The 103313-nt window shown below is 43.6% G+C and overlaps 1 protein-coding gene across 4 annotated transcripts; it reads right to left on the bottom strand.

Moving 5' to 3' along the window:
- Positions 1-25151: 25151 nt before the first annotated feature.
- Positions 25152-85665, bottom strand: HTR7 (5-hydroxytryptamine receptor 7). 4 transcript variants are annotated; one of them, XM_065552057.1, is made up of 4 exons: positions 84949-85665; positions 40117-40866; positions 28384-28408; positions 25152-26929 (listed from the first exon to the last, which is right to left on the bottom strand). In XM_065552057.1, exons 1-4 carry the CDS (start codon positions 85470-85472, stop codon positions 26918-26920), a joined length of 1311 nt encoding a protein of 436 aa, XP_065408129.1. In that variant the 5' UTR covers positions 85473-85665; the 3' UTR covers positions 25152-26917. The 4 variants fall into 4 exon arrangements, with proteins under 4 accessions (XP_065408129.1, XP_065408127.1, XP_065408128.1 ...); XM_065552055.1 differs by lacking the exon at positions 28384-28408; XM_065552056.1 differs by lacking the exon at positions 25152-26929 and having other exon boundaries at positions 28233-28408.
- Positions 85666-103313: the final 17648 nt, after the last annotated feature.

Raw genomic sequence — 103313 nt, forward strand, 5'->3', positions numbered from 1 at the left:
AAGGCCAGAAGGGATCTTTGTGCTCATTTAATCTGACCCCCTGTATAACACAGGCCCTAGAACTTTCCCAGCGCATTCCTAGCGCATATCTCTTAAATATTATTAACTTTAATGGGACTGAAACATATGACTGAGGTTAAATACATGCTTAGGAGTTTTGATGAATAATGACAGATTTAAGCAGATGCTTTAATGCTTTGCTGTATCAGGGCAGTATTCCCAGTCATTTGTTTTAGATCGAGTCCAAAATATACCTAAAACATAAAACCAGTCTGCTGGCTATCCAAAGGAAGAAACAAAAACCTTTCACTCCCGTTCACTGCACACACTTTATACATGTATTGGTAGTTTTACCTGTATTCCCTTTCCTGTTTATTTGTACCCACTTATCCAGGTGTAACCCACCCCATTTGGGTTAACCATCGGGACTGAATCTACCTCCATCACCACAAGCATGAGCCTACTGCTTAAACTAAAGCACTAAGGAATGGAGCCAAAGCCAGTTGAATGCAGAAGGGACTGGGTAGGGATTTTGTTAGGCAGAAGCACTGTGCTATAAAAGTGTTTGGAGACATCACAGTTTTGATACAAGAGAGCCATTAAAAAAAGTTTATGATTGTAAGAAAAAAGATGTAACAAATATGCTAGAACACCCAAACACATCAATAATTGTGTTCAAATGTTAAATTATCTATAATGACAGGGAACTGAAGTGCCTATTAGCAATGTTATTTCCTGTACACATGATAGCAAATCTCACATAATTACTTTTTAAATGAAAAATACAGGTTCATAATGCACCACAAAACACACTGGATTTAAGGTGAAAAAATGAAAATACATATTAGCAAATTACCTGGGTATTTAAAAAGTCATTTTTCCCAAATATCACTAATTTGCCCATAGGAAATAGTTAAAGAAGCCCTTAGAAATATCTCATGTGGTGTCTTCAACATCAGAACTAGACTAAGTTATTACTTTTTTTAAAAATTGAAGATTTTTGGCTTATACCAACAAATGTTAGGAAACTCAAAGATGAAGCCCCAAATCCATCCATATTCAACTTTGTTTTGTTCCAGTGTTGGAAAGTCTTCTGAGAAGTGTGTTATTGTATGTGTTACACATTGTACTGTTCTCTGTTTTGCATAATGGGACATAGTAGTGAGGGAATTTCTGGGTTTTGTTGATTTAAACACTGGTAGGGTGTGAATTCCATGTACTTTCTAGAGTTTTTTCTGTTCCATTTTCTTTGGGGAATTTTTTATGGAATACCTGAGTTAGTTTTAAAATATGATTCTCTTTTACAGACCACTGCCTTACTGAGTAATACAACGGACACACAGAATGTATTGAGAAATGTTGGATTATAATAGCGATATGGAAGAAATCCATTAGATCATTAAATCCATTCCGCTGCCAGTTTGTGTGTAGAGAGATTAAACTAATTATGCAAAAAGAACAGGAGTATTTGTGGCACTTTAGAGACTAACAAATTTATTAGAGCATAAGCTTTCATGGGCTACAGCCCACTTCTTCGGATGCATATAGAGTGGAACATATATTGAGGAGATGTATATATATACACACATACAGAGAGCATGAACAGGTGGGAGTTGTCTTACCAACTCTGAGAGGCCAATTAAGTAAAAGAAAAAAAACTTTTGAAGTGATAATCAAGCTAGCCCAGTACAGACAGTTTGATAAGAAGTGTGAGAATACTTACAAGGGGAGATAGATTCAATGTTTGTAATGGCTCAGCCATTCCCAGTCCTTATTCAATCCTGAGTTGATTGTATCTAGTTTGCATATCAATTCCAGCTCAGCAGTCTCTTGTTGGAGTCTGTTTTTGAAGTTTTTCTGTTGTAAGATAGCCACCCGCAGGTCTGTCATTGAATGGCCAGATAGGTTAAAGTGTTCTCCCACTGGTTTTTGAGTATTATGATTCCTGATGTCAGATTTGTATCCATTAATTCTTTTGCGTAGACACAGTCCGGTTTGGCCAATGTACATGGCAGAGGGGCATTGCTGGCACATGATGGCATATATCACATTGGTAGATGTGCAGGTGAACGAGCCCCTGATGGTATGGCTGATGTGATTAGGTCCTATGATGATGTCACTTGAATAGATATGTGGACAGAGTTGGCATCGGGCTTTGTTACAAGGATAGGTTCCTGGGTCAGTGTTTTTGTTCAGTGATGTGTGGTTGCTGGTGAGTATTTGCTTAGGTTGGGGGGTTGTTTGTAAGCAAGGACAGGTCTGTCTCCCAAGATCTGTGAGAGTAAAGGATCATCTTTCAGGATAGGTTGTAGATCTCTGATGATGCGCTGGAGAGGTTTTAGTTGGGGTCTGAAGGTGACAGCTTCGTAACTAAACAAACTAATTATGCTATATTACAGACAATGCTAGAGGGAAAGGAAAGAGAGTGGTCATTCAGCCTGTTGTATGAAATCCAAAGTATTAGGGCAGAATCCCCAGTGCAGGGTAGCTACCTGGTGTTGCACCACCAGTAGAAACTGGTTTGATTGGCCTAGGCAGGATCACCCCAGTGTAAGGATGAACCACTGGAGGCATAAAGTTCCTTACACCTTTATTCATCCCAGTTGCCAGTACAAGAGGTAAAATGAAGCATAGCTGGGAAACCCCCTATGCAAACCTATTCTTGGATGTAGTTTCAGTCCCTTATGGTCCTTTGCAGCCAGTATAAATTAGAGCAGACTAACATAGCTGCTCTAATGTGGTACAGAGGCTGGGCCAGGATCAGGTGAGTATGAAGATGAATTTTAAACCATCCTTTCATGCATGCAGCCTGCCATGCACTCTGTGGATCAGGCCCATTATATCAAGCCATTTTTTCCAATGAAAAACATCCATAATAAAATAAGCATTTCATGTATACCAATAAGAGGCAGAAGTGGATTCTTCTCCATATAATTACAAATGGACTATGAGTCCTTCAAGGGCCTTGGATAAGACTAACCCCTTCTCAATTAACATTAATTAGCATCAGCAGTGTTTGTAGGGAGATAGTTACAATGGCACTGCACTTTGTTTCTGTATCCACAGAGGGTTGATGGACTCCAATTTCTTTCATAGCAGTTCCCAACTGAGTAGCAACTCTCTGTATTGCAAATTAAAAAGAGCTGCCTGTTGAACATATTTCAGTAGGAACAAGGAGACACCCATGGGAATTTGTCTCCCAAATGATCCTATGAACATTTTCTCAAATAAAGGTTTAATCTTTTTCTGTATTTTATCAAAACTAGTCAGTCTTCTCTGGTATTTTGTTCAATAACATAGAATTTAGGCACTACATGCTGTAACTTGCAGATAAGAGCTTGACATTTAACAGAAAAAGATACATCTATGTTATGCAGTTTATGTAACAAAAGTACATAAAGAAAAATATGTTCTGTGGGCTTATTTAGGCAGTTCCTCCAGATAGGCAATCTGCTGTGTAAATATTAATCAGCTGATTAGATAGGCTGAGTCATGGTAGCAAGAGACAATTCAGTCTCTTTAAGTTACTGTCTCTTTCTTATGATAATTTAAGCAGCTAAACAATATTCGTGCATCCTGCCAATGATCTAATAGAGTTCCAGAGGGAGCCATGGATCGACTGTCTCCCTTTTAAAGGGCATAGTGTTACTTAATGGTAATATAACAATTTTGAAGAGCTATTAACAAATCTGATTTAATATAAAAGCTCTTGTGATTTAGGTTCACAGTCTTTTGGATGTGGAAGATCAAAAACTCCAGTCTTGTAGAACACTTGTAGAAAGATGACCCTGAGTCAAAATCCCTGCTACTAACCAATGACTGCCAAGTTTTTGATACCACATTCTGGTATTCTGTAAAATGAACCCAAGCTTTCAATCACAACTCTTATTAAAATACATGAGTGTTAGGATTCCTATCTGAGAATCTGGGTCAGATTCTGCATCTCTCATTTACTTAAAGCTCTTGTTGAGATTTGAAGTCAATGGGAGACTTGGGTGACCAGAAATCCAGGATTGAGCCCTTAATAGCCAATTCTCCAATATTTACTCACATGAGTGATCCCAGTAACTAGCAAATCAGAAAACAAATTATCTCAGTATAGGAAAACATATCATAGTAAACAGCTATGTACTATAAGGAAAGTTATAGGCAGGAAATACACAGAAGGATAACACACCTCAATGGAGAAATTAGATGTAATTTCTGAAGCTGGTTAGCTGTACTTGGGGAGTGTTTTCGAATATCTGTTGCAATTGTTTACTTGTGTTTGGCTCAATCATGTTCATGCCCCTTTTTGTTCACTGTCAGAGCTGGGGGGGGCTGAAGTCCAATTCCCGATGCTGGCTCCAGAGCTGAAGCTGGAGCTGTGGGGGGGCTGAAGCCCCGATTCCCAGCACCCGCCACGGGGCAGAAGCCAGAGCCACGGGAGAGGGGGAGGGGGAGTTTTAAAACCCTGATTCCCAGCACCCGCTGCAAGGCTGAAGCCAGAGCCACAGGGGGGACTGAAGCCCTGATTCCTAGCACCCGCCGCGGGGTTGAAGCCGGAGCCGTGAGGCTGAAGGCAGGAGCCGCGGGGCTGAATCTTGGATCCCTGGTGCTCTCCATGGGGCCCCTTTCCCTGCTGGGCTCTGAAGTTTTTATAGCATGTTGGGGGGGGGAGGGGCTACCGCATAGTTCGGATTGTTTGCTGTTGAATACAAGTAATTTTACAAGGCGTCCCGTATCAGCATAGGGAAATATGGTCACCCTAGCTAAACCTCTTATGGGTAGCTGGGGACCAGGGATAAATTCATTAGAACTAATCCAAGCATCAGAAGGAATTATTGGACATGGTTCATTTTTATAGTGAATAATAAATAACAAGTGTTGGATGCAGCACAGTCTTTGCTTCAGCAGGGGTTTACAATGTATCATCACGTCACTATTAATGTATCATTTAATAACAGAGTATTTGGCCCAAAGCTATCATTTTAAGAGGCAGTCTCCAAGATGTGCTTATCTAATACATATTCAAAATACCTGTCTAATTATAACTATGATGAACAAAATGTTATTGTTTTGTTATGAAAATCTGTGGCTACAATAGTTAGTTTGTTTTTGTGTAGTTGCCATCAGTCACTGAAATGTGAAAATGCCTCCTTTTAGATCCAGTTGGAACATTTTCACCAAAATTTTGGTGAAATTGCTGTTTTGTTTAAGCCGAAATGTTTCATGCAGACATAAATTTCCACAAAACTTTCCCTGGGAAGGTTTTTCAGAGAGAGAGAGACCCACATTCAAGTCTTTGTTCTAGAGCAGGGTTTCTCAAACAGGGGTCGCCGCTTGTGTAGGGAAAGCTCCTGGCGGGCCAGGCCGGTTTGTGTACCTGCCCCGTCCGCAGGTCCCACTGGCCGCGGATCGCTGCTCTGGGCCAATGGGAGCTGCTGGAAGCAGCGTGGGCTGAGGGACTTACTGCAGAACTGCTGCCTAGCCATTCGGTCCCTAGTCTGTAGCAGTGCATGGGATTCTTCCGTCCTAAGTGCAGGACTCTGCACTTGTCCTTGTTGAACCTCATCAGATTTCTTTTGACCCAATCCTCTAATTTGTCTAGGTCCCTCTGTATCCTATCCCTACCCTCCAGCGTATATACCACTCCTCCCAGTTTAGTGTCATCTGCAAACTTGCTGAGGGTGCAGTCCACGCCATCCTCCAGATCATTAATGAAGATATTGAACAAAACCAGCCCCAGGACCGACTTTTGGGGCACTCCGCTTGATACTGGCTGCCAACTAGACATGGAGCCATTGATCACTACCCGTTGAGCCCAACAATCTAGCCAGCTTTCTATCCACCTTATAGTCCATTCATCCAGCCCATACTTCTTTAACTTGCTGGCAAGAATACTGTGGAAGACTGTATCAAAATCTTTGCTAAAGTCAAGGAATAACACGTCCACTGCTTTCCCCTCATCCACAGAGCCAGTTATCTCGTCATAGAAGGCAATTAGGTTAGTCAGGCATGACTTGCCCTTGGTGAATCCATGCTGACTGTTCCTGATCACTTTCCTCTCCTCTAAGTGCTTCAGAATTGATTCCTTGAAGACCTGCTCCATGATTTTTCCAGGGACTGAGGTGAGGCTAACTGGTCTGTAGTTCCCTGGATCCTTCTTCTTCCCTTTTTTAAAGATGGGCACTACATTAGCCTTTTTCCAGTCATCCGGGACCTCCCCGGATCGCCATGAGTTTTCAAAGATAATGGCCAATGGCTCTGCAATCACATCCACCAACTCCTTTAGCACCCTCGGATGCAGCACATCTGGTCCCCTGGACTTGTGCTCGTCCAGCTTTTCTAAATAGTCCTGAACCACTTCTTTCTCCACAGAGGGCTGGTCACCTTCTCCCCATACTGTGCTGCCCAGTGCAGTAGTCTGGGAGCTGACCTTGTTCGTGAAGACAGAGGGAAAAAAAGCATTGAGTACATTAGCTTTTTCCACATCCTCTGTCACTAGGTTGCCTCCCTCATTCAGTAAGGGGCCCACACTTTCCTTGACTAGGTGCTGATCCTGATATAATATATGTAACCTAATGTTCTCCATTTCAGATTGACAGAGGGGAGAGCATTTCTGTGACTTTTTCCATGTTACCCCTATATAGCCTGCCAAACATAAACTGTTGACCAAAGAGAAGTAGGACAGATAGTAGTGGAACTCCAGTGGCAGTGGGAGAGGTCACAGTTCATAGGCGCCAATGTCTTGAAAGTGGCATAGGCAAACAGTGATGCTATGTGGCCTGGAAGAGCGTAGTGGGTAAGAAATTCACCAAGCAGACGTAATCTCATGGCTGCAGTAACTGCAGTTGCATAGAAAGGTACATTTGCTTTCTCAGTTTTCAGCTTTATATATTCAATATGTCTAATAAATTACAACTCTTGGGTCCAACAGGTTCTATTCTATATATGTGTATCTAATAGAATTGTAGCATTTCTAGGAAGCTTAGAGATGAAGGAATAATTGAAATAGATGAACACAGATATGATTACTTTAAGGCTAATGAATAAAACAAGAACAAGAATCTGTTGTTCTTATTTACCACCTTAAAGAAATTTGCTATCTATATGCACATATCTTTAGCTTTGAGAATTTTTGTCCTTAAATTTATCTCCATAATATATCACAAGAGATTAACCAGCACTCTAATACAAATTATGCCTTCAAAGATACAAATGGAAAAATTTGCAATCTAAGCTTTTTGTCTCCTTCCTTTAAATTATATTAACAGATATAATAAGAATTAGATGTAAAAAATAGCATTTTACCTTGTGCTGAGTGTACAATGGCACTACAGAAGTATTAATTTGAATACGACTTATCGAGCCCTTAGAAATAACACTATAAAGTTTTAACCAGTTAATTCATTTTAGTAACATAACGGCTTCCATTAATGTATCCACATCTTTTTGCTGGCACATTTTTAAAAGTTTTTCTTCCCTTTCAGAAATAACCATCATTTGCTGCTACCTGTTGCAAGGACAAAGCTTGGTTCTAGACTGTCACTCAGGAACCCCAGTGTAGACCCTCCCCCCCCCTTGATGTGTCTAATCATTTTGAAGAAAGCAGCAACTTTATAATCTTTTATTCTTTGTTATTCACGCTGGTTTCAGACTCACAAATTTTCAGTCAAATTGATCCCACTCCATGTCTCAATGTTTTGGGTAAGAGATTAGATTACCCTCTCAAATTTTCTCTCATGATTCTTCCTATCTATAAAACACTGTACTGAATGCAATAATTCCATAGTTTTTTAGTAATTGCTGTCTGATTGTAAGACCTTATTAAAACCAGGTTTCCTACTAGCAATTATTCCTTTACAAAAATCACATTTTATTCAATCTTTAGTTCTGTCATTTGCACCACCATTATAACTGTGTCTTTATGGTTGCAAGGGTGAAAATCCAGTTAACATTTAATGAACAGAATAAAAGTAGTGTTACATTAGTGAATGTACAGTAGCCATATGTAAAGTGATGACCAGTGTGAGAGAGATTCTTGGTGTTCCTTATTTTAAGTGTAGGTCATAACTCAACCCAATGGAAGAATATCATAAAAAGTTGAAAGAAATTAGCCAGAGTTTAATATTCTTGATCTTGTTTAAATAATATTTAATATGTCCTGTGTGAGTGCATAAGAGACTGAGAGCAGGAGAAGGATGTCCTGATATGCACAGACAATTACAGTAGACTCACCAAAGGAATTGCGGGCTTATAGGTGAGGTTGGGACTATGTTTCTGCCCCACTTGCTCCAACTATAGCACAGCCAGAGTCTTGCCCTGAGGCTTCATCTAATAACTCATATGCCAGTCTATGGGAGCTGGATCAGACCCTTAGTAAACGAAGTAATACATGCTGATTTTGACCCAAATTCATCCTTGGAAGGGGCTCAGTGACTTACTCTTTGTTGGGTCAATCCAGGGACCACACTGAAGAATTATTGTGTGTTCCTTTAAAAAAAAATTTCTGGTGATATAGCTTAATAAATGTAAAGTTACTTTTTCAAAGATGTCTTCCACTGACTTTTCTGTGACCTGATTCCCCTAATGTTTTTATGTTGCTGTCTCGACCTTTCCTTTCCCTGGCTGGTAATTGTAAACCTATGAGGGATGCATCTTTGCTCACAAGAACTCTAATGACTCTCCATAAGATTGTTTTTTAAGAGCAGGTTCAAAATGTTCCTTCATGTATATTATTGTTTCCTGCTACAATAAGTGACCAAAGACAATACATGTGGCTGTATCGTTTATTGTTCTAGCCACTATTTGACTTCTAATTAGGAGACCTAATTACTGATCCTTGTGGATGTTGTAAGATGAACTCAGTATGTGAAGTGGCATATAAATGTGTCCTTTTCTATTTGGTTGTGGCCTAAAACATCCCTTATACTTTTGTTAGGAATTAAAGGTAAAAATATGTAAAGGCAGCAAGAAAAATAGGAATCTAGAAGAAGAAAAATAAGAGTGGGGCAATGAGTATAAAAATACTGTCAATTTTTAATTGTGCATTGGAGGCTTTTACTCTAATGAATTCCCCACTTCATCTCTCCTAAAGTCAAGTGACTGACATAAATCAAATGGGTCATCTAAGACAATATGCAAATGTTTTTAGCACATCCAGTAGCTTTTTTATTTTATTTTATTTTATTTTATTTTATTAGGTGGCATCAACAGCCAGATTTGGGTGCTAATAACCTAGCTGATACAAACGGAAGAAATAAAAAGATTTGAGTTTCAGCCAGAGTAGCTCCTCCTTTCATTCCAGCCCACATACACACACTTCTCAAGGTCACTATCAAATTCTTCTTTGCCATAACTTGGCAAGAAGATTTTAAAAGTTTTATGTCTGGAATTAGATGGGTAAATACTATTGTAGAACTCTTAAACTTTTGTAATATCAGCCAAAAGCTCTTCACTTACAGCCAATCTAATGAAGTGCAGAAAAGGGAGGACAGTAGCCTTTCTGCTCTGTAATGTTACTAGTTTTCATGGGCAGGCATTTAGCACTGATACCATGTACTTCAAGAGGAGTCGTTTGCTGGACAGATCCATAGAAATGGTACCAGCAAAAGGAAGTAGCAACAATGTCTTCTGTCACTAACTGAGCGTTGGTTGATGTCGCCAAACATCTACATATGATTGCAGCAGGAACTGTGGGATTTGCCATGGTCATTAATTTGTCTTTATTTTTATTTCCTTACTTTTTGTTATCCGTAATTCTCTATTAAACTTAGTGCCTGATTAATAACTAGGTTTACATAGCTATAGGACCAAGAAAGAAAATTGCACCACTGGGGTTCTTGGTTTGTAGTGCTTGATGCAATACTATAAAACCGGTAACCAACATGCATAGAGTATCCAATGTTATAACAAGAAAACTCATGACTTACAAGTGGGTTTATGCATCCAAATTGTCAAACAGTTTTCAGAACAATGTATAAAATAGGGAGATATACAATACTTTTTTATTATGTGGTTGGTGGTGAAGGATGGGTTAGGGTTGGAAAAAATTGCACCAAAGTGGAAGCAGGGTGTGAACTAGCAGGAATGTGGCAGGGAAGGGAACTGATAAGTGGGACAGGGAAGAATTTCACTTCCTTAGTCTTCTTCATTTAAGGCCTGATCATTAGAGGTTCTGAGTACCTGCAACTTTGGAGTGTGAATCATATTGTCAGCACCCTTCATGATCAGCACTATACTGAGCCCTTGGGCCCTGATTCTGCATTTCTGTGTATCCACACACTGAGTCAGTGCTACTTTTGTGCGCCAAAGGAATGTAGGAGCTACCCGTCAAGGGAGTCATTAAAACTTCCTAATTCTTATTCTTTCAGAGTTATTCAACACTATCCAGTCAATTTAAATAGCTTTCTGTATCTTGGGTTTTATTCTAGTGAGAGCTTTAATCAAGTGAGTGAAGTTTAACCAAATCAGACTTACTTGTCTTTTATTAATCTAAATTAAAATTGCCTCAGCCAATGTATTCAGTATTCTCTATAGTATGTACGTTCAAAGAGGCCACATTGCAAAGAGGTTTCCATTCAATGAGTTTTGTAGTGTATTGTATAAAAGTAATTTCCTTTTAAATGCTACCTACATTAACATTTAATCTCTCTATAGGTTTGAATATTGTAAGTAAGAACAGAATACAACTTAGTACCAAGTACATCAAAAATCCATTTCTTCTTCCTACTAATCTTGTCTCCTCCACAATGTGTATCATTTGTTACAGATATGGCAATCATCATTTTTGGTTATAATGAAGATTCATATTTTATAGCCACAGGCATTTAACATTTTTGTCACAGGCATCTGAAATGTGAAGGATTTGGGAATTAATTTCCTTGCATACCTGTTTTTCTTTAAGCTATTTTTGATAAATAAGTTCTCTAATTATGTTAACCGTCTAAAGGTTTGTTTTGGTCTCATCAAGGAAAAAATGTTATGAATTTCAAAAATATACAGAGCGCCAGTTGAATTCTATTTGAGTTATTTGCATATTGAACACTCAGTTCACTGAAATGATGAATAAAATATCTCATCTATTAAAACTATTCAGTGTCTTATTCTTGTCACGTTATATCTGATTGACTTGTGTTACATCACACATGGATATGGCTTTTCATGCTTTGATGCAACTATTTTGTGCAACTTGAATCAATGTGTCTTGTGAAAATCAAAAGAGACTCCTTTTTTACTTTATCAGAGGGGTAGGCATATTAGTCTGGATCTGTAAAAAGCGACAAAGAGTCCTGTGGCACCTTATAGACTAACAGGAGTATTGGAGCATAAGCTTTCGAGAGTGAATACCCACTTCATCAGACGCATGACCACGAAGTGGGTATTCACCCACGAAAGCTTATGCTCCAATACTTCTGTTAGTCTATAAGGTGCCACAGGACTCTTTGTCGCTTTTTTACTTTAGCAGTATGTTTTTTTTCATGCTCAGATTTGAAGTAAATCAATCAGAATGTCCTATGGGTAGATGTTGATATAGTATCTCTGGGTATGTTGAGTGTGTGGTACAATGCAGCTCACATATGTCGCTGGTTCTCATTAAAATGAAATTTACACATTAGATGGCTACCATAGGTGCTCTGGTGACTGCTGAGTGAGTTGCTGTGGAATGTGCAATAAGACCAGCTGTGCTCTCTTACACTTTCTGCAACTTTCCTCTTCACTTTCCTCACAGCTGGTCTGACTCCTTATGAAATTAGGAGCACAGTGAGATGACATCTTGATATTAGGTTTGGGGAAAGGGAGGTGAAAGAGGCAGAGAGAGCAGGAAAAAAGCCTCCCTTAAAGTGCTTATGGGATAAACCTCTCTGTGTCTGCGTCCCACAGCCATTCCCACTTCACACACAACTGCTAGTTCCTCTGGCCTGTGTTTTGGCACACTTTATCAGTTAGACGGGTATTCTAAACAGCATCAGTATGTATTTCCTGTGTTACTCAGGGCTGTTTTCTAAGTCACTATGTGAGCACTTCTGCCAGTATTCTTCCCATGGGGATGAATCCTGCTCCTCCTATGTTCTGCAGACTGCTGCTTGGCAGTAGAAGCAAGATTAGGGTTACCATAATCCAGCAATCAAAAAAGAGGACGGGAGGAGCCTCGCCCCTGTCCTGCCCTAGCCCCGCCCCATCCTGCCCTAGCCCCGCCCCTACCCCTCCCACTTCCCCCCCTCAGAACCCCCAACCCTTCCCCCACTCCTTGTCCCCTGACTGCCCCCTCCTGGGACCCCTTCCCCTAAGTGCCCCCCAGGACTCCACCCCCTACCTAAGCCTTCCTGCCTCTTGTCCCCTGACTGCCCCCTCCTGAGACCCTCCCCCCATCTTAACTGGCCCCCTAGGACTCTACCCTCTACCTGTACCCTGATTGCCCCAACCCTTATCCACCCACCCACCCCCAGACAGACCCCTGGGACTCCCATGCCCCATCCAACCACTCCCCACCCCCTGACAGCCCCCCCCAGAACTCCCAACCCATCTAAACCCCTCTGCTCCCTATCCCCTGACTGCTCCGATCCTTCTCCCCACTCCTGCCCCCTGACAGCCCCTCCAGAACTCCCAACCCCCCCCTTGTCCCCTGACTGCCCCCTTCTGGGACCCCTGCTCCTAACTGCCCTCCACAACCCCACCCCCTACCTAAGCCTCCCTGTTCCTTGTCCCCCAACTGCCCCCTCCTAAGACCCCCCCCAAATGCCCCCGAGGACCCTACCCCCTACCTGTACTCTGACTGCCCAAAACCTTATCCACACCCCTACCCCCAGAAAGCCCTCCCGAACTCCCGACCCCCCCCGTCTCTTGACTGCCCCCTCCAAAACCTCCCTGCCCCTTCTCCGACCCCCTGCCCCCCTTGTTGTTGGCCTTTCTTCACCTAATGTCTGGTGAACTTGCTCAGAAACTGCCTGAGCTGCTGGGCAGCAGCGGGGGAGGAGCTCCAAACTGCCGGAGCCGATCTGTGATGCAGGGAGGGAGGGAGGAGCCCTCTCTGGCTGAGTGTCGGAGCCCCATGTAAGTGACACCGTCTGGCTGGCAGCACTGTTAGCCGCGCGCGCTCTGCATGGGGGGGAAGTCCGGACATTTACAAATTCCCCCCGGACGCTATTTTTAGCTTAAAAAGCCGGACATGTCCGGGGGAATCCGGACGAATGGTAACCCTAAGCAAGGTGATTTCGCTGTGCAAGGAAAAGGATCTGCGCAGGAGAGCTCCATGCGAGGAGACCTGAGTAGGCCCAGGGGCTGAATGAGGCTCCACCCTGTGGTGGAGATGCCAACCCTGCATTGAACTGTCTCTGAGGCTGCTGCAAGTTATACCAGGGCTGAATTTGTCCCCAACTGTTCCCAGGATTGGGAAGGGCACAAAGGTCACCTTTGCCCTCTTGCCCCAAGCTATGCTGAGTGCAGCTTATGCACCTTAGAGAATTCAGCCCTACATATTGTGGACATTTTCCCTTTTCACCTGTTCTCTGACCACTAATTAATCTCTGCTGAGTCATCTTTAGCATCCCAAACCACTGAGCAACTTTTAAGCAATCACCATTTAATGATTTTTCTTTTAAAAACCTGCCACAAATGTTTCTTTCCAACTACAGGATTTTCCCCACCCCTCCACTTCCCATTATCTATAAAGTCCAGGTGTGAAATTCTGGCTCATTTGAAGTCACTGGGAATTTTGCCATTGCCTTCAGTGAGGCCAGGATTTCATCCCAGGACTAATACATTTCAAGCTTGGACTAATGATGTTGTAAGAGTTGATACCTGACAAGGGAAATAACTGTGTGGGTGGTAGTACTGCTGAAAAGGATCTCGGGGTTATAGTGGACCACAAACTGAATATGAACTGTCAGCATGATGCAGCTGCAAAAAAATAAAAACACTAATATGATTCTGGGGTGTGTTACTAAGCCTATGTCTACACTACGGGGGGGAATCGATTTCAGATATGCAAATTCAGCTACGTGAATAGCGTAGCTGAATTCGACATATCTGATCCGACTTACCCCGCTGTGAGGATGGTGGCAAATCGACCGCCGCAGCTCCCCCGTCGATGGTGCTTACTCCTACCTGGGTTGGTGGAGTACGCGCGTCGATTCGGGGATCGATTATCGCGTCCCGATGAGATGCGATAAATCGATCCCTGAGAGATTGATTTTCTACCGCCGATCCGGGCAAGTAGTGAAGACCAGCCCTAAGACTGTTTAATGTAAAACACAGGAGGTAATTGTCCCGCTCTACCACCGCCTTGGTGAGGCCCTAGCTGGAGTATGGTGTCCAATTATAGGCACCACACTTTAGGAAGGATGTGGACAAATTGGAGAGATTCCAGAGGAGAACAACAAAAATGATAAAGGGTTTAGAAAACCTGGCCTATGAGGAAAGGTTGAAAAAATTGGGCATGTTTAGTCTTGTGAAAAGAAGACTGAGGGGCGACCTTATAACAGTCTTCCAGGCTGTTATAAAGAGGATGGTGATCAATTTTTCTCCATGTCCTTTGCAGTAATGAGCTTAGTCTGCAGCAAGGGAGATTTACAACAAATATTAGGAAAAACTTTCTAACTATAAGGGTAGTTAAGCTTTGGAATTCTACGGGAGGTCATGGAGTCCCCATCATTGGAAGTCTTTAAAAAAACAAGTTGGACGAATACATGTCAGGGATGGTCTAGGTTTACTTGGTCTTGTCACAGTGCAGGGGGCTGGACTCGATGATTTCTCGAGGTTCCTGCCTATTCTATGTTTCTATGATTCGATATAGAAACATCTCAACTAGCAACAGATCCTTTATCCCATTAAAGAATTGGGACTCTCCCCTTCTCAGTGGTATAAAGCATTTGGTTGTAGCTTTAGAGCACTGCAAAATGTGTGTGACTTTACATTGTGGCCACCTATTTGATAGAAAAGGTATATTAGAAGTTTTAAAAATAGAATGTATTGTTCTCTCTCTCCCAAGACTTCTACAGTATGATCCATAGTACTAAGAGAAGCCAGCATTACAGAGGATAGATACAAAAATAATCCCAATAAAAAAAGCCATAAACCTTACACTATAAAATGGCTTAACAAACATGACAGTGCTTTAATATTTTCTGGAACAGGTTTTATTGACATAGAGTTTGGAATCACCTAGATACCTTGAACGTGGCTTTAACTTCTCTGAATTATGAAGCAGTCCCACATTCCTAGGAATAAACCTCTACACTATCAAGTATGCGCATCATTTATTTATATACATACACACACTCAAACATCAAAGATTAGATTCTCTTCTTTCAGAAAAATAACAAACTTTAACAGGATCGTACTCCACAGGAGATTTATTCAGAATGTCATTTGATGTTGATTGATAGATTTTTCAAGGGCAGAAGGGATCATTATCATCTAGTCTGATCTCCTGCCATAGAACGTCCCCCACTAATTTCTGCATAAAGCCCGTAATGTTCTTTTCAACTTAAAAACTTTGAGTGATAAAGAATGCATCATTGCCTGAGGTAAGTTGTTCCTGTGGTTAATTATGCTTACTGTTTAACAAATTGTGACTTATTTGTAGTCCAAATTTGTTCAGCTTCAGCTTCCAACTTGCCTTCTGCAAGATTAAAGAGGTGTGTACCGAAAGAAATCCTTTTAGACCATGATCAAGTCATCTTTTAACCTTCCCTTGGATAAACTAAATAGATTGAGTTTCTTAAGTGGCTCACTAATGCAGGTTTTCCAGACCTTAAATCATTTTTATAGCTCTTGTCTGAATCCTTTCCAAATTTTCAATATCCTTTTAAAAGTGTGTAGACCAGAACTGGACATAGTATTCCAATAATGGTCTCACCAATGCCATATGCAGAGGCAAAACCACCCCTCTCCTCCTACTTACTGTTCCCCTGGTTATACATCTAAGGATTACATTCACCCTCTTAGCTACAGCATTACACTGAAGGTCATGCTCAGGGGTCTGTGATGGATCAGCAGCTAAGTCTTTTTCAGTGTCACTGCATTGCAGGATACAGTCCCCCATCTTGTAAATGTGATTGTCACAGGGTGGACTGGCTCTTTTAGGGAGTTGAGCTCAGCCTTGTCTGTGTCTAGTTATCTGTCCCCAGGTGATGGGCTTGAGCCAGCATTTCACTTGAGCCAGAGGATCAAATCTCCAGTTAGTAACCTGGCGTGCGACTTATAAGAGGGAACCTTCTTCATCAGTGAAGGGAGACCAGCTCGAGATGTAGACTCAAAGAGGACTGGGGTGGCAGTTCTCCACCCAATGCAGATGCAAAGGCCAGGCTGGAGCTACCTTCAGGGAAGGGCAGGAGCAGAATCCTTAAGAAAAATTGGCCAGAGGAAATACAGAGCAGCAGCAGCTGTTTTTTGGGGGGGAAGGAACCTTTATAATTATATAAAATTATATATATAATTCACTGCATATATACACACACAAACACACACACCTATTCTGATTTAAGTTGACATTTGAACTGTGATGCTGTTTTAATAAACCATATCTCAGGAAGGGATATTATTTGACAAACATGAGAACTTTGGTGCAGTTCCCAAGAAAGGGAATATGAGGTTCTCGTGCAAGATCCAGAAATACTCTGCTACAGTGACCTTTGTTCCTAGATATATGACCCTGCATTTGAGTGTATTAAAATATAAATTATTCAAATGAGTCCACCTTACCAAGTGATCCAGATCGGTCTGTATAACTGACCTATCACCATTACTTCTCCATCAATTTCTGTGACATCTGCAAGTTCTACAAGCAATTTTATATTTTCTCCTAGATAAATCGATAAAAATATTTAATAGCATTGGGCCAAGAACAGATCCCTGCAGGACCTCAATAAAAGCACCCCTTAAGAGGGTGAGGACTTTGAGATCAGTTAATTTTTTAATTAATTTAATATGAGCTACATTGATTTTTGCATAATGCTGATTATTTTATCAGAAGCTCATGCAGGACTAAGTCAAATGCCTTGTAGAAGTCTAAGTATATTATGTCAACACAGTTGTCTTCAGCAATCAAACTCGCAATCTCAGATATATATATCAAGTTTGTTTGACAAGACCTATCTTCCATGTCATGTGACTGGCATTAATTTTGGAACCACCCTTTAATTCTTTATTGATTCCATCCCATGATTTTACCCTGGATCTCAATGTCAGACTAACCAGCCTATAATCAACCAGGCCATTCTGTTTAACCCTTTTAAATACTGGGGGGAAAGCTAATGTTGTACCAGTCTTCTGGAACTTCCAACTGCCAGAAGCTGGGACTGGATGATAGGGGATGGATCACTCAATAATTGTCCTGAAGCATCTGGCAGCAACCACTATCAGAAGACAGGATACTGGGCTACATGGACCATTAGTCTAACCCAGCAGGCCATTCTTATGTTCCCCAGTATTCCAAGATTTGTTAAAAACATGGTTTTCCATGACTGGACATTACATCTTAGTCCTTATCTGATGTCTTCCTCTCTAGTATTAAAGCATTGCAAGTATCACTTCTTTCTAATGCTACAATACTGAAAGATGTCTAATTTTGATAACTCATTGTGGATTTGACAGCACTAAATTATAGTGGTGCATGGCAGCTAGTTTAGTGTTATGCAGTTTGTTAGTTATGTCATACAGTGTCGAAGTCTTACTGCTCTATCAACAGAAAATTTTAAAATTCTTTTCTCCCCTTTTGTCCAAACTACCAAAACTGTTGTTGAGGCCCTCATCATCTTATGCCCTGACTATTGTAATCTCCTTCTCTCTGGCCTCAATGCTAGGGTTACCATATTTTGTGCCTCCAAAAGGAGGACACTCCACGGGGCCCCGGCCCCGGCCCCGGCCCCGGCCCAGCCCCGCCCACGCCCCGCCCCAACTCCGCCCCTTCCCCAAAGTCTCCGCCCCCTCCCCTGCTTCCCGCGAACATTTGATTCGCGGGAAGCCTGAAGCAGGTAAGGGGGGTGTGGGGGGAGGAGGCACGGCCCAGTCTGGCTCCCCCGGCGTCTCCAGCCTGGGTTGGCTCGGGCCCTGGGGTGCCGGCCCCGGGCCCGGCCCCCGGCCGAGCACCCCCGGCCCGCCCAGCACTGCCGGCCCGTCCCCCGAGCCCCCGGCCCGGCCCCGCACCGCCAGCCCGTCCCCCGAGCCCCCGGCCCGGCACCGCACCACCGGCCCGGCCCCCGAGCCCCCGGCCCGGCCCGGCACCGCTCCGCCGGCCCGGCCCCCGAGCCCCCGGCCCGGCCCGGCACCGCTCCGCCGGCCCGGCCCCCGAACCTCCGGCCCGGCACCGCACCGCTCCGCCGGCCCGGCCCCCGAGCCCCTGGCCCGGCCCGGCACCGCTCCGCCAGCCCGGCCCCCAAGCCCCCGGCCCGGCACCGCTCCGCCGGCCCCGCATGTCCCGATTTTCCCGGACATGTCTGGCTTTTTGGGATTTCCCCCCGGACGGGGATTTGGAGCCCAAAAAGCCGGACATGTCCGGGAAAATCCGGACGTATGGTAACCCTACTCAATGCTAGCCACATGGCCTCCCTCAAGTTCATTCAAAATGCTGCTGCTGGAATCATTTTCCTGGTTTGTCACTCCAATCATATCATCCCTCTTTCTTTGTATCTGCCCTCCCCGCCTGGCTTCCCCATTCAAATACAAACTGTTTGTCTTTACTTTTAAGGCCCTTTATTATTTATCTCTCCCCTACTTATCAGATCTATGAGCTTATCAAGCCATCAACCCTTGCCTTCTCTGTCAGGGATGCCAGCCTCAATTGCCTATCTGTCTTCTTCTCCCACAAGCACCTACATACTTAGAAATAACCTTTTTTTAAAAGATAATGTGTTTCAGACATTGCTGCTTTTCTAGTTCAGTATACTTTTGTTTTTAAATATTTTTATAATTGCTTTTAAATATTTTTTATTTCAACTTGGTTTTAACAAATAAAAGTACATTCTCCAGTGAATGTGTTTCTAATTAACAGAGAGAGGAAGACTAGAACTCAGGATTAGCAAAATTCATAGGAGAAATCCTAGTTCCACTGCCATTAATAACAAATCTCTCACTGTTTTCAGTAGGGCTAGGATTTCATCATATATGTCCTTGATCATCAGTTTATCAGCCAATTTACATTCTTGCTGAGCTAAACTTCTCTTTGGACAGGGATAAATTTTCTTTACCCTTTCACATCTGATCCATTTGAAACTCTTGGACCACTTCAGAGGTGCATGCCAATATAATTAACTAACTTCGACTCATCATAGGCCATAATCTTCGTTCAGTTAGATGGTATTGCTGGGCTGACACTGGGAATGAATTTGAAATACTATTTGAAAGGATTGAGATAACCCAGGTCATGTACACAAACAAAGAAAAACTCCTTGTTTGGTTGCCTCCGGCAACTAAGAAGCCTGCCAGAACTCCTTATATTTGCCAAGACAATTTCATATTTTCAAATTTGTTAGTCTCTAAGGTGCCACAAGTACTCCTGTTCTTTTTGCGGATACAAACTAACACGGCTGCTACTCTGAAACCTGTCATATTTTTAGGTTTTCCTCCTATCCTTTCCATTCTCTCTCATACAGGAAAGACAATTCTCCTCATAATTCTCTAAATAAAATGTGGCCAGAGTAATTAAGATTTTGGTTTCCAAAACTGTTATGTCTTTTTTGCTTATGAGCTTAGTTTCATCCAGAATTTGCTTTCCAATCAATACTATTCCCTATTTCATCTGAAATATTTTCACAACTGTCTTATTGCTTTAATCTACTTGATATTTGTCTTCATTTTTGACACATGCATCCTGTTTTTCTCCTATCATTAAATTCTAAACAGCACTTCTGAATTCTCCCTTAGTCTGTGTGTCAGTACAACTGGGGTTAATCACTTGACATGTCACAGATTAACAGGACAAAATGTTATTCAAAATGTAGGATTAACTCAGTGGAACACCACTTCTTTGGCTCAGTTGTGTGTAGAATAAATGAATGAGATTTCTAGAAAAAGTAGCCACCAAGATGTATTTCTATTTATTTCCTTCCTTCCAATGGTTTTATTGGATGAATGAAAACAAAAAGAAACTATCAAACTTCCTCTCTATTTCTGGCGATCAGAATGTGTCATTACTATCAGTTACTTTTCATTTGGAAAACCACATTGACTTCAGCAGAACTTTAGTGATGTATTAGTATCGGGTGCTTCGGTGATGAATATTTTTATATTTACAGCTGGTGTCAGCAGCAACTTGATCCAGCCAGTAAGCACCATCACCAAAGCAGCTTGCATGTCCTCCTGAACACTTTGGGCCTGATACTGAGTTACACTTAGCCACCCTGTGGTAGTCGTCACCCATCCTTGGAGCATGCTCTTGCATCAGTGTGGGATGTTGCTGCTGTCTTTGACTTCCGTGCCTCCTGTTGGCTGCCTGCCTCTGGCTCCAGATCTTCTGTGGCTCAGCCCTTCAGCTAAGTCACAACGTTCAAACCGCTTCCAGAGTATCCCAAACAAGTCCAAATGAACCTGGATAATTCCCAGGCCCCTGGGGCTACTAAAATCCTCCCCTTCCACTGGCACAAACCCTATCTCAGCAATTCCCTCACAGGAGCGTATGCTGCCCCCATAACCCTGGGCTTCTCTCAGCCAGAGAGGCCTGTCTCCTCTACAGCATCTCCCTCAACTAAGCTCCTTCAGTCTATTTAGTATGGCCTAGATCTGCCACCTCTGGCTGGGAGGCAGTGAGCTACTCACCTCTCCAGGTGCAGAGCATGACTAATTGGATGTATTCTCTAACCTTGGAGGTGATGTGGTTAAGCCCTATCAGACTCCCATATACCCCTCTGATAGAGTAAAAGGGCCTTAAAATGGATCTTAAAAATCAGATTGCTTATTCACAGCTGCTACCCAAATAGAACAGGGAAAAAATGATGCCTTCCACATTTGACTGGCCAGCAGATAATGCTGCATCCCATCAGTTGCAGTCCTGACCACTGTAATCTATGCATTTATAACCTTCAAACTAGATTAGATTACTGCAAACCTCTGCATTCATTATAGAAACCTCAACTAGTGGCAGGGTCGGCTCCAGGCACCAGCCCAGCAAGCAAGTGCTTGGGGCGGCACGGTGGCAATTCGGTGGCGGGTCCCTCTCGGAGGGAAGCACCTGCCACCGAATTCCCTCCGAAGAAGAAAGCAGCGTGGTGGACCTGCCGCTGGAGTGCCGCCAATCGCGATTGCAATCGCGGCTTTTTTTTTTTTTTTTTTTTGAGGAGCAAAAACCCTGGAGCCGGTCCTGACTAGTGGAGGATGCAGCATCCTGCATTCTGACACATTCAGGTCAATAACAGTACTGTTTTATTCATTCCAATCACTTAACCGGATACCCATTGAATGCTGGCTCAAGATTAAAGTCCTGGCTTTGATCTTCAGTGTGCTCAATGGGCTGGTCCTGGGACATCTCCAAGGTTACCTCTCCCTGTGTGATCACCAGACCATCCTGGGCAGCAATGATCTTCAGGAACAATGGAATCCTTAATGGCAATGGTAACTAGAAGGCACTTAGTGACAGATACTTCTGAGGCTAGGTCTACACTACCCGCCTGAATCGGCGGGTAGAAATCGATCTCTCGGGGATCAAATTATCGCGTCTCGTCGGGATGTGACAATCGATCCCCGAATCGACGTTCTTACTCCACCAGCGGAGGTGGGAGTAAGCACCGTCGACAGGGAGCCGCGGAGGTCAATTTTGCCGCCGTCCTCACAGTGGGGTAAGTCGGCTCCGATAGGTCGAATTCAGCTACGCTATTCACGTAGCTGAATTTGCGTATCTTAAATCGACCCCCCCGTAGTGAAGACCTGCCCTTAGTAGCTAGCCAACTTCTGTTAAACTCCCTCCCACCAGTGCCTTCCACAAGAATGACCACAAACCTGACTGTTTTCAAGACAAAATGCAAGACTCTCCTCTTTCCCATAGATTTTCCATCCTCATATTAAAAACATGATAATTATATTAATAAATATTAAAAACCTTTTGTTTTTCCTTTTCTTTGACAGAAGGAAATGAGAGTGAATACTACTGGGTCTGTTCGTACGCCACTTGTCTGGATTTATGTAATTTTGAAAAGTGCTTAGATGCAACAGTGAAGAGTGCAATATAATTAGGTAGAAAGATGAAAGAAAGTCATACTCTCTTGTCTGGGGTGGGGGGGGGAAGTTAAATGTAAAATAGCATGGTGAAAAATATCCTGTGAACTCAAACACAGCTGTGGCGGTTCAGGAAGCGTGATGTTGGTGGGTCTCCGTAGACTTGTAAAAAACCAAAGTTGTTTAAAAAACTGGAATTCTCTGCTGCAGAATGGACATGAGCCTCATCTAATTTAGCAACAGAAAAGAAAGTATTGCACAAATTGTAGTTTGAGGAAATATGGGTTCAGTATATCACTTATTCAAGCAAAATGGAGAACAGATATAAGTGTAAAGGGAATGAGAAGTACTTGTGGCACTTTAGAGATTAACAAATTTATTTGAGCATAAGCTTTCGTGGGCTAAAACCCACTTCATCGGATGTATGCAGTGGAAAATACAGTAGGAAGATATATATACACAGAGAACATGAAAAAATGGGTGTTGCCATACAAACTGTAATGAGAGTAATTAATTAAGGTGAGCTATTAGGTGAGCTATTATCAGCAGGAGAAAAAAAACTTTTGTAGTGATAATCAGGATGGCCCATTTCCAGCAGTTGACAAGAAGGTGTGAGTAACAGTAGAGGAAAAAATTATCATGGGGAAACAGTTTTTACTTTATGTAATGACCCATCCAATCCCAGTCTTTATTCAAGCCTAATTTAATGGTGTCTAGTTTGCAGCTTAATTCCAATTCTGCAGTTTCTTGTTGGAGTCTGTTTTTGAAGTTTTTTTGTTGGAGTATTGCGACTTTGAGATCTGTAATTGTGTGACCAGGGAGGTTGAAGTCTTCTCCGGCTGATTTTTGAATGTTATAATTCTTGACGGCTGATTTGTGTCCATTTATTCTTTTGCATAGAGACTGTCTGGTTTTAAACAATGTACATGGCAGAGGGGCATTGCTGGCACATGATGGCATATATCACATTGGTAGATGTGCAGGCTTCCGGTATAGGATGGTGTTTATGTGACCATCGCTTATTAGCAGTGTAGTGTCCCGGAAGTGGATCTCTTGTGTGGACTGGTCCAGGCTGAGGTTGATGGTGGAATGGAAATTATTGAAATCATGGTGGAATTCCTCAAGGGCTTCTTTTCCATGGGTCCAGATGATGAAGATATCATCAATGTAGCGCAAGTAGAGTAGGAGCGTTAAGGGACGAGAGCTGAAGAAGCGTTGTTCTAAGTCAGCCATAAAAATGATGGCATACTGTGGGGCCATGCGGGTACCCATAGCAGTGCCGCTGACTTGAAGGTATACATTGTCCCCAAATGTGAAATAGTTGTGGGTGAAAGTGTAAAGGGGCTTTTTTTTAGATGGGAAAGAAATTGAAAGAGGCATGAGCCTAACATTGCATCTTAACATCTTATATTTTTTGTATGTACTTAAACTGGGAGTTCTCCCAGGAGCCTAAGGGAGTTAGGCACTCTAATCAAATTAATATTTATGGGGATTTGATTACTTAACTCCCCTAGATGCCTTTGAAAACCCCAACCTTATTTGTTGGTTCATTTGTATTTTTGCCATATCCAAAAGTGACTACTGACCGTGAGTTCCTCCCATTTTTGTGTGTGTGCCCAACTTCAGACATCTAAAAAGAACCTAATTTTCATTGTGCAAGTGCTCAGCATTTTTGAAAATCAGGCCCCTTTAAGGTGGCTTAAGTTCACCCACATATCAGTGTAACCTCTCAGAATTCAAATTCGGACCATTACTCCACAAATCATCCATGACCACAAAAACTAACAGAATAATTATACTCTACACTAAACTTCAGCTATTTTACAAGTTATCTAGAGCTAGGGTGACCAGATGTCCCGATTTTATTGGGACAGTCCCAATTTTGGGGTCTTTTCTAATATAGGCTCCTATTACCACCCACCCCCATCCTGATTTTTCACATTTGCTGTCTGGCCACCCTATCTAGAGCTAATGTTAGAAGGTGAAATACTAATATGAGAAAGGAAAAGCAGCGAAGACTCCTTTTTTGTTAAGGCACAGATGTTGGAGCCAGAAACCCTGAGTTCTATTTCTGGCTTTGCTACAGCCTTGGACAGATCACTTAAACTCTTACTCTACTCATGTGGCAAATGAGGATAATACCAGCCCACCTTACATGAGGCTTAATTTAATGTTTGTAAAGCACTTGGAGAACTGCAGATGGAAGGCATCAGAGAAGTGCCAAGTGTCATTTTATGCAGATGATCAAATTACCCATTGGCATTTTTGTACACTCCTTTTCTTACCCTGTCGCATGTTGTGCACATGATTTAATTAATGTATTCTAGGTGTGTAGGTACTTAAGGGAAGCCTTGATCACTCCTTAGCAAAGTAAGCTCTGCCATCTACTGCTCAGTCTGGCAGGAGATGGGATTGTAGGAAGGTCACAGCTGGAATAATGAGCTCTGTATTGCATGATAAAATATCAGTATATTATGATTTCCAGTATTCTTTGTAACCCAGATGTATTGTTTAGTTGATTGACTGTTGTTGGATGGTGATGATGATAATGATAAGTGTGGAACTGTAACCTACTATGACGCAATACTCTCCACCAGCTCTCCCATGCTGGGGATAGGGAAATGCCAAACTTGGCTCACTGTACGTACTCTATTTGATATTCTTCTTCTTAGAATAAATACCAGTAGCATGACCTACATTATTTTTCTAAGGGATCATTGTTCTAATTTAACAAAGAGATGGAAATTCAGGGTGGATTTTTAAAAGCACTAATGGCTGTTAGGCAGGTGCCTGTCATTTCAGCCTCTTAAAATCTGTTAGACAAAATGGGAACAAGATCATTGGCTGAAGCAACACAATGATATTATAGATTTGTACTGCTTGTGTTTTCACGGGCAATGTTGGTCCAAAAGCATTTAGCACCTATTCCCTCATTGTAGCTCCCCATCCACCAGTTTTTTGAAGCATTCCTTGCTTCTTACCCCTCAGATAACATTTCTCTTACAACATTTACAAATAGAATATATTTTTGATTAAATTTAATGTCACAATATTTACAATGAATTTCACAGAAAATTGTAATACTAGTACATATTACAAAAATTCATTTAAATAATAGATCTAATAATGTACAATTATTCTATTAAATCTGAAGTTAAGGTTTTGGTACGACTTTATCTAAAAGGAAAGCGTGACATTCCACTTTGTTCTGAATACAGGTGCTTCAGTGTCTGTGAAGTAGCTAAACACATCAGAGTTAAAAACTAGCTTTAGAATATTACAGATGTCCTTTTGCATTCTGTTTTGCATTTACCGAAGAAAAAATAATCTTCAGGCTTTTGCTTTTACTGTCACTTATGTGAGTCCCTCTTCTCCCTTAAATCTTCTATCCTTAGTTTTATCTGTTGCACCCTGTTCTGATCTGACTTTATTCAGAGTAATTCCACTGAAATCGATACCATTGTAACTGATCAGAATTTGGTCCATTGAGTACTTACAATAAACTTTCTCACATTAAATATTTAAGGATTAACAAAACTTTTATCACTGACATGCTTGAATTTTGTACAGATCTATTTGTTCTCACTATGTACCTCTTGGGAAATCCAAGTGAATTACCAAAGGCACTTATTTTATTTAAAATGTGGGGTTCACAGTGACTAATAATCCTATTGATGAGGTACTGAATGGAGTCCTGGTGACTTTTAATACAGTGACAATGGCTACTCTGGTAATTGATTATCATCAGTACAACAGCATACACCCCCATGAAATTCAACTGAACAGATGCGATTCAAAGTAAAAAGGGTGCTTTTATATATATTCTTCGGAAACAGATAGCACACAAGAGACTGTTGAAATCCTCCCACCTTTTATGCAGTTAATTGAATGAAGAGAGATCCTAGTTTCTCTATATATTCTGATACATCAAAAATCACCATTTAGAAAGGACATAAATTAACCTTTTGTTGTGTAAAATATATACATCCTGCTCTTGTCTCTTGGATTTAGTCATAATAAAATCCATGAGATGCATTTTTACTGAAAGGTCTGAGACAACCAACAAATTATGCTCCATTTTTATCTTAAAGACCAACCACCACCTGTGTCAAAGATATATAACTAGACAAGGCTTTCGCCATTTAGTACCAAAGGGCCACTTTTAAAAAAAATCAGCCTTTTATTGTTGCCTTTCTGGATTTTAGCTCAGACACACAGAACATTTTCAACACAAGGCTTGAAAGCATCTACATTGCCACCATTTGCTTGAAAAATATCTTTTTGTAGTAAAACAAAATACATTCTGTATCACCGGTGATCCCTGAATATTAATAGCAATGTTGTAACCCACAAGCATGAGAAACATAAATGAATGCTCTCTTCTGTTTACATTGATTGATAAAGGTGCAGATCTGTACAATGTCTTGTCTTTCTGGATTTCTGTTGATTTCTCTCCCCTCAAGCGTCAAACTGCTTATTGCTAAAATGATTTGGCTTTCTCAAACAGAAAACTATTTTCATTTGTACACAATAGCAATTGTCCCAGTAATAAATGAGAGATGTCACCGTTTCCATGAGAAATACATTAAATACAATGCATCAAGCTCATTGATTTTTATTTTATTTTTTAAGCATTCCCATTCAAAGAAGTTTAAGTGCATTTCATAACCCCTCCATTTCTTCTCAGGCTAAATCTTCATTACTTTTCCTTCCCCAGTCGTGCCTTGGCCATATCTGATTACTTCGCTGTGCATTTGGTCATAAGTCATGACTCTTTTTTCTTGAGTAATCAGAGTTTTTCCTGTTTTAAGAAAAAATACACAACCCACAATGAATTAGATAGGAAACTGTAACAGCATGCCCTACAGGGCCTGATCCAACTCCCTTTTAAATCAACGGAAAGCCTCCTGTTGACCTTGATGGGAACTGGATTAGGCTTATAAAGAATTAGAGCTCTTTCCCAGAAGTTCAGCACAAAACTTGAGGCCCAAGGAAGTGGGTGGCTAAGGTCACCTTTGTGCTTGCCCAATTCCAGGCTTCTATGAGGGCTAAAAAGGCCCTTAGCATAATTTGGACAACCCTAAGGTACAGCAGCCCAAAAACTAATGAAGCAACATCTGCTAAAGCCCTCCCCTGGCCTGCCCCTCTACTCTCTGGTCGTACACCAAGCCCCACAGCCTATGTCAGGACTTGTGGAGGGGGTCTCATAAGATAACCTGTGGTTGTCCTGGCTCAGTTCTTATGACAGGAAAATTTCCCAGGCACAAAAGCTGAGTAAAGGGGCCATAGCAGGATGGAGAATCCCTCCCTTGATTTTGCAAAGTGACCTTTATCCACATAACTTCTGCAAAAACAACTTCACACCCAATATTTGTGGACAAAATAATGTCACATTTTATCTTAGCTGCAACATTGTCCCATTAATGATCATCGGAGCCAAATCCTGCTCCCTCCTCTGATGCTGTAGAGAAACTCAACCCAGTGGAACTAGTGCTGTTCTGCTATGGAAAAGGAAGCAGGGGGTCATCAGTCTCTGCACATATCAGAGTTCTGTTCCATGGGGGCTTCCTGCACCCCAGCCAGCAAGGATTTGGGGGCTTGACCCTGCAAGATGCTGAGCTCTCTGGCCCTGAAACTTAATCAGATGAATAATTTCACTGAATTCAAAATCAAGTTCTTTGTGGAGAATGGTAGCGGATCTGTGACTACATAGATCCACCAATCATTCTGTTCCACAGGATGAGTCTTTCCTCAGCCCCTTAGACATTGTGTTGAGATCCAGGATTTGGCACTAATGCAAACAAACAAACAAACAAAAAACACGAGTTCAACAGTAAGGCTGAAAATTAAAAACTGAAACAGCTGAGAATTTCTGAGTTTAGTTTGCATGACAGCCTAAACTCAACTCCCTCAGCATGCCATAGGCATAGTGGTACCTTTGGGCCTGAGCAGAGCCCTTTTTCATGTGACTACTCCTACTGAAATCAATGGGATTATTCACATCAGTACAGGCTGCAGGAGCAGGCCTTTAACAGTCAATCATTTCATTAACTCTCGAGTATTTCAGCACATGAACCCACCCTAACAAACAGGAAATAAATTGAACAAAAGGAGGCACTTCCTGGAGACCAACAAAGGATAACACAAGAAAAGCAATTTTACAGTGGGATACAATGCAAAAATAGATTTCAAACAAGTTTATTCCCATTGTTAGTTAAAATGAGAAGACATAAGCAATTAATTGTAAAGACTAACCAGATAATCATATCCAAGGTCAAAACTAGATATGGAGGAATGAAATAATCAAAAATAGGTTAAATTTCATTTATTTATATATCTCTATATATTTAAATAAAAATAATATTCAGGGTCTGCTTTAGTTGAATTCACATGCCTAAGGAAGTTTTCTATTTGTTATCTGCTTATATATTGCATAAATCTGAAATGAATACAACTTGTAGGACCAAATATTTGCCCTCAGAGATGCACACTCACTGAAGTCAACAGGAGTGACTTCAGATATTGCTGGTTCTGTTGATCTTTATTTGTGGATATGGTGGGTGAGAGAGAGAGAAAATTTGGAGTAAGTTATATATGCTCTGTGTGAAACAGAGAGAAAATCTGGAATAACAAAGATACTGTAGATTGACTCTCCTAATTCTAAATTTGATTTTATGGTTGAAAGTTAGAAATCCTTATTGGTACTTTCATAGTGTTTGCTATATTAAATGCCTGTTTATGGCAGTTTTTAAAAAGAGAAATCTAAATCAATGTCTGTGTATGAAACAGTCCTGCAATCCATGCCTAGCTGAAAAGAACTCCAATGGTTATTGAATAATGGGATCTGCCAATTCTATGTATACAATCAGTGATCCGTAAGTTCTCTCTCATGCTGTTTGACTTCCATGACATGTTTAAAGTCCTAACCTATCAGTGTTGATATCAGGCCTCCCAGGTGCAACCCTTAAGAGGGGCAGCAAAGAACTTGTGTAGGCCCTAGAGAATCAATCCCAACCATTCAAGACAAATCGCTCCTCGGGGTAAATTCATGCTAAGGTAAGATTCTACAGAAAATTCCCAAATCTCTTAGTAGACTACTAAACCATAGTGACTGCCAGGCTTCCATTAAGCATGCTTTAACTAATCAGTCTTCACTAACAAAATCTTGTCTCTAGTGGAGGCAAATCAATCTATTTATCATAGGTAGGTGTGTAGCTGTAGTATTTACATGCTTTCTAGGAAAGGACAATTGTTCCCTTGTGTGTATCCAGCTCTATGTTTCTATATAGTGTCCAATCACAGTAATACTTAGAGACTTGGGATAATTCACATGATTGGAATACTGGTATAGAAGGGTACAGCTTGTTCAGGAAGGACAGACAGGAAAAAAAAGGGAGGAAGTGTTGGCTTGTATATCGAAGACATATAAACTTGCACTGAGACAAAAGTGGGAGGCAGACCTGTTGAAAGTGTCTGGGTAAGGATAAAAGGCATAAAAACAAGATTGATGTCATAGTAGGGATCTACTATAGATCACCTAGCCAGGAAGAAGAGGTGGATAAGGCTTTTTTTAAAAAAACAACTAAAACAAAATCATCCAAAGCACAGGACTTGGTGGTTATTGGGGACTTCAACTACGCAGACATCTGTTGAAAAGATAATACAGCAGAAAAGAGATTATCCAACAAGTGCTTGGAATGCATTCAAGATAACTTTTTATTGCAGAAGGTGGAGAAAAAACCAAGAGGAAAGGCTGTTCTACATTTGATTCTAACAGATAAGGAGGACCTGGTTGAGAATTTGAAAATGGAAGGCAGCTTACATGAAAGTGATCATGAAAAGATAAGAGTTCATAATTCTAAGGAATGGTAGGAGGGAAAACAGCAGAAAAAAGACAATGGACTTCAAGATGGTAAACTTTAGCAAACTCAGAGAACTGGTAGGGAAGATCCTTGGGAAGCAAGTCCAGGGGAAAAAAGAGATCAGGAGAGTTGGCAGTTTTTTAAAGAGACATTATTAAGGACACAAGAGCAAACTACCCCAGTGCAGAGGAAAGATAGGAAGTATGGTTAGAGACCACCATGACTTATCCAGGAGATCTTCAATGATGTGAAACAAAAAAAGTCCTACAAAAAATGGAAACTAGGTCAAATTACGAAGGATGAATATATTAAAAAAAATAAACATAAGCATATAGGGACAAAATTAGAAAGGCCAAGGTACAAAATGAGATTAAACTAGCTAGAGGCATAAAGGTAACAAGAAAACATTTGACAAATACATTAGCTGCAAGAGGAAGACCAAGGACAAGGTAGGCCCATTACTCAATGACATGGGAAAGACAATAACAGAAAATGCCGCAATGTCAGAAATTTTAAATGCCTTTTTTGTTTCAGTTTTCGCCAAAAAGGTTAGTAGTGATCAGATAACTAACATAGGGAACATAAGTGTAAATGGGGTAGGATCTGAGGCTAAAATAGGAAAAGAACAAGATAAGAATTGCTTAGACAAGTTAGGGCCTGACAAAATATATCCTAGAATACTTAAGGAACTGGCTGAAGAGCTCTCTGAGCTATTAGCGATTATCTTTGAGAAGTCATGGAGTACATGAGAGATCCCAGAGGACTGGAAAAGGGCCTATTAAAAAGGGGGAATAGGATAACCCAGGGACTTATAGAGCAGTATAATTAACTTTGATACCCAGAAAGATAATGGAGCAAATATTCAATCAATCAATTTGTAAGCACTTAGAAGATAATAAGGTGATAAGTAACAGTGAACATGGATTTGTCAAGAACAAATCATGTCAAACCAAACTAATACCCTTCTTTACAGGGTAACCAGCCTTGTGGTTAAGGGGGAAGCAGTGTGATATATTGACTTTAGTAAGGCTTTGGATATCGTCTCATGTGACCGTCTCAAAAACAAACTAGGGAAATATAGCCTAGGCCAGTGTTTCTCAACCTTTTTGATACCAGGGACTAGCTTGCTGCTTTCCTAAACTGTGTCAGGGAGATCTCAGGGAATGGTGCTGGCCCATGCACCAGTCATTGAGAACCACTGGTCTAGACATACCTATTCTAAAGTGGGTGCACAACTGGTTGTAAAATTGTCCTTGGAGTAGTTATCAGTGGTTCACAGTCAAGTTGGAAGGGCATATTGACTGGGGTCCTGCAAAGATCTGTCCTGGGTCTATTTAATGTCATTGTAAATGACATTAGATAATTGCCTAGAGAGTACACTAATAAAGTCCGCGGATAATACCAAGCTGGGAGCAGTTGAAGGACAGGATTAGAATTCAAAATGATTTTGACAAACTGGAGAAATAGTCTGGAGAAATTCTATGAAATAAATAGGATGAAATTCAATAAGGACAAATACAAATTACTGCACTTAGGAAGGAATCATCAATTGCACAAATGGGAAACGACTGCCTAGGAAGCATTACTGCAGAAAAGGATCTGGGAGTGCTAGTGGATCACAAACTAAATATGAGTCAGCAATGTAATACTGTTGCAAAAAAACCAAACCTCATTCTGGGGTGTATTCAGAGTATAGTAAGCAAGACACAAGAAGTAATTCTTCCACTCTACTCAGCACTGATAAGGGTGCCACTGGAGTATTGTGTCCAATTCTGGGCACCGCATGTCAGGAAAGATGTGGACAAATTGGAGAAAGTCCAGAGGACAGCAACAAAAATTATTAAAGGTCTAGAACTCCAGACCTAAGAGGAAAGACTGAAAAAAATGGGTGATTTTAGTTTGGAGAAGAGAAGACTAATTGGGGGACATAAAGAGGAGGATTAGGAAAAACTTCCTAACAACAAGGGTAGTTAAGCAGTGGAATAAATTAGTTAGGGAGGTTGTGGAATCGCCATCATTAGAGATTTTTAGGCAAATACTTGTCAGGAGTGGTCTAGATAATACTTAGTCCTGCCTCAGTGCAGGACTAGATGATCTATCGAGGTCCCTTCCATTCCTACCTTTCTATGATCTCTATTTACTCGCCATGTTCTATAAGGCTGAGATGCCACAAAATAACTTTTTTCCTTAGTATGTGTATCAAGCATATGTTTGTTCCCATTTTGTATGTATTTTTCTTGTGACTGAATGATCCCTATTACAGTATGAGAGTCCTCTTTTAAAATGCTGCTTGGCTCCATTATACAACTACTGATACCTAGCTCTTATAGAGCACTTTTCATCTGCAGATCCCAAAGCTCTTTACAAAGGGAATCAGTACCATTATCCCTTTTTTACAGACGGGGCTAAATTATTCTGTGTTTTAAGTTACTGAGTCTAGTCATTTGCATTCTGTTAATTCATGACAGACTTTAATACTTGCGCTCTTAGAGAACAAGTGTGTTACAGTGGCTCTCTCTTATGTAGAAAGAAAAAGTTAAACATACTGTAAACACCATTTTCTGGAACTAACAAGACCACACATAAGGAAAGCCCACACATCTGCTCTATTAAAAGAGAATTTTTGATATTTTATTGACTGAGTAGATGTAAAACTAAGAGCAAAATATTTATGCAGTCTGGTATGTCAATAGTTTATAACAATATAGTAGGTTTCCTCTCAGTGGGCTTTCTCTCTTCTGGAAACTTAGGTATTTCAATATGTATTTCTGATTCTGGCATTATTTATTCAATTAGAACTATATATAAATCTATCATAAATGATAGACAATGATAATACTAATTTAAAAAGTCATAGCTTCACTAAGTCTTAAAATGTTTTGTACATTGTCTATATATATATATACGTATATATATCAGCATCCACAAGAAAGCAAATAATCAGACTGCCTTTTGTCTACAGTGAGGGATGTCAGTCTGGTGGTTGTGAACATGTGTCATGGGATTGCAAACACTCTGTACTTCCCATACTGCTCAATGCGAAAGGGTCTTGGTTATGTGGGAGAGGGGCTGAAGGAGTTCCTGGTTTGAAAAAGGTTAAGAGCTACTAGTCTACCATTATTAAGATATATAGAAAATGAACATTGAAAAAAATTATAAACAAATTTCAATACATTTTCAATACATGAGAGGACAAAAAATTTACCAAACTCATGTGTGGCAATGACTATTTAGAGAAAAAAATCAAGATAACAGCAATAAAGATACTATTAGCATGTACTTCTTGTACAAAAACCAATAGACAAAGAGAGATTTTCTTTTTAAAGAACAAGAAAAGAACCTAAGATCTACGGTGAGCTATGAACAGGATCTGCTGATAATTTTTTTCTTTGCTTTCCCTGAGAGAAGTTTATCTCTTGAGCAGTTTTTCCTGAAAGACAAGAAAAATCAAATAGAAAGTTAAGGTGGTAGCTGTGCACAAAATAATTGGCGTCATTTTCAAGATTCCATGGTATTCTGTGTCCTGCATTTTAGAATCTTAGTTGAACATCTCTAAATTTACCTCAACAGTGCTCTAGCAATGCTATGTTGAATAGTAAAAATAGTACCATGTTCTTTTATATATACTGGATGCTTGTTATACACCACAAAGCTAGAACATGAAAAGGGAGCAAAAAGATAAAACTTTGCAGTATAGATTTACTCATAGACACCCTTAACTCAATAACTGTCTGCCGTACATTTATTTCAGATTATTTGGCACATCTATGGCTCTGTGTGGTATTGGATAATAAAATAATATCTGGATAGGAAGAGAAAATGAGAAATTATTTTTATTTTGATCAAATGACTATAAAATGATAGATTGATCCTGGCTTTAAACTGTTAAAAATAACTTGGAAAAAAACCCAAATTATAATTCTTTCATTTCAAAGGCTCAACAACAGATCTCCACTTTCTGCTATTAATTGAATCCATCAGTTAATCAGAAGAGTGGTTAAACAAATAGGTCTTATATTGTGCTCTGACACTCACCAAACCCAGGTTCTGGTGGGCTGCTGGGGGTGGGAGGAAATCGAAACGAGTGGGATCTTGGTGTTTCCCAGTTGGCCCTGGCTCAGGGCCCTAGTTATTGCTAGAGCACTCTAGTTGTTGTTCCCAGTTTTTGGCCATGAGGGACTGTGCCTTAGGCGCAATGTCTGGTTGGGTTTCTGGGGATAGAGCTACACCGCAATGTAAGCCCAGGGTTAGTAGAACTTGAGTTAGCAGAGACTGGGTTTGTAAACCTAGGGCTTGAGTGTCTATGCACATTTGTAACCCTAGGTTAGGAATTGTTGAATCCTGGGTCCCACCCTGAGTCTCCAGTGTCTACAGTGCATTATGTGGGCCCGACTCCAACCAGCCATATCCCAGACTTCCTAGCACTCTCCCAAAATGTGGCTGCTGTAGCCCTGTTTGTGGTGCAGTGTCGGAAAACTTGACGGTCCAAGTGTAGGACACTTGTGGAGACTCCCAGAGCACAAGTCCAGTGGGGCTGCATCCAAAGAGCAAAGCCATAGGTAAAAACCTCACTTCTTCGGATGCATATAACTTGTTGATGCATCCGAAGAAGTGAAGTTTTTACCCACGAAAGCTTATGCCCAAATAAATCTGTTAGTCTTTAAGGTGCCACCAGAGTCCTTGTTGTTTTTGTAGATACGGACTAACACGGCTACCCCCTGATACTTGAAAGCCATAGGGTTTGATCCCTGGTACCTGGCTTGACTGAGGCTCGGACCCTCCACCCCATGGGATTCTGGGCCAGAGCCAGAGCTAGCACAATTTGTGTGTGGATGGAAGGGGGGTTAGGCTTGAGCCTGAGTTTGAACCCTGGGCTTATATTGCAGTGTAGACATACCCTGTGAGTCCTGAGAAAGTCTAACCATAGAGATCCTGCACAGATCAACCCTAATCATAGAAATGCAACCTAGAGTGACTCCCCTGCTTTCCAAATCAGGATGTACAAGCCCCTGTCCATTAGGGCAGGAGCCATGGAGAATGAAGGAGACTGAACAGTTCTGGGAGCAAGCAATTCAGAATGTGTTGCTGGATACAATAATACATGAATTGCCTATGTACCTGGGCTTTGGTAATGGGACCTGGAAAACCTGAACCTCAAACAGAATTCCATATCAACTATCTACATACTCCAGCTTTTGAGCTTAAAATGTAGTTCCTGCACACATTCTTGCAAGTAAAACTCATTTGCTGGAATGCACATGGAAAGTAAACACAAGAGTGGTTTACAAACAAAGCACTTTCACTTTCAAATTTAAGTAAATATTTGTGGATAATGCTTCCCATTACTTACACAACTTTAGTGTTAACTAAACAGAAACTACACTAATATGTTGCCTCAACAGGCACTGAAGAGATATCTAAGTTGTTAATTAAGGTTATCATTTCCTCTGGGATTTTTGGAACCTTGTGATTTACTAGATATCTTTTTCATAAAGCTAGTTAGTTAAAAGCAGTAAAGATAGTGAGAGAGCATTCTCAGGAGAAGGAAAGCATATCTTTGTTTCAGTCGAATTCCAAATCCATGGACCACATTCTGCTCTGTTATACCAGATACCTCAGTGTAAAAGAGGGCAGAATTTAGCCCATTTTTCCTTACAGCCAGAGATTATATAATTTTAACTAGGAAGGAATTCTGGAGCCCTAGGAGTGTGAATATAAATGTGGGAAAGAGAATGTTCCAGGAAATACAGGGAAGCGAATGAGCTTTCTAAGAAGAAATATTTGGTCTTGGTGCCACAAGGAGTAAACGGATGCTGTTTGGAACTTCCCCAGCCAAATAACTCCTGTTGCTGCATAGCTGGTTCAATAGTATGGGTATTGGTAAGAGACAAGTATATCCTATAGTGGGAGTGTTTACATTAGGAACATTTTAAAATCTTTCCTACCTAGTGGGAACATCCCCATTGTAGGTTACACTTTTGTTCTTCCAAGTTGCAGATGTGTACATCTACCATTTGTTCAGCTAAAATATGCTGTCAGTGGCAATATATATACTAGTCAGCTGTGGAGCAAGGGCTAGATGCAACTTCTAATGGCAGACCTCAACCCTTTTGAGATGGAACGCATGGACCTGCTTGATAAAGTGGCCACACCTCTCTGTAGAAATACTGACTGAGTGCTTACGTGGGTGAAAGGGCTCCTTCTGTACTTTTCTCCTCTCCAGCTTATGCTGCCCTGTGCTCCAGAGGACAAGATTGAACCTTTAGTATCAAATATAAAAATATTTTGTAAAGATTCCAAAACACCAACAAAATTAGCTTTTTACTTGGTATTTCAGAAGTCTTTCAGCCTTTCTGATTAACAAGAAGCTTTCTAAATGCCTCCCAGATCCAGCAAGAATCCCCACACCTGAGGATCAGATTGCTGAAAAAACTTAAGCCGTAATTCTCAGATGTGGGGACATAAAGCTGGATACTAAAGACACCTGCAGCTCCCATTGACTTCAGTATATTGATTTAGGTACTTAACTTTAGGCACTCCCCAGTTAAAAATAAACTGGCCTTAAATTGTGTTAATCTTAAAACATATGTCTGGGCAGATGGGTGACCTCTGATGTCAAAATAATTCATTTCATGTTAGATATAAAAATTTATTTGTGGCAACACCAGCCCCAGTACCATTTGTACATTCTGGGCCAAATTCTGCTCTCGGCACCCGTGCAGCTCCATTCATTTCACCGGGATGCAAATTAGATCAGTTCATGTCTCTGCCCTCAGATTCATGGGGGCTGCCCAGGTTGCCTCTAATTTTTTTTTCTGTATGAGGAACAAAAACAACTAGAGCTTAAATTTAAAACCCAGGAGTCCAATCTCTCCCACCCCCACTTTCTCCCCCAGGCTACGCTGCTTCCCTTTCTATTCATCTTATTTATCATTCACATATTTTTTCATCTTCCTTCCCGTCCATTTACTAGCTGTCTTTCCTCATATATTTCTCTTATAACTTACATTCCTTGTACGCTCCTTGCCCCCTTTCATTTCCCTTTTCCTCTCTCCATCCTGTATAACCTCCCTTAACTTTCTGTCTGAGAGAGAGATGTAATCTGTTTTAGGGTTTTGTACTAATGTTTATCACCACAGTAGAGACATATCTCTCTCACTCACACATATACCACTATCATTCACTACTTTCACTCTTTCCGTGGGAGGACGGGGTGCCTTGGGACACCCTTACTTCAGACAGAAGACAGTAGGTGGAGTGGGAGCCCTTAAGCCCCTTCTTCCAGCAGAAAGCAGATGCCTCCTGGCAAATAAAGGTCTCTTGAATGGCTCAAATGTAACTGTGCATGAAGCCTGCCAGCAGGGTGCACAGTGATGCATGTGAGCAAGGTAGTGAGGGAATATTGGTACACATCTATGTATCTGGTAAACATCAGCTATTGCCTGCAACCTTGTGCACTTCCAGTGAGTTTACAAACTCTATACAAGAAGACTGAGACAAATTCTGCATTGGTGTATGTCTCAAGTAACACCACTGAATTCATTTAAAGTTAGTTTAATGTGGTGAATGTTAGAGCAGAATTTAGCCCAGAATACATTTTGGCATGATAAGATAATAGAATGTATGCGATGACCTTATTGCTAACTTATAGTGAGGGAGACTACTTTGTAATGAGAATGCTTTCTCCTCAGAAATTATCTTTCTCTAAAAAAAAATTGGGAGTATTAAAACTGTGAAATAATAGAAAGGGTTTAATTGGCAATTAAATAAATAAATTAATGGAGATATCCTATCTCCTAGAACTGGAAGGGACCTTGACCTTGCAATATTAGCTATTCCTGAGATTTCTTTTACAAAACCTCCAAGTTTTCCTTTCTTAAGCTTAACATTTGCAAAATGTAGGAACACCAATTGGTGAAGTGGTTTCTAATATTCATTCATATGTGAACTCAAAGAAATCAGTAAGAAGAAGGGAATCCTCCAGTGTTAGGTGACTGGGTCAGCAGATGGCAAAGGTGACCACTGTAGACAACTTTAAAATAGTTAACCTGGAAGAAGAAATCAAGATAAGAAATAGGCGCCAAATGGAACAGTCATCCAACACAATGATAAGGAAAGGATTTGGGAGTTATTTTGGGTAAAACTGAACATCTATAGCCTAAGTGCACAGCTCTAATAAATAGAGCAAACTACATGTATGTTAGGAAGGGACAGAAAGCAAAATGAATGATCTGACACCCTGAGACCATTACTGAACTGTAACTTGTTGAGTATTACCTGGAATATGGTGCACAGTACTGAGCATCATTCCACAGAAAGTATATTATTAATAAAAGGCTTGATCCTGCTCCATGCAAGTCAGTTGGAATTTTGCCATTGATTTCGATGAGAGCAGGATCAAGCCCTTAGAGAGGCTGCTGTGCTGGGCAACAAATAGAACAAATGTCCAAGTTTTTAGGCAAGGTTGAATGCATTACTGAAAAAGAGAGATTTTTGACAAAACTTAATAATTTTGAAAAAAGATTAGGTAATCATATGAGTAGTGACCAAAAGATGATTTCTTAGGTATCGAGTTTTATATTTGATACAGAAGAGTGGTTCACAAACTAGCAGATGGGCTCTAGAAAGTAGAAAACTGCGATAAACTCAGACAATTCACTACAGTTGTTGAGCAAAGAATATCAAGGCCAACAGAACACTAGATTTGAGTCTGGGAAAGTTCAAGTGTAAATTAAAGAAGGTGGGCTCAGCTAATAAAATCAGAAGACTTAGATTAAGCAGGGTCAGGTAAGGGCCAGATTGCCTTTTCCTGGTCTTAAAATAGGTTATATACCAGTTTCATATGTTAAGTTAGAGATGTGGGACGAGATCCTCAGCTGGCATAAATCAACATGGCACCATTGAAGCTTCACCGAATTATACCAGCAGATGATCTCGTTCATATAATCAATGTGTATTTTTTCATAGCGATAAATGCTGTTTCATTGGAAGGTATACAAAAGTGATAGTAACCTTCACTAATGTTCATTCACAGGTAATCAAGTGAGACTAACAAATGTATTTGGGCATAAGCTTTCGTGGGCTAAAACCCACTTCATCAAATGCATGGAGTGGAACGTACAGTAGGGAGGTATAAATATACAGCACATGAAAAGATGGGAGTTGCCTTGCCAAGTGGGGGGTCAGTGCTAATGAGCCAATTCAATTAAGTTGGACGTGGGTGTCTCAACAGTTGACAAGAAGTGGTGGAAATCACTTTTGTAGCGCTAATGAGGCCAATGTAAACAAGGTGGCCCATTTCAAACAGTTGACAAGGAGGTGTGAGTATTTAGCAAGGGGAAATTAGTTGTTATAAAAACAACAAGGAGTACTTGTGGCATCTTAGAGACTAACAAATTTATTTAGTTTTGACCTATCCACTCCCAGTCTTTATTCAGGCCTAATTTGATGGTGTCCAGTTTGCAAATTAATTCCAGTTCTGCAATTTCTCATTGGAGTCTGTTTCTGAAGTTTTTTTGTTGAAGAATTGCCACTTTTAAGTCTATTATTGAGTGACCAGAGAGATTGAAGTGTTCTCCTACTAGTTTTTGAATGTTATAATTCCTGATGTCAGATTTGTGTCCATTTATTCTTTGGCGTAGAGACTGTCCGGTTTGGCCAATGTGTATTTATACCTCCCTACTGTATGTTCCGCTCCATGCATCTGATGAAATGGGTTTTAGCCCATGAAAGCTTATGCCCAAATAAATTTGTTAGTCTCTAAGGTGCCACAAGGACTGCTCATTGTTTTTGCTGATACAGACTAACATGGCTACCATTCTGAAACATATAAATAATAATAATCCCAAATGATACAATTTCCCCAGTCCAATTTTGTTTTACATTGTTTCCTTTTATAATAGTATAAAGTGGAAAGGGTTGGTTTATCCTAAATTCCCCAATACTCTAGGGCCCAGTCCTTACTACAGCAAAAAACTGTGGAGCTTAGGACTAAGTTTAGGAGCTGTGTCTTACAGATAGTTAATGATTTCATCGGGGCAGTTTCTCTGATTAGCTTTCTCTTCAGAGTTGAAAGAAAATGTATATAAAATAGGGAATTATTGTAAAAAGGGATAAGTGACCTTACAGCACAAATTCTGGCTTTTCTGCAAGCTTCAGAGCCTCGTGCATCCCTGCAGCTGATAGTTTCCGGTTGATATTCCTATATCTGCATTGTAGTAGATTGCGATAGGTTGTCCTCAGGTCCCGATTGAAGAAGGCATATATAAAGGGGTTAATGAGAGAGTTTGCATAACCCAACCATAGAAATGTTCTTTCAACCCAAAATGGGATGCAGCTGCATGCTGTACCACAGATAAAGGGTCTGGCAGTTGAAAGGATGAAAAATGGCAACCAGCACACAGTAAAGGCCCCAACAATAATTCCCAGGGTAGTGGCAGCTTTTTGTTCTCTCTTGAAGATGGAAATGTTTTTTCTATCATGTTTAAGGAGTCGTGAAAAATTTGTACATTCTTCTGATTCCTTGTGTAGCTTTATAACTCCATTCACAGAAACCATGCCTTCATTTTCTTCTGGCCGTGGGAAACCAGCAAACTTGTGTTTAGCAGCACTCCTCTTAGCAGCCTTGTAAATCTGATAGTACATGAAAAGCATCACTGACATCGGGATATAAAATGCAACTGCAGTGGAGTAAATTGTGTAACCAAAGTCTTGACTGATTAAACAAACTTTTTCATCGTTCACATTTTGGGCCCAACCAAAAAGTGGTGGTATGGTGATAGAGGCAGAGAGGAGCCATACACACAAGATCATTTTAGCCATACATTTTCCATTCTGCCTCACAGGATATGTAAGGGGTCTTGTTATTCCAAGGTACCTAGAACAATAAGGTAGAGTTACTACATGGTTCATTGATTTATGGGTAAACTATTTCATGTGCCTGCCATAAAGAGATTGAATAAATATTTTAGATTTTATTTTACATTCTCTATTCCTGTCTTCTGCACTTTTTCAAACTTGCAGTTAATTCATGTCAACTTAATCACCTTTAGGATAGGCAGAACCTGCTTTCCTGTAGAGACAGTTATTCTCCTAGGGTAAAATCCTGTTGCCATTGAAGTCAATGGCAAAACTCCCATTCACTTCAGTGGGGCCAGGATTTCACGCCAGATGTAGAATCTTTCTAATTATGTAAAGACGGAATCATTTTTTGCTTACAAAAGTTTTTTATAAAAGATTCTGAAAGTTGGGTTTTTACTTAGCTAACGTCTGGAATTTAACCCTTGGTACATAGTCTACAATTCACCCAAAGAAGCAATTACTCTTTCACATTTTGACTTATCACTGTGCTTAGAGCAATATAAGTGATTGTACAAGAGGTATTCTATAAATAAAGTGTATAGATCCACGCCACTAAACTGGATAGGATACATTGTTTTACTCTTACCTTTGTGCTTCCAAGAGAACCAACAGACTTTGCAATTGTATTCCATGATTCGATCATTTTAGTAGTACATTATAATACATTTTATGATTACATAATTAGAAAGAAATGCCATTTCTTCAACACTCACATCAAGTGTTTATTAACTAAACAAAATAAAAATACATTACAACTTTCAATTCAACAATGCTTGAGAACAAAGGCATCTAGCTATAACTGATAAAAGTTATTACATTTAGGATTACAAAAGACTAAGAAAACAAATTACATAAGTGCTATAGAAACAATAGGGTTTGTCATAGAGTTTATGAATAAAATGCAGTCTACTGACAGGTTTCCATGTTGTAAATATTTCTTAAATGTTAGTTGTTGAACTTAGAATACAAATATTTTATTCTAAGAAACTTTTATGACTCAAGTTCCATTTGGATGGTGAGACTACTGTAAAGTGCCACACTGGTGTCCTAATTGCAAGGTAGCAAATTATGGCTAATGCTACTTCTTTAAGTAAGAATCCAGTGGCAACAATCACTCAGCAACATCACTGACGTTAAGCATCACTGGCATGACAGGAGTGTGAAAGGTAGACTTTGGTAACTGTGCCATATCCTTCACAGCCTGGACTGGCCAGTTACAGTGAGCTTCTTGTCAAATCATTCTGTACTTCTGAAGTCTGGGTCAGGAGTGGGCTGAGAATGGTTATTGTGGTTGGCTGGAATTGCACCTCCATGATAAGTGATCGCATATTGTAACATAGATAGTATAAAAGTTATAGTATTTTTGTTGTTTTCATTCTCTCTCACCTTTTGCATTAGAATATTATCTTCTGCTAAGTCTTGGAGTCCTGGAGACAAGCTGTAGCTGTCATGGAGAATTCTATTCTGTGAAATCACTGACTGGAGATTGTGCCACCGTGATGAACAGAAAGTTCCCCAGGGCATTCCAAGATGTAAAAATCAGAGTTCATACTGGAAAGGTCTGGAGTTCAATTGTCACAGGACAGAAAGTGCCTGACCGAGGAGCCTTCAAAATGTCTATTTATTAGCTGAAGCATTTTAAGGTTTGTGTTGGTACTATAAATGGGTGAGGTACAACAGCTCACACTCACAATGAAGCCAATGGGAATACTTAGTTGAGGCTAGCAGGATTTAATCCCAAAAGAGTTAAATTACTAGCATGACTGAGCATTAATTAAAAGTCACTTGTAAAGCAGTTTCACAGTTCAGGGCAACTGAACCTGTATTTCCATTCAGTGGTTCAGCAGTGGCACCCACACTCAGGCTTCCAGCTGTTGCCTTTCTTGGGTGGAGTTCTGACTAGAGCAGGGGTCAGCAACCTATGGCACACGTGCCAAAGGCGGCACGAGAGCTGATTTTCAGTGGCACTCACACTGCCCAGGTCCTGGCCGCCAGCCTTGGGGCTCTGCTGCCGGCCTGCGGTTCTGTCCGACGGCCCCCTGCCAGCTGGGGTTCCGTCTGCCGGCCCCGGGTCCCAGCCACCAGTCCGGGTGGCTCCGCTGCTGGCCTGGGGTCCCGGACGCCAGTCCGGGGCTCAGCTCCTGGCCTCGGCCTGGCGCTCTGCAGCCACCCCCAGCTGTGGCCCACTGACTCCAGCCTGGGGCAGTGAGGGGTGCAGACAGGGGCAAGAGGAGGTGCAACTCAGCACCCCCACTTTAAAAATTGTTCCAGCACCACCGGGATATTTTTAAGTCCTGATTTGCTGCTTACATCACTATCATGCCACATGGAACAGTGCACTGCGTTTGATGTTGTGCGTCCCATCTGTCGCGATTTTTTTTCCCACTGTGATTTGAGGGGTACATTTGACAAAATGTCAGCTCCTAAGAAAGCAAAGTTAGATATCTGTTCATTTCAGCCTTCTTGGACAGACATTTGGATTCATTCAAAAGAACGACTATGCTGTTTGTGCTTTCTGTTTTGAAAATGTTGTTTGTCGCACATCAAGTTTTCAAATGAAGTACAAGAAAACCTTTCTTGACGAAGCAGACAAGACTGAATCGATCAAAAAGGCAGTAGCAGAATATGAGAAGCAAAGCAATGTTTTTAAATGCTTAAGTGTAAGTAAAAATCAAGCCACAGAAGGAAGTTACAAGATTGCACAGTGCATTGCACAAAACGGAAAGCCGTTTACAGGTGGGGAATATATAAAAGAAGTTTTTCTCAGAAATTCTGAGGTTTTGTTCAATGATTTGCCAAATAAAGATACAATTGTATCTAGAATAAAAGAACTGCCTGTCTCTGCCAGAACAGTTGAGAGGCGCATAAGTGAAATGGCAGAAAACCTTAACAAAAAGCAGACAACTGCATTAAAAGACACAGCAGTGTTTAGCGTTGCAATTGATGAGAGCGTGGATATAAACGACGTTCCATGTTTGGCAGTTGTTGCAAAATATTGCTTCCGGTGAAATCCAAGAGGAACTTTGTTGCCTAAAATCCCTGCATGGCACAACAAAGGGAGAAGATAGAGTGGAAAGTTTTGTAAACCATTTTGAAGAACGAGGATTTGACATCAGAAAAATATTTTGTGACACAACAGATGGTGCTGATGCCATGGTTGGAAAACAGAAGGGATTTGTAAAGTTACTTGAACATCAAATTGGCCACCCGACAGTCAAATTTCACTGTATCATCCATCAAGAAAACCTGTGTGCTAAAATTTCTAATTTGGAGTTTAATAATGTGATGAATATAGTGGTGCAAATTGTGAATTTCCTTGTTGCTCAATCTGCTTTGACTTACAGACAGTTTCAAGCACTGCTAGAAGAGATGGACAGTCCTTATAATGACATTCACTTCACAGCAACATTTGGTGGCTAAGTTGTGGCAAGGTTTTGGTGCACTTTGTAAACTGTTTTGATGCAATCAAGGCCTTTTTGTCGGAAAAAGGACAAAACTACCCCGAACTGGATGACAAATGGCTGTGTAAGCTCATGTTTCTAACTGACATCTCCACTCAACTAAACGAACTAAACCTCTGTCTCCAGGGTGCAGGCCAAACGGTTCTGGATCTTTATGAAGCCTGGAAGACATTTGTTGTAAAACTAGCAGTTTTTTCTCAGGGTATTCGAACTTCAACTTTCCGCTACTTCCAACACATAAAAGAGCTATCGACACGTTGGAATGTCAGTGTCAATGAGATTGGAATGTACATGCAAGAACTGGAATCAGAATTTTCTGACAGATTTCAAGATTTCCAGCAATTTGGCCCAAAGCTTTCTTTTCTAATTAAACCTGAAAAGTTCAACGAAAGCGACTTGGATTTGTCTGTATTTCAGTGGATGGGTGTTGAAGATTTCGAAACGCAGCTCATTCAGTTAAAAAGCTCAGAACTGTGGGCATCAAAGTTTGGAGATCTGCACTTGAAGCTACTGAGAGAGATCATGGGGCCTCTATTCTGACCTGCTGGACGTCCCTGCCAGTAAAATTTAACTGTTTGAAGAAAATTGCGTTTACAATGCTTTCAGCATTTGGATCCACATACCTGTGTGAACAGGCATTTTCACACATGAAATCTGTTTTCTGTCCCCCTCGGAGTGGGTTAACAACTGATCACTCAGAAGCCTGTGTGCATCTTAAAGTATCCAAATACGTGCCAGACATTGGAAAACTCAGCAAGGAAAAGCAAAGGCAAAGATCACACTAAACTGATAAGGTTGCCGACCCCTGGACTAGAGTATTTCCAGGCTGGACAGTTCCCTGCCTTCACTGTCTTATTCCCAGCAGAGACAGGCTGCCCAAGCATACCTGCTTGCTTTCTCTTCCTAGATGGTTAGCAGAGTGATTGTCTACAGTTTTAAGTTCCCATACAGTTCTTTCTAGGCAGGCCTATTTTATTCTTAAACTAAAAACCATTACAGAGAAAGCATATTAAGAAGCTGCATGCATGCTAATAAGCTTGCCAGAGATTAACCCAACTCTAGCATGGGCTTTGGAAGGAGCAGCTCTTCAGTGCCCCACCCAAGGGGTTTCCTTTCTGATGACAATCTCATAACAGTTTCAGTTCAGAACAAGCATGGTCAGAACACTGTGGGTATGTCTACACTACGAAATTAGTTCGAATTTATAGAAGCCGGTTTTATTGAAACCGGTTGTATACAGCCGATTGTGTGTGTCCCCACATAAAATGCTCTAGGTGCTCTAGTCGGCGGACCGCGTCCACAGTACGAGGCTAGCGTCGACTTCCAGAGCATTGCACTATGGGTAGCTATCCCACAGCTATCCCACAGTTCCCGCAGTCTCCGCCGCCCCTTGGAATTCTGGGTTGAGATCCCAATGCCCGGATGATGCAAAAACAGTGTCGCGGGCGGTTCTGGGTACATGTCGTCAGGCCCCTCCCCCCCCGTCACAGCAACGGCAGACAATAGATTTGCGCCTTTTTACCTGGGTTACCTGTGCAGACAACATACCACGGCAAGCATGGAGCCCGCTCAGCTCAGCTGAGCTCACCGTCACCATATGTCCTCTGGGTGCCGGCAGACGTGGGACTGCATTGCTACACAGCAGCAGCTGCTAACTGCCTTTTGGTGGTAGACGGTGTAGCATGAGTGATAGCCGTGGGGCTGGCAGCCGTAGGGCTGCATTGCACCAGCCCCTTGCCCTTTGGTAGGCGATGGTATATTATGATTGGTACCCATCGTCGTCGTACTGGAGTGGCTGTCAATCATGGCCACCTGGGCAGACATGCTACTGTTTCGATGATGATGGCTACCAATCGTAATATACTATTTTCTGCCAATTGCCCAGTATTGTCTGCTAAGCACCCAGAAGAGGCCGAGGGCGATGCTGGGTGCTGGCGGACGTGGGGCTGGCAGACGTGGGGCTGCATTGCTACACAGCAGCAGCCCCTTGCCTTTTGGCAGACGATGGTATATATATATGAGGCTATCACTCATGCTGCACCGTCGGCTGTCAGCTTAAGATGTAAAAAATAGATTTGTTCTGTATTCATTTGCTTCCCCTTCCTCCGTGAAATCAACGGCCTGCTAAGCCCAGGGTTTTCAGTTTAATCTTTGGGGGGACCATTCTGTGTGACAGTTGTTTGTGTTTCTCCCTGATGCACAGCCACCTTTCTTGATTTTAATTCCCTGTTCCTGTACCTGTACGCCATGTCGTCACTCGGCCCTCCCTCCCTCCCTCCCGCCCTCCCTCCTTCTCCTGGTCCATCAGATACTACTTTCGCGCCTTTTTTCTGACCAGGCGCCATAGCTAGCACTGGGATCATGGAGCCCGCTCAGATCACCGCGGCAATTATGAGCACTATGAACACCACGCGCATTGTCCTGGAGTATATGCAGAGCCAGGACATGCCAAGGCAAAACCCGGACCACCCGAGGAGGCGATTGCAGCGCGGCGAAGAGAGTGATGAGGAAATTGACATGGACATAGACCTCTCACAAGGCACAGGCCCCAGCAATGTGGAAATCATGGTGTCACTGGGGCAGGTTCATGCCGTGGAACGCCGATTCTGGGCCCGGGAAACAAGCACAGACTGGTGGGACCGCATCGTGCTGCAGGTATGGGACGATTCCCAGTGGCTGCGAAACTTTCGCATGCGTAAGGGCACTTTCATGGAACTTTGTGACTTGCTTTCCCCTGCCCTGAAACGCCAGGATACCAAGATGAGAGCAGCCCTCACAGTTGAGAAGCGAGTGGCGATAGCCCTGTGGAAGCTTGCAACGCCAGACAGCTACCGGTCAGTCGGGAATCAATTTGGAGTGGGCAAATCTACGGTTGGGGCTGCTGTGATCCAATTTGCCAGGGCAATGAAAGACCTGGTGATATCAAGGGTAGTGACTCTGGGCAACGTGCAGTCAATAGTGGATGGTTTTGCTGAAATGGGATTCCCAAACTGTGGCGGGGCCATAGACGGAACCCATATCCCTATCTTGTCACCGGAGCACCAAGCCACCGACTACGTAAACCGCAAGGGGTACTTTTCAATGCTGCTGCAAGCCCTGGTGGATCACAAGGGACGTTTCACCAACATCAACGTGGGATGGCCGGGAAAGGTACATGATGCTCGCGTCTTCAGGAACTCTGCTCTGTTTCGAAAGCTGGAGGAAGGGACTTTCTTCCCGGACCAGAAAGTAACCGTTGGGGATGTTGAAATGCCTATTGTGATCCTTGGGGACCCAGCCTACCCCTTAATGCCATGGCTCATGAAGCCGTACACAGGCAGCCTGGACAGTAGTCAGGACCTGTTCAACTACAGGCTGAGCAAGTGCCGAATGGTGGTGGAATGTGCATTTGGACGTTTAAAAGCACGCTGGCGCAGCTTACTGACTCGCTCAGACCTCAGCGAAAAGAATATCCCCATTGTTATTGCTGCTTGCTGTGCGCTCCACAATATCTGTGAGAGTAAGGGGGAGACCTTTATGGCGGGGTGGGAGGTTGAGGCAACTCGCCTGGCCGCTGATTACGCGCAGCCAGACACCAGGGCGGTTAGAGGAGCACAGCAGGGCGCGGTGCGCATCAGAGAAGCTTTGAAAACGAGTTTTGTGACTGGCCAGGCTACTGTGTGAAACTTCTGTTTGTTTCTCCTTGATGAACCCTCCAACCCCCCTCCCCCGACCCGGTTCACTCTACTTCCCTGTAAACCAACCACCCCACCCTCCCCTCCCGTTTGCAGAGGCAATAAAGTCATTGTTTTTTCACATTCATGCATTCTTTATTAGTTCCTCACAGAAGTAGGGGGATAATTGCCAAGGTAGCCTGGGATGGGTGGGGGAGGAGGGATGGAAAAGGACACACTGCATTTTAAAACTTTAACTCTTATTGAAGGCCAGCCTTCTGATGCTTGGGCGATCATCTGGGGTGGAGTGACTGGGTGGACGGAGGCCCCCCCACCGTGTTCTTGGGCGTCTTGGTGAGGAGGCTATGGAACTTGGGGAGGAGGGCTGTTGGTTACACAGGGGCTGTAGCGGCGGTCTCTGCTCCTGCTGCCTTTCCTGCAGCTCAACCATACGCTCGAGCATATCAGTTTGATGCTCCAGCAGACGGAGCATTGACTCTTGCCGTCTGTCTGCAAGCTGACGCCACCTATCGTCTTCAGCCCGCCACTTGCTCTTTTCATCCCGCCATTCAGCCCGCCACCTCTCCTCTCGTTCATATTGGGCTTTTCTCATCTCCGACATTGACTGCCTCCACGCATTCTGCTGTGCTCTATCAGCGTGGGAGGACATCTGCAGCTCCGTGAACATATCGTCCCTCGTCCTACGTTTTCTCTTTCTAATGTTCACTTGCCTCTGCGAAGGAGAAACATTTGCAGCTGGTGGAGGAGAAGGAAGAGGTGGTTAAAAAAGACACATTTTAGAGAACAATGGGTACACTCTTTCATTACAAGGTCGCATATTTCGGCTTGCAGGCAGCCATGGTAGGCCACAGTGTTTTGGCTTTTTTAACCTTCTTAACATGCGGGAAAGGTTGCAAACAGCAGCGCATTTCCCATATCAAGGATGAATTGGGTTGTCCATTTAAAATGGGTTTTCAATGTAAAAGGAGGGGCTGCGGTTTCCCGGTTAACATGCAGCACAAACACAAGTAAACCACCCCCCCACACACACACACGATTCTCCGGGATGATCACTTCACCCCTCCCCTCCACCGCGTGGTTAACAGCGGGGAACATTTCTGTTCAGAAGAGCAGGAACGGGCGCCTCTGAATGTCCCCTTAATAAAATCACCCCATTTCAACCAGGTGACCGTGAATGATATCACTCTCCTGAGGATAACAAAGAGAGATAAGGAATGGATGTTGTCTGCATGCCAGCAAACACCGGGACCATACGCTGCCATGCTTTGTTATGCAATGATTCCAGACTACGTGCTACTGGCCTGGCGTGGTAAAGTGTCCTACCATGGCGGACGGGAAAAGGCAGCCCTCCCCAGAAACCTTTTGCAAACGCTTTGGGAGTACATAAAGGAGAGCTTTCTGGAGATGTCCCTGGAGGATTTCCGCTCCATCCCCATACACGTTAACAGACTTTTCCAGTAGATGTACTGGCCGCGATTGCCAGGGCAAATTAATCATTAAACACGCTTGCTTTTTTTGTGTAATGTTTACAAATATTTACAAAGGTACACTCACCAGAGGTCTCCTGTGTGCCCTGAGGGTCTTGGGTGAGTTCGGGGGTTACTGGTTCCAGGTCCAGGGTCACAAACATATCCTGGCTGTTGGGGAAACTGGTTTCTCCGCTTCCTTGCTGCTGTGAGCTACCTACAGTACCTCCATCCTCATCTTCCTCGTTCCCCGAACCGTCTTCCCTGTGTGTTTCTCCAGTGAGAGAGTCATAGCACACGGTTGGGATAGTGGTGGCTGCACCCCCTAGGATCGCATGCAGCTCCGCATAGTAGCGGCAAGTTTGCGGCTCTGCCCCGGACCTTCAGTTTGCTTCTCTGGCTTTGTGGTAAGCTTGCCGTAGCTCCTTAATTTTCACGCGGCACTGCTGTGTGTCCCTGTTATGGCCTCGGTCCTTCATGGCCTTGGAAATCTTTTCTAATACTTTTCCATTTCTTTTACTGCTACGGAGTTCAGCTATCACTGCTTCATCTCCCCATATGGCGAGCAGATCCCGTACCTCCCGTTTGGTCCATGCTGGAGCTCTTTTGCGATCCTGGGACTCCATCACGGTTACCTGTGCTGATGAGATCTGCGTGGTCACCTGTGCTCTCCACGCTGAGCAAACAGGAAATGAAATTCAAACCTTCGCGGGTCTTTTCCTGTCTACCTGGTCAGTGCATCTGAGTTGAGAGTGCTGTCCAGAGAGGTCACAATGAAGCACTGTGGGATAGCTCCCGGAGGCCAATAACGTCGAATTCCGTCCACACTACCCCAATTCCGACCCGCAAAGGCCGGTTTTATCGCTAATCCCCTCGTCGGAGGTGGTGTAAAGAAACCGGTTTAAAGGACCCTTTAAGTCGAAAGAAAGGGCTTCGTCGTGTGGACGTGTCGAGGCTTAATTCGATTTAACGCTGCTAAAGTCGACCTAAACCCGTAGTGTAGACCAGGCCATTTTGTCCACCCTTTATACAGTTCAGGGGTCTTTGATCTGGAGTTTCCAGGAGCAGGTAATTAGTATACAATGGGTTTTTCTTCCCCAGGGAGGACCTAGCTTCAAAAATGTGGATGCGAAGAGAGTCATTTGCATTCCCCTTGCCCCCAGGCACTTTCCTAGGAAATCCACTTCATGAGTATTATTAAAAAAAAAAAGCCCTTTGAAGTTCCTAATACCTTCCAGCGATTGTATTAATCTCTTATAGAAGATATACACATGCAATTCCACAATAACACACAGAGAACTGCATTTTAAATACAATGGATCCCAAAGGTATTAAAACTACTTCAACAAGGTTTAACTTAATTCAATAAAGTTCACTCAGGACATTACAGAATATTGTCAGGCAGACATAGCTTTACAGAAATCAACACAGGATATGGTCCTTTGAGAGTTTCGTATCTGAAGGGCATGAGCAATAGCAGCAGACACGTGTTCCTGGGATGCATAGTACTATATATGTCCAACTATTTCATACTATATATGTCCAACTTTATCATGGAAAACAATCAGGCTATGATGATGAGGGCCAAGGGTATATAGCTTGAGGGATTAAACTAAGTTTCAGTGAAAGACAAATTTGTGCATTATACATGTTGGTTTTAGGAATGCCCAGTGCTGCAATGTAACACATCCAAATGTAACCAAAAAAGTTAATGTAAGCAAATATATATCCATATGAATTAAAATGCATTAGTAAAATGTGGTGTCAGTGTAAAGCTGAGTCCCACAATGTATTCTATTAGAAATTAAAATGAACTAATTTACATAAAAACACACTGGTTTCCTTTCTACCCTATCTACTTCTGTTAAATGTAATGGGCTGGAAAAACTAAACAGGCATAAATCAAGTAGCCTTCACATCTCTTATCTGAGTGCATAAATTCCATTAACCTTGAAAATTTAGATACAACCTTAATATAACGTTAATCATTGCCACTGTATAATATGCTGGAGATTACAGAATGGTTTAACAAAAACTCATGCCTTTCTGAACTATTGTATCACTATTGAGTAGCAGAAAGTAGGTTCTCTAATACGGTCATTATTATTATTATTACCTTCCAAAAATTACTGAGTAGGAAGGAGCAGTGCCATTTAGAGAGGGCAGGGGGCACCAGCCCCCTGCCTCTCCCGGAGTTTCGTACCACAGGCTGGGAGCGACCCCTCCCCCTGCCGCTTGGTCCTCTCCCCTCACCAGCCTGGAGTTGTGCCTCCCCAATCTGAAATGGTGCTCCTGATAGGAAGCAATTGCTTTCAGATACTGTTTGGACAAAAGCAGCATCCAAGGAGTCTGTAACCTCTTGAGGCCTTGCTGACATGGAAGCAAAGAGGTTGCATTGTCCAAACTTCCTGTCGGATTATTGGTTTCTCAGAATCCTTACTATAAGGAAGAGGAAGGATGATCTTTAAGGTACTGGGCTGAGACTCAGGAGATTGGGATTCATTTTTTGGCTCTACCAAAGACATCCTATGTTATCTTGGGCAAATCTCTGAGCCTGAGTTCCAACCTGAAAAATTAGGCTAATAATATTCCCTTTTCCACACTCTTTGTCTTGTCTACTTAGCTCTTCAGGGAAGGGGCTTACAATCTGTCGCTTGTTATGCATACATGCAGTGCCAAGCACAATGAAGTTTCAACTAAACTGGGGCCTCTAAGCAATGTCTTATATATATATATAAGAACACAAAATCATAAGTATTGATCTCATACCATTATCTTAATTACTGGCCCTAGTGGGTTACATTTAAAATTAACACCCTATGCAAGCCCACTAATCACAGAGTCCCAGCAGGCATAAACCCACATTGAATTTGGCCTATTTACATACTGTTCATAGAATATCAGGGTTGGCAGGGAATTTAGGAGGTCATCTAGTCTAACCCCCTGCTCAAAGCAGGACCAATCCCCAGACAGATTTTTGCCCCAGGTCCCTAAATGGCTCCCTCAAGGATTGAACTCATAACCCTGGGTTTAGCAGGCCAATGCTCAAACCACTGAGCTATCCCACCCCCTGTTGAATATATTCACACTACTAGCAATGGAACCTATCAAATAAACGGTATTCTCTTTCTTTTCCAAAATCGATAAGGGCTGTTGAGGTACATAGAAAAGTGAGACAGACTGGAATTGACAGCAAGCCTGCAGGGTGGCTACGAAAACAAATAATCCCAGTAATTTATTATGATGTAACAGCCCCCAAAAGTGTGATGGGGACTAGAATCTGTAGTGAACTAGACCCTACAATGTGGCACCAGACTTTAAAAAAGACAGCTCCCTTCTCCACAGGCCTGCCGACAGCAATTCTGGGCCCCAGGGCAGAATAGTCAATGGGCCCCCACGCACACACAAGCTGCCGTCGCGGTCCACCTGACATTTGGGCGGTGCTGCACCTGTGCTGGCTGGTGCCCAGAGAGCTGTCGGCTGTGCTGCTGGTGCCCAGAGAGCTGCCGGCATGGCCAGGGCTTCCACATGCCCGCCCGGTAGGGTTGCCAACTGTCTAATCGCGCAAACCCAAAGACCCTTGCCCTTTCCCCTGCCACATCCCTTTCCTGAGATCATGCCCATGTCCTGCCCCTTCTCCGAGGCCCCGCCCCCTGCTCACTCCATCCCCCCTCCCTCCGTTGCTCACTCTCCCCGACCCTCACTCACTTTCACCAGGCTGGGGCAGGGGGGTTGGGGTGCGGGTTCTGGGAGGGAGTTTGGGTGTGGGAGGGGTGTGGGCTCTGGGAAGGAGTTTGGGTGCTGGAGGGGTGCAGACTCTTGGAGGGAGATTGTGTGCGGGAGGGGGTGTGGGGTTGGGCTCTAGGAGGGAGTTTGGGTGTAGGACGGGGTGTGGGGTTGGGCTCTAGGAGGAAGTTTGGGTGTAGGACGGGGTGCGGGGTTGGGCTCTAGGAGGAAGTTTGGGTGCTGGGTGCGGGCTCTGGGCTAGAGCAGGGGGTTCGGGTGCAGGAGGAGGTGTGGGGTCAGGTTCTAGGAGGGAGTTTGGGTGTAGGACGGGGTGCAGTGTTGGGCTCTAGGAGGGAGTTTGGGTGCTGGGTGTGGGTTCTAGGCTGGGGCAGGGGGTTGGGGTGCAGGAGGGGACCAGGGGGTCGGTGCTTACCTTGGGTGGCTCCCAAAAGTGACCAGCACACCCCTCTGGCAGCAGCTTCTAGGCGTGGGTCCCAGGGGGTCTCTGCGGACTGCTGCCCACAGGCACCGCCCCTGCAGCTCCCATTGGCCCCAGTTCCTGGCCAATGGGATTTGCGGAGTAGGTGCTTGGGGTGGGGGTAGCGCACGGAGACCGCCTGCATCCCTCCCAGGGGCCGCAGGGACATTAGCCACTTCTGGAATCCGGATTCAAGTGGAGTGAGGTTGGGCAGGAAGCCTGCCTTAGCCCTACTGCATTGCCAGCGGCAGCCGGGGGCCCCCAGACCCTTTTAAATCACCTAGGCCCCTGGGCAACTGCCCTCTTTGCCCCTGCCCTGTTGGCAGGCCTGCTTCTCCATGAGGAGAAGAGTGATAGTCACACTTGTAGAAGCTGGCTGCTCTAGATAAGTTCCCTAGGCGCTTGACCTAGAGATTTAAATACCACATAATGTTAAGCCACAATACCAGCAGCAGTAGAAGAATGTACCATCTGACTCTGATTCTTTACAGCAATATTATAAACATTCATTGTTTCTTCCATTTATGGATGTTTTCTCCTAAAAATAAATGACAAACTTGGAACTGACAGTAAAACTGTTTCACATGTTATTGCTTTCAGCAAATATAACTAGTGAACTTGAACATTCGGTCACCACTTTTCACATTTACCCATTAATAAACATCAGGTCTCTACTGAATAACAATAATAGAGAAGATACTTACAAAGAAAAGAGACCTTACTCAATACTATTAGTAAAACTCCAGCTCAGTTTGACCTAATATTCTTTCGTAATATTTACCGTATTGTTAAGGATATTTATTTTCACTGTGGGTTACAGTTCTTGGGGAACATTATTTTTTACATTTTGGCTTTTTTGATATACCATTGATACACTACAATGACTATAGAAAATGGTCTATATCCAACAATGCTAATATATTCCCTGTGCTTTCATATTAACTACAAATCACACAACCACCTCACTTACTACAGTGTGTTAAACTATACAGAAAGCTACAGCAAGTGCTTTGGGCTATAACATGCACAGAGAAAGCAGCATGATCTAGAGGATAGGGCACTGGACAGGCACTCCCAAAAGCAGAGTTCTGGACCTGACCCAGGATGTAAACTTGGGCAAGTCACTTTACTTCTCTGTGCCTCTTTTTCCCCTCCCACCCTTTGTTGCTTTTTGTCTATTTACATTGCAAGTTGTTTGGGCCAAGGACTGTCTCTCTCACTATGTGCTTGTTCAGCAACTAGTGCAACAGGGCCTTGATCTCAATTGGGGTCTCTAGGTGCTTCTATAATACAAATAATAAACTATGTAGTATTTATGGTCAGTATGGAGATCTTTGAGTCCTTGAAACCATAAAATGGTGCGGAGGCTATTTCATCTACAGCAGTACAGGAGTGAGTGCCTGTAGACACCCATCTATCACAGATGTGGCAGGCTTTTCAGAACTTTCTCACTACATCTCTCTGAATATCCCTGCATTTGTGCTTGAAGCATATGACAGTTCCATGTGTGTAACAGAAGCCGTTGACTCAACATCCAACCACAGTTGTCAAGGCTTTTCTTTCATGAGGATGAATGGATGAGTATGGAGTAAAAATGGAAAAACTGCAGAAGACAAATACTACTTGGAATCCACACATTTTGTTTAGTTACTACTTAAATCTTGAATAGGGTTTGGCTTGCCATCAGGGCCAGCCCACAACATTTTGGCACCTGAGGCGGGGAGCTCAAATGACGCCCCCATGTCCCCTCGCTTGGGCCAAAACTTTGAAAGGTCTCAATTCTGAGACCTTTTTTTTTTTTTACTCCTCTCATGTTACTGCTCTGCTACCTACTCCAATAAAGGAAAACTAACAACTTAAAATGCCTTGTTCAAAAATTTTAAGTAACACTTAACTTTCAAATGCCTGAACAGCAAATGTTACTTTTCTTGTCTGCATAGTAAACACTGGCATTTTTATCTGTTTGAATAATCAAAGTGGTGCTTTCCGTGCCTTCTTGGTTGCAAAGAAGGCACGGAAGGTCCACAGTCTGGACCAGCTCATGCTCTATTGAGATGGTTGCAAGGCCGACCAGCCTCTCCTGTGTCATTGTGGAGCGTAGATGTGTTTTTATTAACTTCAGGTTGGAGAAGCTGCGTTCTCCACTGGCAACTGTTACAGGAAGTGTTAGAAGTATGCGCAGAGCAACAAAAGCATTTGGAAAGAGGGTGGTCATCTTATTTGTGCACATATATTCCAGAACAGTCTTTGGAGTTGATCCTGCTGAAATGTATCTTGAAAGGGCTTTCAGTTCATCACCTAAATCACTCGCGTCAATATCGCGCATGTCATCATGTGTCAAAACTGTCTCTAGTGTCCTGCATTGCTGGTGTAGGTCTTCTTCAAGTATAGCAAGGAGTTTTGGAATATCATACAACATCCCAAATGTACTGCTGTGTTCCTCAAGCTGCATGAAACATTCTTCAACTGACTGTATTGCACAATCTAGCACCTGGTTAAAGAATTCAACTTTGAATTGTTGTTTGGGGTCTCTTATGGGATTATCCTGTGCCTTGTAATCAAAATATCTTCTTAGATGACGCTTGTATTCTTGAATGGGTGGGAAAATAGCTTCAGTGTGAAGTTCCTCTGCCAACTTCTGTGCACTCTTCAGAACATTTTGAAATCCCTCATCTGACCAATAAGACTGTAGGTATGACTTTGCTTTGCCCAGTTGTTCCATTGCTCCAGATATATCAAGGTCAACACCTTGGAGTCTCTTGCTTACAACATTTACTTCAAACACTAAGCCGCACAGAAATTTGAAGTTATGTATGTTTCTGGTGATTCCATTTTCCTCTGCCACTGTTCTCCCATGAACAGTTCCTGTCAAAGCACTATCCTCCATAATGGCAACTATGGCATCATCTATCTTCCCAATTTGGTGTTTGATAGGCTTTATCGCCTCCACTCAACTTTCTCATCATGTGGCACTCAGTGGTTTCAGTGTCAGAGAGGATGTTCCCAGATGTTGCTTCAAAATTTGCCATCAATGAGCTGATGCAGAGAAAAATACATAGATGCTTTGAATTACATTAAAAAATTCAACAGCCTCACTAGAAGCTGATGCTGCATCACTGACCACGAAGTTCAAGGAATGAGAACTGCATGGGACAAAAAAAGCTCTAGGGTTTAACTCTCACATCCGTGTCTGCACTCCTCTGTTCTTTCCTCTCATGTTGCACCATTATCGTTGCCCTGACCTCTCAAGTCAGCTATCACAATTCCCATATCTTCCAGCTTTTTAAGAAGCACATTTGTCATATCAGCTCCTGTAGTATCATCAATGTCAATAAATTCTAGACAATGCTTTCTGACAGTCACCACTGCAGGTTCTATTGTTGTTACAAAACACACCGTTAAAGTCATTTGTTCTGTATGGCTGTCAGGTGTGCAGTCCAGAATAACAGAGTAATATTTTGCTGACTTCAGATCTGCCACAATCTTCTGTTTGACTTTTGTTGCCAGTAACTATATGATCTCATTTTGAATTGTTTTTCCAAGGTAGTGGTGTATGTACATTTCTTGGGTGGTGACTCTTCTTAGATGCTCCTGGAGTACAGCATCAAACTCAGCCATCAGCTCCACAATTTTAAGGAAGTTTCCATTGTTTGGCACATACAGCTGATCTGAAGTGCCACGCAGTGCTAGGTTTTGGGTAGCAAGCATTCTCACAATGGCAATGAGCCTTGTCAGAACATTTTGCCAGTAAAGAGACTCTGATGCAATCTTCTCTTGATGCTGATCAGCTATGGTGGCCTTTAACCCTAGTCTTCTCTCAAGCTCTTTCCACCTATGGAATGCTCTCTGGTGATTTGCTGCCTTTTCATGGCATGCCAGATTTCTAGCTAGATTTTTCGAGTCCTTTGTTCCTGTAGAACTCAATGTGGCTGGAACATTAGACTGGAAGAGTTTGCAACAAAAATGGTATGCAGCATTCTGGGTTTTTGAGTACATAAGCCATGGCCTCTCCACTTTGTCACCATTGGGGATTTCACGCCAGTAATATGTTGGATGGAAACTTCTATTTTCATTATCTTTGGGGAACATGAAGTTTTTCACTTGCTGTGGCCCATGCAGTACAAGGAACTCCCTCAGGCTACTGCTCAAGTGGGTCCACAGTCCTGGATCATCTAGACTTAAGGAACTAAACTCAGCAGCAGCTGTTTCTTGCGCCTCCACCACACTCTTCTCTGATCTACACTTTTCTTCAGGAATGTGCATGGTTACATCCATTTGAGATGGAGATATGAATGCTGCAGTAGCTGCCAAGTCACCTGCACTCTGACTAACTGGAAGATCAGACATCTCTTCACCACTCACATCCTCACTGGGGCCGGAAGGCTCAGCGTGAACATTTGTATCTATGTATCTCAGGAGAGCTCCTTCCTGCTTAGATAGAAAAGCTTCCTTTGCTTTCTTTCTTTTTCTGAATGCTGCCCCAGAGGGGCGTTTTCTTCTTTCACTCATGACTGCTGTTCTGTGCCAGCTATAGTGGCTCTCAACACTCAGTTGAAGGGGACAAATAAGCAGGCTGGTAGCATGGCCTGAGTGAGGGAAGATATCAGCATCTTAAGGGCCTAACTGGCTCTTACTACTTCAGTTGACTGCCTGTTCTCCTCAAGTGGGTTCAGGGAAGCAGCAGGAAACAGGAAGTTCCCTGAGAAGCTGGTGTTAATCAGTCCAAGCTCCTGGGAGTGCTAGAGAGGTACATAAGAGGCTTCTCCTCCTCTCTCTCCCTGCAGCTCCTGCTGCTTTCTGTTATTCCCTCTCACCTTTTCTCCTGCCTGCCTGTTATGTCTCTTGTGCCCTCCTTCCTCCAGCACAGCACTCCACCATCTCTGTGCATCTAGAGCAGAGAGAATACATATGCACCAGCAGCAGACACCATTTTCTACACTCTGGATCCTAGTGGCGCCCCCCCGCACTGTCTGGCACCTGAGGTGGCCGTCTGAGTTCGCCTCATGGTAAGGCCAGCCCTGCTTGCACTTGTGTTTAGTTCCAAGACCTCAGCTTTTGTTATATTTTAAAGGATTAATATAAATGTTTGCCTTTATTTATTTTTAATCCTTTCTAAGAATAACAAAACTTGATATACTTCCTTTTGTAATGTGTCAGGAATTAGATATCCATCTCACCATATTTGGGCCTTTCAAATCTGTTCACAGACCAGAATAAATTATTTTAAAGAATGATGCTAACTTAAGGGCTTGGTTGTCTTTAATGTTGTGCTGTGGTTCGTTCACCCCATCTGCAGAGCTGCCATGATCTCTTAATAATCCATCGTTAATTTTCTATTGAATTCAATGCAGTATCAAGACAAGTATAGGACTAGGACATAACAAAACTTAGCAGAGATTCTTAGAAGCTGTCAAGCATTTACAAACCTTCTCCCTACTACATGACCTATATTTGATGTCTAGAACAATTTTTGCCTCTTCATTAATATATTTTATTTAATTGTAATGCTCCACTACTTAAATAACACATAACTAATAATGTAAAAGTGACCACGAAATCTATTTAGTATTTCGATTCTATTACAGTAGCAACTAAGGGCCTTGATCAAAACTGAGGCCTGTTATACTAGATCAGGGGTGGGCAAACTTTTGGGCCCGAGGGCCAAATCTGGGTATGGAAATTGTATGGCGGGCCATGAATGCTCACGATATTGGGGGTTGGGGCGCGGGGGCTGCGGTGGGGCCAGAAATGAGGAGTTCAGGGTCCGGGAGGGAGCTCTGGGCTGGGGATGAGGGGTTGGGGGTACAGGAAGGTGCTCCAGGCTGGGACCGAGGGGTTTGGAGGGTGGGAGGGGGTCAGGGGTGCAGGCGCTTACCTCAAGCAGTTTCCAGAAGCAGCAGCATGTCCCCCCTCTGGCTCCTACGTGGCAAGCCCCTGACCCCGCTCCCTGGCTGGAGTGCCAAAGTGGGGCAAGCCCCTGAACCCGCTCCCCATTGGGAGCTCGAGGGCCAGATTAAAACGTCCGGAGGGCCAGATGCGGCCCCTGGGTGGTAGTTTGCCCACCCCTGTACTAGCTGCTGTACATGCACATAGTAACAGAGAACCACATAACTACCCTGTCCGCTCATGGCGGAAGAGGAAGAGAATAATGTGGAACCAAAGGAAGTAAAGAATGAAATTCTACTCTCCTTCCTGTAGGTACTGCATGACTTTAAAAACTCAGACTAAATATTGGTAAATGTTTGCAATGTCAGGCTAGTAAGGTTGGTTCTTTAGCCAAAATCAGAGTACTGTACTCATTGCTAAAGCTAAAACTTTCTGATTTCATATTCCCTGTAGTTAAACAATCTTTTTTTAGTAGTGAATTAGAGGTAGTCTGTGAAAATCCCAACTCTACAGTACCGGCCTAATTCTGTACCCTAATTACATTACTTATCCTAATCCTTTAATTTTTCTTCCTGCTAAATGTCAGATGTCATGAAAGTGCTTAGTTTTACTACAAAAAGTGTTATAGCTCATTATTCACCACGTATAGCAGTTTAGACTTTATATATTGTGCACTTTATGTACAAGTCTTTACTAGTCTCATGCTAAAATAGTAAGTGATAATTTTTCATTGTGAAGCATGGAGAAAATTAAATATTTGTCAACAATTGTGATTCTCTGTACCAAGGTGAACATTTTCATTTATTCTTCTAGATTGCAAATGGAGCCTAAGCATCTTTCCTTTTGAAAACAAAGGGGAGTTTATTCCCAGAAAAATCGCTTACTCCCAGTGCCAGAAGTGGGGTAGATTTGTTAGTAATATGCAAGCACCAAAACTGAGAGAGACTGACAAAGTTCCGACTCTTTATTCCCAACATCCAATCTTGAGGTTCTGGTTAGTTCTGACAGAATCCAAAGAAATTTAAACCTTTACTGATAGAAACTTTTTTAAATAAATCAATAAATATAAATATTTTATGTTAATACTAAATAAAATTTCTCTTCACATATTTACAGCTTTCTTATGGTTCTTTCCCTCTCTTCCATTTCCCAGTTTTTCTGTGTTATTTTCTATTTGTTTCTATTCTTTTTATTCTAGTCCTCCTTCTACTCTTTTCTGAAAGCAGTTACTGCTTTATATTTTTTGCATTGTATGTTCTGTATATGCTTCACTTTAACTAATTTTTCATTCTTCCTTTATCTCTTTCATTCCATTTTCATTTCAGTCTCTTGCTGGTCCTGTATTTCTATTTATATTTCTTCTTTTTTTATCTCTGTATGTTTCCCTCTTCATTTCTGTCTGCAGACCTACCGTTCCACTTCCTTTAGAGACATTCATTCTGCTTTCATTCTAAGGCAATTTATAATCTCCTGAGAATAAAGGTACTGCAGTGTGTTTCCATTTGATCTTTATCATCTCTCACATAATTTCTGAAATCTCATTCATTTTTACCCCAATCTTGGCAGATGTGCTTTCCCAGTCCAGCTCACTTTTGCCTTTATTTTCTCTTTTCCTGTCAGCCCAATTTGCCTGTCACCCCTCCCTGCTCAATTCTTAGCCTCCAGACATAACACTTCAGCATCCTGGGGGAGTTCATTGCACAGTCTGACTGAACCCCCACAAAAATTCTGTCTCCTGCACAGATGACCTGTACCCTGATGGTAGAGATCCATCATGCCTGAGATGCACAGTTGTCAGCCATGGTCTTCGTCCCAGAGCTTTAAGTGATCTTTTAGATATGTGAGGCCAAGGCCATTGAGCAACTTAAAGATAAGGATGGAGATCTTGACTCGATATGCAATGGGAAGCCAGTGTAGGGAGCAGAGAACAAGTCTGATGTACTCCTGAGATCAGGGCCGGCTCTAGGATTTTTGCCGCCCCAAGCAAAAACAATTTTGGCCGCCCTCCCCCCCACCCGTTTTTTTCTTACCCCACCCCCGGCCCCGCCTCAACTCCGCCCCTTCCCCAAATCCCCAGCCCTGCCTCCTCCCCCCAGGCTCTCAAGCCTAGGAGGGAGGGGGAGATCCCGAGCGGCCGCAGCACACGAAACAGCTGATTCGCACACCGTTGCTCCCCCTCCCTCCCAGGCTCTCAAATCCGGGAGGGAGGGGGAGATCCCGAGCGGCCACGGCGCGTGAATCAGCTGTTTCGCGCACCGCGGCCGCTCGGGGTCTCCCCCTCCCTCCCGGGTTTGAGAGCCTGGGAGGGAGGGCGAGCAGCAGTGCGCAAGCGGCAGCAGCGGAGGTGAGTTAGGGCAGCCGAGGCACATTTTTAGGGGCGGCATGGCCCGCGCCAGAATGCCGCCCCTAAAAATGTGCCGCCCCAAGCACCAGCTTGTTTTGCTGATGCCTAGAGCCGGCCCTGCCTGAGATGTTGCTGAGATGTGCTGCAGCTGTCTGTACTAGTTGGAATTTCCTAAAGGCTGATGCAGCTGGTTGGAACTGGTTCCTGCTGCTGCTGCTCTGTCCCTGTTGGGAGGAGAACAGGAGTACTTGTGGCACCTTAGAGACTAACAAATTTATTTGAGCATAAGCTTTCGTGGGCTACAGCCCACGTCATCGGATGCATAGAATGGAACATATAATAAGAGTGTGTATATATATATACAGAGGAGATGCCATACCAGCTCTAAGAGGCTAATTAATTAAGATGACCTATTATCAGCAGGAAAAAAACTTTGTTGCAAGGATAGGTTCCTTGGTTAGTGTTTTTGTTGTGTGGTGTGTGGTTGCTGGTGAGTATTTGCTTCAGGTTAGGGGGCTGTCTATAAGCGAGGACTGGTCTGTCTCCCAAGATCTGTGAGAGTGAGTGATCATCTTTCAGGATAGGTTGTAAATCTTTGATGATGCACTGGAGAGGTTTTAGTTGGGGGCTGAAGGTGATGGCTAGTTGCGTCCTAGCTTGAGGAGCAAAGACCTGGCCCCCTTCTAGGGTGCTCAGCGTCCCCTGTAGTATGAAGAGCTGGCTGCTGTACTTGTTGCAGGGAGGAGGGGGAAAATGCCTCGCTAACCTATTAAAAAGATTTGACCATGTCATCAAAACAGCAGATACAGGGAAACCAGCTGACATAAAGGCTTTTTGAAAGCCCAAGTAAGTTGACAAAGTCCCTCCCAAGAGACTATTCAGAAAACTACATAGTCATGAAGAAAGAGGCAAAGTTTTGTCATGGATCTGAAACAGAAACAAGGGGCTTGATTTTCCTTTTCACTGCAGCTGCTTTATGCCACATGACAGCCTAAAATGGTCATCTAGGGGACAAAACGGGGTCTGGGATGAGCAGAGTATCCTGGTAGACAAGGTGGGCCTGGCACAGGACTTGTGGTGTCATCAAGTAGGTTTCTGTGATACATACTATATCAGATTCCTCATCACTGAGAATGTCATGTATTGTTTGATGGCAAAAGGTCTGTCTTGATCAGCATCTGTTTTAGTTCAGGTAGCTTTGTGCTGCCTTTTTTGGGCCCTTACCTAGATAATGGTCCTGTGTAGTGGATAGGTAGTAGATGTCTGGTAGCCAGTTTCTTATATCTACTCTGCTGTCTTCTTGGACAGTTCCTCCCTATTTGGATTGTGATAGGTGAAGTAGTGTGTTGTGTCATGGGATGCTCTGAATAGAGGAAAGGTTGTCTGGTTCGCCAAATTCCATGAGCAAGACGTACCTGTTGGACCCCTTTTGGTAATATGACCTAGCTGAGTCCCAGGGATGGACAGAGCTGGAATAGTCTGTTCCTGTAGTCATGGATGTGCTGGAAGCATTGTGGCATAACAGTGAAAATAATTATAATAGTAACAATAATACTAGGTAGGGTTGAGTACAAGAAAACAGGGGTATCAATGGCATCAGGCAACTGTGTGTGTGTTCCCTTTCCTGCTTTGGGGGAGAGGCAGGCAATAGTATTACTAATGAGTAGTGTGTGAGAGTTACAGCTGTAAAATGTCCACCTGAACAGAAGATGGCAGTGAAGGCTGGAGGAGCATAGTTGAGGGTCCTTCCCTATAAGGGAGGCAAAGCCTTTGAAAGCCTCATACCCACTGGTGGTTCCTGTTCAAAGGTTGTCCACTCTGGCACATAGACTCTCTCCACCCCCAGCCCCACTCTCACGATCCAGAGAGACACACAGCTCATGCGTACAATCAAACCATGGCCAACCTGAACTTACCAATTCATGAGGACTTCCAGAAGGTTCTAAAGACACATCTGAAATCTCACAAGTCTCTTCGGGATCAGGCTAAGGCTCTTAAATTGTCCTTATTCAGTCTTGGGGCACACTGAAAAGTATTCTGGGATAATGCAAATGTCCCAGACAAACACCTTATCAATGAACTTCCAGGCTTCAACCTACTCAGGAAACAACGGCATACGCTGAATCGTTTTAGAACACTGCATGACAGATGCTGTCATTTCTTACACCTTTGGAAGATGAGACAATGCATCTTGTCAATGTGGACATTAGTTGCAAACTATGGACCACGTTATAAATCCATGTCCGCTTCGGTCATTTGCCAGTGGCATCTCCAAATCACTCCTGAAGCTACCCACTGGCTCACTAATCTGGACTTGGTTCTTCAAACGTTGCTAATCATCTACCTTGGCACACAAAAGAAGTAGTAGTTCCTGGGCTGCAGAGAGGGGAGCTGGGATATGAGTCACAGCCTCACTTTCAAAATTAGAAAATCTCTCTTCTTTCAAAAGTGAACGACGGCCCCTCCCTGGTTGTGGGAAGGAGGGGAAGACGGCAGCAGTGATAGGGTATATCTGTTTCCATACCTTTGTTTTAAAGGTGTTGTTATTAATTGAATTATAATAGCAGGGAGAAGCACCGAGCCTGAAGCCCCACTGTACAGCTGTGGTAGCAGAGGCAGCGGCAAGCAGCAATACAGGCTGGCCACCCCAAGTACGTATCCATAGGGTCCGGGAAGGTATGTACTTGGGGCAGCTAGCCTGTGATTCTGCTCACTGTGTCCATGCTACTGCAGCTACACTACTATTGTTAGTGTGCTAGCTCAAGGAGAGTTTGCCTATGCAAATTGGGAATCACACCCCAGCACATAGACATAGCCATGGGCCCCACTCAAGAAAGTGCACTAGCTCTGTATGTCTCCTGGAGCTGGAAATTACAGCTCCAGCTTGAAGTGTAGATACATACTTTAACCAAAGGCATATTCTGATTGGGTTTGTCAGAGTGCAGAGGACAGAAGCTCTGTTTCATGGTGGATTTTTAAAAATTGGCTTTGTTCCAAATATGAGCAAAAACTGAAAATTTCCCCTAGAAAATTCAAACAAACTTTTGCTTCAGGTTGATTTAGATGTTTTATTTCAATTTTGACTTGTTATATTAAAATAAAAAGTATTACATTGTCTTTTCAAAACAAGATGTTGAAATATTTCATTCTGAAAATGTCAAAACATGTCCAAGTGGAATGTGGTTCAGCTGAAGTTTCTGTGATCAGCTTTAAGCCTTTTTGGGGGGGATAGCTCAGTGGTTTGAGCATTGGCCTGCTAAACCCAGGGTTATGAGTTCAATCCTTGAGGGGGCCATTTAGGGGCAAAAATCTGTCGGGGATTGGTCCTGCTTTGAGCAGGGGGTTGGACTAGATGACCTCCTGAGATCCCTTCCAACTCTGATATTCTATGCTGTTACAACTGCAAGTCAGCTCCTAACTCAACCAGGACCAACCACTGAATTACAACAGCAATAACAAATCCCTACATGTTATAATAAACCAGTGGAGTGGGGGAATATTAATCCGAGAAAGAAATAAAGAGCAATGGGCGGGAGGGAAGAGAGGCATTGAGGGAGGAAAAATGACAGTTTTAAGATGTCAGGCTGCCTGTGCAGCAGCAATTTAAGACCTTCCAACCACTATTTACCTACAGTACTTTCAATTGTAAAATCCTTCACTGGGAACTGATGAGAAGATTATAAGCCATCTCCTCCTCCTCTGTAGCTCAGTTAAGCAACTTTTTTTTCCATTTACAGATCTTATTTTATTTATTCTCCCACTGATGTTTTGATGACGGTAGGGGAGGAGGCAGGGAGGTCCTCTTTCATGCTACAGATGTGGTGCAGAATGCTGCAAAGGTAAGGTCATACTTGATCAGATAATTTTCAGTACCAACATAAGCATGTACCTACCACCTCCATGGCATCTCTGAAGCAAACCTCACTTTATTTCCCTATCACTTATTACTTTTACACAGCTGTTCACTCAGGGCCGCCCGGGGGGGGGGCAAGTGGGGCAATTTGCCCCAGGCCCTGGGACCTGCAGGGACCCCCACAAGAGTTTTTCAGTGCCCCTAGAGCAGGGTCCTTCACTCACTCCGGGGGCCCCGGAAAACTCTTGTGGGCCCCGGGCCCCCGGAGCTTCTTCCGCTCCGGTCTTCGGCGGCAATTCGGCGGCGGGGCGTCCTTCCGCTCCGGGACCCCTGCCAAAGTGCCCTGAAAACCCGCGGCGGGGAGTCCTTCCGCCCCGGGACCCGCCGCCGAAGACCCCAGGCCCCCTCAATCCCCTGGGCGGCCCTGTGTTCACGTGCAATATGCTTACACGTAGTTCTCCCTTCACTTACACCTATATAACCTAAATGACTTCGGTGTGTAGCCCTTCTCCTGGGTACTGTTAATAGTAGGAAGGGCCACATTCAATGTAGTCTAAGGCTGTAGTGTAAACATAGCCCATCACTACAGCCAGTCGGCAAAACTTATGTTGCTCAGGGGTGTGAATATTCTACCCCACTGAGCGACATAAGTTACACTGGCATAAGCATTCGTGTGCGCAGTACTATGGTGGCAGGAGAGCTTCTCCCACTGATATAGCTTATGCTGCTCATGGAGGTGATTTTTTTATGCCAACAGGAGAGCTCTCTCCCCTCAGCATAGGACGGCTTCACCACATGAGCTGCAGCGGTGCAGCTGTATCAGGACAGCTGCGCCGCTGCAGCACTGTACATATAGACATACCCTAGGAGTTCCATTTAAAATAAATGAAATGACTGGATCAAGTTCCCATATGAAACCTTTTTTGCTCCTTTTCTGTAGAGGTTACCTGCCTGGTCACCTCTACAGCTGTTTCTTTCCTGCTTGCAAGCACACAGGAATCCTTAGGCAACTCCTTTTATTTGGGAGAAACAAGATAAACATCTAATGACAACATAAGCAAACCCCAAGCACTGTGTTTGGAGATACAGCCAACCCTACAGTTCCAGTTATTAATTGCCCAGATTGTTACCGCCCAGAATGCTTATTCACAAACCAATCCCCCCACCCATCTACATCTCATTCACAAATCCATTTAGATTCAGAATGGCCAAGTGAGCACCTTGAGACAGCTCTTAGCCCGTCTGCGGCAGGCAAGGGAAGTACACACCACTAGGCCTGCCACTGCCAGGTCAAGTTCTACAAAGTCAGCTCCACACAAGTTGCAAATCTGGGGAAGAAACCTAAAGGAAAAGCAAGACTCTGGTCCAGGGTCTCTGCTCTCTCCAGCAGTCTCTGGTCTCTGCTAAAGTTTCTGCTTCTCTTGTTGAATTTGGGCTCCTACACAGTTAGAGTCCACTACTTGACAGCTCAGGGTGAACTCCTTTCCCCAGGTTCCTTTTCCTACATATATTTACACTTGGAATCATTTTCCAAAAGAACCCAAATGCCACAATACAACATGACACCATACAGAACTGCACAGAGGTGAAATCATAGTATGTACCTGAAGCTTACCAGAGTTGGCTTCCCCCTCTGGGTATGGCTACACTTGCAGCTGTACAGCGCTGTGAGTTAAACCCGCCTTTGTACAGCTGAGTAGGGAAAGCGCTGCAGTCTGTCCACACTGACAGCTGACAGCGCACTGGCATGGCCACATTTGCAGCGTTTGCAGCTGCATTGGGAGCGATGCATTATGGGCAGCTATCCCAGCATTCATGTGACTGCAAGTGCTTTTCAAAAGGGGGGGGTGGAGTGTGACAGGGAGTGTGGAGGGAGAGAGAGTGGGTTTTGCGGTGCTGAGAGTGTGTCAGCACGCTGCCTTGCAAGTTCCAACCCCCCTGCCCCCCTGCTTCTCATTCACTCACTCAAAGAAAACAGCAAAATGTTTGCTTTTTCTCTCTGGTACTTCCTGGAGCTGATTACAACAATGAAAAGAGTGGCCACTTGATAAGAGGATTATCACAGCGCAGCAAGTTAACTCCTCATTCACACTGACACCTGGGAGTTGTAGCCACTACGCTGCATCTCTTATTCCTCTCGGGGCAATGGAGTACCTACAGCGCTGTAGCCAGGCAGACACAGCGCTGTACGTGCCTTGCCAGTGTGGATGGGGAGTGAGGTACGGTGCTGTGGGCGGCTTTATTGCGCTGTAACTCGCAAATGTAGCCAAGGCCTCTCTCGTAGGGGAGCAGACAGGGCCGGCTCTGGCTTTTTTGCCGCCCCAGGCAAAAAAGCCTCCCACCGCCCCCCTCCCCCTTCCGGAGCGTGGCAGGGGAGGGCGCCGAGCCCGGCTGCGGACCGCTCTCCCCAACCGGCCAGAGTGCCGGGGGGAGGGCAGTGAGCCCGCCGCGGCTCCGCTGGCGGCCGGAGCCCTGGGAGGAGGGCAGAGAGCCCGGGCGGGGCTCCGCTCTCCCCGGCGTCCAGAGAGCCCGGCCAGGACTCCGCTCTCCCCAGCGGCCAGAGCGCCGGGGGGAGGGCGGAGTGCCCGCTGCGGCTCCGCTCTCCCCGGCGGCCAGAGCGCTGGGAGGAGGGCGGCAAGCCCGGCCGGGGCTCCGCTCTCCCCGGCGGCCAGAGCGCTGGGAGGAGGGCGGCGAGCCCGGCCGGGGCTCCGCTCTCCCTGGTGGTCAGAGCGCCGGGGGGAGGACGGCAAGCCCGCTGCGGCTCCGCTCTCCCCGGCAGCCAGAGCGCCGGGGGAGGGCGGCGAGCCCACGGTGGCTCCGCTCTCCCCGGCGGCCGGAGCGCCGCACCACGCCGCCCCCCTCCAGGTGCCGCCCCAAGCACAAGCTTGGTGGGCTCGTGCCTGGAGCCGGCCCTGGGAGCAAAGAGCTGCTTTTTTGCTTTAAATCTTCTAGGACTGGGGCTTGCACATAGGAGGATAGGTTTTGGCCCCATGTTGTGACTCCAGTTGTGCAAAATGATAATTTAGACTACTACTGAACTGTATGTGGGCCAGCTCCATGTGACAGAGGTTGCTGGGCTCCAGGCCATCCATGCTCTGTGCCCACAAACACTAGTTTGTGAGCAGGGGTGCTATATAGCCACTGACTTCTTTCCTTAGGCAGCATCTGAGAATCTTCTGTACCCTAGCTGAGGGCCCTGAGGAATGACATCCATATGAGAAAGGTTAGGGACAGGTTTCCACTGACTGAGTGATCACCAGGAAGAGAAGGTGGGATGGGTTGCACAAGTGATGCAGCAAGCTGACATTTCTAAAATTGATCTGTCAGTTGCAAGAGGAAAGGCCTTTTGTGAGCAACTGAAGATAGAGAGCCTGCCCTACAATGTCCTCAAAGATAACTGGGATTTTAAGGGCCCAGAATCCCAGTTCTCCCATCTCTTCTCTTACCTGTCTTGTGAGGGCTACTGCTGCAGCAACCTTCATGGGTGCAATAGGGGTAGATAGAGGATCAGCAGAAGGCTGCCCATCTTCCCCCCACCACAGGTGGTTGCATATCACACTGATAAGCAGTGAGTGTGGGTCCTCTCTCTTCCTATTCTGGGCTGGCAACGTTCAGGAGCTGTTGGCCTTGATGGCACTGGCTATGCAGGAGTAAAAGGCAACTGTACTTTCAGTTCTCAATAGTTCCCCTCATAGTTTTAGGACAGAAGTCCAAACCTGGGTATCATAAGTTATGCTCCTAAATTCATATTTAGGCACTCATGTGGCCTGATATTCATAACAGCTGAGCACCCACAAATCTAATTGCATTCAATGGGAGCTTCTGGTGCTCAACATCTTTTGACAACTAAGCCACTTTTATTTAGGTGTCTAACTATGAGCTTGGGAGCCTAACATTAAGTACCCAGGTTTGGAAATGTTGACCCTAGTTCTTATGTTTTCTTATGTGTAGATGAATATTCTGAGGTCATTTTAATTCGCTTAGAAAATTACATAATCTCTGAAGAAATGAAGCTTGTTTTGTGCTAGTGACCAAACTAATGTAGCAAATAATAAAGCTGTTCTACTCAGGACAACGGCATTTTGCAATTAGTCTTGTTGCTAAAGCAACTTGTGCTAAAAATGGGTTTCTCCAACTGCAAAGACATTTTTAAAAATGAAAACTAATGTTCCGGAACTTAACGCAAAAAGTGCATCTTTACAACCGCAGGAGCCATATTGTTTGTAATATCAAAACAACACTTTAATAGGCTACTAAAGAAGCGCTTTGCATCAAAATAACACCACCAGCTGTTCCTGGTTCAGGCATATGTATTCCCATGTAATTCCCTGCACAGATGAACAACTGATCATGGATCATCTATTTTCTCTGCACTATTCTCCATTTCTCAACCCATTTAATTGTCTAGTTCTACTACCAACAAACAAGGCATTAAAAATTACTTAGAAACCCAATTAAAGGAGGACTGTTGTTTTTGGAGAATCCTGCTGGCATATGTTGCTGCCAGATACACAATATTTAGCAACAGTCACACCATGATTTGAAGGTTTACATTTTTAATATGGTGACAGCACATTGCAAGTTTCATTATAAACTGAAATATAACAGCATGCACTTCTGTTCATTGTGCAAACTTCCTTTTCAAGCACATGGCATTAGACAATTAATTATATGAATTTCAGCTGTCTCAAAGGAATATGCAGTATAGTGTACTTTCAATAGCTTTTAAAATCAGTTGAAAAATGAGGACAAAGATCATTTTGGGGGGAGTTTCTTCCATTGATATGTAGATGATTTTCATGCATAACACCCTTTTGTGTAAATTGCAGTTACTAAAGTAAATCCCCTGGAAATCAAAAGGCCAATAAAACTTTTGTAGGTAAATAGTTTTGAGGATCTGTTTTTCCATTAAAGAAAGCTGCGCTTTTTGGATTGATCCTCAGTCTTGCAGTTTTCAATCAGCCATACCACAGAATGCAGCTACTTAAGTAGATGCAGTTGACAAAAAATGTTAAAGAAAATATTTTCTCATTCTGCCAAGCCCTGCCATCCTTAGTCTCAAGAAGCCCCCAGATGCAAGTACTACTCAATGGGAAGAAGGGTGGTAGAATTGGGTTAAAAGTTATACATTAGCTTATGCTTCATATATTTAAACAGCTTCAATGCTAAGGCTTCTGGCAACAAAGAAATCACCTCAAGGAAACTATGGTGTATCTCCCAGGTTGAATCTTAGGAGCATTTTCATGGCTCAGAATAACAAAAGGTTTCACCAAAATATCCTGTGCTTTAACAATAAGTTTTTTATCCCATTAAAAGCTGTGTTAAAAATATTCATTATTTGCAACTGTTCTCTCCCCAGACTATGTAACACTGGGGCCTATCTCCAGAGCAGTGCCCAGTGATCGCTGGGTGTGGCTCACAGAGGGGGCAGCTACAAAGCTGATTGTGGTTCCTGGTTCTTGGATCAGTTGTATGCCTTAGGCCCAGGCTGGTGTAGATCACAGCAGGCTTCTGAAGTTCAGTTCCCTCTCTTCTGCGTCTTCACTGGCTGGTGAAATGAGGATTAAGCAGATGGAAGAATCTGAAGTGAGAGCAGCTGGGGCCTCCCTAGGGAGCTTTTGGTCTCTCGGATGTCCCATCGGTGGGAGATGAGCGCTCCTTCTTCTCTTGATCCACCGTAACTACTGCCATGACCAGTGCTTAATTTGCCTTAACACAACTGTTGTAATGAAAGCTCGGATACAGATTTCTTCCATGCCGTCAGGCACGGCTCCAGGGTTTTTGCCAGCCCAAGCAGCAAAAAAAAAAAAAAAAAAAAAAAAAAGCCGCGATTGCAATCTGCGGCGGCTCCACTGCCGCCGCTTCATTCTTCGGCAGCAATTTGGCGGCAGGTCCTTCACTCCAAGAGGGAGTGAGGGACCCGCCACCGAATTGCCGAAGAGCCGGACTTGCCGCCCCTCTCCGTTGGCCGCCCCAAGCACCTGCTTGCTGAACTGGTGCCTGGAGCCGGCCCTGCATGCCATAGCTCTAGCCACGGTCTTTTTTCGACATAGTGGGCTAAATTGTGGCCTGGCTTACACAGTGGAATAAGTGGGTGAAAGCAGTGCTTAATTTGTAATAAAAGAGAGGCCAGAGCTCAAGCAATTTTTTACTTTCATAACTGACACAGCAAGCCCAGAGATGCTGGGGCTGTGAACTGCCAAGGCTTGAAGTGCCGGGGTTCAGCCCTGGCAAGTCCTGGCACAAATTAAGCACTGGGTGTATATCACCTCCTGATTCCCTTGTGATGACTCTTTATTCCACAGGTACAAAAAAAGGAGAGTAGGCTCTGCAGACCTGCCACATTCCCCTGCTCATGGGCGGGAGTGGTTAGGGACAGAGCAGAGCCTTGGCTTTGCCTCACACAATGTGCCGACTTGCAGAGTTACACTAGTGCACTAGGGGAAGTAGGCTGTGCTAGGTTTAGGCCTAGGGCTGGGCATTTCCCCCTTGTAGCAGGGGAGACCAGTAGGAAGTGGTAGAATGTGACTCAAGAACAGTCTGCCTCCCAGTCTGCTCCAGAGACAACAGAACGATGCACTACTCCTTGCTTGTGGCTTATAGTTCATTATCCAGCCCAAAGGTAGTTATTTGCAAACTTTTCTAAGTCAAATACTAGTAATTATTATTGTTTGAGTACTCATCTCTTCAGTTAGTAAAACTGTTTTATTCAGTTAAATTGCAATATATCAATGCATAATTGTAATAGTTTCATGAATCTTATCCCTCTGCTCCAAGGCAGTTTGATTGTCTACATGTAGCAGTTCTTTGTGATTAGATCCACTGATTTATCTTTCCTTAAAATGCTCTTAAGATGTCAGTTCTGTATATTAGCACTACTGCAGCTATTAGCACTTTCAGTCTTGCTTGAACACCAGCCAAGGAATGTGGGTTATTGCTGAGATATGACTCACTTTCTGATTTATCTTTCTATTTTAATATTTCTGCAACTGCTTGTAATTTTATCTCTATGGATTCCTCACCAAGGGAACTTTTTAGTGGTGGAAATGATTAATTATCTTTGCATGTACAGATACAAAGAGTACCGGACAATTGATGTCCTGTGTGAAATTTTCTGACAAAACAACCAAAGCCTTTGACATATTATAACCGGACAGAGACAAATTCTTCCCTCAGATATGTGCCCGCAGCTCCCACTAAAGTCAACAGGAGTTGTGTGTGTTAAGGTGAAATTTGACTCCTTATTTAATTGTTAGTGATAATCAGCTGTAAGTGATCTTGTAACTTTACCGCTCTAGCTGTTTAATTTTTCACTCAGGGCTTTATGATGATACTAGTTTTATGTACAAAGGGAGACTTTTTTAAATTTGGCAAAATCGTTTCAAATGGTTGTAGAAAATGACAACTGTTCAGTTTCAAAACTCAAAGGTTGACTTATTTAGCAGTATGTATCAGAAAGCCTATAGACTGCTTTCACAGGAGTCCTCAGAATTACAGAGACAAGTAAAACATAGGTACCTAATCCCTTCTGCCCTTCTCTGGTGGCTGAAATTCTCTTCTTTTACTAAATCTAGCTTTCCCTGCAACACACAGAAGGAAAATTAGATGTTCTGCATTATCTCTGTTATTGTCTTGGAGAGCAAATATTCACATGAGGTTTGTGATCTAGCTCTAAGTCTCAGGGACTGAATTAAACTGGTATAGCCAATATGCCCTATTGGCACTTCTTGCTGACCTGATGTTGGCGCTCCATTAGAAATATGTCAGACTTTTCCTTCCCCCTCTGTCTCTGGTCCAACTCTGGCTCCACTCCCTCTCTGCCTCCTTCCCATGAGCACAATTTGTGCCTAAATGCACAGCCAGCAGCCTCTTGTCTATTCAGATTTACAACATTGCTATAAAGGATTAAGCATTACCATGGGATCACGCAGGCCTGGACTGGGACACTGAGAACTTGCCAAACAGGCAGCCATTCTCTTGGATGTGCCAACTGTGGACTGGCAAGTAGAATGATCAGAATTACTATTTATTCTGCAGACTGCTTAGCGGCCTGAGACATTTATGGAAGAGGAGAGTGAATAAGAATCTTGTTTTAACTCTTTCTCTTCTGGAAAGAAAAGTCCCCATTTTCCCTCCTCTGAGGAGATGCAAGAAAATGGACAGTTCCTATCGCCTTGACAGCCAGCTCCAAAATCTTTGTCTCAAAAGGACAAAGGAGAGAATGGACTGAAGGGAACAGTGAGTTGAATTGAACCAGTCTACATCAGCCATCCTCCTCAAATACCTGGTATGGCCAATACTCCCGTGAAATCTCAGGAGCTCCAAAACAGAGATGGGTTTGGGTACACTCACTCCTCTGACTGAACTTTCATTGTGTTTGGTTTTGGTGAGTCAAGTTCATTGTAAATAATTCCCACATGTGGTATGATATCTAAATACACACACTCCCGTCAAAATGGAGTCAAGATACTATTACCCCAATGTAGCTGTGTCTAGTTTCTGTAATCTGTCCAAATGTGGGTCAAAAGTTAGTGTGTCAGCTTTAAATCATGGGGAAGGTTTAATCTTTGTGCTGAGAGATTGTTAATAGTTCTGCTAATTGTGACTGTTGGGTACATATATCAGAATTCTTATTTGCCCTATTCAAGCACTTCCAAACAGCAATCGGAAGTCCCCTAACCTGTTCAGTTACCTATCAATCTCTAAGCATTTCTAAAAGGACCATCTCTGTAACATTTGAAACAGAAATCTGTTTGCAGCTCATCGGCTCCAGCACATTACGAGAAGGGTAGATCACATCTAGTAATCAGCTAAAACAGTATTTAAGTGCAAAATGTGAGATCTTCTACAAGGCACTACCTCCAAGTGTTGAGTCCTGACATATCTAACTTTCTCTCTAGTGGGGAGTTCTCTATCATAATAGCAAGAACTTTCACTAAGGTTTTGAGCTGCCTGAGCATTCTCTACTCCTGACAGTATGTGATGATATATATGTTTGTTTATATTATGTAGGCACAGGCCTATTACAGAACAATCATCATTGAAACACATTGCTGCTTTCTGAAGTTATAGGAGAAAGTAGAAGTAGCAGCTTTTACAACTGGTGAATTTTTTGTTTTCACTTTTCCAAACACTTGTCGTTATTTTTTTAAAATTACAAAAGTTTAGCAATGCTTTAGAATTTGCACACTTTGTAAACTGATTGTACAGACTTCAGTCTTTGTAATCACATTTCAGACTTTTCCCTAAGTAGCAATTGCCTTTTGACAGGCTACACTCACTGAAGTGCCTCCTTTAATATTAAAGTGAAAGATTCAATGCGTAGCTTTTCCTTTAGCTGCAAAATGTTTTTCAGAGATCTCCAAACTCAAACATAGCAGGCAAGATCCTAACTTAGCACAGTGGGGGAGAGGTGGTTCTAAACTACCTTTTCCACTACCCAGATTCTGGGCCATGCAGGAACCAAATCAGCTCCTGGGGTAATTTAGAGCAGCCTAAGGGCTGCTCTAAATTATACCAGCTGCAGCAATTCTTTGGGACCATTGTGCTAGTCAGCGATCAGGTGGAGCACCACATACTCTGTGTACACCACCTTCTCCTTGGTCCTCTTCACCTCTAACAAGCCCCCTACAAAGAATGGTGAGAAGTGGGTGGCACAAAACTAGCCCGCGATTTTCCTCTGTTGGAGGAATCTTTGGTTGCCCCTTTAGTGCAGCTTTCCACTGCTCAGCAGCTCAAAGCAGATGGAGTCAGGCCCATTGTTGCTTACTGATTTCCGTCAGTTTAGAGCTGTTTTAAATAGCTGTTTATGACAAAATAAATGGCATCCATCAGATAAGCTGTCACAGGTGATGTAACAAATATACAGAGACAAAATGTGCCTCCTTATTTGGATACTATGGATATTATCTTACTGTGTGCATTTTTAAATTGCTCTCTGAGGCAGGGACTGTCATTTATTATGTGTTTGTAGAACGCTTAGCTCAGTGGGACCCAACCGGCTTGTGGTATTTAGGCCAGGTCTACACTAAAAAGTTAGGTCAACCCAGCTGTATAACTCAGGGGTGTGAAAAATCCACACTTTCAGTTGATCTAACCACTTCCCCCCCACACACACACACGTATAGCCAGTGGTAGGTCGATGGAAGAATTCTTCTATCTACCTAGTTACTGCCTGTAGGTAGAACTCCTAGAACTCCTCCCGCTGGAGTTAGGCTCTAACACATTATCAGGGGTGCTCGACCTATGGCCCACAGGCTGTACACGGCCCAACAGAGTATTTCATAAGACCCACGGCCTGCTTCAACAAAATATACTAATGGCTGATTCATTAGCATTTTGTCATGTTTACACAAGTGTGTAAATAGGTTGTTTCTATGTACAGTATGTCTAAATACATACGAAACAAGATGAACTTAAAATATAAATCAATACAGGTGACTTTAAATCTTACTAAAATATGCAGAATCTGTTTGGCCTACACAATGTTGTACTTAGGTTTATGTGGCCCTCCTATGTAATAAGGTTGGGCATTAATTAATAAGTAGTACTACAATTAGTCATGGACTAAGGTGGCAAAATCTGACCCATAGTAACATCAAGCGTGCAATATGATACTGGCACTAACTGCTGTTAGAAACCTCCCTGTACACGCCATAAGGAAACTGTTCCTTTTAAAATATGCCTGGAGTCCCAATAATATCTATTATCATTAAGGCCCTGATCCTGTACTCCTTGCACAGTTTGAGAATTTGCAGGTACATAAGAATGCAGGATTGGGCCCAAAGTAACCTACCACAAACCTCAGGATTTTAACAAATTGTATCTGAAGAACACATTCACATATACAATACCAAGATGCTGTTATACTGGATTTTCTATTACTTGGATCTCACTGAAGTTACCACAACAAAGTTCCATGGTACAATGTGGCATTTGCAAGAATAATCCTAACAATACCAGTGAACTCCTTTAAAGGGGTAAAACATTTATCACCATACCTAACTTCCAAATTCCACATGAATACTAGTCATGTCTTTGTAGAAAATTATTCAATAAAAGCTTTATAACTATTTCCTTGTGGAAATACTTCTGTTTCTGTGTAAGACACTGTGATAGAGCAGTTCACCATTGGTAACTGTAGCAATTTTTTCTATCCTACACAAACCTCATAGAAGATAATCACTTTGCCGTTCATAAGCTGACAAACATAGAAATGGCTTGATATTCCATACCATAATAATATTGATTCAGTTAAAGAAACACTTACTGGACTGTAAGAAAATACAGATCAATGCAAATGTACCGATTAATTTCATTATACACATCTGAATATTTCCTGCATTTTCAGTGCCTGTATTTATGGAAGTCTCCATCTGATGCTTAGGCTCCAAAAGACGTGTCTGTGCTACACTTTAAAATATTTTAAGAAGAATAAAACCCAAAAGCTTTCTATAGAGTCACAGCCTTTTTGTCAAGTCAGAAAACGTTCAGTATGTCTTCATGGAAACCTTTACTATGACCACCAAGAGGGGAGTCCATTTCCAATGTCTCCGGGAATTACACACATCCTTTAAATTGACTGACAGATTTGAAATAAATTGTGCAATTTTTTTTTATTTGGAAATATATTCCTCTTTTTAACATCAAAGTAATTTCTGGGCACTGAGCAACAGCTGGAATCTTCCCTTCTCTCAGACTGGTAAAAGAACTGGGGAACAAACTTTTTTTTTTAATATGCATAAGCTTAAATTTTCAAAAATGACAAGGTAATTTTGTGGGCTCCGCTTCAGCCACTTTAAAAGGAGCCTGATTGTGAGAAATGCACAGTACCCACGTGCTGAACACCAGGCCCTTTTTGAAGTGGACACCCAAAAATTGGGCACCTGATATCACTAATCACTTGTTAAAATTTAAGCCACAATATATATCCATGTGGGAGCAAGCATCAGTAGTTACTTTCAGATGGAAAATGCAACAAACTGATTTCAATGAAAAGTAGAGATCCAAAATTATGTTGTTGAAAATGTCCATTAGCAATTGATCCAATAATCCCACCTACTTTGCAGCATTCAAGCCTTCCCAATAATCTTTTGACTCTTAAGTGCAGGAAAATTTGCAGCTTTCCCCATTCTGAGTAGTCTGTTTTTTTTATAGTAACTAATGTACTTAAATGTAGCTGACAGGTGACAAGAATAGCTACTAAGCATCCCTAATCCCTAATTTTTTTCTCACCTTCCCCTGTGCAATCACAAGACACAGATTATGCTTTAGGGCCCGATGCTGCTCACAACGGAGTCATTGACTAAACTTCTGGGGGCTTCAGTAGGAGTAGGATCTCAACCTCATTCCTGAAGTGTCATTGTAACATATATGACAAACACAGGCATATCTTTGAGAATAAGGTTATCTGCATATTTGTGAGGGACTGTATTATGGTTGGCTAGGGATTGTTACTAAGCCCCATTCAGGAACTCAAATCATTGAGGCGGGAGAATTTATTGCAGACCTTGGGACCAGTAAACAAATCAAGAGAAGTACCACCCGCTGGGGTGAATTGCATATACTGGCGCCATTCTGTGAGGTGGTGCAGTTACCTCAGAAGTATGAAAGGCATCATTCACGAAACTGAGCATTTGTTTACCAGTTTATCTGCTTCACATTATTATTAATATGTTGTCCAGTGGCACCTAGGAACTCCACTCATGAATCACAATGGCACTGTACAAACAGATAACAAAAAGACAGATGCTGCCACAAAGAGCTTACAGTCTAAGTAATCACATCTCTCAGACTCAAATTTAGTTTCTTCATCTAATAGTTCACAGGTGTTGCACAGAACATGATGAGAGCTCTGTCTTTTCAGCATAAACAATAGAACAGGCATAGATTGTTTCTAAACAGTACCCTACCAATTCTGCTTAAAAAGAAATAAAACAACTTGGAAGAGAAAGAACGATGGTGGCTCTGTTTAAATTGACTACATTAGAAAAAACAAAATTGTAAACTACATGGCAAAAGTAAAGAGGAAATGTCTAGCTGCTTTTCCATTTAAGGCATGACATCACTGCCGTATATTTAATCAGCTAGATAATAAATTATTTACAGACTCAGAACCAGTAAGTTCCTTAAAGGATTTAGAAATGGAAAGAATAGCCCTTATGATGGTAATAATGTTTAGGATAAAGCTAATTCTTTGAGTTGATTCTGCTGAAATATATACCATAATTGAAATTACTCCATCATATACTTTTTCTTTAATTCCTTTCACATTGTTATTGATCTCTCAGGAATTTCAGTGTAAATGGAAGTTTTATCTTTCCTTCAGTGATATTGCTCTTCCAATACTTGTGCCTGATCCTGCCAGGCATGATGGGGTTCCTGGGACATCATAGAATATCAGAGTTAGAAGGGACCTCAGGAGGTCATCTAGTCCAACCCGCTGCTCAAAGCGGGACCAATCCCCAACTAAATCCCTAAATGGCCCCCTCAAGGGCTGAACTCACAACCCCAGGTTTAACAGGCTAATGCTCAAACCACTGAGCTATCCGACATGCTGAATGGCTGCAAATCCACATTCTTCTCTAAGGCAACTTGATTGCAGTGGGAGTTGAGGACACTCAACCTTAGGTCTCAGTCCTCCAAGGTGCTATGTCTACACTTAAAACACTACAGCAGCACAGCTGCATCTGTGCCACTGTAGTGCTTCAGTATAGACATTTAGTACAGTGACAGGAGGGGTTCTCCCATTGCTGTAGTTAATCCACCTCCCTGACAGGCAGTTGTTAGGTTGATGGAAAAATTCTTCTGGGTCTTAGGTCAGCTTAACTACATCGCTCAGGGGTGTGGATTTTTCAGACCCCAGAGCGATGTAGCTGAGTCGATCTAATTTTTTAGTATAGACGTGGCCTTAGTAACTGCAAAATCACATATATCTGTTTATAGTGTTAATGAATGAATCAGGAAGGAACAGAATTCTGTTAGAAAGGAGAGATTTTTCTATTCAAGTTATAAATATATTGGTGACAATAAAAAACCCAATTCTGCATTACTTGCATACCCCAAATTCCCAGTGACTTAAAGGAAGTTTAGAATACTCATGGTATGCTGGATGAAGCATAAAGATTGGAAAGGTCTTCCAGAAAGCATGCATGACTCAAGCAGGTTTGGTTAAAATATTACAATTCTTCTTGTATGATAGTATTTATTTTACTAACTTCTAAAGAATCATGAAGCCAGAGTAGTTCTAGAAAGGAACCAACTGAGTGGGTTTTCAATTGGACTAAAAGTTGCTGCTTCTTATGTAGATATTTAGTTAACTGTCTCCCAAATTAGGTTTGTGCAGCTATATTGGGCAAAATTCACTGGGCACCTCAGCCTGAGCCACACCAACTTAAACTCCCCTTAGACGCGTACCCAGTTAATGAGGTGTAGCCTATACCTCTTACACATCACGTCTGAATTTTGCTCACTTTTGAATCTGAGGGAATATAAATTTGTGTAATCTATATGCTAAAGATCCAGAAGAGAAGACATTAGGGGGAAAGCAACTAATAAGAGGTATTATTTAAGGAAGGTTACCTCTTACTGCAGGACAACCATGCTGCCAAGTCTCTGCAGCCCATACCTTCCCCCAAAACTCCCACTCAGACAGGTTCCTACATCACAGATGCGGTGCTTAGCAAAGTTAACATTGACTCTGTGAGTATATTAAGTTAGCTCTGGAATCTCCATGGGGCTAGTGGTGGAAGAATGATGCTTGACTTCCCCAGTTCCACCCTACACCACCTCTGACCCAGCCCACCCCATCCTATAGGCAGATACCTATTCCTACAAGGAAGAGCTTCCACAAGATATAGGGTGGATGCCATAGAGGTGGCACTGCCCACTTTTGCACTCCCTGATGAGGATCTGTGGGGTTTTCATCCTATGAAGGTAGAAGAGATGATACGGCCTGCAAAAAGCCTAAAATTCCAATGTTTGATATTGTCAAGGATATTACCTTAGATTCTCCATTAAGTTCAGTCCTGTATAGATACTCACCGGAGTGTCCTAATTTGACCTAGTCCCTGTGGAGCCTGTAAAGTGTCAGTGATCACTATACTAACATTTTAATAAGTGCTTTGCACAGTCTTAATATAGCATGCATTAATACAACCTAGAGCATAAACATTTACCAGCTGTTTTATTCAGGTACTTCAGACAAAGTCTGGGTTTCATTTTAGATGCTCAGTAACCGCATGGAGCATCATTAAATCCTGTATCTGAATTCTAAAAGCAGGACTTAGGGAAATAAATACCCATTTTATGTGCTCATGTGTCAATTTGAGTAGCCAGGGCGAGTATGGACATCCTTATATTTGAAAAGTGGGCCCAGAGGGTGAAAAAACAAATTGGATACTATATCTTGCATTGGATACGGTCCTTGCATATCTTTAGTAAGACAGGCAAATTGCCTATCACTGAAGTGCATATAGGTCTATTATTCCATCACCTTTTCAGTTATATTTCCTTATAGCCTTCTATTTGATATGCATCAAAACTCTCCTTCAACAAACTGTCTCTGAATGTCAGTAAAGTATTATGCAAATACATTGAGCTGTTCCGCTCTCTCAGGTACACACTGCACATATTTTAGGTATTATAAAATGCCATCACTTGAAAGGCATTGTGGTCCTGTGGAATGAACACTTCAGGATTTTGCATGGTGCTGTGGAACACCACACGCAGAGGGTATTTCTCGATAGGCAAAAAGGGTGTGTTTTTCAACTGAATTAGCTTAACAGATTGAAAAGAGGCATTACAATGCAGGCTAACCAGTTTGAAGCCATGTTAGCTGGCCATGGTGTAGGCTCCACACTAGGCTACAACAGGACTTTAAAAGTGTTAGACTGCATCTCGCAGGGCTTTTGCTTAACACAACTGAAAATGAGGCCTAAGCACACAAGGGCTTTCAGTGAGATTTAAATGGTACAGAAAATTGTGCTGACCCTGTGTGTGGAGTGAATTTCACACACATACTGCAAACCTTGTCCCCTGGGTCTCACTGAAAAGGATGGCTTGTTTGAAACTGTGGTTTTTACTTTCATTAAATACTTAAGTTCTTTCAAGATTTTCCTTGGACTGATAGTGATTCTCATCTCTGGGAAAGATGACTTGCTGCAGGAAGAGCTATTTCTGCTTAGAGTTCTAACAAAGAAAAGCAAAAATGATATGCCCAACATGTTAGTTTTGTCTCCAAGCCCTGCTTCTTGCTTTTCCCACAAGGGGAAGCTAATTGGATTACTGTGTATGCTCCCTACACCGTTCCACAGAGCAGGTTTTTGGGGTAGGATGGAAGGCTTTTTTCCTCTAAAGCAAGGTCAAATATACAGGCACTTCCATCAAATCCATTGTTCTTTGTGAAAGTTCTTTGACTCACTTAAATAATGCATACCATGTGATTTGCAAGTTGCAACTATACACATAGAGTTTTACTCAGTGATATGCACCTCTCACCCAAAAATGAAGTGCTTTCTACTTACACAAATGAAAAAGGGTAATTCTACTGTAAATGAGATAGCATGAGATCAGTGCTATCTGGGTGATAGTTTGCTGTTCAAATTAAAATTTTGGTCATTACTAGTTGCTGAAAATATTCTATGCATCGTCACATCTCCAAAAAGTCGCTAATATCTCATGGTTACCTTGAAAAAACCTGCACCTGATTCACCACTGTTAATCCATTTCTATGCCAGTGTAACTCCATTAAAAATAATTACTCTTCTAGCTCATCTCTTTATTTCTCTTTTCTCAGTTGTTACTAAACATTTAGTAAGATTTCACTAAGGATTTATCTGCAGCTGTTCCTTACCTGACATCAACCTTAGTTTACAGCATTACAACTCATGATTGTATAACAGATTTGAAGTAAACAGAGGTTAAGGCATCAGGCTTCACAGAGAATTATAATTTTAAGTTTGAAATAAGCGGCAGGAAAGTATGAACTCTTTAAGAACCAAAAGATCCTGCTTTAATACAAGTATTTGTTTATTAATATACAAAACAAGGAATAAGCAAAGTAAAAAATGAGAGAATATTTTCATTGTTTTGTCCATTAAAAATCAATCACTTTGTAATTCTAGTTCCAGATTCTATCTTAAAAGGATATATTATCCCCTTGATACATGTGTATAACTTCTATCATTGGTTTAACTATAACACTATCACCAGGGTAACTATAACAACTCAGGGAAAAGACCTGAGTATCTTTGTGGATAGCTCAATGAAGACCTCTGCCCAATACCCAGCACTGGCCAAAAATAGCAAACAAAAATGTTAGGATGTATAAGAAACAGGATAAAGAATAATACTGAAAATATCACAGTGCAATTATGTATATCAATGGTACAGCCTTACTTGGCATGTGAGGTTCAGAGATGGGCAACAAGAATTATTAGAGTCATGAAAAAACTTAAAAATTGGGACTCTTTGCCACAGAAATGGATAAAAGGATATACAAAGCAATGAATAGTAAAAAAAAAAAAAGGGGGGGGGTAAGTCAGCCACTGCTGTTCACCCATTCTCATAACACAAGAATTAAATTTAAAGATGGCAAGTTTAAAAATGATGAAAGGAAATACTTTTTTGTTCAACATTAAAGAGTATGTGGAACTCATTTCTACAAGATATAATTGAATTCAAGAGCTTAGGAGGACTCTACTAAGGATTGGTCAATACAGCGTTAGCAAGAATATACACAATTGTAACAGCAAATATTAATAAACAAGAGTTTTGAATGAGATATAAACCTTCATGCTTCAGGTTATAAGACAACCTCTGATTGTTGGAGGTCAAGAGGAAAACTTTCCTGAGGGTAGGTTATCCATACATGTCTATTGCAGGATTCTTGCACTTTCCTCTGAAACAGCTGGTACACTGTCAGACAGGACCAGGCCCGCTGACAGGAATTCCGGGCCCCAGGGCCAGGACCGTCCTTAGGGGGGGCAGGGCCTGGAAGTGATGAATCCGTTACCTCCAGGACCGACCCCGCACCGGCCCGGAGGGCCCCCCAAAGTGTGGGGCCCGGCTCCGGAGCGGTCATGTGTACCTAGGAGTCCTGCTGCCTGCCCAGGCAATTTGCCCTTTTAAATCACCCGGGTCCCTGGGCAATTGCCCCTTTGCCACCCCCTGTCGGCGGGCCTGGACAGGACACAAAAATAAATGGACCACTTCTCTGTTTCAAAAAGGCAGTTCCTATGGCTCTATCCATGCTAGCAATTATTACTGATATATATTGATTATTAAAATCCACTGGCTTTTAATTCAAGGTTTCAAATTGCTATGTTTTTGTTGACAATAGCAGCAAAATTCCGAATAGTTTAAATAAAATTATGAAATATCTTTGGGCCAGATCCTCTCCTTTGCTCTAACCCCTTTGCGCTACTCAGGTAGCACAAGGGCTGTAAATGGCCATTGGCAAAACCACTGGGTGGAGAGGAAATCCCAGCTGGTGTAAAGTCGCTGGAGCCAACTGCTGCCCCACACAGGCAGCATATTGAGGGAGGGAGTTTGGTGGGGGTGAGGCTGGTCCTACTGTGTCGATCCTCCACAGGCATAAATTTCAACAGCTTATAGCCTGCTGTAACTTATGTCAGGGCTGGCCCAGTGCAGAATCAGGGAGTCACAGCAGGCTCCCTGAAGCTGCCTCTCCCTCAGCTTCGGGGTGAATCGAACTCATAAACTCAGTTTAAACATTGGAAACAAATTACTAGTAAGCTGTCCTGCAGTCAGTACATACCCTCTCCCGGTTTTAGTGTCCACATTTTTCACATGTATTTGCCTGTGTGTAGGTTAGCAACGATAGGCTGCGGGTGTAAAATAGGTTAGTCTATGATTGAACTGATTTTTTTCTTTTTAAAAATGCCATCAATTTTTCCTCTGAGAATATCTGTTATTTCCCAAGGAAAAATAAGCAAGCAAAAGAGACCCCTGGTGGAATTGCCATACAACATATCTGCCAGCTGCAGTCAGCATTCAAGATTCTTCTCTGCTAACTTATCAAGCTAAATAACTTTGAGTCATGTTTCTACTCTGTATTTTTCTCCTAGCCACTGTAGTGTTCAAACAGGGGCATTCACTCGGTTTGCTTGTCTCAGCTCCAGACAAAGAGAGAAAGAGACACACAGCACAAGTACACACGAGATGTTGGCATCTCCGCTTTTGCACTCACCTGTCAATACTTATCACACACAAAGTCATAATGGAAGCAGTGCAACACATCACATCCATAGCAATGAAGACATTACAGAAAACGTGGCCAAAGATCCACTCTCCTCCAATGAGGTCCGTTACGCTGACAAAGGGCATGACGGCCAGCGCTACCGAGAGATCGGCCAAAGCCAGGGAGACAATGAGATAGTTGGAGGGCTGCCGGAGTTTCTTTACAAAGCACACGGAGATCACCACCAGGCAATTGCCCGCGATGGTCAGCAGAGTGATGAGGGAGAGAATGGCCCCGATAACAACTTTCTCCATGTTGCCGTAGCTGAGGATCTGCTCCCCGCAGCGAGTGTCATTGTCGGCCGCCAGGCTGGAAGCGGGGCTGGGGCTGGCGGTGACATCCTGGATGATCTTCAGCCAGCGGGGGTGCAGGGAGCCAGCCACCATCCCACTGCTGCTCAGCTCGCGGGGAGCCTCCAGGGCGAAGGCTCGGAGGGGGCCGGACACGTGACTGCTGTTGATGTCCATAACCATCTTGACGGGTGCTGCCCATGAAGCCGCCGGCCGGCTCCCAACACGCTGGGTCCTGGGGAGGGTCCCCGAGCCCGCTCAGCCCCCAGCTCTCCGGGGCTCGCCCCCCCACCCCCGACCCGGGCAGGGGCTCGCTCGACAGTCCGCGGGAGAAGCGCCTCAGCCCGGTTAGCTGATCATTGCCACCAGAGGTGGGGCGGGTGCCTCAACTTCCCCATGCCCCGCTGCGCTCGCCGGCTCCGCGCCGCTGGCCGCGCTCCGCGGGGGCGGGCATCTCGCCATGGGGTCAGCCTGCCCTGAGCGCTGCCGTCGGGGAGGCCGCGCCCCACAGCGCCCGCTGCTCCCTCCTGACCCGGGAGGCTGCCTGCTCTTCGCCCGCAGCTGCCGCCTTCACAGCCGCGCCGGCCCCCGCCCAGCCTAGCTACCTGCTGCGGGAGCTGCGGGGAGGGAAGTTTGAGTCTCCCTGGCTGCTCCGCCCCTCGCCCGCCTGCAGCCGCTCGCAGCTGCCTCAGGGCTTCAGTAGCCTGCCCCTCTGAACTGGGGCGGGAGCGTCGAGTCGAGCGGGAGCAGAGCAGGGTCACACAGGGGTCTGCCCACAGCTCTGCCCGCGACCCCGGCAGCTATGGACCCGTCCTGGGCATGCCCCCCTCTGCGCCGTCCCCCGCCACCCTTGCTTGGGGGAAGGGGCCGGAAGGCGAGGAAAGGGGGTAGGAGGAGACGAGGGGAGAGTGGGAGGAAAAGGAGGGGGCCCTTAGGACTGCAGGCTGGGATGAGTAACTGCTCGCATCCTAGCCCTAGCCCCAGACTGGCACTGAGACTGTGGTATGCTCCGTGTGGGACCAGGGGACCTCTGAAATCACAGTCCCGGGAGGACGTGGGGATGTGGAGAGCCAGGCTTTGCACTCCCACGAGGTTTCGCAGAAGGAAGAAGAATCTTAAGGAGCTCATTTATTTGAAATAGCAGGACCCAGGCGTGTTGGGAGGGCTGATGTACCCTGTACTCTGAGGGCTGAGATTCCTGTGGGATGCGCATTGTGAGGTGAAGAGCAAAGTTAACCTGAGAAGCTAACAAGAAATATCATTAGCAACGTCTCTTGCAGCAGATTTATCATTGAATTTGAGCTTGCCTGTGCCTCATAGGAACTCTATCCATTGCTAGCCTTTCTTTCCTAATTTGCTTGAAGGCTGATTCATTTGACCAGAGTCTGAATGAATTCCTGCTCCATTCATTTTCACTAAATAGCTGGGGATGGCCTCATGCAGTAGTGCATTTGCAGACCCCTAAAACTTTTGAATGACCCCCTTTGGATATCTTAGACATAGTCTATGGACCCCCAAGGGGTTGAAATCACTGCCATAGTGTGTTTCTCTCCTGATGAAATGTGAGCTGTGTTGGGCCCAGCCTAGTGATGGATCCATTCAGCAACAATGATTCTGTGCACCCCAGCTGTGGTGGCCCTCTGTACAGGGGTCAGTTGCACCCAGAGAAGAGTCATGTTCTTGCAGGCTGCTTATCCAGCAAGAGTTTAGTAGTCATTGGTGTGATTCTACATTGTAAAAGGAAGTTTCTCACTGTTTTGACTGACCTCAGGGCCAGTTCTAGGGTCCCATTACTGGGAGGCGCAAGTGGGTATGTTGGGGCCTTGGATGTCACTATTTAAAAAACAACTAACCTTCCAGGAGTCCAGAGACTAGTTAGACCCCTGGAAAATCTTGGGTTTAAAAAGTAAAATTTGGCTACGATGTCAGTATTTTGGTGTGATTTATAATATATAAATAGGTACTTTGGTTTGGGGGTTTTATTTTATTTAATTTTTCCCAGAAATGTATCAGTATTTATTGCTACAACAAAAACAGGTGAAAATCAGTGGCAACAACTATTTATAATTTTTCTGGGTAAATATCAGCGTTTATTTTGGTGGACAGAAGGACGGGATGGGGGGAAGTATTCAGTAGATTAATGCTTTGATTAATGGAATTCAGTGTGGTTTGCTGCAGAATTAAAACAGAACTCCAAACACAATGCTACCTCTGAGTTTAAGAAAACAATATCTCTCTAATCCCCAAATAAAACTTTTCATTTGAATAAACATTTACTGTTGTAGACTTAGAACTATTAGCCTATAAATATTTACATTTAATAACTGGGCAACACCATTTGCAGTGCATTTACTCAACTTCTTTTCCTCCATTTTGGGGTCTTTTTAGAACTTTTAGCTACTTCCTTGTGTTCTGAAATGTATTCTGGTACAGATTTTTGTTTTCTTCCTATTTTAGTGTGTCAGATCTTAAACCATTATCTGCTAATTACTTGAAATGTGTACGTGATGGCCATGAGATTCATCAGTACATTCAGATGCGCATGCGCTTCAGAGCTTGCATGTGTGCCTGTTTGTGTGTATCTTCTAGACTAATACACTAGACTAATAGGCTAAGCCTTACTTCAACAGGCAGCTTTGCATATACACACAGACTAATGAATTATTGTAATACATTTATCTCATGCAAAGTATTGTATTTTCCTAACAAAACAAGTAATTTTTTTATATATTTGAATGATACAACAGTAGGGTGAAAATCAGAAAAAAATGAATACTTTTTGTAAAAACCAGGATTTTTTCAGTAAAAATTGGTTTAAACTGAAAACAAAGGGGCTTATATGTAAAGGATGAAGCCTCTCCAATCTGCTGCCGTTCTGCTGCTTAACATTGGATAACTTTGCGCACATTTTGGCCTTTCTGACAATAGCTTTGGGGCCCCTTGAAGATCATGGGGGGGGGGGGCAATGTCCCCTTTTCCCCTCAGTAGTGCCAAGCCTGACTCAACTAGATGATTATGATACTGAGATCTGACAGAATTAAATAAGTTAAAGACAATAAAATGTGGAGGAAAGAGGAACTCTCTGCCAGTGGAAAGTCACTAGAGGAGATTCCATTGCCTCTGCACTAGCTGCCCTGACTCCCAGTGTAAAGAGAAGGAAGGGGTATGGGCATGGTGGGACAGAGTTCTGCCACAGCTGATCCTCCACTGGTGTAAGGTCCCTGAGGATCTCACACCAATAATGTATGTTGCTGCCCTGTCTTGTGCCAGGGCTGGGCGTCTATGAATCAGGCAGCCAACCCTGGCTCCCTGTGGCCCCCTACTCTCCATTCCATCCAATGAGAATCAAAGCTGTTGTCTTTTTCTGCATTTACTTGACAACTAAAGAATACAGAGGAGCCAGCAGGATTAATATTGCTATGATGGAAGATGTTAATGGCTGCCATCAAGAGACTCTTTAATCAATAGACAATCACATACCTAATTAAAGCTGATGGGTAGGCTAACCACCTTTTTTCAGGCTAAGTGGAAGAAGCAATTAAACCCCTTTACGGAGTGAGATAACTAGAAACAATAGGATGTTACCACCCAAGGCACTGGGCCGCATGGAAAAACCTGAGCACAGTGAAGCCACAACATCCAAGAAGTTTCCTGGGAATGATTGAAATGCAGAGGCTGAGGGAATGACTAATTGCAGCTGCAAGTGACTATATCTGAGAGGCAGAAAGCTAGAGATGCAGGGTATGAGTGGCCCTGACAGCGAGCAGGGGTCCTTGGGGCACAGGACTGGCTGAAAAGGCAGGTTTGGAATTTGTGAGCAAGGAAATTGACAGCTGTTCTTTGTAAATAAACAGATTTGCACCAAAGAAATACTTGATGCATATCATCAATTTCTCCTTCTAATGGAAACAACCCAATAAGGCCTTGAATACTGGCTAACCACTTGAAGCAAAGGGGCAACCAAATTGACAAAAATGCACAAAATAATCACCATCCCACCCCCCCACCCCCACCCCAAACTTAAATACGGGCTGGTGTCAGGGATGTACAAAAAAATAAAAGTACGATTAACAGAACATTTTTCTTGCTTTTTCCCCTCTATTTCTTTATCCCTTTTTTCCTTTCCTTCCATGTCTGATCCATTCTGTCCATCTTCATATCATGTTTGTTTACCTATTCTTTTCTCTCTTTCTTTATTCTTTCCTTTCAACTCTTTCTCCTTTCAAAATCAGCATCTCCTTTCCGTTGGTGCCCATAAAGGTCTAGTAAGTTATTGCTGCTTTGAACATTCGCGTGCTGGGAATAATAAATAAGATATAGGTAAATGTCCCTCCAGCCTGTGGAGGATATGTTGTCAACATGTTGAACATATTTTACCACCATCTGAATTACATTCTGAAGCTAACTATTATTTGAACCTGGATTTCTATTCCCAGCATGTAGTATTTAGCACATCGTGTTTCTGTTTGACTTGTAGCAGAGATGTTGCAGCTGCAATTTTCTTTACTGGCTTTGTGAAAATAAATCACCACCACTTTGTGGTAGTAAAACAGAGTGGTAAACATTCATTTCTTTGGTGTTTCTTTTCTTCTTCTCAAAATAAATGTTAGCATCTGCTCAACTTAAACAAATGTGAAATGAATTTTTCACTTTTTTGATGACTACATTACATATACTGACTGCAGCAGGCAGCACAGCTGTGACAGATATCACATCCCCATGCAGTATCTTTAGGGGCCATTGTATTTAATTTATGAATGGTTTATATATGAGCATGATTGTGTTTTTCTCCAGGAAGAGGGTAACCACAGGTCCTCCAGGAACTAAAAATAATGTGTGTGTCGGGGAGGGGGGGTTATTAAAGTCAATCACAAACTAAACAGCTGGTTCAAGCTGGGTTTTCTAGAGACTAAGAGATAAAGAAAGGTCTTTTGGTATAAAAGGATGAGCCTGAATTGTTACCAGATCTTTTCTACTCCAGCAAATGGACAAGACCTTCTGTCCTAGAGGGGCCCCACCCATTGTGGAAGAGTTGGACAGTCTTTGGCCTACTAGGGCCCCTAAGAATGATAGGTGACTCCTGGTATCTTTAATGTATGTTTAAATCTGTTTATTGTTTTCAGATGTTTTCTCTGTAATACTTTTACCTTAAGAATAAATGGGCTTGCTTCAGGATGGATTTGATTTAAATCACTAGTCAGGAAGACTCAATTTAATCATGGATTTCTACATAAAAGTGCATTCTTGTTGGTTGTTATAATCTTATTATATATTCTTCACAACTCAGATAGATGTAGGTTTCATTTTTAGAAGGTACACACTATACCTTTTTAAAGTGATTTATTTTGAAAACTAATTTGAAAAATTAGTTTTACAGCTATATCAGAAAATGAATGATTGTTTGATTATTTCATTTACCAAATGTAACTGAAGCTGATATTTATGAAGTCATTGGGAGGTGAACTATCTCCAATTCAGCAGGTTAATCATTAATATTTGGAGGATTTTCTTGTGCTGTATTAGGAGGAGAGCATCACCAGACAGACATTTAAATTGTTTTATTCAACTAAAACAACAACGTTATGTATTCTGGATTTTTTTCTTCAACAGCAAACATATAATGCTTTAACAAAACAAGCATATGAATTTTAGTGTGATCCTTGCCCTTGCTTTTCCTTGCTGAGTTTTCCAATGTCTGGCACATATTTGGATACATTAAGATGCACACAGACTTCTGAGTGATCAGTTGTTAACCGGCTCCAAGAAGGACAGAGGACAGATTTCATGTGTGAAAATACCTGTTCACACAGGTATGTGGATCCAAATGCTGAAAGCATTGCAAACGCAATTTTCTTCAAACAGTTAAATTTCACTGGCAGGGATGTCCAGCGGGTCATAATAGAGGCCCCATGATCTCTCTCGGTAGCTTCAAGTGCACTCAGCAGATCTCCAAACTTTGATGCCCACAATTCTGAGCTTTTTAACGGAATGAGCTGCGTTTCGAAATCTTCAACACCCATCCACTGAAATAAAGACAAATCCAAGTCGCTTCCGTTGAACTTTTCAGGTTTAATTAGAAAAGAAAGCTTCGGGCCAAATCGCTGGAAATCTTGAAATCTGTCAGAAAATTCTGATTCCATGTACATTCCAATCATCGACATTGACAGTGCAACGTCTCGATAGCTCTTTTATGTGTTGGAAGTAGCGGAAGGTCGAAGTTCGAATATCCTGAGAAAAAACTGCAAGTTTTACAACAAATGCCTTCCAGGTTTCATAAAGATCCAGAACCGATTGCCCTGCACCCTGGAGATGTAGGTTGTGTTCGTTTAGGTAAGCGGTGTTAGAAACATGAACTTACACAGCCATTTGTCATCATCCAGTTCAAGGTAATTTGTCCTTTTTCCGACAAAAAGGCCTTGATTGCATCAAAACAGTTTACAAAGCGCACCAAAACCTTGTCACGACTTAGCCACCAAATGTTGCTGTGAAGTGGAATTATAAGCACTGTCCATCTCTTCTAGCAGTGCTTGAAACTGTCTGTAAGTCAAAGCAGATTGAGCAACAAGGACATTTACAATTTGCACCACTGTATTCATCACATTATTAAGCTCTGAATTTGAAATTTTAGCATACAGGTTTTCTTGATTGATGATACAGTGAAATTTGACTGTCAGGCGGCCAATCTGATCTTCAAGTAACTTTACAAATCCCTTCTGTTTTCCGACCATGGCAGAAGCACCATCTGTTGTCATACAAAATATTTTTCTGATGTCAACTCCTCATTCTTCAAAATGGTTTACAAAAGTTTCCGCTATATCTTCCCCCTTTGTAGTGCCATGCAAGGGTTTTAGGCAACAAAGTTCCTCTTGGATTTCATCGGAAGCACAATATCTGGCAACAACTGCAAAACGTGGGACATCATTTATATCCACCCTCTCATCAACTGCAATGCTAAACACTGCTGTATCTTTTAATGCAGTTGTCTGCTTTTCATTAATGTTTTCTGCCATTTCACTTACGCATCTCTCAACTGTTCTGGCAGAGACAAGCAGTTCTTTTATTTTAGATACGCATCTTTATTGGCAAATCATTGAACAAAACCTCAGAATTTCTGAGAAAAAATTATTTTATATATTCCCCATCTGTAAACGGCTTTCCATTTTTTTGCACTGCACTGTGCAATCTTATAACTTCCTTCTGTGGCTTGATTTTTACTTACACTTAAGCATTTAAAATCACTGCTTTGCTTCTCATATCTTGCTACTGCCTTTCTGATCGATTCAGTCTTGTCTGCTTCGTCAAGAAAGGTTTTCTCGTGCTTCATTTGTAAATGTCGTCGAACACTTGATGTGCGACAAACAACAATTTCACAACAGAAAGCACAAACAGCACAGTCCTTCTTTTGAATAAATCCAAATGTGTCTGTCCAAGAAGGCTGAAATGAACGGACATCTAACTTTGCTTTTGTCAAATGTACCCCTCAACTTACAGTGGAAAAATAAATGCGGCAGACGGCACTGTTACACGTGACGTGATAGTGATGTAAGCAGCAAATCAGGACTTAAAAATATCCCAGTATAGTGGCACTGGAACAATTTTTAAGGTGGGGTGCCAAACTGAGCCCCCTCTTGCCCCTGTCTGCATCCCTCACTGCCCCAGGCAGCTGGGGTCAGCTGCAGAGCCCCAAGCCGAGGCCAGGAGCAGAGCCCCGGACCGGCGGACGGGACCCCAGGATGGCAGCAGAGCCCCTGGGACTCAGCAGCGGGCTGAGCAGGGCCGGCGGACGGGATCCAGGATGGCAGGGGGCCGGTGGTAGGACCCCAGGCCAGCAGCAAAGCCCCCGGAACCGGTGGCCGGGACCCAGGGCCGGCAGCAGGCTGAGCGGGGCCGGCAGACAGGACCCCGGGTGGCAGGGGGCTGGCAGTAGGACCCCAGGCTAGCAGCAGAGCTCCTGGGACCGGTGGCCAGGACCCGGGGCCGACAGCGGGCTGAGTGGGGCCAATGGACGGGACCCCGTGTGGCAGGGGGCCGGCGTCCAGGACACCAGGATGGCAGCAGAGCCCCCGGGACTGGTGGCCGGGACCTGGGCAGTGTGAGTGCCACTCAAAATCATCTTGCGTGCTGCCTTTGTGCCATAGATTGCTGACCCCTGTTCTAGACTGAGCACTTAGTCCCATTGGGTAGATAGAAAGATTAATCTAAATAATCTATACAGAGCCCCTGGAACCCCATTAGATTGGGACCCTAATCCATGAACTATTGGAACTCGTTTACAATTTTTTTCTTAAACATTGCATGAATATATTGTCTCATACTATAGAATTAGAATTTATAATCCCTATTCCATGCTGAGATATCTTTGAGCTATAATGTATCTATCTTTAGATAGGTTTTTCCCTCAAGACACATTTTATCAAAAAAATCTGATTTAAATTTATAAAATCAAGTTTTTTTAAATCATTGATTTCTATCCACCATGGCTTGCTTAGAAAGAGCTGTGTGGTAACTTGTGACTGCTGCAATACCCTGGTCATAGCCCTTGGCGAGAAAGCAAAGCACAGGCGGTAGCCTTTAGACAGACTGGTTTGCTGGGAATATCACAGTGTAAGTGCAGCCTTAAAACCATCTGGTCAGAAGGGAGTGGGACTAGGGTTCCTGCCTAGGGACAGATGAGAGCTGAGACTTGACTGGGAACCCCTGAAGTAAACTACACAGTGGGGATGGGAGAACACAGGTGCAGTTACCCCAGAAACTGTTATGGAGGCATCTCACCTGAAAACAAGAAAAGGCAAAACTTATGGTGAAGGTGCTATATCTCTGGGAGACAAGTTCTACCACCACAAAAAATTCATCCTGCACCAACAAAAATAAGCAAGGGCACTGCTATGGTGAACAGGAGCATGAAATTAGTGAATTACTGAGATAGGAGTACTTAATAAGAAATGCTCTGCCAGAAGGGTTAAACTCAGAGCTATGGCAAGTCTCACATTAGCTGCCATGAGCTGTCTGTTGAAAGTGCACCAGCACAATTCAGGGTACGTGGCTGGATGTGAGCACCCTCGGAATCTGCATGGAGAGTCCCAGACAAATGCACTACCTGGCCCAAACTACGCTCAGTATTGAGATCACAAAAACTAATTTAGCTGAAGGGAAACGTGGCTTCACCAGGAGGGATTTAGGGTCGGTAAGGGTGGAAGCAGGACACATTAGAGGTTTTTGGCTAACAGTGCTGGAACACAAGTGTTTTAATAGAGACTGGGGTCTGTCCAAACAAAAGCAGTTGTAGTGTCGGAGTGTGCTTCCACAGTAGGATCAAGGCCTAAGCAACATACAAAATGAGGCTCCATCCAGAGGCATAGGTTTTCTCACACAGAGCCAGTTAAAATCAATAGAAGTTACGCATCTAAACAGGGCCGCCCAGAGGATTCAGGGGGCCTGGGGCAAAGCAATTTCGGGGGCCCCTTCCATAAAAAAAAAGTTGCAATACTATAGAATACTATATTCTCGGGGGGCCCCTGTGGGGCCCGGGGCCTGGGGCAAATTGCCCCACTTGCCCCCCACCCCCCGGCACCTAAATACCTCTGAGGATCTGGGCCATGGTTTATGGCCCTGACCCTGCAAGTTGCTCCTGAAAGCAGAGCCCCATTAAAGTCAGTGGGGCTACAAATACAGATCAGTTTACCTGATCAGGGCTTTACATAGTATGTAAGTGTCTCAGGATAAGGACTGTCTTTATGCATTGTATAGCACCTAGCACAATAGGGCCCAGATCCTGACGGGCCTCTGGACATTACCACAATATGAATACTCAATAATTAAAAAGCAAGTCTTGAATTCGTCACAAATGCAAGAAGAAAAACTAAACCAAATTCAGCCCTAAACTTAGCTCAAGAAAACCTGAAATAATACCTACAGCTTTTCCATGTTCAGCTATGTCAAAGGAAATTCCTTAAAACATCTTTCAGGAATGCATCTGACTGGCACACCAATAGCACTGGCTATACTGTTGGACAGACATCTTATGGCAACATACAGAAGCAAACTATGATATTGATACTTTCTCATCTGTCATCCACCTTCAAAATTGTCAAACATGAAGTAATGTTGATTCAGCTACTTCTTGTGGCAGGAGTCAACAAAATGGCACTAAGCTGGCTATTCTTATTCCTTTTAGAGTCACGATGGGCAGCTGCTTCCCCTCTCCAACAGTTGTGATGCATGAATTCCTTCTGTTATTGCTGCTCCTATTTAACACCTGTGTATTACCATTACAGGACATTGTAAAACTGACAGGCTGCAGTGCAAGAAATATTGCCAATGACACATAACTCCGTTTCTTTTTCATTCAGTGCAACGGTGCTATTTATTCCAGTGTATCAAGGAGACTGGCACCTGGAAAAAGGATAGTTGGCTCAATCTGAACCAAGACCTAAGAGGTGCTAGTTGAGAGAAGGAATTCTTCAAGGGCTGGAGATCACCTCACCTTCTCCTTGACTGACACCATCATTTTTCCCTAGCAGTTAAGAAAACTGCAGCTTTTGGGTCATGTTGGACTCATAACTGACTCTTGACACCCAAATACCAAATTCCATCCATCTTAAGTGTAACCCTTCTGCCCATCTAAGTTGGCAGCAACAAGGGCCGGGTTCTGTATCTAGGGGTTCCGTTTCAATAACGCAATGCAAAACCGGCTCGAGCCCCCACCCAGTGACCTGGGACAATTACATACCACCCCCTGGGCACCACTAAGAGGCAATACTTCCCCTCTCGCAAGCACGGAGTCTGAGTGTAACAGAAAATGTTTAATAACATGAGGTACACAACATCAGCATTAAATGGAAAAAACACCACAACTAGAGTTTTTAGACCAAACCATGAGCGAAGACCCACCCCAGCAAATTGGGCCGTGTCCTCTCCCGTTGGTTCTTGAAACCAGCGACCCAAGAATCACCAAAGTCCCAAAAGTCCACCAATCCCAAAGTCTCTTGGGTCCAGCAACCCAAGAATCACAAAAGTCCCAAAAGTCCGACAACCCCCCAAAGTCTCTGTCCATGATCAGTGCAGCCCCAGAGTTCAAGGGGGGGGGGGTGAGCAGGGTGTTAAGGGGCACCTTACGTGATCCGAGGCCAACCGGCTGCTTCTCCGTGGGGTTCCACTGCAGCCTTCACCACGAACTGCTCCACTCCACCCGCAGTCCCACGAACTGCTCTGGCAGCCGCTCCGCTCCGCTCACCGACCTGTGAGCCGCTCCGCTCCGCTCACCGACCTGTGAGCTGCACCGCTCCGCTCACCGACCTGTGAGCCGCTCCGCTCCGCTCCGCTCCAGCCATCCCTTGGGCCGCTCCCACAAGGCTCTGCTCTGCTAGCTGCTCCTCCAGCCGCTCCGCTCACCGACCTGTGAGCCGCTCCGCTCCGCTCACTCCCCGCTAAGCTAAGTTAGCTTAGCTATAGCTTCAGGCTCCCCCACTAGTTAACACAGCCTCAGTGATCTCAGCTCTTAAATAGCTTTAGCTCTTTTGTGATTTCAGCTCTTAGTGATTTCAGCTAGTAGTAGGGGAGCCCCAGTGCTGGTGCACTATTGGCCCAAAGCAAACTCAGCTCAGCAGTCTGTAACTAGACTCCTAAGGGAATCAAAGTTAGCTCTGACATTCAACAGTGGAGAGAGGAGGTAGTGCAATTGGTGTTTCAACCCCCCCTTGGGGAGGGGGCCACACCATCAGGTACAAATACCTGTCCCCATCCTCTCTCAATTCACTGGGTTTTGTAACCCATGCCCCTTGACAAGCAAATGCTACTTAGGTAATGGTGAAAGACTCACTCAGTCCTTCTGTCATACAACAGTTCCACTGGCCTTGATTCACAGAATCAGGGTAACAAAACTTTATTCTTCCTGCCCCAATAACAGAGAAACTGGGGATCCCACACCAGCCAAAGTAACCACTTTGAGTTGCTGTGGTTTCATGCCAGGCGAGTGGGTGTGCCTATGCAAACAAGGTCAGCCCCTGGAGTTCTTTTCCACCCTCGCCATAATTTACCACCAGATGTCAGGGTAGAGCTCATCCTGACTCTGCTTACATCCTCCCCCCAGCCGAAAATTTGTCGTCCCGACAAATCACACTCCCTATTATAACAACTCACTGGTTCCCTCCAAAGGGCCTCAGATAGCCCACTCTAGCTTCCACAAGCCTGTGTGCTAAACATATTGGTTCCTCACTAGTTACCCCAGGTGCATCATAAGTCAACCGTTTTACTGGTCTTATTACCCTGTCTCGTCTATTGAGAATCTCTGTTGCCGTGGTGGGCGGGACAGCCTCTTGACCGATGGATGGAGAGGTTTCCTTTGAGGGTCCCTCGGCTACTGGCATAGGCCCCTGCATTTCTAGTTCTAACAGTGGAGGGTCCAAGGTGCCCAGGACATCCTCCACCTGTATGTCTCCACTGTCCAATAACCTGGGTGTGTCATCACATGGGGGTCCCACCAGTGGTTCAGGGGTGTCAGGAATGGGCCTAAATACTTCTGCCATGGGGTTTAGGGTGGAAGAAGAGGAGCTCTCTGTTGGTTCAGCCGATCGAGACTGAAATCTTGTCTCCATCCCAGGGTACACCATGGTTGTGTCTTCCTCCTCAGACTCACTCTCAGATGTGCTGCATGGGGGTAGGTTAGCTGCCGGGGGCTGGCTGTCCACGTTGGAGGGCGGCTTTGGTCCAGCACCTTCGTTCTGCCCAGTTGCCCTGTTGTGGCCCATCTCATACGGGGTGCCTACCAATTCCCCCACAGGGAGCAAAAGGTTTCTATGCACTGTCTTTGTCTGCCCTGGACCCTCTTCAGGTTTGATCTTGTAGACCGGCAGGTCTCCTAGCTTTTCCATCACCAAGTAAGGTATTGCCTTCCATCTGTCGGCTATCTTGTGTTTGCCAGCAATACCCAAATTTCGCAGCAGAACTCTGTCCCCCGGCTGGAGTTCTTGCAGACGTACCCTAGCATCATATCGATGTTTGTTGCGGTCGGCGTTCTTCCGAGCCGCAGATGTAGCTAAGTGATAAGCATCCCGCAGCTTTTCTCTCAGTCGGGATACATATTGCTGATGAGTTTCATAGCTATCTCCATCCTCTGATACACCAAAGCACAGGTCTATGGGTAATCTTGGTTCTCGTCCAAACATTAAGAGATATGGGGTGACTCCTGTAGCATCATTCTTTGTGGCATTGTAGGCGTGCACCAGATATGCAACATGTTGGCTCCAGGTTGCTTTCTGCTCTGGTCGCAAAGTCCCCAACATATCTAATAGGGTTCGGTTGAACCTCTCTGGCTGAGGATCACCTTGCGGGTGATAAGGCGTTGTTCTAGACTTCTTAATTCCCGCTATCCTCAGCACCTCCTTCAGAAGATGACTCTCAAAGTCCCGCCCCTGATCCGAGTGTATCCGGGCTGGAAATCCATAAACTGAGAAATATTTCTCCCACAGTACTCGAGCAACCGTGGTGGCCCTCTGATCACGCGTGGGATATGCCTGCGCATATCGTGTATAATGGTCAGTCACTACTAGAATGTTCCCAATATTCCTCTTGTCTACTTCTAAAGACAAGAAATCGATGCATACCAGTTCCAAAGGTTTGGTGCTGGTGATGTTCTTGAGATATGCAGCCCTCGTGGGCAGAGTTTTCCTTTGAACACATCGAGCGCAAGTCTCACATTTCCTACGAACATCTTCAGCCATCCGGGGCCAATAGAATCTACTACGAAGAAGTTCCAGGGTCCTCTCCATCCCTAAATGTCCAAAGTCATCATGCAGGGCCCTCATGGCCAGGGCTCTGTACTCTTTTGGCAGCACTAGCTGTGCTCGTTGCTTTTGTAAAGGGTCTGTGGTCACTCGATGTAGCACTCCCTGAATCAGTTTTAGTTTGGTCCATTCTCTCAATAGTAGTTTACCCTCCGGGTTAGGTGGGACAACCACAGCTGGGCTTCGCCCCTCCCTTTTGGCAAGTAGTGTATCACGAATGCCAATATCTTGCAGCTGGGCTTCCTGCCAGTCAGCCGCATTGAGCATGGGCAAAGGAGATTGGTCCAACGCAATATAGTTCACTGAAGCAGAAGGCACGCATTCAGGGGGCAGGCCCAAAGCTTCTGCAGCACATCCATGAAGACTCTCATGGGACTCTGGCTCCCGGCGACTCACACTGCAAATAGCCCTCACTCCATCTGTGGGTATCACAGCAACTCCTGGTGCCTGTGGACGCCTGGACAATGCATCTGCATCTACATTGCTTCTCCCTGATCGGTATTGAATGCTGAAGTCATAGCTAGCCAAAGCGGCCACCCATCTTTGCCCTGTAGCATCCAGCTTAGCACTTGTTAACACATAGGTCAGTGGGTTGTTGTCTGTCCACACCTGGAACTGAGCACCATATAAGTAGTCTCGAAATTTCTCAGTGATGGCCCATTTCAAGGCCAAGAACTCCAGCTTGTGGGTGGGATAGCGAGTTTCACTATCAGACAGTCCTCGGCTGGCAAAGGCTACAGGTTTACGTCTTCCTTCCACTTCCTGGTACAGTACTGCTCCCAGACCCTCCAATCTGGCATCAGTATGCAGGATAAATGGCTTGCTTGGGTCAGCAAAGACTAGGACTGGAGCATGAGTTAGGCAAGTAATGATTTCTCGAAAAGCCCTTTCACATCTCTCATCCCACCGTGGCCCAAATGGTTCGAAGGGGCCATAGTGTCTCTGCACAGGAGGCTTTGGGGACCTTCCCTTATTCTTGGTCTTAGATTTGTTCCTGCTGGACTGGTATCCCCTGGTAAGATCATTCAGAGGTTTTACAATCGTAGCATAGTTTTTCACAAATCTGCGATAGTAGCCACTAAACCCAAGAAAGGTCTTGAGTTCTCTGTAGTTACTTGGACATGGCCATGTAGTGAGGGCTTCTATTTTATCGGGATCAGTACTCACACCCTCTTGGGACACGATGTGACCCACATACTTCACTGAGGTCCTGCAGAACTGGCATTTGTCAATTGAAAGCTTCAAACCATAATCCTCTAACCTATCAAGCACTTTAAGAAGTCTTTCTTCATGCTCCTCCAAGGTTCTTCCAAACACTATCAGGTCATCCAAATAAACTAACACTTGCAGTAAATTCATGTCTCCCACAACTTTCTCCATAAGACGTTGAAATGTGGCAGGTGCTCCAGAGATCCCTTGGGGCATGCGTTCAAACTGATAAAACCCTAATGGGCAGATGAAGGCTGTCTTCTCCTTATCTGCTTCACCCAGAGGGATCTGGTAGTATCCACTCCGAAGATCCAACACAGAGAACCACTGGCTTCCCAGCAAACAGTCTAAGGCATCTTGGACTCGAGGCATTGTGTACTGGTCAACCACAGTACGGCGGTTTAGGGTGCGGTAGTCAATACACATCCGGATTTTCCCATTCTTTTTACGGACCACCACAATGGGTGAGGCATATGGGCTGCGGGACTCTGTAATGATGCCATTCGCAGCCAGCTCCTGAAGATGTTGTCGCACATCTTCCATCTCGGAGAGGGCAATCCTCCTAGATCTCTCCCTGAAAGGTCGAGAGTCATGTAGTCTGATGTTGTGCTCTACTCCTTTTGCACATCCCACATCCCACTCATGCAATGAGAACACCTTGGATCTTTCACAAAGTTTCCTCCTCAGGCGATCTTTCCACTCCTCGGACAACGGTGAATCTCCAAAGTCAAACTTTGCAGGGTCTATTGGCGGAACTTGAGTCTCACACTGGGGTTTTACAATTGATTCAGGCTCAAAGAGATCCGCTATCTTTTGTCCTTGCTTCACAACAACATCTCGACTTGTTTCATTAGCAATCAGTATAGTCACCTTTTCCTGGGCTTCAGCAGGTAGGGTTATGACTCCACTGGGGACCAGCACTCCTTCCGGGAGCTCTCCTTCAACCGGCTGCTCTACCATTGCTAATGCCCCTTTACTGCCTTTCAGCCGAGTACTCATGACAAGCACTTCTTGCTCCGTCCTTGCAGGCACTACTAACGGGGTTGTGCCCATGTACTTCAGCGCCCCAATCGGTAGCTCAGATGTCTCCTTTTTAGCACCCTCAATCTTCCTATAGGCTTCAGCACAAAGCGTATGGATCATCAGGGTATTCAGGTACTGGTCCCCAGCCCGTCGTCTGCAGTAATCCGCGAGCACCTTGAAGAGACTGGAGTTGGTCCCTATCAGCACAGACACATCAGAGGTCCCTTTAGGGTCAGGGCATATTAATGCAGCTGTGTCCACCTCTTCTCTTACCCCAGCAACCTCCTCTGGGAATTCCAGGTGCACTATGACATACCCTTGGTAGGGGTATTCATCCATGCTGAGGCCACACAGACCAACGCCAGTCAGTGGCTGTATAGGCAGGTGCCTAAGCATTTGTTGGTAGAATGACTGAAATATAATAGTCACTTGAGATCCAGTGTCAAGCACGGCTTTACACTCCACCCCTTCAATCTTCACCATGACCTCTGCTCGAGGCCCTATCAGTCCTGCGGGGATCCCAGCTGGACGGTCTTTTCTGGGGGAATCTTCAAATCCTGCAGGCCTGGGTGGTCCCCGTCCCTGGACTCTCTGGCAGCTACCGGATCTCTCCCAACTGATCCTCAGCTTTCCATACACTAAGGAGGGGTTTTCTTCATTATGGCACTTGGCAGCACTGTGTCCATCCTGACCACATCGGTAGCAGAAGAATTGTCCTTTCCCTCTTCGCCCAGATGGGATGGTGGCTCTAAATGCTGACTTCTCCATCGCCACGGTCAGAGGCTCCTTATTCCCGGAAGTCTTAGCTTGGTCAATGGTGCTTTGCAGTTCAGCTATCCGTTCTGTCAGGACCTGCACTTGTTGGGCAAGTTCCTCTGTGGTGCTCACCATCAGTACACTGGCCATTTGCAGTGGTGTTGTGCCGGCTGGCTCCAATGTTTGGGCTTCCCAAAACTCGCTGGCAGCCTGCCTTTCTTCCTCTTCTCTGACCTCCTTTATCAGCTGGGAATAACTTGGGGGATGTTCCCGTCGTTCTCTTAGCCGGAGATGGAGTAGAATCGAGTTCTGATATTGAGCTCCTCTTACAATTTGAGCCAGTCTGGTCCGATCCATCTGTTCAGCAGTCACTGCACCCCTCATGACAGCTCTCTGAAGCAGTCTTTCCAGCCTCTGTATATAGGCTGAAATCTTCTCGCCAATTTGCTGTCGGGAATTAAGGAACTTACAGTAACTGTCTTCAGGGCCCTCTACACTCCCAAAGGTATGATCAAGAGCCTCTAGGCAGTCCTTCACACTGACCCCAGGGTCAATGAGCTTCAGGGTGCGAATCACATCTAATGCTGGGCCACTAAGGCTCTCTATCAGACATCTTCGCTTTTCTGCATCAGGTACGGCCCACTCCTGCAGCATTTCAGTGGTATGCTCCAACCAGGGTTCGAACTCCTCTGCCCCAGCAAATAACCTTAACTCACGACAAGAGTTTGACCTAGCATGGGACAACACAACCTTTTCCAATATTTGCCCCAGTGCTTTTGTCCAATCATTGGCTGAGGCTGTGGCCCCTGAGCTAGAGGCTGCAGGGCCGGGGCCCAACAAACCCGACATATTAGCCATTATACAAACAGTAATTTCCTCAAAATATAACCACAATTGTTTCCCAATGCAGGGGAACACTCAACTGGTGCTTGCGAGGGGTACTGACCCAGGGGATCCCGGACGAGCCCCCAAAAATGTAACCCTTCTGCCCATCTAAGTTGGCAGCAACAAGGGCCGGGTTCTGTATCTAGGGGTTCCGTTTCAATAACGCAATGCAAAACCGGCTCGAGCCCCCACCCAGTGACCTGGGACAATTACATACCACCCCCTGGGCACCACTAAGAGGCAATACTTCCCCTCTCGCAAGCACGGAGTCTGAGTGTAACAGAAAATGTTTAATAACATGAGGTACACAACATCAGCATTAAATGGAAAAAACACCACAACTAGAGTTTTTAGACCAAACCATGAGCGA

This window comes from Chrysemys picta, chromosome 7 (genome assembly GCF_011386835.1).
Source record: "Chrysemys picta bellii isolate R12L10 chromosome 7, ASM1138683v2, whole genome shotgun sequence".
Classification (NCBI taxonomy): domain Eukaryota; kingdom Metazoa; phylum Chordata; order Testudines; family Emydidae; genus Chrysemys; species Chrysemys picta.

What these genes read in the sequence shown, in the direction of transcription:
- HTR7 (XM_065552054.1), bottom strand. Translation starts at nt 85,472, where the DNA reads ATGGTTATGGACATCAACAGCAGTCACGTGTCCGGCCCCCTCCGAGCC. An exon ending in TGTGTGATAAGTATTGACAG is followed by an intron (nt 40,867 to 84,948) that starts GTGAGTGCAAAA and finishes TTATTGTTCTAG; the next exon opens with GTACCTTGGAATAACAAGAC. An exon ending in GAAAAGCCAGAATTTGTGCT is followed by an intron (nt 33,421 to 40,116) that starts GTAAGGTCACTT and finishes CTTGTCTTTCAG; the next exon opens with GAAAAACTGCTCAAGAGATA.